The 144,179-nt window shown below is 44.2% G+C and overlaps 6 protein-coding genes and 1 pseudogene across 8 annotated transcripts in view; 2 read left to right on the forward strand and 5 right to left on the reverse strand.

The window, feature by feature from the left end:
* Positions 1-30,374: 30,374 nt before the first annotated feature.
* Positions 30,375-35,119, reverse strand: c1d (C1D nuclear receptor corepressor). The gene is made up of 5 exons (XM_024386343.1): positions 35,017-35,119; positions 34,243-34,382; positions 32,689-32,755; positions 32,480-32,535; positions 30,375-31,461 (listed from the first exon to the last, which is right to left on the reverse strand). The coding sequence occupies exons 2-5, from the start codon at positions 34,378-34,380 to the stop codon at positions 31,045-31,047; spliced, it is 678 nt and encodes a 225-aa protein (XP_024242111.1). The 5' UTR covers positions 34,381-34,382; positions 35,017-35,119; the 3' UTR covers positions 30,375-31,044.
* Positions 35,120-43,583: 8,464 nt separating this feature from the next.
* On the reverse strand, positions 43,584-60,738 carry dnaaf10 (dynein axonemal assembly factor 10). Its single transcript, XM_024386341.2, has 8 exons — positions 60,246-60,738; positions 59,713-59,813; positions 54,533-54,663; positions 51,145-51,246; positions 50,778-50,893; positions 47,258-47,392; positions 44,889-44,986; positions 43,584-44,563 (listed from the first exon to the last, which is right to left on the reverse strand). The coding sequence occupies exons 1-8, from the start codon at positions 60,429-60,431 to the stop codon at positions 44,356-44,358; spliced, it is 1,077 nt and encodes a 358-aa protein (XP_024242109.2). The 5' UTR covers positions 60,432-60,738; the 3' UTR covers positions 43,584-44,355.
* Positions 60,739-60,788: 50 nt separating this feature from the next.
* On the forward strand, positions 60,789-67,504 carry pno1 (partner of NOB1 homolog). Its single transcript, XM_024386342.2, has 7 exons — positions 60,789-61,097; positions 61,456-61,605; positions 61,693-61,776; positions 62,187-62,247; positions 64,664-64,781; positions 64,905-64,975; positions 67,003-67,504. Exons 1-7 carry the CDS (start codon positions 60,897-60,899, stop codon positions 67,068-67,070), a joined length of 753 nt encoding a protein of 250 aa, XP_024242110.1. The 5' UTR covers positions 60,789-60,896; the 3' UTR covers positions 67,071-67,504.
* An 82-nt stretch (positions 67,505-67,586) lies between these two features.
* Positions 67,587-108,109, reverse strand: LOC112223349 (calcineurin subunit B type 1-like). 3 transcript variants are annotated; one of them, XR_006079841.1, is made up of 6 exons: positions 75,549-75,768; positions 74,338-74,514; positions 72,597-72,656; positions 72,149-72,333; positions 69,685-70,370; positions 67,587-69,645 (listed from the first exon to the last, which is right to left on the reverse strand). XR_006079841.1 is itself a non-coding variant. In XM_042305598.1 (6 exons), exons 1-6 carry the CDS (start codon positions 107,893-107,895, stop codon positions 70,323-70,325), a joined length of 513 nt encoding a protein of 170 aa, XP_042161532.1. In that variant the 5' UTR covers positions 107,896-108,109; the 3' UTR covers positions 67,587-70,322. The 3 variants fall into 3 exon arrangements, 2 of the variants coding, with proteins under 2 accessions (XP_042161532.1, XP_042161531.1); XM_042305598.1 differs by lacking the exon at positions 75,549-75,768 and adding exons at positions 84,566-84,605; positions 107,893-108,109 and having other exon boundaries at positions 67,587-70,370; XM_042305597.1 differs by having other exon boundaries at positions 67,587-70,370.
* Positions 108,110-111,794: 3,685 nt separating this feature from the next.
* LOC112223218 (CB1 cannabinoid receptor-interacting protein 1-like) lies at positions 111,795-119,874 on the reverse strand. The gene is made up of 3 exons (XM_042305733.1): positions 119,602-119,874; positions 117,412-117,556; positions 111,795-112,107 (listed from the first exon to the last, which is right to left on the reverse strand). Exons 1-3 carry the CDS (start codon positions 119,772-119,774, stop codon positions 111,943-111,945), a joined length of 483 nt encoding a protein of 160 aa, XP_042161667.1. The 5' UTR covers positions 119,775-119,874; the 3' UTR covers positions 111,795-111,942.
* Positions 119,875-139,327: 19,453 nt separating this feature from the next.
* Positions 139,328-140,936, forward strand: LOC112223217 (annotated as a pseudogene).
* Positions 140,937-143,878: 2,942 nt separating this feature from the next.
* The window catches only part of LOC121840708 (CDGSH iron-sulfur domain-containing protein 1-like), a 6,625-nt gene continuing 6,324 nt past the window's right edge, over positions 143,879-144,179 (reverse strand). The window contains exon 3 of the mRNA XM_042305599.1: positions 143,879-144,179. This exon is cut by the window's right edge and continues 1,705 nt beyond it. The gene's annotated coding sequence lies outside the window, so the exon portion shown is untranslated.

The raw sequence follows: 144,179 nt of genomic DNA on the forward strand, positions 1-144,179 counted from the left end.
CCTTCATGGTTATTATCTGACCCCCTCTACTATAACCTCAATGGTTATTATCTGACCATCTACTATAACCTCAATGGTTATTATCTGACCCTCTACTATAACCTCAATGGTTATTATCTCAATGGTTATTATCTGACCCTCTACTATAACCTCTACTATACCGTCTACTATAACCTTCATGGTTATTATCTGACCCTCTACTATAACCTTCATGGTTATTATCTGACCCTCTACTATAACCTTCATGGTTATTATCTGACCCCCTCTACTATAACCTCAATGGTTATTATCTGACCGTCTACTATAACCTTCAATGGTTATTATCTGACCCCCTCTACTATAACCTCAATGGTTATTATCTGACCGTCTACTATAACCTTCATGGTTATTATCTGACCCCCTCTACTATAACCTCAATGGTTATTATCTGACCGAATACTATAACCTCAATGGTTATTATCTGACCCCCTCTACTATAACCTTCATGGTTATTATCTGACCCTCTACTATAACCTCAATGGTTATTATCTGACCCTCTACTATAACCTTCATGGTTATTATCTGACCCCCTCTACTATAACCTCAATGGTTATTATCTGACCATCTACTATAACCTTCATGGTTATTATCTGACCCCCTCTACTATAACCTTCATGGTTATGATCTGACCCCCTCTACTATAACCTCAATGGTTATTATCTGACCCTCTACTATAACCTCAATGGTTATTATCTGACCCTCTACTATAACCTCAATGGTTATTATCTGACCCTCTACTATAACCTCAATGGTTATTATCTGACCCTCTACTATAACCTCAATGGTTATTATCTGACCCTCTACTATAACCTCAATGGTTATTATCTGACCGTCTACTATAACCTTCATGGTTATTATCTGACCCCCTCTACTATAACCTTCATGGTTATTATCTGACCCCCTCTACTATAACCTCAATGGTTAAATCTGACCCTCTACTATAACCTTCATGGTTATTATCTGACCCCCTCTACTATAACCTTCATGGTTATTATCTGACCCCCTCTACTATAACCTCAATGGTTATTATCTGACCCTCTACTATAACCTCAATGGTTATTATCTGACCCCTCTACTATAACCTTCATGGTTATTATCTGACCCCCTCTACTATAACCTTCATGGTTATTATCTGACCCCCTCTACTATAACCTCAATGGTTATTATCTGACCATCTACTATAACCTCAATGGTTATTATCTGACCCTCTACTATAACCTCAATGGTTATTATCTGACCCCTCTACTATAACCTCAATGGTTATTATCTGACCCTCTACTATAACCTCAATGGTTATTATCCGACCCTCTACTATAACCTTCATGGTTATTATCTGACCCCCTCTACTATAACCTCAATGGTTATTATCTGACCCCTCTACTATAACCTTCTATCTGACCATCTCTACTATAACCTTCATGGTTATTATCTGACCCCCTCTACTATAACCTTCATGGTTATTATCTGACCCCCTACTATAACCTCAATGGTTATTATCTGACCTCTACTATAACCTCAATGGGTTACTATATCTGACCCTCTACTATAACCTCAATGGTTATTATCTGACCCTCTACTATAACCTCAATGGTTATTATCTGACCCTCTACTATAACCTTCATGGTTATTATCTGACCCCTCTACTATAACCTCAATGGTTATTATCTGACCCTCTACTATAACCTTCATGGTTATTATCTGACCCCCTCTACTATAACCTCAATGGTTATTATCTGACCCTCTACTATAACCTTCATGGTTATTATAGCCTTCATGGTTATTATCTGACCCTCTATAACCTTCATGGTTATTATCTGACCCTCTCTACTATAACCTTCATGGTTATTATCTGACCCCCTCTACTATAACCTTCATGGTTATTATCTGACCCCCTCTACTATAACCTTCATGGTTATTATCTGACCCCCCCTCTACTATATCTTCATGGTTATTATCTGACCCTCTACTCTAACCTTCATGGTTATTATCTGACCCCCTCTACTATAACCTCAATGGTTATTATCTGACCCCCTCTACTATAACCTTCATGGTTATTATCTGACCCCCCTCTACTATAACCTTCATGGTTAATATCTGACCCTCTCTACTATAACCTTCATGGTTATTATCTGACCCCCCTACTCTAACTTCATGGTTATTATCTGACCCCCTCTACTATAACCTTCATGGTTATTATCTGACCCTCTCTACTATAACCTTCATGGTTAATATCTGACCCTCTCTACTATAACCTTCATGGTTATTATCTGACCCCCTCTACTATAACCTTCATGGTTATTATCTGACCCCCTCTACTATAACCTCAATGGTTATTATCTGACCATCTACTATAACCTCAATGGTTATTATCTGACCCTCTACTATAACCTCAATGGTTATTATCTGACCCTCTACTATAACCTCAATGGGACCCTCTACTATAACCTCAATGATCTGACCCTCTACTATAACCTTCATGGTTATTATCTGACCCCCTCTACTATAACCTCATGGTTATTATCTGACCCTCTACTATAACCTTCATGGTTATTATCTGACCCCCTCTACTATAACCTCAATGGTTATTATCTGACCCCCTCTACTATAACCTTCATGGTTATTATCTGACCCCCTCTACTATAACCTTCATGGTTATTATCTGACCCCTCTACTATAACCTCAATGGTTATTATCTGACCCTCTACTATAACCTCAATGGTTATTATCTGACCCTCTACTATAACCTCAATGGTTATTATCTGACCCCTCTACTATAACCTTCATGGTTATTATCTGACCCCCTCTACTATAACCTTCATGGTTATTATCTGACCCTCTACTATAACCTTCATGGTTATTATCTGACCCCTCTACTATAACCTTCATGGTTATTATCTGACCCCCTCTACTATAACCTTCATGGTTATCTGACCCCCTCTACTATAACCTTCATGGTTATTATCTGACCCTCTACTATAACCTTCATGGTTATTATCTGACCCCCTCTACTATAACCTTCATGGTTATTATCTGACCCCCTCTACTATAACCTTCATGGTTATTATCTGACCCCCTCTACTATAACCTTCATGGTTATTATCTGACCCCTCTACTATAACCTTATGGTTATTATCTGACCCCCTCTACTATAACCTTCATGGTTATTATCTGACCCCTCTACTATAACCTTCATGGTTATTATCTGACCCCCTCTACTATAACCTTCATGGACCCCCTCTACTATACCTCAATGGTTATTATCTGACCCTCTACTATAACCTCAATGGTTATTATCTGACCCTCTACTATAACCTCAATGGTTATTATCTGACCCTCTACTATAACCTCAATGGTTATTATCTGACCCCCTCTACTATAACCTCAATGGTTATTATCTGACCCCCTCTACTATAACCTCAATGGTTATTATCTGACCCTCTACTATAACCTTACTCTACTATAACCTCAATGGTTATTATCTGACCCCCTCTACTATAACCTTCATGGTTATTATCTGACCCCCTCTACTATAACCTCAATGGTTATTATCTGACCCCCTCTACTATAACCTCAATGGTTATTATCTGACCCCTCTACTACCTATATTACCTCTATAACCTTCATGGTTATTATCTGACCCCCTCTACTATAACCTCAATGGTTATTATCTGACCCTCTACTATAACCTCAATGGTTATTATCTGACCCTCTACTATAACCTCAATGGTTATTATCTGACCCTCTACTATAACCTCAATGGTTATTATCTGACCCCTCTACTATAACCTTCATGGTTATTATCTGACCCCCTCTACTATAACCTCAATGGTTATTATCTGACCCTCTACTATAACCTTCATGGTTATTATCTGACCCCCCTCTACTATAACCTCAATGGTTATTATCTGACCGTCTACTATAACCTTCATGGTTATTATCTGACCCCCTCTACTATAACCTTCATGGTTATTATCTGACCCCCTCTACTATAACCTCAATGGTTATTATCTGACCCCTCTACTATAACCTTCATGGTTATTATCTGACCCCCTCTACTATAACCTCAATGGTTATTATCTGACCCCTCTACTATAACCTTCATGGTTATTATCTGACCCCCTCTACTATAACCTTCATGGTTATTATCTGACCCCCTCTACTATACCTCAATGGTTATTATCTGACCTCTACTATAACCTCAATGGTTATTATCTGACCCCTCTACTATAACCTCAATGGTTATTATCTGACCGTCTACTATAACCTTCATGGTTATTATCTGACCCCCTCTACTATAACCTTCATGGTTATTATCTGACCCCTACTCTAACCTTCATGGTTATATCTGACCCTCTCTACTATAACCTTCATGGTTATTATCTGACCCCCTCTACCCTTCATACTATATCTGACCCCTTCACTATAACCTTCATGGTTATTATCTGACCCTCTACTATAACCTTCATGGTTATTATCTGACCCCCTCTACTATAACCTCAATGGTTATTATCTGACCCCCTCTACTATAACCTTCATGGTTATTATCTGACCCCCTCTACTATAACCTTCATGGTTATTATCTGACCCCCTCTACTCTAACCTTTATGGTTATTATCTGACCCCTCGACTATAACCTTCCTGGTTAATATCTGACCCTCTCTACTATAACCTTCATGGTTATTATCTGACCCCCTCTACTATAACCTTCATGGTTATTATCTGACCCCCTCTACTATAACCTCAATGGTTATTATCTGACCATCTACTATAACCTCAATGGTTATTATCTGACCCTCTACTATAACCTCAATGGTTATTATCTGACCCTCTACTATAACCTCAATGGTTATTATCTGACCCTCTACTATAACCTTCATGGTTATTATCTGACCCCCTCTACTATAACCTCAATGGTTATTATCTGACCCCTCTACTATAACCTTCATGGTTATTATCTGACCCCCTCTACTATAACCTCAATGGTTATTATCTGACCCCCTCTACTATAATCTTCATGGTTATTATCTGACCCTCTACTATAACCTTCATGGTTATTATCTGACCCCCTCTACTATAACCTCAATGGTTATTATCTGACCCCCTCTACTATAACCTTCATGGTTATTATCTGACCCCCTCTACTATAACCTTCATGGTTTATCTGACCCTCTCTACTATAACCTTCATGGTTATTATCTGACCCCCTCTACTATAACCTTCATGGTTATTATCTGACCCCCTCTACTATAACCTTCATGGTTATTATCTGACCCCTCGACTATAACCTTCATGGTTAATATCTGACCCTCTCTACTATAACCTTCATGGTTAATATCTGACCCTCTCTACTATAACCTTCATGGTTATTACCTTCTGACCCCCTCTACTATAACCTTCATGGTTATTATCTGACCCCTCTACTATAACCTTCATGGTTAATATCTGACCATCTCTACTATAACCTTCATGGTTATTATCTGACCCCCTCTACTATAACCTTCATGGTTATTATCTGACCCCCTCTACTATAACCTCAATGGTTATTATCTGACCATCTACTATAACCTCAATGGTTATTATCTGACCCTCTACTATAACCTCAATGGTTATTATCTGACCCCCTCTACTATAACCTCAATGGTTATTATCTGACCCTCTACTATAACCTCAATGGTTATTATCTGACCCCCTCTACTATAACCTTCATGGTTATTATCTGACCCCCTCTACTATAACCTCATGGACCCCCTCTACTATTCAATGGTTAATCTGACCCTCTAACTATAACCTTCATGGTTATTATCTGACCCCCTCTACTATAACCTCAATGGTTATTATCTGACCATCTACTATAACCTTCATGGTTATTATCTGACCCCCTCTACTATAGCCTTCATGGTTATTATCTGACCCTCTACTCTAACCTTCATGGTTAACATCTGACCCTCTCTACTATAACCTTCATGGTTAACATCTGACCCTCTCTACTATAACCTTCATGGTTATGATCTGACCCCCTCTACTATAACCTTCATGGTTATTATCTGACCCCCTCTACTATAATCTTCATGGTTATTATCTGACCCTCTACTCTAACCTTCATGGTTATTATCTGACCCCCTCTACTATAACCTCAATGGTTATTATCTGACCCCCTCTACTATAACCTTCATGGTTATTATCTGACCCCCTCTACTATAACCTTCATGGTTAATATCTGACCCTCTCTACTATAACCGTCATGGTTATTATCTGACCCCCTCTACTATAACCTTCATGGTTATTATCTGACCCCCTCTACTCTAACCTTTATGGTTATTATCTGACCCCCTCGACTATAACCTTCATGGTTAATATCTGACCCTCTCTACTATAACCTTCATGGTTATTATCTGACCCCCTCTACTCTAACCTTCATGGTTATTATCTGACCCCCTCTACTCTAACCTTCATGGTTATTATCTGACCCTCTCTACTATAACCTTCATGGTTAATATCTGACCCTCTCTACTATAACCTTCATGGTTATTATCTGACCCCCTCTACTATAACCTTCATGGTTATTATCTGACCCCTCTACTATAACCTCAATGGTTATTATCTGACCATCTACTATAACCTCAATGGTTATTATCTGACCCTCTACTATAACCTCAATGGTTATTATCTGACCCTCTACTATAACCTCAATGGTTATTATCTGACCCTCTACTATAACCTCAATGGTTATTATCCGACCCTCTACTATAACCTTCATGGTTATTATCTGACCCCCTCTACTATAACCTCAATGGTTATTATCTGACCCTCTAACTATAACCTTCATGGTTATTATCTGACCCCCTCTACTATAACCTCAATGGTTATTAACTACTATAACCTCATGGTTATTATCTGACCCCCTCTACTATAACCTTCATGGTTATTATCTGACCCCCTCTACTATAACCTCAATGGTTATTATCTAACTACTATAACCTCAATGGTTATTATCTGACCCTCTACTATAACCTCAATGGTTATTATCTGACCTCTACTATAACCTTCATGGTTATTATCTGACCCCTCTACTATAACCTCAATGGTTATTATCTGACCATCTACTATAACCTCAATGGTTATTATCTGACCCTCTACTATAACCTCAATGGTTATTATCTGACTCTCTACTATAACCTCAATGGTTATTATCTGACCCTCTACTATAACCTCAATGGTTATTATCCGACCCTCTACTATAACCTTCATGGTTATTATCTGACCCCCTCTACTATAACCTCAATGGTTATTATCTGACCCTCTAACTATAACCTTCATGGTTATTATCTGACCCCCTCTACTATAACCTCAATGGTTATTATCTGACCGTCTACTATAACCTTCATGGTTATTATCTGACCCCCTCTACTATAACCTTCATGGTTATATCTGACCCCCTCTACTATAACCTCAATGGTTATTATCTGACCGTCTACTATAACCTCAATGGTTATTATCTGACCCTCTACTATAACCTCAATGGTTATTATCTGACCCTCTACTATAACCTTCATGGTTATTATCTGACCCCCTCTACTATAACCTTCATGGTTATTATCTGACCCTCTACTCTAACCTTCATGGTTAACATCTGACCCTCTCTACTATAACCTTCATGGTTATGATCCCCCTCTACTATAACCTTCATGGTTATTATCTGACCCCCTCTACTATAACCTTCATGGTTATTATCTGACCCTCTACTCTAACCTTCATGGTTATTATCTGACCCCCTCTACTATAACCTCAATGGTTATTATCTGACCCCCTCTGCTATAACCTTCATGGTTATTATCTGACCCCCTCTACTATAACCTTCATGGTTATTATCTGACCCCCTCTACTCTAACCTTTATGGTTATTATCTGACCCCCTCGACTATAACCTTCATGGTTAATATCTGACCCTCTCTACTATAACCTTCATGGTTATTATCTGACCCCCTCTACTCTAACCTTCATGGTTATTATCTGACCCCCTCTACTCTAACCTTCATGGTTATTATCTGACCCCCTCTACTATAACCTTCATGGTTATTATCTGACCCTCTACTATAACCTTCATGGTTATTATCTGACCCCCTCTACTATAACCTTCATGGTTATTATCTGATCTGACCCCTCTACTCTAACCTTCATGGTTATTATCTGACCCCCTCTACTCTAACCTTCATGGTTATTATCTGACCCTCTCTACTATAACCTTCATGGTTAATATCTGACCCTCTCTACTATAACCTTCTGGTTATTATCTGACCCCCTCTACTATAACCTTCATGGTTATTATCTGACCCTCTACTCTAACCTTCATGGTTATTATCTGACCCCCTCTACTATAACCTCAATGGTTGTTATCTGACCCCCTCTACTATAACCTTCATGGTTATTATCTGACCCCCTCTACTCTAACCTTCATGGTTAATATCTGACCCTCTCTACTATAACCTTCATGGTTATTATCTGACCCTCTCTACTATAACCTTCATGGTTAATATCTGACCCTCTCTACTATAACCTTCATGGTTATTATCTGACCCCCTCTACTATAACCTCAATGGTTATTATCTGACCCTCTACTATAACCTCAATGGTTATTATCTGACCGTCTACTATAACCTTCATGGTTATTATCTGACCCCCTCTACTATAACCTCAATGGTTATTATCTGACCTCTACTATAACCTCAATGGTTATTATCTGACCCCCTCTACTATAACCTCAATGGTTATTATCTGACCCCCTCTACTATAACCTCAATGGTTATTATCTGACCCCCTCTACTATAACCTCAATGGTTATTATCTGACCCTCTACTATAACCTCAATGGTTATTATCTGACCCTCTACTATAACCTCAATGGTTATTATCTGACCGAATACTATAACCTCAATGGTTATTATCTGACCCCCTCTACTATAACCTCAATGGTTATTATCTGACCCTCTACTATAACCTCAATGGTTATTATCTGACCGTCTACTATAACCTCAATGGTTATTATCTGACCGTCTACTATAACCTCAATGGTTATTATCTGACCCCCTCTACTATAACCTTCATGGTTATTATCTGACCCTCTACTATAACCTCAATGGTTATTATCTGACCGTCTACTATAACCTCAATGGTTATTATCTGACCGTCTACTATAACCTCAATGGTTATTATCTGACCCCCTCTACTATAACCTCAATGGTTATTATCTGACCCTCTACTATAACCTTCATGGTTATTATCTGACCCCCTCTACTATAACCTCAATGGTTATTATCTGACCATCTACTATAACCTCAATGGTTATTATCTGACCCTCTACTATAACCTCAATGGTTATTATCTGACCCTCTACTATAACCTCGATGGTTATTATCTGACCCTCTACTATAACCTCAATGGTTATTATCTGACCCTCTACTATAACCTTCATTGTTATTATCTGACCCCCTCTACTATAACCTCAATGGTTATTATCTGACCCTCTACTATAACCTTCATGGTTATTATCTGACCCCTCTACTATAACCTCAATGGTTATTATCTGACCGTCTACTATAACCTTCATGGTTATTATCTGACCCCCTCTACTATAACCTCAATGGTTATTATCTGACCGTCTACTATAACCTTCATGGTTATTATCTGACCCCTCTACTATAACCTTCATGGTTATGATCTGACCCCCTCTACTATAACCTCAATGGTTATTATCTGACCCTCTACTATAACCTTCATGGTTATTATCTGACCCCTCTACTATAACCTCAATGGTTATTATCTGACCGTCTACTATAACATTCATGGTTATTATCTGACCCCCTCTACTATAACCTTCATGGTTATTATCTGACCCTCTACTATAACCTCAATGGTTATTATCTGACCGTCTACTATAACCTCAATGGTTATTATCTGACCCTCTACTATAACCTCAATGGTTATTATCTGACCCTCTACTATAACCTCAATGGTTATTATCTGACCCTCTACTATAACCTCAATGGTTATTATCTGACCCTCTACTATAACCTCAATGGTTATTATCTGACCCTCTACTATAACCTCAATGGTTATTATCCGACCCTCTACTATAACCTTCATGGTTATTATCTGACCCCCTCTACTATAACCTCAATGGTTATTATCTGACCCTCTACTATAACCTTCATGGTTATTATCTGACCCCTCTACTATAACCTCAATGGTTATTATCTGACCGTCTACTATATCCTTCATGGTTATTATCTGACCCCCTCTACTATAACCTTCATGGTTATGATCTGACCCCCTCTACTATAACCTCAATGGTTAAAATCTGACCCTCTACTATAACCTTCATGGTTATTATCTGACCCCCTCTACTATAACCTTCATGGTTATGATCTGACCCCTTCTACTATAACCTCAATGGTTATTATCTGACCGTCTACTATAACCTCAATGGTTATTATCTGACCCTCTACTATAACCTCAATGGTTATTATCTGACCGTCTACTATAACCTTCATGGTTATTATCTGACCCCCTCTACTATAACCTTCATGGTTATTATCTGACCCTCTACTATAACCTTCATGGTTATGATCTGACCCTCTCTACTATAACCTTCATGGTTATGATCTGACCCCCTCTACTATAACATTCATGGTTATGATCTGACCCCCTCTATTATAACCTTCATGGTTATTATCTGACCCCCTCCACTATAACCTTCATGGTTATTATCTGACCCTCTCTACTATAACCTTCATGGTTAATATCTGACCCTCTCTACTATAACCTTCATGGTTATTATCTGACGCTGCGGGTCATCTAGGTTCCTTTCTTCTAGGGAGTTTGTCCTGGGTCTGCATTGCTGGATATCTGAAAAGCACTTTCACATCTGCTGATGTACAAAGTGGTTTATAAATACATTTGACATTTTATTGATAAACCCAATTATTTTCAAGAGAAACATTAGTAACGAGGGTTTTTGTAAACAGCCCGGAGATTTAACGATGCTCCTACGAAGTTTCTAACAATTTTGGGGAAACGGGGCCAAGTCAAAAAAATGGTGATAAGCACCGTCAAGAAAAAAAAAAACTCTCATATTCTTTTTGTTCTTCATCGTGATGGAGGGGAAAGAAGATGGCTTGTCAGGATCATACAGGGTGGAGGTAGAGACCAGGAAGAGGGAGACCGGCTGAGTAGAGCGGAGTAAGTGAGGTGCTATTGGTATCGATTTTAAAACCCTCCAGTCTTTTCCTTATAGCCACCGTGGAAAATGAGCTGACTATTTGTTCCTGATGCGTTTAATCCATGAATCCAGAAATAAAATGTCCACATGTTGTTTGCCATAAAAAATTAATTTCAATTTATTCCAATTCTTGGTTATAAATGTTGCAAAACAAATGTATCAAAATAAAAAAGATAATTCTAAGATATTCAAGCGACAACTTGGGCATTCTTGGATCAAACAATATCACAGAGACAAAAAAAAACACAGTCAACAGACTGTACAGACTCTAGCCAGCCATTCCCATTAGGCCTCTGGACCCCATGCAGAGGGAGGTATGAACACAGACAGGTTATTAACATCAGTCAAACAATAATTATGACAGAAGAATAATTATGACTGACGAATAAATCTAATTCATACAAATATGAATTTGGCTATAACATACCGGGCCCTAATTGTATGTAAAGTAAAACAATGATCTATACAGAATGTTTACATAAGAGCCTAAATGTGTACGTGTGTATAATACTTGCGGGAAGCCTTTGCTGTTGGTCAGTCCATATTACCATCTCAGTGGATTCTAGCAGTAGGCTGTAGGAGACAGGACTTTTCAGTTAACCGGCCTACTCAGACATGGCTGCTGTATACGCGTATTCTCCTGGCCTCCACAGGAATCTTGTTTTTTTTGTTATCCTCTTGGTTTGCATCAGTCCCTTTGTTGATAATCACAGCTATGTACATCAGTCCCTTTGTTGATAATCACAGCTATGTACATCAGTCCCTTTGTTGATAATCACAGCTATGTACATCAGTCCCTTTGTTGATAATCACAGCTATGTACATCAGTCCCTTTGTTGATAATCACAGCTATGTACATCAGTCCCTTTGTTGATAATCACAGCTATGTACATCAGTCCCTTTGTTGATAATCACAGCTATGTACATCAGTCCCTTTGTTGATAATCACAGCTATGTACATCAGTCCCTTTGTTGATAATCACAGCTATGTACATCAGTCCCTTTGTTGATAATCACAGCTATGTCCCTTTGTTGATAATCACAGCTATGTACATCCGTCCCTTTGTTGATAATCACAGCTATGTACATCAGTCCCTTTGTTGATAATCACAGCTATGTACATCTGTCCCTTTGTTGATAATCACAGCTATGTACATCAGTCCCTTTGTTGATAATCACAGCTATGTACATCCGTCCCTTTGTTGATAATCACAGCTATGTACATCAGTCCCTTTGTTGATAATCACAGCTATGTACATCAGTCCCTTCCCACTGGGCACTGACATCACTTCAACGTGTAGTGTTGATTTACATTTGGTTGAGTTGTCAACTAACATGAATTCAACGTGAAATCAACAAAATAATTAATCAACATCTCCTCCCCGCTGATCCTCAACACTGGGGCCCCACAAGGGTGCGTTCTGAGCCCTCTCCTGTACTCCCTGTTCACCCACGACTGCGTGGCCACGCACGCCTCCAACTCAATCATCAAGTTTGCGGACGACACAACAGTGGTAGGCTTGATTACCAACAACGACGAGACGGCCTACAGGGAGGAGGTGAGGGCCCTTGGAGTGTGGTGTCAGGAAAATAACCTCACACTCAACGTCAACAAAACTAAGGAGATGATTGTGGACTTGGAAACAGCAGAGGGAACATTGGAAACAGCAGAGGGAACACCCCCCTAATTAACCACCCAGTACCCTGCCCTGAACCTTAGCCTGTCACTAGCAGGCTACCACCCAGTACCCTGCCCTGAACCTTAGCAGGCAACCACCCAGTACCCTGCCCTGAACCTTAGCCTGTCACTAGCAGGCTACCACCCAGTACCCTGCCCTGAACCTTAGCCTGTCACTAGCAGGCAACCACCCAGTACCCTGCCCTGAACCTTAGCCTGTCACTAGCAGGCAACCACCCAGTACCCTGCCCTGAACCTTAGCCTGTCACTAGCAGGCTAATGCCCTGAACCTTAGCCTGTCACTAGCAGGCTAATGCCCTGAACCTTAGCCTGTCACTAGCAGGCTAATGCCCTGAACCTTAGCCTGTCACTAGCAGGCTAATGCCCTGAATCTTTTATTTTATTTATTTATTTCACCTTTATTTAACCAGGTAGGTAAGTTGAGAACAAGTTCTCATTTACAATTGCGACCTGGCCAAGATAAAGCAAAGCAGTTCGACACATACAACAACACAGAGTTACACATGGAGTAAAACAAACATACAGTCAATAATACAGTATAAACAAGTCTATATACGATGTGAGCAAATGAGGTGAGATAAGGGAGGTAAAGGCAAAAAAAGGCCATGGTGGCAAAGTAAATACAATATAGCAAGTAAAACACTGGAATGGTAGATTTGCAGTGGAAGAATGTGCAAAGTAGAAATAAAAAATAATGGGGTGCAAAGGAGCAAAATAAATAAATGAATTAATTAAATACAGTAGGGAAAGAGGTAGTTGTTTGGGCTAAATTATAGGTGGACAATGTACAGGTGCAGTAATACCTAAGACTGTCACTAACAGGCTACCACCCAGCCATTCCCATGTCTCTGACTGTATGGACTCTAGCCAGCCATTCTCATGTCTCTGACTGTATGGACTCTAGCCAGCCATTCTCGTGTCTCTGACTGTATGGACTCCAGCCAGCCATTCTCATGTCTCTGACTGTATGGACTCTAGCCAGCCATTCTCATGTCTCTGACTGTATGGACTCTAGCCAGCCATTCCCATTAGGTCTCTGACTGTATGGACTCTAGCCAGCCATTCCCATTAGGTCTCTGACTGTATGGACTCTAGCCAGCCATTCTCATGTCTCTGACTGTAAGGACTCTAGCCAGCCATTCTCACTCTAGCCAGCCATTCTCTGACTGTATGGACTCTAGCCAGCCATTCTCATGTCTCTGACTGTATGGACTCTAGCCTGCCATTCTCATGTCTCTGACTGTATGGACTCTAGCCAGCCATTCCCATTAGGTCTCTGACTGTATGGACTCTAGCCTGCCATTCTCATGTCTCTGACTGTATGGACTCTAGCCTGCCATTCTCATGTCTCTGACTGTATGGACTCTAGCCTGCCATTCTCATGTCTCTGACTGTATGGACTCTAGCCTGCCATTCTCATTAGGTCTCTGACTGTATGGACTCTAGCCTGCCATTCTCATGTCTCTGACTGTATGGACTCTAGCCAGCCATTCCCATTAGGTCTCTGACTGTATGGACTCTAGCCAGCCATTCTCATGTCTCTGACTGTATGGACTCTAGCCAGCCATTCCCATGTCTCTGACTGTATGGACTCTAGCCAGCCATTCCCATCATGTATCTGACTGTATGGACTCTAGCCAGCCATTCCCATTAGGTCTCTGACTGTATGGACTCTAGCCAGCCATTCTCATGTCTCTGACTGTATGGACTCTAGCCAGCCATTCCCATTAGGTCTCTGACTGTATGGACTCTAGCCAGCCATTCCCATTAGGTCTCTGACTGTATGGACTAGCCAGCCATTCTCATGTCTCTGACTGTATGGACTCTAGCCAGCCATTCCCATTAGGTCTCTGACTGTATGGACTAGCCAGCCATTCTCATGTCTCTGACTGTATGGACTCTAGCCATCCATTCCCATTAGGTCTCTGACTGTATGGACTCTAGCCAGCCATTCTCATGTCTCTGACTGTATGGACTCTAGCCAGCCATTCCCATTAGGCCTCTGACTGTATGGACTCTAGCCAGCCATTCTCATGTCTCTGACTGTATGGACTCTAGCCAGCCATTCTCATGTCTCTGACTGTATGGACTCTAGCCAGCCATTCCCATGTCTCTGACTGTATGGACTCTAGCCAGCCATTCCCATTAGGTCTCTGACTGTATGGACTAGCCAGCCATTCCCATCATGTCTCTGACTGTATGGACTCTAGCCAGCCATTCCCATTAGGTCTCTGACTGTATGGACTCTAGCCAGCCATTCCCATTAGGTCTCTGACTGTATGGACTCTAGCCAGCCATTCCCATTAGGTCTCTGACTGTATGGACTCTAGCCAGCCATTCTCATGTCTCTGACGGTATGGACTCTAGCCAGCCATTCTCATGTCTCTGACTGTATGGACTCTAGCCAACCATTCTCATGTCTCTGACTGTATGGACTCTAGCCAGCCATTCCCATGTCTCTGACTGTATGGACTCTAGCCAGCCATTCCCATCATGTCTCTGACTGTATGGACTCTAGCCAGCCATTCCCATGTCTCTGACTGTATGGACTCTAGCCTGCCATTCCCATCATGTCTCTGACTGTATGGACTCTAGCCAGCCATTCTCATGTCTCTGACTGTATGGACTAGCCAGCCATTCCCATTAGGTCTCTGACTGTATGGACTCTAGCCAGACATTCCCATTAGGTCTCTGACTGTATGGACTCTAGCCAGCCATTCCCATCATGTCTCTGACTGTATGGACTCTAGCCAGCCATTCTCATGTCTCTGACTGTACGGACTCTAGCCAGCCATTCTCATGTCTCTGACTGTATGGACTCTAGCCAGCCATTCCCATCATGTCTCTGACTCTATGGACTCTAGCCAGCCATTCCCATGTCTCTGACTGTATGGACTCTAGCCAGCCATTCCCATCATGTCTCTGACTGTATGGACTCTAGCCAGCCATTCCCATGTCTCTGACTGTATGGACTCTAGCCAGCCATTCCCATCATGTCTCTGACTGCATGGACTCTAGCCTGCCATTCTCATGTCTCTGACTGTATGGACTCTAGCCAGCCATTCTCATGTCTCTGACTGTATGGACTCTAGCCAGCCATTCTCATTAGGTCTCTGACTGTATGGACTCTAGCCAGCCATTCTCATTAGGTCTCTGACTGTATGGACTCTAGCCAGCCATTCCCATGTCTCTGACTGTATGGACTCTAGCCTGCCATTCTCATTAGGTCTCTGACTGTATGGACTCTAGCCTGCCATTCTCATGTCTCTGACTGTATGGACTCTAGCCAGCCATTCTCATTAGGTCTCTGACTGTATGGACTCTAGCCAGCCATTCTCATTAGGTCTCTGACTGTATGGACTCTAGCCAGCCATTCCCATGTCTCTGACTGTATGGACTCTAGCCAGCCATTCCCATCATGTCTCTGACTGTATGGACTCTAGCCAGCCATTCCCATGTCTCTGACTGTATGGACTCTAGCCAGCCATTCCCATCATGTCTCTGACTGCATGGACTCTAGCCTGCCATTCTCATGTCTCTGACTGTATGGACTCTAGCCAGCCATTCTCATGTCTCTGACTGTATGGACTCTAGCCAGCCATTCTCATTAGGTCTCTGACTGTATGGACTCTAGCCAGCCATTCTCATTAGGTCTCTGACTGTATGGACTCTAGCCAGCCATTCCCATGTCTCTGACTGTATGGACTCTAGCCTGCCATTCTCATTAGGTCTCTGACTGTATGGACTCTAGCCTGCCATTCTCATGTCTCTGACTGTATGGACTCTAGCCAGCCATTCTCATTAGGTCTCTGACTGTATGGACTCTAGCCAGCCATTCTCATTAGGTCTCTGACTGTATGGACTCTAGCCAGCCATTCCCATGTCTCTGACTGTATGGACTCTAGCCTGCCATTCTCATGTCTCTGACTGTATGGACTCTAGCCAGCCATTCTCATGTCTCTGACTGTATGGACTCTAGCCTGCCATTCTCATTAGGTCTCTGACTGTATGGACTCTAGCCAGCCATTCTCATGTCTCTGACTGTATGGACTCTAGCCAGCCATTCCCATTAGGTCTCTGACTGTATGGACTCTAGCCAGCCATTCCCATTAGGTCTCTGACTGTATGGACTCTAGCCAGCCATTCTCATGTCTCTGACTGTATGGACTCTAGCCAGCCATTCTCATTAGGTCTCTGGATCCCGTTACTGTTATAGCGATCTCCTGTAAAGGGGGGCATATCAGTCAAGCAATAATTATGACAAATGGATAATCAGAATAACATACAATTAACTATTTGTCTCTCATAGACAGTGTGTCAGGCATCTCGTCGGGCATCTCAGCTCAGTGGAAGGGGGTGGAGCAGCTTCTCAGAGGGCTATTAATCCAGTGGCGGAGCCTATCCTCTAGTCCTTTACTCCTCTAGTCCTTTACTCCTCTAGTCTTCTAGTCCTTTCCTCCTCTAGTCTTCTAGTCCTTTACTCCTCTAGTCTTCTAGTCCTTTACTCCTCTAGTCCTTTACTCCTCTAGTCCTTTACTCCTCTAGTCCTTTACTTTCCTCTAGTCCTTTACTCCTCTAGTCCTTTACTCCTCTAGTCCTTTACTCCTCTAGTCCTTTACTCCTCTAGTCCTTTACTCCTCTAGTCCTTTACTCCTCTAGTCCTTTACTCCTCTAGTCCTTTACTCCTCTAGTCCTTTACTCCTCTAGTCCTTTACTCCTCTAGTCCTTTACTCCTCTAGTCCTTTACTCCTCTAGTCCTTTACTCCTCTAGTCCTTTACTCCTCTAGTCCTTTACTCCTCTAGTCCTTTACTCCTCTAGTCCTTTAGTCCTCCTCTAGTCCTTTACTCCTCTAGTCCTTTACTCCTCTAGTCCTTTACTCCTCTAGTCCTTTACTCCTCTAGTCCTTTACTCCTCTAGTCCTTTACTCCTCTAGTCCTTTCTCCTCTAGTCCTTTACTCCTCTAGTCCTTTACTCCTCTAGTCCTTTATTCCTCTAGTCCTTTACTCCTCTAGTCCTTTACTCCTCTAGTCCTTTACTCCTCTAGTCCTTTACTCCTCTAGTCCTTTACTCCTCTAGTCCTTTACTCCTCTAGTCCTTTACTCCTCTAGTCTTCTAGTCCTTTACTCCTCTAGTCCTTTACTCCTCTAGTCCTTTACTCCTCTAGTCCTTTACTCCTCTAGTCCTTTACTCCTCTAGTCCTTTACTCCTCTAGTCCTTTACTCCTCTAGTCTTCTAGTCCTTTATTCCTCTAGTCCTTTACTCCTCTAGTCTTCTAGTCCTTTACTCCTCTAGTCCTTTACTCCTCTAGTCTTCTAGTCCTTTATTCCTCTAGTCCTTTACTCCTCTAGTCTTCTAGTCCTTTACTCCTCTAGTCCTTTACTCCTCTAGTCTTCTAGTCCTTTACTCTAGTCCTTTACTCCTCTAGTCCTTTACTCCTCTAGTCCTTTACTCCTCTAGTCTTCTAGTCCTTTACTCCTCTAGTCCTTTACTCCTCTAGTCTTCTAGTCCTTTACTCCTCTAGTCCTTTACTCCTCTAGTCCTTTACTCCTCTAGTCCTTTACTCCTCTAGTCCTTTACTCCTCTAGTCTTCTAGTCCTTTATTCCTCTAGTCCTTTACTCCTCTAGTCTTCTAGTCCTTTACTCCTCTAGTCCTTTACTCCTCTAGTCTTCTAGTCCTTTACTCCTCTAGTCCTTTACTCCTCTAGTCTTCTAGTCCTTTACTCCTCTAGTCCTTTACTCCTCTAGTCTTCTAGTCCTTTACTCCTCTAGTCCTTACTCCTCTAGTCCTCTAGTCCTCTAGTCCTTTACTCCTCTAGTCTTCTAGTCCTTTATTCCTCTAGTCCTTTACTCCTCTAGTCTTCTAGTCCTTTACTCCTCTAGTCCTTTACTCCTCTAGTCTTCTAGTCCTTTACTCCTCTAGTCCTTTACTCCTCTAGTCTTCTAGTCCTTTACTCCTCTAGTCCTTTACTCCTCTAGTCTTCTAGTCCTTTACTCCTCTAGTCCTTTACTCCTCTAGTCCTTTACTCCTCTAGTCCTTTACTCCCTCTAGTCCTTTACTCCTCTAGTCCTTTACTCCTCTAGTCTTCTAGTCCTTTACTCCTCTAGTCCTTTACTCCTCTAGTCTTCTAGTCCTTTACTCCTCTAGTCCTTTACTCCTCTAGTCCTTTACTCCTCTAGTCTTCTAGTCCTTTACTCCTCTAGTCCTTTACTCCTCTAGTCCTTTACTCCTCTAGTCTTCTAGTCCTTTACTCCTCTAGTCCTTTACTCCTCTAGTCTTCTAGTCCTTTACTCAGCCACTGAAGACAACTTAGAACATTTCATCCCCACCCTCACCTACACCCTCCCCACCCTCACCTACACCCTCCCCACCTACACCCTCCCCACCCTTACCTACACCCTCCCCACCCTCACCTACACCCTCCCCACACCCTCACCTACACCCTCCCCACCCTTACCTACACCCTCCCCACCCTTACCTACACCCTCCCCACCCTTACCTACACCCTCCCCACCCTTACCTACACCCTCCCCACCCTTACCTACACCCTCCCCACCCTTACCTACACCCTTCCCACCCTTACCTACACCCTCCCCACCCTTACCTACACCCTCCCATGCAACTAGTTATTTTTCAACCAAATCATTACTTCTTTTTTTTTACAGATTTTAATGTTTTTTTCAAACATTACTAAACATACACATACAAAAGACAACATACAGACTCACACAAATATCAATGACATCACCCAGGCCAGACCCACCTGTTCTCACTCTGCCCAGACCCACTGTTCCTGTTCTCACTCTGCCCAGACCCACCTGTTCTCACTCCTGCCCAGACCCACCTGTTCTCACTCTGCCCAGACCCACCTGTTCTCACTCTGCCCAGACCCACCTGTTCTCACTCCTGCCCAGACCCACCTGTTCTCCTCTGCCCAGACCACCTGTTCTCACTCCTGCCCAGACCCACCTGTTCTCACTCCTGCCCAGACCCACCTGTTCTCACTCCTGCCCAGACCCACCTGTTCTCACTCCTGCCCAGACCCACCTGTTCTCCTCTGCCCAGACCCACCTGTTCTCACTCCTGCCCAGACCCACCTGTTCTCACTCCTGCCCAGACCCACCTGTTCTCACTCTGCCCAGACCCACCTGTTCTCACTCTGCCCAGACCCACCTGTTCTCCTCCTATCTCCAGTGCCTGCACTGCTCTCCTCTGCCCAGACCCACCTGTTCTCACTCTGCCCAGACCCACCTGTTCTCACTCTGCCCAGACCCACCTGTTCTCACCCTGCCCAGACCCACCTGTTCTCCTCTGCCCAGACCCACCTGTTCTCACTCTGCCCAGACCCACCTGTTCTCACTCCTATCTCCAGTGCCTGCACCTGCTCTCACTCTGCCCAGACCCACCTGTTCTCACTCTGCCCAGACCCACCTGTTCTCACTCTGCCCAGACCCACCTGTTCTCACTCTGCCCAGACCCACCTGTTCTCACTCTGCCCAGACCCACCTGTTCTCCCCTGCCCAGACCCACCTGTTCTCACTCCTATCTCCAGTGCCTGCACTGCTCTCACTCTGCCCAGACCCACCTGTTCTCACTCCTATCTCCAGTGCCTGCACTGCTCTCCGCCATGTCCTCAAATTGCACCACTTTGTTCCAGTCAACAACGCTCTTTACAATATTTAGATAATGAAGCGTATGATTTTTCCATTGTCTTAACGGTGGAGGATTGGTTGATTTCCAGTGAAGTAGACGTTTTTCCAAGACAATTGACAAGAAGAGTATTGTCCAACTCATCGGGTATCTCACTGCACCCTTATATGACTTGTCTTGAAATATGCAGACAGATTAAAAGTACATTTACATTGTAATACTTCTGACAGCCAACGCTCTACCTCTACTCATAACTTCTTAACTTTATAGCAGAAAGCTTGGATTATTGAGTTATTGTTCGTTTTCTACTGAAGACATGACTCTGCCATTGTGTTGTAGAAGTAGTGGATTTTGTACAATAAATTCTATAAATTAATTTATAGTGGATTAAGTGTACATTTTCGTTAGTTATGTTCAACATTTCTTACATCTTGAGCCAATATCAGTTATTTGTAGGTCTTGGTTCCAATATTTTTTTCTAAGAGGTTGCCATTTGGACAGGCTCTTTTAAGTGCACTGGCCCATGCAACGATTTACCTCTCAGCCACGCCAATAGCTTCCCACGTCAATAGCTTCCCACGTCAATAGCTTCCCACGTCAATAGCTTCCCCGTCAATAGCTTCCCCGTCAATAGCCCCGACCCAATAGCTTCTCAATAGCTTCCCCGCCCAGCTTCCTGTCAATAGCTTCCCACGTCAATAGCTTCCCACGTCAATAGCTTCCCACCAATAGCTTCTCAATAGCTTCCCACGTCAATAGCTTCCCCGAGCTTCCCCGTCAATGCTTCCACTCAATGCTTTCCCCGTCAATAGCTTCCACCTGCTTCTCAATAGCTTCCCCGCCAATAGCCCACCTGCTTCTCAATAGCTTCCCTGCCCAGACCCACCTGTTCCCTCCTGCCCAGACCCACCTGCTTCCACTCTGCTTCCCCGTCAGACCCACCTGCTTCCCACTCTAGCTTCCCAGACCCACCAATGCTTCCCACGTCAATAGCTTCCCACGTCAATAGCTTCCCACCAATGTTCCACTCTGCCCAGACCCACCTGTTACAGAAACTCCCCTCTGCCCAGACCCACCTGTTCTCTCCTCTCTGCCCAGACCCACCTGTTCTCCTCTCTGCCCAGACCCACCTGTTCTCACTCTGCCCAGACCCACCTGTTCTCACTCTGCCCAGACCCACCTGTTCTCACTCCTGCCCAGACCCACCTGTTCTCACTCTGCTCCCCAGACCCACCTGTTCTCTCTCTGCCCAGACCCACCTGTTCTCATCTCCTGCCCAGACCCACCTGTTCTCTCTCTGCTCCCCAGACCCACCTGTTCTCCTCTGTTCCTCCCTAGACCCACCTGTTCTCACCCTCCTCCTGCCCAGACCCACCTGTTCTCATAACCCTCCTCTCTGCCCAGACCCACCTGTTCTCACCCCCTCTGCCCAGACCCACCTGTTCTCCTCTGCCCAGACCCACCTGTTCTCTCTCTGCCCAGACCCACCTGTTCTCACTCTGCCCAGACCCACCTGTTCTCACTCTGCCCATAACCCTCCAGACCCACCCCCTAACCCTCCTCTCTGCCCAGACCCTCCTCTCTCCCACCTGTTCTCACTCCCTGCCCAGACCCACCTGTTCTCCTCTCTGCCCAGACCCACCTGTTCTCACTCCCTGCCCAGACCCACCTGCTCCCTTCTCCTCCCATAACCCTCCTCTCTCCTCCCATAACCCTCCTCTCTGCCCAGACCCACCTGTTCTCTAACCCTCCTCCTGCCCAGACCCACCTGTCTCCTCACCCTCCTCTCTGCCCAGACCCACCTGTTCTAACCCTCCTCTCTGCCCAGACCCACCTGTTCTCCTCCTGCCCAGACCCACCTGTTCTCACTCTGCCCAGACCCACCTGTTCTCTCTCTGCCCAGACCCACCTCTCCTCTCTCCTCTCTGCCCAGACCCACCTGTTCTCACCCTCCTGCCCAGACCCACCTGTTCTCACTCCTGCCCAGACCCACCTGTTCTCCTCTCTGCCCAGACCCACCTGTTCTCCCCACCCCCCTCTCTGCTCCCAGACCCACCTCTCTGCCATAACCCTCCTCTCTGCTCCCACCCTCCTCTCTGCTCCCCTAACCCTGTTCTCCCTAACCCTCCTCTCTGCCCAGACCCACCTGTTCTCCTCTCTGCTCCCCAGACCCACCTGTCTCTCCTCTGCCCAGACCCACCTGTTCTCTCTCTGCCCAGACCCCCCTGTTCTAACCCCCTCTCTGCCCAGACCCACCTGTTCCCCCTCTCTCCTGCCCAGACCCACCTGTTCTCCTCTCTGCTCCCCAGACCCACCTGTTCTAACCCCCTCTCTGCCCAGACCCCCCTCTCTCCTCTAACCCCCACTCTGCCCAGACCCACCTGTTCTCTCTCTGCCCAGACCCACCTGTTCTCCCCACCCTCCTCTCTGCCCAGACCCTCCTCTCTCCTCCCATAACCCTCCTCTCTGCTCCCCTAAGACCCACCTGTTCTCCTCTGCCCAGACCCACCTGTTCTCACTCTGCCCAGACCCACCTGTTCTCACTCTGCCCAGACCCACCTGTTCTCCTCTCTGCCCAGACCCACCTGTTCTCACTCTGCCCAGACCCACCTGTTCTCCCTCCTCTCTGCCCAGACCCACCTGTTCCCCCTCACTCTGCCCAGACCCACTGTCTCTCTGCCCAGACCCACCTGTTCTCCCCTAACCCTCTGCCCAGACCCACCTGCCTCCCTAACCCTCCTCTCTCTCCTCTGCCCAGACCCACCTGTTCTCTCTCCCCTAACCCACCTGTTCTGCTCCCCTAACCCTCCTCTCTAACCCTCCTCTCTGCCCTAACCCCTCCTCTCTCCCCCAGACCCACCTGTTCTCCCCTAACCCTCCTCTCTGCTCCCCAGACCCACCTGTTCTCTAACCCTCCTCTCTGCCCAGACCCACCTGTTCTCCCTACTCTGCTCCCAGACCCACCTGTTCTCCCACTCTGCCCAGACCCACCTGTTCTCACTCTGCCCTAGACCCACTCTGTTCTCCTCTCTGCCCAACCCACCTGCTTCTCTGCTCCCTAACCCTCCTCTCCTGCCCAACCCTCCTCCCACCTGTTCTCACTCCCTATCTGCTCCAGTGCCTGCACTGCTCCCTTCTGCTCCCCTAACCCTCCTGTTCTCACTCCCTAACCCAGTGCCTGCACTGCTCCCCTCTCCCTCTCCTCCCATAACCCTCCTCTCTGCTCCCATAACCCCCTCTCTGCTCCCCTAACCCTCCTCTCTGCTCCCCTTCCAGTAACCCTCCTCTGCTCCCATAACCCCTTCTTAGATAACCCTCCTCTCTGCTATAATTTTTCCATTCCTCTTAACCCTCCTCTCTGGAGGACCCTCTCTCTCTCCCTAACCCCCTCTCTCCTCCCATAACCCTCCTCTCTGCCCCCTAACCCTCCTTCTTCCCATAACAATCTCCTCCAATAACCCTCCTCTCTGCTCCCCAACCCTCATAACCCTCCTCTCCTCCCCTAACCTCTTCCTATGACCCTCTCTGTCTTGAAACCCTATCTCTGCTCCCCTAACCCTCCTCTCTCCTTGTAACCCTCCTCTCTCCTCCCATAACCCTCCTCTCTCCTCCCATAACCCTCCTCTCTGCTCCCTAACCCTCCTCTCTCCTCCCATAATCCTCCCATAACCCTCCTCTCTCCTCCCATAACCCTTCTCTGCTCCCCTAACCCTCCTCTTCCTCCATAACCCTCCTCTCTCCTCCCATAACCCTCTCTCTCCTCCCATACCCTCCTCTCTCCTCCCCATAACCCTCCTCTCTGCTCCCATAACCCTTATCTCTGCTCCCATAACCCTCCTCTCTGCTCCCTAACCCCCCTCTGCCCATAACCCTTCTCTCCTAGTAACCCTCCTCTTCCCATAACCCTCCTCTCTGCTCCCCAATAAATTCTCCTATAACCCCCTCTAATAACCCTTATAACCCTCCTTCTGTACAACCCCCTCTCTGCTTATAACCCCTTCAACATTTCTTCCATCTCTGCTCCCAATCTCTCAGTTACCCTTCTCTGCTTCTCTGCTCCAATATCCTCTCTGCTCCCCTAACTTGCCCTCCTCTCTGCTCCCCATACCCTCCTCTCTGCAATTGCACCCTAACCCTCCTCTCTGCTCCCATAACCCCCCTCTGCTCAACCCTCCTCTCTGCTTAACCCCCTCTCTGCTCCCAATGCTCCCTTCCCTCTGCTCCCCAACCCCCTCTCTTCCCATAACCCCCTCTCTGCTCCAATAGCCTCCTCTCTGTCCCTAACCCCCTCTCTTCCCATAACCCCTCTCTGCTCCCCAATAGCTCCCTCCCATAATCTGCTTAACCCCCCCTCTGCTCCCCAATAGCTTCCCTAACCCTCCTCTCGCTCCAATAGCTTCCCCTCCAATAAGCTTCTCTGCTCCCCAATAGCCCCCTCTCTGCTTCCCTCCCAATAGCCCTCCTCTCTAGCTCCCATAACCCTCCTCTCTCCTCCCTAACCCTCCTCTCTGCTTCCCACCCCTCCTCTCCTCCCCTCCTCCCAATCTGCTCCCTTCCCTCTGCTCAACCCTCCTCTCTAGCTTCCCTCTCTCCCCCAATCTCTGCTCCCATAACCCTCCTCTCTCCTCCAATAACCCTCCCTCTGCTCCCCTAAACCTTCCCTCTGCTCCCCTAATCCTCTCTCTGCTCCCCTAACCCTCCTCTCTGCTCCCTAACCCTCCTCTCTGCTCCCTAACCCTCCTCTCTGCTCCCCTAACCCTCCTCTCTTCCCCCCTCTCTCTCCCCTAACCCTCCTCTCTCTCCCCTAACCCTCCTCTCTCCTCCCCTAACCCTCCTCTCTGCTCCCTAACCCTCCTCTCTGCTCCCCTAACCCTCCTCTCTGCTCCCCTAACCCTCCTCTCTGCTCCCCTAACCCTCCTCTCTGCTCCCCTAACCCTCCTCTCTGCTCCCCTAACCCTCCTCTCTGCTCCCCTAACCCTCCTCTCTGCTCCCCTAACCCTCCTCTCTGCTCCCCTAACCCTCCTCTCTCCTCCCTAACCCTCCTCTCTGCTCCCTAACCCTCCTCTCTGCTCCCTAACCCTCCTCTCTGCTCCCTAACCCTCCTCTCTGCTCCCCTAACCCTCCTCTCTGCTCCCTAACCCTCCTCTCTGCTCCCTAACCCTCCTCTCTGCTCCCCTAACCCTCCTCTCTGCTCCCCTAACCCCCTCTCTGCTCCCTAACCCTCCTCTCTGCTCCCATAACCCTCCTCTCTCCTCCCCTAACCCTCCTCTCTGCTCCCTAACCCCCTCTCTGCTCCCTAACCCTCCTCTCTGCTCCCCTAACCCTCCTCTCTGCTCCCCTAACCCTCCCTCTGCTCTAACCCTCCTCCTCCCTAACCCTCCTCTCTCCTCCCTAACCCTCCTCTCTGCTCCCCTAACCCTCCCCTGCTCCCTAACCCTCCTCTCTGCTCCCCTAACCCTCCTCTCTGCTCCCCTAACCCTCCTCTCTGCTCCCTCTCCCTAACCCTCCTCTCTGCTCCCCTAACCCTCCTCTCTGCTCCCTAACCCTCCTCTCCCTCCCCTAACCCTCCTCTCTGCTCCCTAACCCTCCTCTCTCCTCCCTAACCCCCTCTCTGCTCCCCTAACTCCTCCCCCCTCTCTCCTCCCCTAACCCTCCTCTCTGCTCCCTAACCCTCTCTCTGCTCCCCTAACCCTCCTCTCTGCTCCCCTAACCCTCCCTCTGCTCCCCTAACCCTCCTCTCTCCCCTAACCCTCCTCTCTGCTCCCCTAACCCTCCTCTCTCCCCCTAACCCTCCTCTCTGCTCCCCTAACCCTCCTCTCTCCTCCCTAACCCTCCTCCCTCCCCTAACCCTCCTCTCTCCCCTAACCCTCCTCTCTGCTCCCCTAACCCTCCTCTCTCCTCCCTAACCCTCCTCTCTGCTCCCCTAACCCTCCTCTCTGCTCCCTAACCCTCCTCTCTGCTCCCCTAACCCTCCTCTCTGCTCCCCTAACCCTCCTCTCTCCTCCCTAACCCTCCTCTCTGCTCCCCTAACCCTCCTCTCTGCTCCCCTAACCCTCCTCTCTGCTCCCCTAACCCTCCTCTCTGCTCCCCTAACCCTCCTCTCTAACCCCCTCCCCTCCCTAACCCTCCTCTCTCCTCCCTAACCCTCCTCTCTGCTCCCTAACCCTCCTCTCTGCTCCCCTAACCCTCCTCTCTGCTCCCTAACCCTCCTCTCTCCTCCCCTAACCCTCCTCTCTCCTCCCTAACCCTCCTCTCTGCTCCCATAACCCTCCCCTCCCTCTCTCCTCCCCATAACCCTCCTCTCTCCTCCCCCTAACCCTCCTCTCTCCTCCCCTAACCCCCTCTCTGCTCCCTAACCCTCCTCTCTGCTCCCCTAACCCTCCCTCTCCTCCCATAACCCTCCTCTCTCCTCCCTAACCCCCTCTCTGCTCCCCTAACCCTCCTCTCTCCTCCCATAACCCTCCTCTCTCCTCCCATAACCCTCCTCTCTCCTCCCTAACCCTCCTCTCTCTCCCTAACCCTCCCTCCCTAACCCTCCTCTCTGCTCCCCTAACCCCCTCTCTCTGCTCCCTAACCCTCCTCTCTCCTCCCATAACCCTCCTCTCTCCTCCCTAACCCCCTCTCTCCCCCTCCTCCCCTAACCCTCCTCTCTGCTCCCCTAACCCTCCTCTCTCCTCCCTAACCCTCCTCTCTGCTCCCTAACCCTCCTCTCTGCTCCCTAACCCTCCTCTCTCCTCCCATAACCCTCCTCTCTCCTCCCTAACCCTCCTCTCTCCTCCCCTAACCCTCCTCTCTGCTCCCTAACCCTCCTCTCTGCTATCCCCTAACCCTCCTCTCTGCTCCCCTAACCCTCCTCTCTGCTCCCTAACCCTCCTCTCTAACCCTCCCCTAACCCTCCTCTCTCCTCCCCTAACCCTCCTCTCTGCTCCCCTAACCCTCCTCTCTCCTCCCTAACCCTCCTCTCTCTCCCCTAACCCTCCTCTCTGCTCCCCTAACCCTCCTCTCTCCTCCCCTAACCCTCCTCTCCCCCCCTCTCTCCTCCCTAACCCTCCTCTCTCCTCCCTAACCCTCCTCTCTGCTCCCCTAACCCTCCTCTCTCCTCCCTAACCCTCCTCTCTGCTCCCCTAACCCTCCTCTCTCCTCCCCTAACCCTCCTCTCCTCCCCTAACCCTCCCTCTCTCCTCCCTAACCCTCCTCTCTGCTCCCCTAACCCTCCTCTCTCCTCCCCTAACCCTCCTCTCTCCTCCCCTAACCCTCCTCTCTGCTCCCCTAACCCTCCTCTCTGCTCCCCTAACCCTCCTCTCTGCTCCCCTAACCCCCTCCTAACCCCCTCTGCTCCCTAACCCTCCTCTCTCCTCCCCCTAACCCTCCTCTCTAACCCTCCTCTCTGCTCCCCCTAACCCCCTCTCTCTCCCCTCCCCCTAACCCTCCTCTCTGCTCCCCTAACCCTCCTCTCTGCTCCCTAACCCTCCTCTCTGCTCCCTAACCCTCTCTCTCCCCTCCCCTAACCCTCCTCTCTGCTCCCCTAACCCTCCTCTCTGCTCCCCTAACCCTCCTCTCTGCTCTAACCCTCCCTGCTCCCTAACCCTCCTCTCTGCTCCCCTAACCCTCCTCTCTCCCTAACCCTCCTCCCTAACCCCCTCCTCTCTGCTCCCCTAACCCTCCTCTCTGCTCCCCTAACCCTCCTCTCTGCTCCCCTAACCCTCCTCTCTGCTCCCCTAACCCTCCTCTCTGCTCCCTAACCCTCCTCTCTGCTCCCCTAACCCTCCTCTCTGCTCCCCTAACCCTCCTCTCTGCTCCCCTAACCCTCCTCTCTGCTCCCTAACCCTCCTCTCTGCTCCCTAACCCTCCTCTCTGCTCCCCTAACCCTCCTCTCTGCTCCCCTAACCCTCCTCTCTGCTCCCCTAACCCTCCTCTCTGCTCCCCTAACCCTCCTCTGCTCCCCTAACCCTCCTCTCTGCTCCCTAACCCTCCTCTCTGCTCCCCTAACCCTCCTCTCTCCTCCCTAACCCTCCTCTCTGCTCCCCCTAACCCTCCTCTCTGCTCCCCTAACCCTCCTCTCTGCTCCCCTAACCCTCCTCTCTGCTCCCCTAACCCTCCTCTCTGCTCCCCTAACCCTCCTCTCTGCTCCCCTAACCCTCCTCTCTGCTCCCCTAACCCTCCTCTCTGCTCCCCTAACCCTCCTCTCTGCTCCCCTAACCCCCTCTAACCCTCCTCTCTCCTCCCCTAACCCTCCTCTCTGCTCCCCTAACCCTCCTCTCTGCTCCCCTAACCCTCCTCTCTCCTCCCCTAACCCTCCTCTCTGCCAGTACAGTATAGCTAGCTTAGCGTTGATTCATATCAATCAGACTGGGTAAATAAACACAGCAGAACCAGAATGGAGCTTGTTACCTCAAGTCGTTCGACGTGCCGTTTCTTTTCTGGTTAGTGACCTGATGTAGAAGACGGATGCAAAGCCAAAATATCTGTGTGATATTACATGTAAGTTATTTAGCAGAAAGTCTTATCATGAGCGACTAACAGAAGCAATTAAGGTTAAGTGCTTTGCTCAAGTGCACAACAACTGATTTTTCCTCTAGACGGTTCTGGGATTCGAACCAGCGTCTTTTAAGTTACTGGTCCAACACTGTTAGCCGCTAGGCCACATCCCTGACGCAATTTTAACATTTAAAAAAAGCAAATAAAAGCTTTACACAACATCTTTTAGTGAGGACCTGTTACACCTTTTTGCTTATTTAAATGTACAGGTTTTACACACCAACCAAACTTCTGGGAAAGGTGATTGTCCCCTTTTGGTTTGCTTCTGAACTGAGTACATGTGGGAGGATGGAGTGGGATTTGAGGGTATGTACTGAAGGCCCTATGTACTGAAGGCCCTATGGGCAGACTGGTACGTCACAAATGGCACCCTATTCCTTATTGGGGCCTAGTCAAAAGTAGTGCACTTCATAGGGTATGGTTTGGATGTGACCTGGACCATTCGTGAGGCAGGCTGAAAGCTTTTTAAAAATGTTTTACCTTTAACTAACTAGGCAAGTCAGTTACGAACAAATTCTTATTTACAATGACGGCGTACCCCGGCCCAAACCCGGAGGACGCTGGGCACATTTGTGCGCCGCCCTATGGGACTCCCAATCACGGCCGGTTGTGATACAGCCTGGAATCGAACCAGAGTCTGTAGCGATACCTCTTGCCTTAGACCCCTGCGCCAGATGGATAACGGATGCCAGGGTCTTTAGTGAAGCCTCTAGCACTGAGATGTAGTGCCTTAGACCCCTGCGCCAGATGGATAACGGATGCCAGGGTCTTTAGTGAAGCCTCTAGCACCGCTTCGACCGCTGTGATACTTCTTTGAACGACGTAGAATCAACACTTCAGTGGAAAAGAGATGCAGAACTCTACTAAACAAATGTCCCTGGACCAAAGACGATGAGAAGAGCAAAGATGTGGAAAGATCCCTCATTCCTGGGGAACCAGCGTACGTCCGTCCGTACTTCCTGAGCTTGATTATAGGGACAAACTGATTTGTTGCAGAATGTAATAAATGAAGACTGAGGTAGTGTCTAAAATGGTACCCTGTTTCCCCATAGGTCTCCGATCAAAAAGTTACTCTGTCGAGAAAAGGGTACCATTTGGATGGATAAAGATGCCCCAGAGGGCCCTACAGAAGGAGGATGCTATGTAAGGTGTTACCAGAATGAACAGTACCCGTGCATCAATTAAAGACTTTATAGTTGAAACAAGATAGATCCAATACAGACACAAGACGGCGTTTACCAACCGGAATACTTTCTAAACACGGGCGACATGTCGGATCTACAATTGACACGAGTGTTGGAGACGGTTTCCAGAGTGGCATTCTTTAATCACAGTAGGGCCCTACAGACGGAGGATGCTATGTAGGGTGTTACCAGAATGAACAATGAACAGCATCAATAAAGACTTTATAGTTGAAACGAGATGGATCCAATACCATAATCACAGGAAGCACAGGGGGGGAAAAAAACGTTTTGATGTCTAAATTATACAGATGCACATAAAAAGTCTCGTTCTCGTCTAAGATAATAGGGCTGGTAGAACATCTAGATCATCCAGACATTTTGTCGGATGTTATGACAATGACTTCTTTAAAAATGTTTGAAGAGTGAAAATAAACTAAAACAATTTGATGAACTTCTATTTCTGCACAAAAAAAGTGTGTGTGTGTGTCTGCGCGCATTACAAAAACACCAGTGGCTCATGAGTCACGTGTCCATGGTAACAAGTGATAAGGCGCTGCTTGTACCTATCAGGTACTTTCAGACAGGTGCACATAGAAAAGGGGGCCAAGGAACCATGGTAGAGGCCAGCGAGGAACCAGCCCCTGGTGTTGCTCCACCTCCTCTCAGCTGAGTTTGGGTCCTTTTGACTGATGGCCATCAAAGCTTTTCTGCTGGCCGTGACCTGGCGTGCGCTGGCCGCGATCTGGCCTGTGTTGGCCGCGATCTGGCCTGTGCTGGCCGCGACCTGGCGTGTGTTGGCCGCGACCTGGAGTGTGTTGGCTGCGACCTGGCCTGTGCTGGCCGCGACCTGGTGTGCGGTGGCCGCGATCTGGCCTGTGCTGGCCGCGACCTGGTGTGTGCTGGGGGGCACGTCCCGGCGTGTCCGGAGGTTCACAACCCGGCGTGTCCTTTGACCTCCCTTCCTCAAGTTTCCACAATGCGTTCCTGAGGAAGCGAGACGCCGCTGCTTTGTCCAGACGGGCTGCTTTCCTCCTGTCAGTGATCTCCTTCACACGGTTCATATACGTCCTGATCCTCTCCTAGTCAGGTGACAAGAAAATAAAGGATTTAGAAATAAAAAATATTACATGTCACCTATCTACAGTAGGCACCGAGTGTACAAAATATTAGGAGCACCTTCCTTTTGCCCTCAATAGGTCAGGACATGGACTCCACAAGGTGTCAAAAGCGTTCCACGGAGACGCTGACCCATGTTGACTCCTGTGCTTCCCACTATTATGTCAAGTTGGCTGAATGTCCTTTGTGTGGTGGATCATTCTTGATACACACGGAAACTATTGAGTGTGAAAAACCAGCAGCGTTGCAGTTCTTGACACAAACCAGTGCACCTGGCACCTACTACCATAACCCCGTTCAAAGGCACTTAAATCTTTTGCCTTGCTCATTCACCCTCAATGGGACACATACACAACCCATGTCTCAGTTGTCTCAAGACTTAAAAATCCTTCTTTAACCACCTGTCTCCTCCCCTTCATCTACACTGATTGAAGTGGATTCAACAAGTGTCATCAATAAGGGATTATAGCTTACCCCTGGATTCCCCTGACCAACGTTACATGCAAACAATATGACTATTGTGGGTAGTCAGCTTAATATAATAGCTTGTTTAAAATGTCTACATGCTAAGCAAGAAGAACGATTTCCTTAACAATCATGTTTACATGGACATCTGAAATCAGGCTACTGAGGGGACATTTGATAAATGCTGAAAAACGTGTTTAAATCGACGAATGCCTACTTCCATTATAACCATACATACAGTGTACAAAACATTAGGAACGCCTGCTGTTTCCATGACAGATAAGCAGAGTAAGGTGTTTACATGGCTAATGTTACGCCATACTCAGCCTTCTGTCATAATTTAATATTGAATTATTAGTGTGTATGTAAACATGCTCTGTCGTGGAAAGAGCAGGTGGTCCTAATGTTTAGATTATGTGGGGTTTTGAATGCAAGTTATGCAAGTTGACAATAGACTGAACAAAATAGGATTGGGAGGAGTGGAATTCTCTTCAGGGTACAAATGTAATATCTTACCAACTCTTGTTTGATTGCATGTTCTTTTGGGTTTATTCCTTGTGTGACCAAGTACACTGTAAACAAGAATGACACTGTAATTTAACATGGAGTGTGTTGTGGTGACAAATCATTTCAACATCTTTACACCTCCCCCCCCAAAAAATGTGCAGAGTGGATATCATTTTATAATATTAACTTGGATTTGCAGGAAAACGAAGCACACTTACTCCAGAAAAGAGAGTTGAGGCTATATGCAGACATTAGGTCCAGCTTGGCTTGTTCCAGGGGATCCAGCTATTAAGAAAACAAGAGACACATTGAGAGGGGTTTGTTTTAGCTCACCCAGTTCGATAGGTAGGCAGAGTTAGAGTTAAAAGTGATTTGTATTCGTTTTGTAAGCAGGCTGCACCCCGGGCATGAGCTGAGAGCCACTGGTGAAATTGGCAAGCAGTAATGAGTTAGTATTCCCTGTTTTCACATGAATAAGTGTTTGATAGAAAACACATGATTTATCTGCCTTCTGAAGCAAAACTAAACTGAACAAAAATAAACAACATGCAACAATTAACAATTTTACTGAGTTACAGTTCATATAAGGAAATTAGTCAGTCGAAATGAATTCCTTAGGCCCTAATCTATGGATTTCACATAACTGGGCAGAGGTGGAACCATGGCATAGGCCCACCCACTTGGGAGCCAGGCCCAGTCAATCAGAGTTTTTCCCCACAAAAGGGCTTTAATTACAGACAGAAATACTCCTTGGTTTCATCAGATTTCCAGGTGGCTGGTCTCAGACGATCCCGCAGGTGAAGAAGCCGGATGTGGAGGTCCTGGGCTGGCATGGTTACACGTGGTCTGCGGTTGTGAGGCAGGTTGAACGCCAAATTCTCTAAAACGACGTTGGAGGCGGCGTATGGTTGAGAAATTAACATTAAATTCTCTGGCAACAACTCTGGTGGACATTCCTGCAGTCAGCATGCCAACTGCACACTCCCTCAAAACTTGAGACATCTGTGGCATTGTGTTGTGTGACAAAACGGCACATTTTAGTGTGGCCTTTTATTGTCCCCAGCACAAGGTACACCTGTGTAATGATGCCATTTAATCAACTTCTTGATATGCCACATCTGTCAGGTGGATGGATTATCTTGGCAAAGGTGAAATGCTCACTAACAGGGATGTAAACAAATTTGTGCACAAAATTGGAGAGAAATACACTTTTTGTGTGTATGGAACATTTCTGGGATCTTTTATTTCAGCTCATGAAACATGGGACCAACACTTTACATGTTGCGTTGATATCTTTGTTCGGTATAGTTTGAGAATTCAAACAAATATATTTTATAGAAAATACATGTTGTAGCCTCTTTCTGAAGCATGCCTTATGCTGCCTTGTTGACAATATGACCCGGAGCTGTGGATTTGAGCAGGGCGCTATGTGCACCCCAGTTCAGTAGTGTCATTAAACCTCTTAATTGGTGAGGGTTTAACAGCAGAGGTCGTTTGAATATGTGACCTACTCAGAGGGACATTCCCAATAATCAGGGGTGAATTCTTACGCCGATACTGTTGCAAAACTTTTTGCGACAGAAACCGTTAAACTACAAACGGAAAATGTGTTGCATTGAAAACTAGAGTTTCTATTGGACAAATTCAGCTAGGTCTCTCCTCGTTTCGTTTGTGCTCCGTTTGGTTCTTAAGCAGTAATCAGCTGAATACACCGCAGGACTTCAGAGGAACTCAATACCAAGTCCTTCTGCCCGGTCAGTCTGAAAACATACTTTTTTCACCAGCTCATTTCTTGGCATGGATAGGATGGTCTGCACCATGTTGTTGACAGCACCGACTGACGTCTCAAACCCTGTGAGCTGCTCCTCAATCTCAGTAGGGTAGTCTTCCACAGGGATGTCCTCTGCCATGTCTGGGGAGATTGAGAAAGAAATTAACATTAGCTAGATAGACACAGTACATTTTATTAGCAGACGCTCTTATCCAGATGGACTTAAAGTATTGAGTGTACTGTAGACACTAGACAAGGTCGCTAGCTAGCTACTAATGATACCATGAGTCGTTCCACCTCAACAAGAAGAGGCTCGACACTCACCGCAGATTGTTCTGAAATCATTTTGGTTGTTAGAAACAAAAGATTAGCATTCCTGCAACATTTTTGTTTAAATATCATTTGATTGCATCCAAATTGATAGGATTCATGTAACACTCAATATATATGTAATTTATTTATGTTTTCAAAAAAACATTGAAGACGGAACATACTTTACACGTTAACAACAATCTAAACCAACCCGTCTGTTTTACACGCATCTATACCACCTGCTTTGATGTAGGAAGACGCGAAGCAATATCATTGATAATGTGGCTAAAATAGCCATGCATATTGCTGGCTAGCTAGCGTTTAAGCAAGCTACGGCTCAGCGAAAACACTTTATTCCTATCAATGACAAATCGCCTCGCAACACTCCGTTAACTACTCATTGTTGAATAATTTGTCTATTATATTATCTGGTTAATGTAATAATGAGAAGCTATCTAGCTACCTGTTTCTCCACACGTTGTTGTCCAACCGGAAATACGTAAGCGGCAACATTCTCTTCTTCTATGTTTTGTGTTTCGCCTATCAACACTACACCGATGCTCAATAGCGCCCTCTACGGTGTTGGGTTGCAGAAAACAAAATGTACATTCAATCGCTAAAAGTGCATATTGTGAGGGGCTATCCTGGCTATTTTAAAATTAAAGTTAGTAGAATGTGATTCATTTAGTTGGCAATGGCATAATAAACAGGACTGTTAACATAATTTGAGTGCTAGCAAAGCGCTGCACAGAGAGCAAAATGATGGTTTCTAACAAAGACAGACATAAGCCATAATTTGTTCTTCATGCTTCTTGCAAATCAATGCATTTTTATTTTTCAGCTGTGTGGTGATAGTTCAAATTCCATCAGACTAAATTAAGGTTTGAATGGGGTTGCGATTGAGGTGGTAGCCGATTATGACACCTCCATGAAATATTGCACGGTCAACTACAACCTACATTTTCCCCAAACATCTATGATTACCTACTCAAATGAGAGGAGGATAGCCATAAACTTAAGAAATTAAAGTACCATTCTAATGACTTATTCTATGACATGTAATGTGCTGGGGGTTTTTTGTACCTCATTTAGGCACAGTTTCATTCTACTGTAACTCAGTGACTGTTATGCCCAAGGTTCCTGATAAAAAACATGAATGGAGAAAGTGATTCCCAACATTCCATATTGAATGTTGGTGAAACTGTTGTCAGTATCAAGGTTTTATCAGCAGATGGGAGCAATTCTCAGGTAAGATGATTACACAGACTGCTACAGTATCGGCAAAATGTGTATGGAAACCTTTGGTAAATCTTTGTACTTTAGATAATGATATCAACTATTGAATGAGGCCTAATGGATTAGAGTGTCTCTTTTCAAACCTCATCCAGATGTAATATGTGCTGGTCACACGAGCAGAATCCCATGGCTGTGGCTTTTAGGGATCTGAAAGAGCAGATCTAGTATGAATGTCCTGTCACTCTGACCGCCCTCTACAGAGTTACTATAACACAGGGGTATTCTAATCCTACCCTGACAGAACAGCCGAGGCCCATTGCAATTTAGAATTTTCTTCAGATGGATAATGGAATCCACTGCTTCTCAGTGCTAGAGATGTCGCTACAGACCCTGGTTCGATTCCAGGCTGTATCACAACCGGCCGTGATTGGGAGTCCCATAGGGTGGTGCATAATTAGCCCAGCGACGTCCGGGTTAGGGTTTGGCCGGGGTTGGCTGTCAACTGACTAGCCTAGTTAAATTAAATAAAAAATGAATAATGGAATTTTATTTGATTATTTAATAAATACATTGATTTGAAGAAGATATTTTATTCTTCAGCCTGCAAGCAAGAGTTTTCATCAAGCTCGCTAACACAGCTAGTTAGCTAGCCAGGGTCTTTAGCTTGCCACCACAACATGCAGTGTGACTGACCAAGGTAAGAATTGTTTTAGATATTAAAGCTCTGAGTTAATGTCATGTAGCTATGTGTTAGATATAATTGAATTGCTAGCTAGTTAATGTTGAATGTTGCTTGCTAGCTAGCTAGAAAAATATTCTTCAAAGTAGCCACCCTATGCCTTGATGACAGCTTTGCACACTCGGCATTCTCTCAACCAGATTAATGAGGTTGTTAAAAGTTAATTTGTGGAATTTCTATCCTTCTTAATGCATTTGAGCCAATCAGTTCTGTTGTGACAAGGTAGGGTTGGTATACGGAAGATAGCCCTACTTGGTAAAATACCAAGTATATATTAAAAACTAAACCAGGAAGTTCCTGTGACTCGCTCAATACGGAAGTGGTCAGATGACGTGAATGCTACGCTACAGGACTGTTTTGCTAGCACAGACTGGAATATGTTCCGGGATTCATCCAATGGCATTGAGGACTATACCACCTCAGTCATCGGCTTCATCAATAAGTACATTGACGACTTCGTCCCCACAGTGACCGTACGTACATATCCCAACCAGAAGTCATGGATTCATCCGCATTGAGATAAAGGCTAGAGCTGCCGCTTTCAAGGAGCGGGACACTTTTAAGAAATCCTGCTACGCCCACAGACGAATCATTAAACAGGCAAAGCGTCAATACAGGATTAAGATTGAATCCTACTACACCGGCTCTGACGCTCGTCGGATGTGGCAGGGCTTAAAAACTATTACAGACTACAAAGATAAACCCAGCCGCGAGCTGCCCAGTGACGCGAGCCTACCAGACGAGCTAAATGCCTTTCATGCTCGCTTCGAGGCAAGCAACACTGACTGTGTGGTAACGCTCTTGGTAGCTGATTTTTATTTTTTTATTTCACCTTTATTTAACCAGGTAGGCCAGTTGAGAACAAGTTCCCATTTACAACTGTGACCTGGCCAAGATAAAGCAAAGCAGTGTGACAAAAACAACAGCACAGAGATACACATGGGATAAACAAACATACAGTCAATATCACAATAGAAAAATATATATGCAGTGAGTGCAAATGTAGAAAGGCAATAGATAGGCCATACTGGCAAAATAATTACAATTTAGCATTAACACTGGAGTGATAGATTTGCAGATGATGATGTGCAAGTAGAGATACTGGGGTGCAAAAGAGCAAAAACAATAATGTGGGGATGAGGTAGTTGGATGGGTTATTTACAGACTGGCTGTGTACAGGTGCAGTAATCAGTAAGCTGCTCTAACAGCTGATGCTTATAGTTAGTGAGGGAGATGTAAGTCTCAAGCTTCAGTGACTTTTGCAATTCATTCCAGTCATTGGCAGCAGAGAACTGGAGGGAAAGGCAGCCAAAGGAGGTGTTGGCTTTGGGGTGACCAGAGAAATATACCTGCTGGAGTGCGTGCTACGGGTGGGTGTTGCTATGGTGACCAGTGAGCTGAGATAAGCCGGGGCTTTACCTAGCAAAGACTTATAGATGACCTGGAGCCAGTGGGTTTGGAAATGGATATGTAGCGAGGGCCAGCCAACGAGAGCATACAGGTCGCAGTAGTGGATAGTATGTGAGCAAGACTTTTAAACAGGTCAACATTCACAAAGCCGCGGGGCCAGAAGGATTACCAGGACGTGTACTAAAAGCATGCGCTGACCAACTGGTAAGTGTCTCCACTGACATTTTCAACCTCTCCCTGACCGAGTCTGTAATTCCTACATGTTTCAAGCAGACCACTATAGCCCCAGTGCCCAAGGAAGCGAAGGTAACCTACAGTGGTAAGCCTGATTACCGCCCCGTAGCACTCACGTCAGTAGCCTGATGTGCTTTGAAAGACCGGTCATGGCTCATATCTATAGCATCATCCTGGATACCCTAGACCAGAGCTGCCCAAACCTCTTCCTGGAGATCTACCGTCCTGTGGGTTTTCAGTCCAACCCTAATTTAACACACCTGATTATTCTTATTAGCTGCTCAACAGGACCTTAACTAGCTGAATCAGACATGCTAAATTAGGGTTGGACTGAAAACCTACAGGAGAGTAGATCGCCAGGAAGAGGGTTGGGCAGCCCTGCCCTAGACCCACTCCAATTCGCATACCGCCCCAACAGATCCACAGATGATGCAATCTTAATCGCACTCCACACTGCCCTTCTCCACCTGAACAAAAGGAACACTTATGTGAGAATGCTGTTCATTGACTACAGCTCAGCGTTCAACACTATAGTGCCCACAAAGCTCATCACTAAGCTAAGGACTCTGGGACTAAACACCTCCCTCTGCAACTGGGTCCTGGACTTCCTGATGGGCTGCCCCCAGGAGGTAGGGGTAGGCAACAACACGTCTGCCACGCAGATTCTCAACACTGGGGCCCCTCGGGTGCGTGCTCAGTTCCCTCCTGTACTCCTCTTTCACCTACGACTGCGTGGCCAAACACGACTCCAACATCATCATTAAGTTTGCTGATGACACAACAGTGGTAGGCCTGATTACCGACAACAATGAGACAGCCTATAGGGAGGAGGTAAGATAGCTGGCAGTGTGGTGCCAGGACAACAACCGCTCCCTCAATGTGAACTAAACAAAGGAGCTAATCGTGAACTACAGGAAAAAGGAGGCCGAACAGGCCCCAATTATCATCAACAGGGCTGTAGTGGAGCAGGTTGAGAGTTTCAAGTTCCTTGGTGTCCACATCACCAACAAACTATCATGGTCCAAACACACCAAGACAGTCGTGAAGAGGTCACCTTTTCCTCCTCAGGTGACTGAAAAGATTTGGCATGGGTCCCCAGATATTCAAAAAGTTCTACAGCTGCACCATTGAGAGCATCCTGGCCGGTTGTATCACCCCCCGGTATGGCAACTGCTTGGGCATCTAACCGTAAGGCGCTAGAGAAGGTAGTGCATACAGCACGGCAAGCGGTACCGGAGCGCCAAGTCTAGGACCAAAAGGCTCCTTAACGGCTTCTACCCCCTTTACAACCCCTACCTACATGTACAATTACCTTGACTAACTGTACCCCCGCACATTGACTCGATACCCCCAGTATATAGCCTCGTTATTGTTATTGTAACTTTTTACTTTAGTTTATTTGGTAAATATTTTCTTTATCTAGAGGCGAAAGAAACGCACACCTATTTAGGCGAGGGGCTGGCTAGCAGAGTAGAACACTTAAAAAACATACATCTTTCTTGAACTGCATTGTTGGTTAAGGGCTTGTAAGTAAGCAGTTCACGGTAAGGTCTAAACCTGTTGTATTCGGCGCATGTGATTTGAAAGGAAGACTCAGAGTTACCTCTGCTGCAGAGGATAAGTTCATTAGTGTTAACTGCACCTCAGATTGCAGCCCAAATAAATGCTTCACAGAGTTCAATAACAGACACATCTCAACATCAACTGTTCAAAGGAGACTGCGTGAATCAGGCCTTCATGGTCCAATTGCTGCAAAGAAACCACTACCAGGTGAAGATGGTCAGTTTCCTTTCCATCCACTATACCTCAGCCATCAAGCTCAAGCCCAAAGACCCAGGACTCCACTTCCTCCTGGAGTTGGCCCTGGAGAAGCAACACTATTCAACAGAGAAGTATGGATGGAGGAGCTAGAACAGCAGGAGCACATCTCCTGATTCTGTAGCGTGAGGTAGCTTGATGTACCAAGCACACCCCCTGAATAGGATGCTAATCTACCGCAGGTCCTGCGATAGGAAGGTACATCATTGTAGACATAAGCAATCCAAAGCATTTTTTGAACGATTCCCTTTATTCCAGAACATAATTTGAATATGTATATGAATCAGTGCATTTCTTCTTCTTACATTTGAGTCATTTAGCAGACGCTCTTATCCAGAGCAATTAGGGTTAAGTATCTTGCTGAAGGGCATAACTGACTTTTTACCTAGTCGGTTCGGGGATTTGAACCGGCAATCCTGACAAGCCCAAAATTCTTAACCCGCCACCCTTCTTCTTCCTCTTCCAGTCTGACGGCGACGGTGAGGACCTGAGCAGTGCCAAGTCTACGGCACGTCAGGATGACATCCTGGCACGCCTACCATAGAGAACCAGCTACAGGCCCGGGACACTGAGTACCACTAGTTGAAAGAGCAGGGTCAGTTGGGCAAGGCAGACTTCATCCAGACCCTGTTCATCTTCCTCTCCAAGAATGCAGGCAAGATCAGACACCATACATACAAAGACATAAACTAAGCCAAAAAATAAACGTTCCTTTTTCAGGATTCTGTTTTTCAAAGATAATTCGTAATAATCCAGATAACTTCACAGATCTTCATTGTAAAGGGTTTAAACACTGTTTCCCATGCTTGTTCAATGAACCATAAACAATTAATGAACATGCACCTGTGGAACTGTCGTGGAACAGTCGTTAAGACACTAACAGCTTACAGATGGTAGGCAATTAAGGTCACAGTTATGAAAACTTCGGACACTAAAAGAGGCCTTTCTACTGACTCTGAAAAACACCAAAAGAAAGATGCCCAGGGTCCCTGCTCATCTGCGTGAATGTGCCTTAGGCAGGCTGCAAGGAGGCATGAGGACTGCAGATGTAGCCAGGGCAATAAATTGCAATGTCCGTACTGTGAGACGCCTAAGACAGCGCTACAGGGAGACAGGACAGACAGCTGATCGTCCTCGCAGTGGCAGAACACGTGGAACAACACCTGCACAGGATCAGTACATCCGAACATCACACCTGCGGGACAGGTACAGGATAGCAACAACAGTTGCCCGAGTTACACCAGGAATGCACAATCCCTCCATCAGCACTCAGACTGTCCGCAATAGGCTGAGAGAGGCAGGACTGAGGGCTTGTAGGCCTGTTGTAAGGCAGGTCCTCACCAGACATCACCAGCAACAACGTCGCCAGACAGGACTGACAAAAAGTGCTCCACTGACGAGTCGCGGTTTTGTCTCACCAGAGGTGATCGTCAGATTCGTGTTTATCGTCGAAGGAATGAGCGTTATACCGAGGCCTGTACTCTGGAGCGGGACCGATTTGGAGGTGGAGGATCCGTCATGGTCTGGGGCGGTGTGTCACATCATCATCGGACTGAGCTTGTTGTCATTGCAGGCAATCTCAACGCTGTGCGTTACAGGGAAGACATCCTCCTCCCTCATGTGGTACCCTTCCTGCAGGCTCATCCTGACATGACCCTCCAGCATGACAATGCCGCCAGCCCTACTGCTCGTTCTGTGTGTGATTTCCTGCAAGACAGGAATGTCAGTGTTCTGCCATGGCCAGCAAAGAGCTCGGATCTCAATCCCATTGAGCAGGTCTGGGACCTGTTGGATCGGAGGGTGTGGGCTAGGGCTATTCTCTCCAGAAATGTCCGGGAACTTGAAGGTGCCTTGGTGGAAGAGTGGGGTAAACCCTCACAGCAAGAACTGGCAAATCTGGTGCAGTCCATGAGAAGGAGATGTACTGCAGTACTTAATGCAGCTGGTTGCCACACCAGATACTGACTGTTACCCCCCCCCCCCTTTGTTCAGGGACACATTATTCCATTTCTGTTAGTCAAGTCTGTGGAAATTGTCTTAGTTGTTGAATCTTATGTTCATACAAATATTTACACATGTTAAATTTGCTGAAAATAAACACAGTTGACAGTGAGAGGACGTTTCTTTTTTTTGCTGAGTTTATGTTAAAGTAATGACATTACATGCATGATGATTTCTAGTCAGTGGGACTGACATTCTAGACAGATAGATTAGACTTGACACTGAGATCACAGGACCTGGCTCTATGAGGAACAACCCCATTCACATGCATTACATGGAACAGAATCATCAGGGGGGGGCTGTATCCAACGGGCCCTGCTGAGGTACCTGGATCCAACGGGCCCTGCTGAGGTACCTGGTCTCAACGGGCCCTGCTGAGGTACCTGGATCCAACGGGCCCTGCTGAGGTACCTGGTCTCAACGGGCCCTGCTGAGGTACCTGGTCCCAACGGGCCCTGCTGAGGTACCTGGTCTCAACGGGCCCTGCTGAGGTACCTGGTCTCAACGGGCCCTGCTGAGGTACCTGGTCTCAACGGGCCCTGCTGAGGTACCTGGTCTCAACGGGCCCTGCTGAGGTACCTGGTCTCAACGGGCCCTGCTGAGGTACCTGGATCCAACGGGCCCTGCTGAGGTACCTGGTCCCAACGGGCCCTGCTGAGGTACCTGGTCTCAACGGGCCCTGCTGAGGTACCTGGATCCAACGGGCCCTGCTGAGGTACTTGGTTAATGAGCCAAGACTTCTGGGACTACAACCTTCATGTGGGGCATCTGCTGCTGCGACAGAGGCGTAGGGAGGTATTGCAGCACCTCCAGACTGGGCTGGCCCTGCGGCCCTCACTCAGGTCAGCACACTGTGGTATACCCCTACTCACCAGACGGGCCGCGGTCCGGACCCAGAACAAGGTCAATACGGACCGCTGGTCCAGACAGCAACAAAATATGTTCTAGACAAAAAAATAAATGCAACATGGAACAATTTCAACAATTTTACTGAGTTACAGTTCATAAGGAAATCAGTCAATTGAAATGCATTCATTAAACCATAATCTATGGATTTCACATAACTGGGAAGGGGCGGAGCCACAGGTGGGCATAGGCCTACCAACTAGGGAACCAGGACCAGCCAATCAGGATTAGTTTTTCCCCACAGCAGAGCTTTATAACAGAAAGAAATACTCCGTTTCATCAGCTGTCCGGGTGGCTGGTGTCAGACGATCTTGCAGGTGAAGAAGCCAGATGTGGAGGTCTTGGCTGGTATGGTTACACATGGTCTGTGGTTGTGAGGCTGGTTGGACGTACTGCCGACGTTGGAGGCGGCTTATGGTCAAGAAATGAACATTCAATTCTCTGGCGGACATTCCTGCAGTCAGCATGCCAATTGCCCACTCATTCAAAGTCTAATCTGTAGCACTGTGTTGTGACAAAACCGCACATTTTAGAGTGCCCTTTTATTATCCCCAGCACAAGTTGCACCTGTGTAATGACCATGCTGTTTAATCAGCTTCTTCATATGCCACACCTGTCAGGTAGATGGATTATCTTGGCTGATGACAAATGATCACCAACAGGGATGTAAACAAATTTGCATATGGAACATTTCTGCAAGCTTTTATTTCAGCCCCATAAAACACGGTACCACTTTATACATGTAAATTTAGGTCACAGACTTGAGTATTAAAAGTCCAAAGCAATAAGACAATACTAGTTCTCAAAAAGGCCATTTTAATCTGGAACGAGTCCTCCCCAGTATGGGGGTTTTATAACAAATTCACAGTAAGAACATTTGTAGGCAAAACTGGAGGCATGTGCCAATCAAACACACCCTGCCTCGTAAAAGATAATGACCACAAGCAGTTTTTCTCAAGCAGCAAAATATGCTAACTTCAGTTAGCAAAGCATTTTTGTTCAGAGTATCAACCTGTCATTAGAAACATAGGCTACACGTGGTTTGAACAGGAGAAAGGATGGCTGGAAGAGAGAGAAACAAAGGATATCGAGTTCCACAAAATCCTGTGTGACTTCAATAGAAACTGTTTGATGAGACGAGAGAGGGAGGGGGACTGGAGATAGAGAGAGGGACACTAGAGAGGGTGAGAGAGCGCTTCTACTGAATTACAAGGAGGAGCGTTTCTCACTGCCATCCGTGGAGGCCAACTGGGTATTCTGTTAGTAATTTTAACTTGGAATAGCAGGCCTTGAAGATAGATAGCTAGTTGGGTCACAGTCCTGCTGGGGTTCACCTCTTCCTTACTGATATTACTTTGCTAATCATACATCTGCTTCTGATGTACCCCCTTCACCATCTGGGGGGGGGATGCAAAACTGACCCAAGATCAGAGCCTAGGGGGTACTCCACCGTACACCTCACACACGGTTGAGCTTGGTCACGATGAGGACGCGGACGGACTGGTCAAAGGCGGAGCAGACGCACAGACCCTGCTTGTCGGGGCTCCAGTCCAGGCTGGCGATTGGCTGGGTGGACAGAGTGACGTTCTGCAGCAGGGTGACTGTGCCGGCCACGCCCATGTCCACCTCATCTGAGTCCTTCTTACTTCTCTGAGCCGGGTATTCACTGTTAACAGGACAAAGGCAGCGGGAATCAAGGATGCATCTACACACAAGTCTAGACTCATTCAGGGATACATCCTACATGTAACTTGAGATAAAAGCACATAACTCAGACTTTCACATACAGTACATCATACACTGATGCCAATTATGCATGTTAATCTCAAGTTAGGATTCAGACCACACACTGTACCAGGAGTGAAGAGCATTGATTTTGACTCTTACCTAACCATGTTTGATGTTAGTTTACCATTATAGAGACATGTTTCTGAGGTTATGGGTTGAAATCCATTTTACCAAGTTAGTGGAGAATCGATAAAGTGACTTACTATTTCCATAGATGAAGGTTTCCAGCTCCCCCTGCTGTCATAAAGATGTCTCTGTTCTGGGGCAGATGTCTCACTTGCCAGATCGTTGATTTATGGGCCTTGGGATGAAATGGAAAGAACCCATTTACATACAAAACAATGTGCTAATCCTCTTAAGGATTAGCCCCCTCTTAAAATGTTCACCTAACATGACATACCCAAATCTAACTGCCTGTAGCTCAGGCCCTGAAGCAAGGATATGCATTTTCTTGGTACCATTTGAAAGGAAACACTTTGAAGTGTATGGAAATGTTGAAAGGAATGTAGGAGAATAAAACACAATAGATCTGGTAAAAGATAATACTAAGAAAAAAGAAAAACATTTTGTATTTATTTTTTTACCATCAGAAAGTCCATTATTCCAGCCCAGGTGCAATTTAGATTTTGGCCACTAGATGGCATCAGTGTATGTCCAAAGTTTTAAACTGATCCAATGAACCATTGCATTTCTGTTCAAGCTTTTGTATCAAGACTGCCTAAATGTGCCTAATTTGTTTATTAATAACTATGTTCAAAATTGTGCCCTCTCCTGAAACACTATCATGGTATTATTTTACTGTAATAGCTCCTGTAAAATGGACAGTGCAGTTAGATTAACAAGAATTTAAGCTTTCTGCCAGTATCAGATATGTCTATGCCCTGGGAAATTCTCTTGTTACTTACAACCTCATGCTAATCGCATTAGCCTATGTTAGCTCAACTGTCCCGTAGAATGGACACCAATCCCGAAGAATGAAAAAAAAATTAAATGGATATTGCAAGCAGAGAAATAATTCATAGAATGGGATTTGCATTCAAGTTAATGGGTGGTCATTCTATTTCTGTGATTGCAAGTTCAATCCAAAAGGTCTAGTAGCATATATTCAGCCAAAGGTTAGTAATATCCCATGTCGGTGGCAGATGTACAAGCCAACAATTTTGATTAGGGAAAGAGGCATGAAACTACAAACAACAACTCAACCAATAGGAGTGGATTGGAAAACACTTCCAACCTTCAAATCCCATCCAATATGAGATATATTTAATGTGCAGACTGTTGATCGCTCAATGAACAACACAAATATTCTAAAGAGGTATGGAGGCAAAGTCCTCTCTGATCTCCCCAAAACACCAGACGAACGGAGCCAGGGCCGCGTCACAAATAGTACCCTAATCCCTAAAAGAGCACTACTTTTGATCAGGGCCCAAAGGGTTCCGGTTAAAATAATACTTTGATGGCTGTATTATATTTGTCCCATTTCATACATGTGCTAGTGTGTATTAATATGCATGTGTATATGCAAATTCAAAAAAAAAAGAAATTTAAAATTAAAAAAATGTTTAATTTCACATCACAACTCTCCCTGTGACAGACACCCTTGGAGAGCCGGGTCATGGCCAGGGTTTGACCCTGGAGCAATTGGGGTTAAGTGTCTTGCGCAAACGCACATTCACAGATTTTTCACCTTGTAGGGTCCTGGATTCGAACTAGCAACCTTTCGGTTACAGGCCCAACGCTCGAACCGCACGGCTACCCACAGAGCTCTGGTCAAACCGCAAGGCTACCCACAGAGCTCTGGTCAAACCGCAAGGCTACCCACAGAGGTCAAAAGGTTCTCTCTGGTCAAAAGTAGTGCACTATATAGTGGAAAGAGTGCCATTTGGGACACAACTATGGGCCAGATTCACAAAACATAACTTCGTAAGAAGTTTCTTATGAAAAAAATAAATTAAGAAGTTCATAAGAGTTCGTAAGTGCAATTCCTCAAAATGGTCTTAGGAATTCAGTTCTTCAGCATCCTGTAGCTCGAACTGTAAAGTTCATGGAGAACAAGAGCACCTCCTCCCAGCTGCCCACTGCACTGAGGCTAGGAAACAGTGTCACCATCGATAAATCCTTGATAATCGAACATTTCAATAAGCATTTCTCAACGGCTGGCCATGCCTTCCTCCTGGCTACTCCAACCCTGGACAACAGCTCCGAAGGAATATCAACTTTGCTTAACTTTCTTCACACATCTATAGTTAAGGAAAAAAAATGTCGGTAAGACATTTCTTCTTAAGGTTTTGTGAATCTGGGCACAGGGCTTTAACGCAAGTTTGTCAAGTGTGTTTTCATTTCATGGAGGAACGATTAAAAAGCCACACTCTCCACAGGCCTTATGTGATCTTTGGCAGGCAGCTTCATGGACATGAGCGTGTAAGAAAAACATGGCCGCCACACAGATCCAGTTGTGAAAACATTCAAAATAATTTTCTCTCCCCATCTGTAACCACAACTGACTCACCGCCACCAGGGGATGAAAAATAACCTTTGACACTTTTTTCCGCCTTCTAAATCGGCCAATTACCTTTTCGGAGACGGAGTCGAAGCCCTTGGTGGGGTGCTGGGTCCTCATGTCAAAGACGTGGAATTTCCCCTCCAACGAAGTGGCCACTAGCTTGTTCATGTTGATATCCTTCCTGTCAAACTCCACGTGGCATACCTGCAGGACAGTAATAAAAGAAGATCACAATCAGGCACTGAGTCCCTGGAGTGGACAGCCGGACAGCCGAGCCATTCTAGAGAAATGACCTCAGTTGAACTAACTTCAGCTCCTGGCACCGAGACAAATGACCTCAGAACCTTTTACTCATCAATCTACACACAATACCCCACAATTAAAGAAAAACAGGTTTTAGAATTGTTTGCAAATGTATATAAAAAAAGAAAAAAAAGAAACGGAAATATCACATTTATACAAGTATTCAGACTAAGTAGTTTGTTGTAACACTTCTGGCAGTGATTACAGCCTCGAGTGTTCTTGGGCAAGACACTACAAGCTTGGCACACCTGTATTTGGGGAGTTTCTCCCATTCTTCTCTGCAGATCCTCTCAAGCTCTTTCAGGTTAGATGGGGAGTGTTGCTGCACAGCTATTTTCAGGTCTGTCCAGAGATGTTTGATCGGGTTCAAGTCCGGGCCCTGGCTGGGCCAATCAAGGACATTCAGAGACTTGTCCCGAAGCCACTCCTGTGTTGTCTTGGCTGTGTGCTTAGGGTTATTGTCCTGTGGAAGGTGAACCTTCGCTCCAGTCGGAGGTCCTGAGCAGGTTTTCATCAAGGATCTCTGTACTTTGCTCCGTTCATCTTTCCCTTGATCCTGACTAGTCTCCCAGTCCTTGCCACTGAAAAGCATCCCCACAGTATGATGCCACCACTACGTTTCACTGTAGGGATGGTGCCAGGTTTCCTCCAGATGTGACTCTTGGCATTCAGGCCAAAGAGTTCAATCTTGGTTTTATCAGAGCAGAGAATCTTGGTTCTCATGATCTGAGAGTCCTTTAGGTGGATTTTTGCAAACTCCAAGTGCGGAGTGGCTTCCATTTGGCCACTCTACCATAAAGACCTGATTGGTGGAGTGCTGCAGAGATGGTTGTCCTTCTGGAAGGATCTCCCATCTCCACAGAGGAACTCTGGAGCTCTGTCAGAGTGACCATCCGGTTCTTGGGTCACCTCTCCTCCGATTGCTCAGTTTGGTCAGCTCTAGGATTAGTCTTGGTGGTTCCAAACTTCTTCCATTTAAGAATGATGGAGGCCACTGTGTTCTTGGGGCCCTTCAATGCCGCAGGAATATTTTGGTACCCTTCCCCAGATCCTGTCTCGGAGCTCTAGAACAATTCCTTCGACCTCGTGGCTTGGTTTTTGCTCTAACATGCACTGTCAACTGTGGGACCTCATATAGACAGGTGTGTGCCTTTCCAAATCATGTCCATTCAATTGAATTTACCACAGGTGGACTCCAATCAAGTTCTAGAAACATCAAGGATGATCAATGGAAACAGGATGCACCTGAGCTTAATTTAGAGTCTCATCGCAAAGGGCCTGAATACCTATGTAAATAAGGTATTTATTTTTAATAAATTTTCAAAAATGTCTAAACCTGCTTTCGCTTTGTCATTATGGGGAATTGTGTGTCGATTTGATGAGGATGTGCTTTTTTTTTTTTGTCATCCATTTTAGAATAAGGCTGTAACGTAACAAAAATGTGGGAAAAGTCAAGGGGTCTGAATACTTTCTGAATGGACTGTATGGGGAATTGGAAACTATGAAGACAATTACATTGATAGAAGCTATCTACAATATTAAAGCTGATCTATCCCCTAGGAAGAAGAAAAAACACCACAAAACAACATGGAAGGTCATTGTTCTCCATTACTGTGTGCGTCAATGTATTGCAGGGTAATGACAGTGAACATATAGTATACTAAAATAGTATTCATTTAAAGTACAGTTTTAATATGTGTATTGAAGTGAAATGATAGTATGTGTAAAGCATACCCACAGATGTACTTTACTAGTATATCTCATATACATGTAATATTAAAAATGTACTTTTTCCTCGCTTGGGTCTCAGTGTTGAAAGGGGGGGGAAGGCCCTTATAGATGTATAACACCATGAAACACTACATATACAACAATTATCCAGGAAAAAAACATTTAAAAATGTCCAATGTAGAGGTAGAAATTAGGCTTATACTGGGGTATTTTGATTTATCTTAATGTTTATCATATTTTAAATGTTAATTTTGACCTTTTTAAGGCAATACCCGCAGTCAGCTTGTGCACTGGGTTATGAGCTTGCCTTCATTTGGCCTGTTACATGACTTTTTCCATTCTGAAACTTACCGGTTGTCCCCAGTCACATGACGAGAGACCGGAGCCTCGTGAGTCATTCACTGTTGTGCAGCACGCGTCAGGTGACCTAGTTACTGTATGGAATTCACACTTAAATGTTTGCCAACTATTAAGTGAACTGTCTAAAATGTGCTAAATGCGCTGCAGTTGTACATTTGGTTTATCTGGCTATGTGGTTAGCTTCTTGCAAATTCCGAGAGGGGAAAAGTTACCTAGCTGTTATTGGCAGAGAGGTTTGGAACTCATTGTTATTGGTCTACTACACAGGCCAAAACTCCCGCCCCATTCAAACAGGCTGATTAGAAGGTCCAGTGTAGATTGTATTTTCAACCAGCAACTATCAGGACATAAGACTGATTGACGTTTTTCACACTTTTACAGCTTTAGTTTCAGCCGCTGTTGTACAATATGATACAAAACACAGGTAAAACTGAATTTTGACTGCACAGGACCTTTAATGAATATAAAGGTTGGCTGTTCACCATTTGAAGGGTTCGGTTGTTACTGTGTCAATATCGATAGGACCAAAAAGCAGGTATAGACCACCACTACCATATCATTCTACAGACATATAGGGCTGGTTTCCCGGACACAGAGTAAGGGCTCTATTCAGTCGGTAAAGCTGAAACGTTACAGATTCCGTGATGTGAAGGTCATTTCCAATTTGAGCCGACATATGCAGCGCTTACCCTGAATGCAGTCTCCGCTAAAGCGGGAACATGACCTTTAAATTTCAATCACGCTGTAAAGCTGAACTTCCTGGATGTGGATAGAACAGAACCTAATCATTCTTCTCAACTAAAATCCCCATTGAAAGTACATTTCTGAATAGAACTGGGTTTAAAAGGGACAGTGTGAGATTTTAGTTGAGAAGAAGGCTTAATCTGTGTCCAGGAAGCCAGCCCTAATTTCTATTTACCCAGAGTCAAATTAACTAATTGATAACATTTTTATGTCTCTGTATCCACTATGAAGGAGGTTGTAGGTAGTTTTGTGAGCTGTTGCTAACTAGCGTTAGCACAATGACTGGAGGTATACAGGTACTGCTAGCACACGGCACGCTTAGACATAAAATTGGTACCCATCAGTTAATCAGACTTTGGGTAAATAGAAAAGGCTTAATTGCCAAACTCTTGCACTTTCCCTTTAATCTGGGTGCAGGACCCCGGCCATTGGTATCTTCAGTTGGTCTCACCCCATTTCTAATGTTGGTTTCCCACCGGAGAGACATGTTCCTGAGGTCAAAGAGCTTGATGTCTCCATTGTCGTATCCAGCACACACACAGCGGTCCTGGTCATTGAAGGCGTGGCCTGGGAAAGAAATGGTCAAACGGACCTTAGACGGGTTAACTCATCACTATGATGGGATTTTAAAATGTTGTAACTTGAACATTTAGGACCTATGCTTTGCTAAATTCTGTAAGCGAAGGACAACATTAAATCTATTAATTCTGCGGCCCAATGCAGATTTGAGATGAGCGCAGATGAGTGAAGTGACAGGAGCGACGCAGCTTGGGAAACCATGGGTTACCAGTATGCTAGCATTTCTCTCTCATACGTACCAAAAGCTACGGTCCAGCAATCTCTCTTGGCCTCCCCCTCCCCTGGCTCCATGTTAGCCACAGGTGAGTCCTTCTGTCTGGGGTCCCACACCTTCACTGTCCCTGGAAGACAGAAAACAGACAGCAGGGATAACATTAAAAACCTAATATGATGCCTCACGTAAGATGCCGGCTTTGCAGGACTGTTTTGAGAATACAGATTGGAACATGTTAAAAGACTCATCCATCCAGGACTCATCCATCAACATTGAGGAATACACAAGCAACTGACAAAATAAAGAAAACACTTGAGTAGAAGCGAGATACAGTACCAGTCAGTTTGGACACACCTACTCATTGCAGGGTTTTTCTTTATTTTTAACTATTTTCTACATTGTAGAATAATAGTGAAGACATTAAAACTATGAAATAACACACATGGAATCATGTATTAACCAAATATATATTTTCAATTTGAGATTCTTCAAAGTAGCCACCGTTTGCCTTGACGACAGCTTTTTGCACACTCTTGGCATTCTCTCAACCAGCTTCATGAGGTAGTCACCTGGAATGCATTTCAATTATGAGGTGTGCCTTGTTAAAAGTTCATTTGTGGAATTTCTTTCCTTCTTAATGCGTTCCAGCCAATCAGTTGTGTTGTGACAAGGTAGGTGTGGTATACAGAAGATAGCCCTATTTGGTAAAAGACCAGGTCCATATTATGGCAAGAACAGCTCAAACACGCAAAGAGAAACGACAGTCCATCATTACTTTTAGACATGAAGGTAAGTCAATCCGGAAAATTTCAAGAACTTATAAAGTTTCTTCAAGTACAGTCGCAAAAACCATCACGCGCTATAATGAAACTGGCTCGCATGAGGACCGCCACAGGAAAGGAAGACCCAGAGTTACCTCTGCTGCAGAGGATAAGTTCATTAGAGTTACCGGCCTCAGAAATTGCAGCCCAAATAAATGCTTCACAGAGTTCAAGTAACAGACACATCTCAACATCAACTGTTCAGAGGAGACTGTGAATCAGGCCTTCATGGTCGAATTTCTGCAAAGAAACCACTACTAAAGGACACCAATAATAAGAGACTTGCTTGGGCCAAGAAACACAACGGACATTAGACCGGTGGAAATCTGTCCTTTGGTCTGATGAGTCCAAATGTAAGATTTTTGGTTCCAACCGCCGTGCCTTTGTGAGATGCTGAGTAGGCGGCAGACGGTTTCGGAGCATGAGATCTGATACCAACAGGTTCAGTGACAGTTTATATCTACAAGCCATCAGACTGCACTTGAACTGGACTGACCACCTGCACATACACTCACTCATGGACACACCTACACAGACAAACACTCATCCATACACAGTAATACTACACACACACACACACACACACACACACACACAATCACAACTGCTGCTACAAGACTCATATGTATTATTGCTAAACACTGTACAACTTAAATACTGTGCAATTTAAACATTCCCCAAAAAATATTCACACCTCTTGACTTTTTTCCCACATTTTGTTGTTACAGCCTGAATTTAAAATAGATTAAAGAGAGATGTGTTTTCAATGGCCTACACACAATACCCCCATAATGTCAAAGTGGAATTGTTTATTTTCAAAACTTTATTACAAATTAAAAGCTGAAATGTTTTGAGTCAATAAGTATTCAGCCACTTTGTTATGGCCTAAATAAGTTTAGGAGTAAAACTTTATTTAACAAGTCACATAATAAGTTGCATGGACTTACTGTATGCAATAATAGTGTTTAACATGATTTTTCAATAACTACCTAATCTCTGTACCCCACACATACAATTGCCCCCTCTGTCGAGCAGTGAATTTCTAACACAGATTCAACCACGAAGACCTTGGAGGTTTTCCAATGCCTCACAAAGAAGGGCAACTATTAGTCGGTGAGTATTTTTTTAAATCTGACATTGAATATCCCTTTGAGCATGGTGAAGTTATTTATTGCACTTTGGATGGTGTATCAATACACCCAGTTACTACAAAGATACAAGCGTCCTCCCTAACTCAGTTGCCGGAGAGGAAGGAAACCGCTCATGGATTTCACCATGAGGCCAATGGTGACTTTAAAACAGTTACAGAGTTTAATGGCTGACAAGAGAAAACTGAGGATGGATCAAAAACACTGTAATTACTCCACAATACGAACCTAATTGACAGAGTGAAAAGAAGGAAGCCTACATCCTGTTTGCATTAAGGCACTGAAGTAAAACTGCAAAAAATGTGGTAAACAAATTAACTTTATGTCCAGAATACAAAGTGTTATGTTTGGGGCAAATCAAAACACATCACCAAGTACCCCTCCATATACTTTCCAGCTTGGTGGTGGCTGCATCATGTTATAGGTATGTTTGTCATCGGCAAGGACTAGGGAGTTTGTTTTAATAATAAAAAGAAACGGAATAGAGCTAAGCACAGGCAAAATCCTAGAGGAAAACATGGTTCAGTCTGCTTTCCAACAGACACTGGGAGACAAATTCATCCTTCAGCAGGAAAATAACCTAAAACACAAGGCCAAATATACACTGGAGTTGTTTACCAAGACAACGTTGAGTGTTCCTGAGTAACCTAGTTACAGTTTTGACTTAAATCGCCTTGAAAATCTATGGCAAGACTAGAAAATGGCTGTCTAGCAATGATCAACAACCAACTTGACAGAGCTTGAAGACTTTTAAAAAGAATAATGTGCAAATATTGTACAATTAGGTGTGGAAAGCTCTTAAGAGACTTACCCAGAAAGACTCACAGCTGTAATCGCTGCCAAAGGTGATTCTAAAACATATTGACTCTGGGGGTTAAATACTTATCTAATCAAGATGAGTTATTATTATTTTGTAATGAAAAAAATAAAAAAAATTCAAATGTTAGGATTTTTCTTCCAGTTTGACATTAACGTATTTTGTGTAGATCATTGACCAACCAAAAATGACAATTTAATCCATTTTAATCCCTCTTTTTGTAACAACAAAATCTGGAAAAATTCATGGAGATTAAATCCTTTCTGAAGGCTCTGTAAATATTGTACTATAAATTGTGCCTTCCTGTATTATATTTATGCTAAAATGTTTATTCTATTCTACTGAGCCATTTACTTGTTGGTATATGTTGGTATTCTTATCTTTTATTATTTCTTATTGTTGTTGGGTTGTCTAGAAGGAACCTGCGCGAAAGCATTCAGTTGGACGGTGTACACAGTACACCATGTGTATCCTGTACTTGAAACTAAAACTCAGTTGATGTTATTGCATTTATGACTTCTGTCTGTATTCTATCTTCTACTACAGCATCCTACAAGTGATTGCCTAAGAATCCTAGCCACACCCTCAGGATTAAAGTAATCTTTAAAAAATCTATGTCATAATTACCATCTCTGCTCCCAGTTACAATCTCGGGGGCCCCGTCACCGATCCCCAGGCCCCCGACACCATCTATGCTGTTCACGATCTCCTTGTGGGCCTTCACAGAGTACACAGACACATCAGGCACCTCCAGGTTCCTACAGACAGACAAGGGGATATCAGGATCAGATGACTATTGCACGGCAAGCAGTACCACAGCACCAAGTCTGGAACCAACAGGAACTGCTTCTACCCCCAAGTCACAAGACTTCTAAATAGCTAATCAAAAGGCTAACCAGACTACCTGCATTGACCCTTTTTCCACCAACTCCCTTGTACTGACTCTATGGACACATACTGGACTCTACCCACAACCCACACATACTGGACTCTACTGGACCCACACACTGACACATCCTGGACTCTACCCACACACTGACACATACTGGACTCTACCCACACCCCGACACATACTGGACTCTACCCACACCCCGACACATACTGGAGTCTACCCACACCCCGACACATACTGGAGTCTACCCACACCCCGACACATACTGGAGTCTACCCACACCCCGACACATACTGGACTCTACCCACACCCCGACACAAACTGGACTCTACCCACACCCGACACACCCGACTCTCTTGGCTACATAGCTGATGCACTCTGGACTGTCCATTAATCACGGTACTCCATTCTGCCTGTTTATGTTTTATCTGTCGGCCCCCGTTGCCTAGTCAACGCCATTTTACCTGCTGTTGTTATGCTAGCTGATTAGCTGTTGTCTCACCTACTGTTTTAGCTAGCTTTCCCAATTCAACACCTGTGATTACTGTATGCCTCGCTGTATGTCTCTCTCAAATGTCAATATGCCTTGTATACTGTTGCTCAGGTTAGTTATCATTGTTTTAGTTCACAATGGAGCCCCTAGTTCTACTCTTCATACCCCTGATACCTCCTTTGTCCCACCTCCCACACATGCGGTGACCTCACCCATTACAACCAGCATGTCCAGAGATACAATCTCTCTCATCATCACCCAGTGCCTGGGCTTACCTCCGCTGTACCCGCACCCCACCATACCCCTGTCTGCGCATTATGCCCTGAATATATTCTACCATGCCCAGAAACCTGCTCCTCTTATTCTCTGTCCCCAACGCTCTAGGCGACCAGTTTTGATAGCCTTTAGCCGCACCCTCATTCTACTCCTCCTCTGTTCCGCGGGTGATGTGGAGGTAAACCCAGGCCCTGCATGTCCCCAGGCTCCCTCATTTGTTGACTTCTGTGATCGTAAAAGCCTTGGTTTCATGCATGTCAACATCAGAAGCCTCCTCCCTAAGTTTGTTTTACTCACTGCTCTAGCACACTCTGCTAACCCTGATGTCCATGCTGTGTCTGAATCCTGGCTCAGGAAGGCCACCAAAAATTCAGAGATTTCCATACCCAACTATAACATCTTCCGTCAAGATAGATCTGCCAAAGGGGGAGGAGTTGCAGTCTACTGCAGAGATAGCCTGCAAAGTAATGTCATACTTTCCAGGTCCATACCCAAACAGTTCGAACTACTAATTTTGAAAATTACTCTCTCCAGAAATAAGTCTCTCACTGTTGCCGCCTGCTACCGACCCCCTCAGCTCCCAGCTGTGCCCTGGACACCATTTGTGAATTGATCGCCCCCATCTAGCCTCAGAGTTTGTTCTGTTAGGTGACCTAAACTGGGATATGCTTAACACCCCGCCAGTCCTACAATCTAAGCTAGATGCCCTCAATCTCACACAAATCATCAAGGAACCCACCAGGTACAACCCTAACTCTGTAAACAAGGGCACCCTCATAGACGTCATCCTGACCAACTGGCCCTCCAAATACACCTCTGCTGTCTTCAACCAGGATCTCAGCGATCACTGCCTCATTGCCTGTATCCGCTACGGAGCCGCAGTCAAACGACTACCCTCATCACGGTCAAACGCTCCCTAAAACACTTCTGTGAGCAGGCCTTTCTAATCGACCTGGCCCGTGTATCCTGGAAGGACATCGACCTCATCCCGTCAGTTGAGGATGCCTGGTCATTCTTTAAAAGTAACTTCCTCACCATTTTAGATAAGCATGCTCCGTTCAAAAAATGCAGAACTAAGAACAGATACAGTCCTTGGTTCACCCCAGACCTGACTGCCCTCGACCAGCACAAAAACATCCTGTGGCGGACTGCAATAGCATCGAATAGTCCCCGTGATATGCAACTGTTCAGGGAAGTCCGGAACCAATACACGCAGTCAGTCAGGAAAGCTAAGGCCAGCTTCTTCAGGCAGAAGTTTGCATCCTGTAGCTCCAACTCCAAAAAGTTCTGGGACACTGTGAAGTCCATGGAGAACAAGAGCACCTCCTCCCAGCTGCCCACTGCACTGAGGCTAGGTAACACGGTCACCACCGATAAATCCATGATTATCGAAAACTTCAATAAGCATTTCTCAACGGCTGGCCATGCCTTCCGCCTGGCTACTCCAACCTCGGCCAACAGCTCCTCCCCCGGCAGCTCCTCGCCCAAGCCTCTCCAAGTTCTCCTTTACCCAAATCCAGATAGCAGATGTTCTGAAAGAGCTGCAAAACCTGGACCCGTACAAATCAGCTGGGCTTGACAATCTGGACCCCCTATTTCTGAAACTATCCGCCGCCATTGTCGCAACCCCTATTACCAGCCTGTTCAACCTCTCTTTCATATCGTCTGAGATCCCCAAGGATTGAAAGCTGCCGCAGTCATCCCCCTCTTCAAAGGGGGAGACACCCTGGACCCAAACTGTTACAGACCTATATCCATCCTGCCCTGCCTATTTAAGGTCTTTGAAAGCCAAGTCAACAAACAGGTCACTGACCATCTCGAATCCCACCATACCTTCTCCGCTGTGCAATCTGGCTTCCGAGCCGGTCACGGGTGCACCTCAGCCACACTCAAGGTACTAAACGATATCATAACCGCCATCGATAAAAGACAGTACTGTGCAGCCGTCTTCATCGACCTTGCCAAGGCTTTCGACTCTGTCAATCACCATATTCTCATCGGCAGACTCAGTAGCCTCGGTTTTTCGGATGACTGCCTTGCCTGGTTCACCAATTACTTTGCAGACAGAGTTCAGTGTGTCAAATCGGAGGGCATGCTGTCCGGTCCTCTGGCAGTCTCTATGGGGGTACCACAGGGTTCAATTCTCGGGCCGACTCTTTTCTCTGTGTATATCAATGATGTTGCTCTTGCTGCGGGCGATTCCCTGATCCACCTCTACGCAGACGACACCATTCTATATACTTTCGGCCCGTCATTGGACACTGTGCTATCTAACCTCCAAACAAGCTTCAATGCCATACAACACTCCTTCCGTGGCCTCCAACTCCTCTTAAACGCTAGTAAAACCAAATGCATGCTTTTCAACCGATCGCTGCCTGCACCCGCATGCCCGACTAGCATCACCACCCTGGATGGTTCCGACCTTGAATATGTGGACATCTATAAGTACCTAGGTGTCTGGCTAGACTGCAAACTCTCCTTCCAGACTCATATCAAACATATCAAACATATCTCCCTCACCAACTTCAAACAGCTATCTGAGCAGCTAACCGATCGCTGCAGCTGTACATAGTCTATTGGTAAATAGCCCACCCATTTTCACCTACTTCATCCCCATACTGTTTTTATTTATTTACTTTTCTGCTCTTTTGCACACCAATATCTCTACCTGTACATGACCATCTGATCATATATCACTCCAGTGTTAATCTGCAAAATTGTAACTATTCGTCTACCTCCTCATGCCTTTTGCACACATTGTACATTGTATATAGACTCCCCCTTTGTTTTCTACTGTGTTATTGACTTGTTAAGTTGTTTATATATGTTGTCTGCTCACACTGCTATGCTTTATCTTGGCCAGGTCGCAGTTGTAAATGAGAACTTGTTCTCAACTAGCCTACCTGGTTAAATAAAGGTGAAATAAAAAAAATAAAAATAAAAATACCCGGACTCTACTGGACTCTACCCACACCCAGACACATACTGGACTCTACCCACACCCAGACACATACTGGACTCTACCCACACCCCGACACAAACTGGACTCTACCCACACCCGACACATACCCGGCCTCTACTGGACTCTACCCACACCCAGACACATACTGGAGTCTACCCACACCCCGACACATACTGGAGTCTACCCACACCCGACACATACTGGACTCTACCCACACCCCGACACAAACTGGACTCTACCCACACCCGACACATACCCGGACTCTACTGGACTCTACCCACACCCAGACACATACTGGACTCTACCCACACCCAGACACATACTGGACTCTACCCAGACACATACTGGACTCTACCCAGACACATACTGGACTCTACCCAGACACATACTGGACTCTACCCAGACACATACTGGACTCTACCCAGACACATACTGGACTCTACCCAGACACATACTGGACTCTACCCAGACACATACTGGACTCTACCCAGACACATACTGGACTCTACCCACACCCAGACACATACTGGACTCTACCCACACCCAGACACATACTGGACTCTACCCACACCCAGACACATACTGGACTCTACCCACACCCAGACACATACTGGACTCTACCCACACCCAGACACATACTGGACTCTACCCACACCCAGACACATACTGGACTCTACCCACACCCAAACACATACTGGACTCTACCCACACACACTGGACTCTACCCACACACACACTGGACTCTACCCACACACTCACACATACTGGACTCTACCCACACACTCACACATACTGGACTCTACCCACACACTCACACATACTGGACTCTACCCACACATACTGCCTAGGCACCTTACCCCTACCTTACCCCTACCTATATGTACAGTACCCCAGTACCCCTATATGTACAGTACCCCAGTACCCCTATATGTACAGTACCCCTGCACAACAACTTAGTACTGGAACTCCCTATATGTACGTATGTTAATGCTGTATAGCCACCATCTCCTGTGGTCGCAAAGGAGTTGGCTCGTACAAACAGACCTGGGACCAGGCGTCTGGACCAATGTCCTTATTAGGGATAGCTTTTATGGTGTATAGCAGAACATGCTGGTGGTAGGGTAAATCTATATGACAAGACATGTGATGTGTCTTTTCAGATAGTTGGTAAATAAATAGGCTACCATATATTGAGATTTCCGTCAAAGTCCCCAGTTGCTATATGTCTTTGTTGTAGAGAGCTGGCCCCGAATGTCCCACACTTGATGGGCTTTGCTTTCTCGATCTGTGAAAGATAACAGGACATTGTTATGCTTGTCCATAAGTGAAATTCATTAGATTAATTGCCTAAAAAAAAAAAAAAAGTTACTCTCTTGTCTTTGGGAAACAAGGGTCTAAATAGTTATCGCTAGAGTCCAAACGAATGCAACGGATAACAACATGAACATGCATGGTTGCTATTGGTGTATGTTTGTTTTTGACATGGCACTGTTAAGTTAACAACAGTCAAGTGACCGTAGAAACCAATCTAGCTACAATCGCTGCTGCAGTATCACAGACGGAAAAGGGGGGGGGGTCCTTGTGTTACTAGTTGCTATGGTAACGAAAGGTATCCGAACGACATTTCTAGAACAAACTAGAAAGCTAACGTAGCTAGCTAGCTAAAAGCTTGAACTAGCTCGAAAACAAAAGCACAAAACAATACAAAATGAGCTACCTCTTTTATGAGTTTAACCTCTCCATGTTCCACCTCGTATATTTGCATCACTCCGGTGCCCCTTGCATAGTTTCCCAGACAGACAAACTTTGCACTACAAGGAATCCATTTGCTGTCAAACACTGTGTAGTTTAAACTTCTCTGAAGGTGAGCTATAATTTGTGGCTTCTCAAATGGCGTCGACATTTCTTCCCTGGAATGACAATAACGACGATCAAAACGTTATGAGCGCTAATAATGAAAGATATATAGATATTTCTGACATTAATATAATAGCAAGCTTATTTTTTGGGTTCGGCAACTTTGTCAACACGATTTTGTAGTAAAACGAACGACATGGAAGGCCACATAAAGTGCTGCCTACATTTTAGCCGGATGAAAAATAGCAAAGACGATATATTTGTTGAATACTTGTGAATGTCGTTATATTTTCCAAAACATTACATACCATTCCCTAGCAGACATGAATATATATATATAATGCCATATAAACATGTGTTTTTTTTATCCATACAGAATTAAACACTGTACTCAGGCTTATGTTGAACAGACTTTGGGTCCTTTCAAAAACACGGGAACAACCTCGTGTACAACTTCATGTACCTCTCCTAACATTTTGGCTTTATTTACTGTTAAAAAACGAAATTCGTTATGGACACTGATAATAATCCAACAACGGAGGTAGCTGCTACTACTATAGACAGTGAAGACACAACAGAAGCGTTCGTCAAGGTGAAATCAAAGAAGACATCGAAGCGAAAACGCGAGATGGATGGAGTCGATATGGAGGCTGAGGACTCCGTAGCATGCAAGCGGCCTCAGTTTCCACCCATTTCAGGCGACAAACTTAAGGTAAAGTAAATCCAACATTTTTATATATTAGTACATATGTTACTGAATGATTACACTTAGCTTGAACTTTGCCTGTTTAGGGTAGAACATTTTTCTCGTCCCGTGTAAGGTCTGGGTCTTGCACATGCGCAATGTCAGGCTATTGCTATGATTATTCTTACACTGCCTAAATTGAAGCCTTTAGCCCGCACAAATAAGTGGCACTGTCTCACAAGATTACATTTTAGTCAGCCAGTGCGGGTTTTCTTCTAGTGTAGGCTACACAACAATGTCATGAATCTGCACATACCACTGTGGGAAGTTGTGATGACAGTTCTAACATTTCCACTGTCATATTTTTTTTGTCTCCTTGTTTCAGGGTGGTTCTGATGAGATGCGTAAGGTTGCTGTCCCGGCCCACAGGTATACCCCTCTGAAGGAGAACTGGCTGAAGATATTCACACCCATCGTGGAGAACCTACAGCTCCAAGTCAGATTCAACCTCAAAACCAGAAATGTGGAAATTAAAGTAAATGCAATGAGATTACCTGAGCGATGTTTATTTGTATTGGTGTCTAGACAGTAGGCCTTAATAAGAACGTGTCTTTCATTGCAGACATGTAAAGACACACAGGACATTGGCTCTCTCACGAGAGCTGCAGACTTCGTACGAGCCTTCGTTCTAGGATTCCAGGTTGAGGTAAGCAGCAGCACCTTCTGGGAAAGGAAGGCATTATCTTGTTGGGGTGATGAAATGAGAAGGATCCAGTCATCCAACAGCACTCTACTATCTCTGCTCTATATTGATTTAGTGAGAATTACAGGCCATCTCCCTTCTTTCAAGTCAAATATGTTTAAAGGGATAGTGAGAGATTGTAGAAATTATTGTTATGTTTTTCTACGTACCCAGAGTCAGATGATCTCATGGATACCATTTGTCACTGCGTGGAGTTTAAGGCAGTTTCGTGAGCCATTGCTAACTAGCATTAGCGCAATGCCTGGAAGTCTACCAGAACCGCTAGCATGCAGTAGTCTACTGGCCTAATGTCTATTGACAATACAACTCCCGTGTTGTGTTGAATCTAAACAACACTTTGTCTGTCTCCCCAGGATGCCCTTGCTCTCATCAGATTGGATGAACTTTTCCTGGAAACCTTTGATGTCACAGACGGTAACTAAGGGCCTGCCTGGCTCTACCTTTACAACCTACAATATTTGTAGTCAGGAATGGATTATGGGCACTGGCCAGCCAGGCTTGTAAACCACAATGTGTACTTGTCCCAGTGACATTCTGTGCCATGCGATATCTGAAAAGTCAACATTTCACTAGTCATTGAGCTAGTTAGGCACACTTTCTACTAGCCCGGTCTGAAAAGTACTAGCCTTGGGCTAGTGTGTTATCTTAATTTCATCCCTGTTTGTAGTATGTAAGCTCTTTTCACTACTAAGTGCACATTTTTCACTGACTGTCTTGGTTCTTTCTTTCAATCAATTGTTTTTATTGTCAGTAAAACCAGTCTTATTGTCTTACCTTTTTAATATTTTGTGCCCCAGGACAACAGATGAAAACTAGCCAGCTGGCTAAATATTTTCATAACTTTTGATTGATGTACATTGTCACTGTCAAATAAATGACCCCTATTTCTGAAACTATCCGCCGCCATTGTCGCAACCCCTATTACCAGCCTGTTCAACCTCTCTTTCATATCGTCTGAGATCCCCAAGGATTGGAAAGCTGCCGCAGTCATCCCCCTCTTCAAAGGGGGAGACACCCTGGACCCAAACTGTTACAGACCTATATCCATCCTGCCCTGCCTATCTAAGGTCTTCGAAAGCCAAGTCAACAAACAGGTCACTGACCATCTCGAATCCCACCGTACCTTCTCCGCTGTGCAATCTGGCTTCCGAGCCGGTCACGGGTGCACCTCAGCCACACTCAAGGTACTAAACGATATCATAACCGCCATCGATAAAAGACAGTACTGTGCAGCCGTCTTCATCGACCTTGCCAAGGCTTTCGACTCTGTCAATCACCATATTCTCATCGGCAGACTCAGTAGCCTCGGTTTTTCGGATGACTGCCTTGCCTGGTTCACCAATTACTTTGCAGACAGAGTTCAGTGTGTCAAATCGGAGGGCATGCTGTCCGGTCCTCTGGCAGTCTCTATGGGGGTACCACAGGGTTCAATTCTCGGGCCGACTCTTTTCTCTGTGTATATCAATGATGTTGCTCTTGCTGCGGGCGATTCCCTGATCCACCTCTACGCAGACGACACCATTCTATATACTTTCGGCCCGTCATTGGACACTGTGCTATCTAACCTCCAAACAAGCTTCAATGCCATACAACACTCCTTCCGTGGCCTCCAACTCCTCTTAAACGCTAGTAAAACCAAATGCATGCTTTTCAACCGATCGCTGCCTGCACCCGCATGCCCGACTAGCATCACCACCCTGGATGGTTCCGACCTTGAATATGTGGACATCTATAAGTACCTAGGTGTCTGGCTAGACTGCAAACTCTCCTTCCAGACTCATATCAAACACCTCCAATCAAAAATCAAATCAAGAGTCGGCTTTCTATTCCGCAACAAAGCCTCCTTCACTCACGCCGCCAAGCTTACCCTAGTAAAACTGACTATCCTACCAATCCTCGACTTCGGCGATGTCATCTACAAAATGGCTTCCAACACTCTACTCAGCAAACTGGATGCAGTATATCACAGTGCCATCCGTTTTGTCACTAAAGCACCTTATACCACCCACCACTGCGACTTGTATGCTCTAGTCGGCTGGCCCTCGCTACATATTCGTCGCCAGACCCACTGGCTCCAGGTCATCTACAAGTCCATGCTAGGTAAAGCTCCGCCTTATCTCAGTTCACTGGTCACGATGGCAACACCCATCCGTAGCACGCGCTCCAGCAGGTGTATCTCACTGATCATCCCTAAAGCCAACACCTCATTTGGCCGCCTTTCGTTCCAGTACTCTGCTGCCTGTGACTGGAACGAATTGCAAAAATCGCTGAAGTTGGAGACTTTTATCTCCCTCACCAACTTCAAACATCAGCTATCTGAGCAGCTAACCGATCGCTGCAGCTGTACATAGTCTATTGGTAAATAGCCCACCCATTTTCACCTACCTCATCCCCATACTGTTTTTATTTATTTACTTTTCTGCTCTTTTGCACACCAATATCTCTACCTGTACATGACCATCCGATCATATATCACTCCAGTGTTAATCTGCAAAATTGTAACTATTCGTCTACCTCCTCATGCCTTTTGCACACATTGTACATTGTATATAGACTCCCCCTTTGTTTTCTACTGTGTTATTGACTTGTTAATTTGTTTATTCCATGTGTAACTCTGTGTTGTCTGCTCACACTGCTATGCTTTATCTTGGCCAGGTCGCAGTTGTAAATGAGAACTTGTTCTCAACTAGCCTACCTGGTTAAATAAAGGTGAAATAAAATAAATAAATAAATAAAAATAAAGTATGCACAGACTCTGCCCATACTAAGTGCATTTAAAGTGTGTGAACTTTTTCTCACCGTACTATTTTTTTTTCTGTTTCGTTGACAGTAAAACCACTGAAAGGAGACCATTTGTCCAGAGCTATTGGCAGGATAGCAGGGAAAGGAGGCAAAACAAAATTCACCATTGAAAATGTGACCAAGACCAGGATTGTTCTGGCAGACTCGTGAGTAGTGCTATATGGCCCCATGTTATGACGTAATAGTTAGAATTCTAGGTTCTACATTCAAAGATGATTATTTCTGGTTTCATCATGTTCTTTTTTGTTGGTGTCTTTAATATTTTACAGAAAAGTACACATATTAGGATCTTTCCAGAATATTAAGATGGCACGGACAGCGATATGCAACCTCATCTTAGGTAAGACTGAAAGAGATGTGGAAGTTGGTAGAGTGGTGGTGAGGAAGGGGAGGAGGATACAGTGTCCGGAAGTGACGCCATTCATTTTCAGGTTTCATACGTCTTCTTAAGCTTTGTTTTGCTGTTGACAGTCACAACTGATTTCGAGATTGAATATCGATTCGATCACCTTAAATATACGTCATCTGATTTATTTCATCAAACTTACCGCCGCCAGCTCCTGATATCAAGACATACAAACTGTCTCCTGAATTAGCTTAAGTGCGCATGTGCACCCGGCTGGGCACACAAGCGAACAAGGCTGGAGTTTGTTTTCCCTGGCTAAACTAGCTGGATAGCTAAACTATGCTAGTTTTTGTCCTCATTGCCAAAATTCATAAATAACACATCCTCAACTGCAAAAGTCTGGAAAGAAACTTAAATTATTTGTTTTGTTGAATGGTTTCAAATGTGTCGTAAGATGACGGTGGTTAAGGTTTTCATTGCTACTTATCTCAGATACAAGTTCAGTTTTGAGATCCATTGGCGTCGGCTTAGCTAGACATTTCTTACTGGTCTTGGAACTGACAACGTGCAGCCTCTCCCGCTTGGCTTATTGGGATATGTAGTGATTTTGCCAACACATCCAGATATGTACACAGTCTTGTACCTGTTTTTAAACTGACTATCGTCTTTGTTAAATGAATCAGATGTTTATTAATATAATGATTCATCCAGAAATGCCAATGACTAAATTACTTCCAGACACGAAGGATCGGCGGCACTTCTCCACACCACACTCTCATGTGAATTCGTCATATAGTCACGTCTCACCATTGCCCCCAAGTCCCATGTATTAAAATGGGAAGTGTTTTAGGAAATGCCACACAGTGTTGTTAGAGCATGGCACTTGTAACACCAGGATTGTGGGTTCGATTCCCGGGTCACCCAGACGAATAGTGTGGGTGTGGCTTTGGGTATAAAAAAAACACCTGCTAATTAGCATATTATATACAGTACCAGTCAAAAGTTTGGACACCTACTCATTTCATGGTTTTTCTTTATGTTTTACTGTTTTCTACATTTTAGAATAATAGTGACGACATCAAAACTATGAAGTAACACGTATGGAATCATGTGGTAATTCTTGCCATATTGTGGACTTAGTCCTATTTGGTAAAAGACCATCTTCTGTATACCAACCCTACCTCTTCACAACAACTGATTGGCTCAAACGCATTAAGGAAAGAAATTCCACAAATTAACTTAACAATGCACACCCGTTAATTGAAATGCATTGCAGGTGTCATCACAAAAAGTTACATTACAGGTCGTACAAACTTGTCAAACTAAGTATAGACTCAATCTTTATTGAAGATTTATGATAAAAACATCCTAATGTTCTAACCGGAGAATTCCATTGTCTGTAGAAAAGCAATGGAACGAGAGATACCTCTCATGAGAAATGTGTGTGACTGAGAACGAGGCTGCTGCCAGACCCCTTAGTCAAACAGCTCCCATCCGGCCCCCCTTCACAGTAGAAGCCTGAAACAACGTTCTAAAGATGGTTAACATCTAGTGGAAGCCGTAGGAAGTGCAACATAACCCATATCCCACTGTGTATTCAATAGGGGCTGAGTTCAAAAACTACAAACCTCAGATTTCCCATTTGGATTTTTTTCTCGGGTTTTTGGCCTGCCATATGAGTTCTGTTATACTCAGACATCATTCAAACAGTTTTAGAAACTTCAGTGTTTTCTATCCAATACTAATAATAATATCCATATATTAGCATCTGAGACTGAGTAGGAGGCAGTTTACTCTGGGAACACTATTCATCCAAAAGTGAAAATGCTGCCCCCTATCCCAAAGAAGTTAACACTTTTTCCCCTTACTACATAGTTTTGTCTTCACTATTATTCTACAATGTAGAAAATAGTTTAAAAAAATAAAAATAAAACCTTGAATGAGTAGGTGTGCAAACTTCAAATCAAACTTTTGACTGGTACCATGTTATTGATATTATACATGTCTATTTCCCCATACAGGAAGTCCCCCTTCTAAGGTGTACGGTAACATCAGGGTCGTGGCCAGCAGGACAGCAGAGAGATTCTAAAGTCACACGTGGATTTATATTCTCGTCTCCTGATGAGTCAGGTATTCCCCAAGATTCTGATGGAAGACCGGTTTTGCCTTTTTTTTTTTTAAACCTAAGGTAATATGGATGGGTGGATCTGGTCCTGGATCAGCACTCCTGAGACTCTTTTTGGATGTGGGCCCTTGCCTGACATCTTCCAGGACTTTAGTTGTTGAAGCTGGACATATTGATCTGGGGAGTGCCTACCTGCCTTCGACATCTGGACTGGCCTGTCTCTTCCCACAGGGGATATTTGCATGTAAATGATTTGCCCCTTTTTCCTAATTTGTCTTTTGGATTTCAGTTTGATTTAAATAAAATCTGAACCTAAAAGTATTTGGAGGCCAACAATTTAATTGTTACACATGAAGTGAAAATTTGAGTTAATGTAAATAAAAATGCAGAAACCCTAATGTGAGACTGTAAAGTGCCAAATTGATCCAGAAACCCCACGACACAACAGGGAAACAAAGTGATCACACACACAACTCGTACTTAAAATGTTTCAAAGTGTTTTATTTTTTAATTTTCATACAATATCAAGTTTCCAACAGTCCCACAGCATCAGATGCACCATGCAGAGAAAGGGGAGAATAACTATTAGTCAAACTTAAACCGTTTCAGTTTCCACACATAACTAAAAGAGCACCGAGTCCCCTTCAAAGAAAATAAGAGAAAGTAGTACTTGCAGAACTATAATCTGAACTATATAGATAACGGAATGGAAAGCTTCTATACAAAACCGTGTCGAGTACAGTGAGTGGCAGTTGACTTTGGGACCAGCTTTTTACAGGAATAGAATCCCCATCGCGCTGATCCGGGGGGAATACAAAGTTAACATGTAGTTCAGTCTGTTTGGATTACTGCTCCATAATGTGAACATTTTAACAAAGTTGGGACAAAATCCAATATGTTTCCCAGTAGATGATTAAATATCGTTATTACTGACCTCACCATTCACGTGTTTTAGCAAGGATTATTTAAATGGATCATCTACATGCACAAGGAAAATCATCATGCAAACATAGGAGGCCCAAGAAAAGCCACTTGTACAGTGCCCTATATGATGCACTCATTTTGACCTGAGCTATGGGCCCTGGTTAAAAAGTAGTACACTATGCAGGGAGGCATTTGAGACGTCTCACTAAAAACAATGGTTTCCAAACCAACTATCAAATCATTAAAATACAACCCGCCGCCATTTTGTTACAATTATATTCTCGGGATGCCCAATTCACCTTAAACTTGTGTCAGTCTCCCTACTGTGAATACCATGGAGGGAGAGGACCGATGAGGCGATCGTGATAGATTCTTAAATCTTCACTTTCTAATGTACTCTCAAATGTACCGTATGTCCATTAATCATGTCAAGCGTTTACGAGTAACTCCGTTGTTGTATTAGAAAGAACCCTGTACTGTAAATGCACTATTGATGGGGGGGGGGCGGTTGACATTGGCTGCTGCAGCCTCTCTCTCTACTAAGATGAGCAAACATTGACCTAATATACAGTTACTATGCTGCCTGCAGTTGAGTCTCAATAACATGCCATAACATTCTATATTCCCTCAATAACTCACTGACATTCATTAAATCTTTCTCATCTCGATATTTTAGGATATTCCTCAGTTTAAGATATAATAAAATACAAATACATAGATGGTCCATGTTATAGAGATTATTTTTTTGAACTTGAGTGATCAAGCTGTACAAGATCCTTTTATTTGTTCAATTGTACACAAGGTGCAACAGAACATTTGACTTTATCCCAAGACACACACACACAGGTTAGAGCAGGGGACTGCCATACTACGGCGCCCATGGAGCAGTTGCTGTGGGGGGAGGGTTAAGGGTCTTGCTCAAGGGTACAACGGCAGGTTATGCCATCTAGGATTTGACACCAGCAGCAACCCTCTGGTTACCAGCTCACTTCCCTTCAGATTTTTCCCGTCAGACCCGGGATTCAAACTAGCAACCCTCCGGTTGCTGGCTCGCCTCTGACTGCTAGGCTACCTGCCGCCCATTTACTTTGCATTGGGGGATTGTCATATGGTTCAACGTAAAAACGTGTCGTTAAAGTAAGTAAAATACAAATAAGTATGCCAAGACATCACATTCTTGGCGTCTATCTCTACGCTTAGAATAATAATCTCAAAGTATAAACATATAATAAAACAGCCCATCACTCTAAACTTCCAACAGGTATGTTTAATGTGATCGGAAGCTTAATTTATCTAATCCAACCTGCTCAGGAGTCAAATGTCTTAATTTATCTAATCCAACCTGCTCAGGAGTCAAATGCCTTAATTTATCTAATCCAACCTGCTCAGGAGTCAAATGTCTTAATTTATCTAATCCAACCTGCTCAGGAGTCAAATGTCTTAATTTATCTAATCCAACCTGCTCAGGAGTCAAATGTCTTAATTTATCTAATCCAACCTGCTCAGGAGTCAAATGTCTTAATTTATCTAATCCAACCTGCTCAGGAGTCAAATGTCTTAATTTATCTAATCCAACCTGCTCAGGAGTCAAATGTCTTAATTTATCTAATCCAACCTGCTCAGGAGTCAAATGTCTTAATTTATCTAATCCAACCTGCTCAGGAGTCAAATAGTGCAAAAGAAACTGCTGTTTATTTTAGAAAATGAAATTTGCAGCTAACCATTAGTGATCTTGCAGCGAGCGTTTGACTCATCACAGACCGACCAGTCCATCACTGACCGCAATGGTGGATACTTAATAATAACAATACCATATGTCCTGGTTGGCACTTTATACCCTACGTTTTGAATTGTAACCCAAATCAAGTATATTATTTAAACGCAACACCTCAGATAATGACACATTTCCCCACTAAATAAACATTTATAGATATACTTTGTCTATAAAAAAAACACAGACCAGAACGAAAATAAATATTTAAAAAAAATAACATTACAAAAAAAAATTGACAAAATATAATCAAGCCAACCTTTCCCCTCCCTCCCTCAAACTGGGATGCTCTTACAAACAAAAATAGCTGTCCTTCAGGTTATCGAGAGGATCAGAGTTCAATAACACAACTAAATTGGCTTCGCGAAGCTTGTGGCTTGTTTAGGTGGAAAAGAAGTGGCTTCACGGGGAGAGAGAATACTTCCATTGATACACGAAGTGTTTGCCAGACGTCTTGAGCAGATCTTCAGAGACCGATGGAGAAGAAAGCAGAGGGGAGGGAGAGGAGCGGAGGGACATGCTCACACGTCTACCACCATCTTTTTGTGTATGTCAAGGCCACCCACCACCTAGGGGAAGAGAGAAGGAACAGAACCAAATAGTTCTTATTGTAGTTCTAATTCCAATTCTAGAGTAAAAGCAGGCGGGAACAGATTGATTCTTAACGATATTCAAAATCACGCAACATGATTCCAACTAAGAGAGGCAACTTAACACTAGTATAACTACAGTATCCTGTTAACACTAGTATAACTACAGTATCCTGTTAACACTAGTATAACTACAGTATCCTGTTAATACTAGTATAACTACAGTATCCTGTTAACACTAGTATAACTACAGTATCCTGTTAATACTAGTATAACTACAGTATCCTGTTAATACTAGTATAACTACAGTATCCTGTTAATACTAGTATAACTACAGTATCCTGTTAACACTAGTATAACTACAGTATCCTGTTAATACTAGTATAACTACAGTATCCTGTTAATACTAGTATAACTACAGTATCCTGTTAATACTAGTATAACTACAGTATCCTGTTAACACTAGTATAACTAGTATAACTACAGTATCCTGTTAATACTAGTATAACTAGTATAACTACAGTATCCTGTTAACACTAGTATAACTAGTATAACTACAGTATCCTGTTAACACTAGTATAACTAGTATAACTACAGTATCCTGTTAATACTAGTATAACTAGTATAACTACAGTATCCTGTTAACCCCTTGTATTTTCTGTAATACTGTCACACAATCCCGTCACGACAACCTTGGTCTGCTCCAGCACAAACCAACTATAACCACGGTCCAACAGTTGTCCTGAAGATAATACTCCCACAAGAACAGTGTTTCAGTTCAAGACTCTAGAGCAGTGTTTTCCAACCTGTGTTCAGCCAATTATTTTTGATAAATTTAATTAAATACAAATTTATTTTTTTCTTCCAAAGAAAATAACAGTTGGGAGTATTAATTGTATTATAAGCAATTTGACATTACTTTTCAAAATTCCAATAGTTTATAATAATAATAATAGGACTAATTTGTTACATTTACTGCCAATGGTGGTCCTCGAGAGTTGTTGACGGTGATTTGGTGCTCCCCGGAACGGAAAAGTTTGGGAACCGTTGCCTTAGAAAAATATGTGCCAAATATAGCTTATTCAGAAGAGTGAAACAGAATACAGAACTTTCTTAGTGAAATGGGGCTGGAATCATGCTCTTTACATAACATTACCCTCCACTGAATGAGCCATCTGGTGTGTTAGAGCTGGGTAGGAGAAGCCATCAACCAGAATTGGAGTTACCCCCCAATAGGGTTGCACAATTCTGGAAAATGTCCTCTGCGTGCAGTATGAAGGAAGTTAAGAGGTAGTTTCGCAAGCCAATGCTAACTGGCTAAAGTCTACAGGTACAGTAGCATCCTGTAGTATCCTTTTCGCCACCCACCACCCCAGTTCCCCAGCCACCCACCACCCCAGTTCCCCAGCCACCCACCACCCCAGTTCCCCACCACCCCAGTTCCCCAGCCACCCATGACCCCAGTTCCCCAGCCACCCACCACCCCAGTTCCCCAGCCACCCATGACCCCAGTTCCCCAGCCACCCCAGTTCCCCAGCCACCCACCACCCCAGTTCCCCAGCCACCCACCACCCCCAGCCACCACCCCAGTTCCCCAGCCACCCCAGTTCCCCAGCCACCCACCACCCCAGTTCCCCAGCCACCCACCACCCCAGTTCCCCAGCCACCCACCACCCCAGTTCCCCAGCCACCCACCACTCCAGTTCCCCAGCCACCCATGACCCCAGTTCCCCAGCCACCCACCACCCCAGACTTACTAAGCAGAACTCTTCAAAGGATATCCTGCCGTCTCCGTCCTTGTCTGCGTTGATGATGGTCTTGTCCACGATCTGCTGCAGCTGGGTGTCCTTCAGGTTGTTTCCTACCATCATCTTCAGCACCTGGAAGAGCTCTCCGTTGGAGATGTAGCCATCCTTGTCCATGTCGTAGATCCGGAAGGCAACTAGAGGGGGGGTGGAAGGGGTCAGGGGGGAAAGAAACGTGGAAGGATGTGTAGGTAAGTCAGCGATCCTGAACACAGACCTTTTTGGTTTTATATTTTGGAGAAAGACTCATCATTGATGCGATCAGGCATTCCGTTTCTACCCAGGCAAGTGGGGGACAGGGGATGGGTTTTGTCTTTGTAGATCAGATCATTTAACTTTGTGTGGTGAGAGGTGTATAGGTGTAGGATGTAGTGGAGATGGAGTAGATTTGTCTACTTACACCGAAGTTTTGACTCCTTGTCCCCCTTGACACTGAATTGTGAGACTCCCTCAATGAATTCTAATGGGGGGGACAGATGGTTTAGAGTCAGACATTATTTGACTTCTTATACTGTACGCAATCATTTTATATAAATCGGAGTGATCAAATACACTACTTATGCATTCATAAGTTCAATCAAAATATCAATAGCAAACTACTACAATCCATATTTAGGGCTATATCCAATCAGAACACCCCTTTTCCTCTATGCAACTTCTAAAGGCAATGTTTTCGCGGAGACCGCATTCGCGGTAAACGATGGACATGTCGGCTCAATCGGAAATTTTCTTTAAAATGTAAATCGTGTTGTATCCGGATGGAATCCGGGCTGTATCCGGATGGAATCCGGGCTGTATCCTGTATCCGGATGGAATCCGGGCTGTATCCGGATGGAATCCGGGCTTTCTAGTCCTGACTGTCCTGCGTTAAGTGTTACTACTTCCTCTGCAGGTTCTGTTCGGCAGAGTAGACCGAGAGAAACACTGGAAGTCTGAACCAGTCCAGGCCAAAGTACCAACTTCTCTCCCTGGTCATCAAGATCCTTTTTGTTAATCATGCAATGTGATTAAAGGCCCAATGCAGCCATTTTATATCAATATAAAATTATTTCTAGGTAACAACTAAGTACCTTACTCTAATGATTTCCATTAAATTGTGTAAAAATAGCTATTTCTCAAGTAAGATTCTTGCTAGGACTGTCTGGATATGTTCAGAGTGGGGAGGGGAAAACTGAGAACTAGGTTCAGAACTCTCTTTGTTATTGGTCTATTAATGAATTTGCTGCATGGTGATATGGAAACCTGCTGATTAGAAGGTCCTGTGTAGATTGTATATTTAACCAACAACTATAAGGAAGCAGGATCAATGAGTTAGCCAGCTAACTGAGGTGAACAGACATAAATAACATTCTGGTTAATTAAGAAAGTTAAACTTAGATATGTGTGTGTTTGGTTGTTGAGTCAATGAGACAATGCCCATGTCAAGCTTTTCTTGCTAAACAATAAAAAGTTATTTCAGACAATTAATTTTCTGGACCGCTCATTGATCCTGGTTTGTATTATACCCCTCTGGTGTAGGCCACCATGTACTGTGCTGGGACATTCTCAGACAGGAGGACAATAGACACGTTAACCAACACTGATGTCCCTAATATTATTGACCTTGATTTCAGCAAATGAGCTTAAATTCAAAGACATTGTCGGTCCCAAGCATTTATTCACTAGTAAAAATTGTGATACACAATGGTATAGGCAAAAGCACAAACAGATCTGGGACCAGGCTATAGAAGGAGACAACAGATCTGGGACCAGGCTATAGAAGGAGACAACAGATCTGGGACCAGGCTATAGGAGACACCAGATCTGGGACCAGGCTATAGAAGGAGACAACAGATCTGGGACCAGGCTATAGAAGGAGACAACAGATCTGGGACCAGGCTATAGAAGGAGACAACAGATTATAGGAGACACCAGATCTGGGACCAGGCTATAGAAGGAGACAACAGATCTGGGACCAGGCTATAGAAGGAGACAATAGATCTGGGACCAGGCTATAGAAGGAGACAACAGATCTGGGACCAGGCTATAGAAGGAGACAACAGATCTGGGACCAGGCTATAGAAGGAGACAACAGATCTGGGACCAGGCTATAGAAGGAGACAACAGATCTGGGACCAGGCTACTCTTGCGCTCTGGCTTACCCTTGAAGTCCACCTCTCCGTTTCCATCGGTGTCGAAGATGTCGATGACCCTCTGGACCAGCGGGTTCTGCTGGAGTTCAGGCAGGGACATGAACTCCTCCACGCTAAGGGACCCAGAGTTATCAAGGTCCAGTTTCTTAAACCTCTTTCCCAGACGCTTAATCTCATCAGCATCGACTGGAGTAGAGAGAGAGAGACGAGAAAAGAGAGACGGGAGAAAAGAGAGACCGACAGACAGATGGGAGAAAAGAGAGACCGACAGACAGACGGGAGAAAAGAGAGACCGACAGACAGATGGGAGAAAAGAGAGACCGACAGACAGATGGGAGAAAAGAGAGACCGAGACAGGAGAAAAGAAAGACCGACAGACAGACAGGAGAAAAGAGAGACCGACAGACAGGAGAAAAGAGAGACCGACAGACAGATGGGAGAAAAGAGAGACCGACAGACAGACGGGAGAAAAGAGAGACCGGCAGACAGATGGGAGAAAAGAGAAACCGACAGACAGATGGGAGAAAAGAGAGACCGACAGACAGATGGGAGAAAAGAGAGACCGGCAGACAGATGGGGAAAAGAGAGACCGACAGACAGATAGGAGAAAAGAGAGACCGAGACGGGAGAAAAGAGAGACCGACAGACAGATAGGAGAAAAGAGAGACCGACAGACAGACAGGAGAAAAGAGAGACCGACAGACAGATGGGAGAAAAGAGAGACCAAGACAGGAGAAAAGAGAGAGAGCGAGACAGGAGAAAAGAGAGAGAGGGATCATGAACAAAATTACATGAGTAGAGGCGTTACATTTTGGTAATTATTTGACACTTATCCAGAGCGACTTCCAGTCAGTGTATTCAACCAACGTAGGCAAGACAACCACATACAGTATCACAGTCATAGCAAGTAAAAACCTTTGCCGTTAAAAGTAGCCGTCAGCTTACCTAGATCTCCTGGAATATGGACACGCAACACATTACCACATTAACACGGGTAGATCTATGCAGGTAGGCACCCAGAGAACCCTGTACCCACACACATACATAATGTGGTCTAATGACGGTATGTAGGCGAGGACTACTCTCTTCCTCCCCACCTACACCGACCCAACACGGCAACAGACCTGACACGGCAACAGTGCCTTTAAAACACATGCGGGCGGGGGGGTCAAGTTAACTACACAAACATTGCCTGAAATCTTCCAGTTGAGTGAACTTACATCTGTTGTTGGCCATGTCGATGCGGGTAGTACAAACAGCCCTAGCTGTCCCAGTCCCCGAGGAGAGCTTGTTGCCCTGTGCCTTGTGAGCTCCTGCCATTACAGAGAGTACTGATCCCACCTAGTTTCTGTTGTCCCCTCTCACAGTAGCATGGGGTAAGCCTTGTAATAACATAGATACTAACTACAGTATAAGCTTATTCAGACACGCCATGATCACGTGAACCGGTCTACTGCCCCCCCCCCCCCACAATACTACTCTAATCTGTCCTACCTTATAGTCAGATATAGCTATTCATCTTTAGACAAACCTCACAGAATGGAGAGAGAGGAGGGCGGAGTTCAACTGAGAAGGTAGGTAGGAAAGAGGGAGAGGAGAGAAAACAGACACACTTAGCTGTTGCAGAAAGCTATGAGCCAGAGAGAAATGGAATGAGTGTGAGAGAAAGGGAGAGGGAGATGTGTGTGTGTGTGTGTGTGTGTGCATTTTGGGTTGGACGACGCCACCATGCATTAGCCTGATGACTAAACAGAAGCTAGAGGGATGACTGTGTGAGTGGTATACGAGTATAGAGGCAGCATTTGCTGAAGGCACTCCACAGCCAGATCTCTGGGGAACAAATCTGCCTTGTGCCATCTGTCTCTCACTACTTTTTCTTACTTTTTCTTAGATATATTGACAATGTACCAACTGACATTTGTTTAGGCCTAATGAAAGTGGTTAACTAGATTGCAGTTCACAGATACAGTAGATTATGATATTTCTGTGTGGGACTGAACCCAATGTCTGAGATTATCCCCTAATGCAGGGCTATTCACATATTCCTGTTCTACCTGATAATTAAGTGGTTTTTCAAGTTATGTAACTTTCAAAATACAGATATCATCTCTGTATGAGGCTGTGTTTTACATCACACGATGCTGTGTTTTACATCATGATGCTGTGTTTTACATCACACGATGCTGTGTTTTACATCACACAATGCTGTGTTTTACATCACACGATGCTGTGTTTTACATCACACGATGCTGTGATTTACATCACACGATGCTGTGTTTTACATCATGATGCTGTGTTTTACATCACACGATGCTGTGTTTTACATCATGATGCTGTGTTTTACATCACGATGCTGTGTTTTACATCACACGATGCTGTGTTTTACATCATGATGCTGTGTTTTACATCACATGATGCTGTGTTTTACATCATGATGCTGTGTTTTACATAACACGATGCTGTGTTTTACATCACACGATGCTGTGTTTTACATCATGATGCTGTGTTTTACATCACACGATGCTGTGTTTTACATCACACGATGCTGTGTTTTACATCACACGATGCTGTGTTTTACATCATGATGCTGTGTTTTACATCACACGATGCTGTGTTTTACATCATGATGCTGTGTTTTACATCATGATGCTGTGTTTTACATCATGATGCTGATGCTGTGTTTTACATCATGATGCTGTGTTTTACATCACACGATGCTGTGTTTTACATCACACGATGCTGTGTTTTACATCATGATGCTGTGTTTTACATCACACGATGCTGTGTTTTACATCATGATGCTGTGTTTTACATCATGATGCAAAATACATCATACAAGGATGATTCTTAAATTTGAAAAGTTACATAACTTTTAAACTTGATTGCTGAAAAGCAAAACATTTTAGGACTATGTCAACAATGGATTATTGAAACAAATACCAATAGATAGTTTTTGGAGGGAATTCAACTTTAATTTATGCCTTGCTACCTCATACTTACAGTAAACTGTCCCTTCCTCTAAATTGAGCATTTGAGTCTGGCTGACACCACTATTAGGTGTCATCATGTGTTTGAGTCTGGCTGACACCACTATTAGGTGACGTGTTTGAGTCCGGCTGACACCACTATTAGGTGACGTGTTTGAGTCTGGCTGACACCACTGTTAGGTGACGTGTTTGAGTCTGGCTGACACCACTATTAGGTGACGTGTTTGAGTCTGGCTGACACCACTATTAGGTGACATCATGTGTTTGAGTCTGGCTGACACCACTATTAGGTGACATCATGTGTTTGAGTCTGGCTGACACCACTATTAGGTGACATCATGTGTTTGAGTCTGGCGGACACCACTATTAGGTTGTACACTGGACTGTTAGTTAAAGTCTGTACTAGGAGTGGTAGACTATACAGGTATACATACATACATATATATACAGTATATCACAAAAATGAGTACACCCCTCACATTTTTGTAAATATTTGAGTATATCTGTTCATGTGACAACACTGAAGAAATGACACTTTGCTACAATGTAAAGTAGTGAGTGTACAGCTTGTATAACAGTGTACATTTGCTGTCCCCTCAAAATAACAAATTGGGCCAAAAGTGTCAATATTTTGTGTGGCCACCATCATTTTCCACCACTGCCTTAACCCTTATGGAGTTCACCAGAGCTTCACAGGTTGCCACTGGAGTCCTCTTCCACTCCTCCATGACGATATTACTGTGGATATAGATACTTTTGTACCTGTTCCCTCCAGCATCTTCACAAGGTCCTTTGCTGTTGTTTTGGGATTGATTTGCACTTTTCACACCAAAGTACATTCATCTCTAGGAGACAGAATGAGTCTCCTTCCTAAGCGGTATGACGGCTGCGTGGTCCGATGGTGTTTATACTTGCATACTATTGTTTCTACAGATGAATGTGGTACCTTCAGGCATTTGGAAATTGCTCCCAAGGATGAACCAGACTTGTGGAGGTCTACAATAATTTTTCTAAGTAGGCCTTGAAATACATCCACAGGTACACCTCCAATTGACTCAAATGATGTCAATTAGCCAGAAGCTTCTAAGCCCTGACATCATTTTCACAGTCAACTTAGTGTATGTAAACTTCTGACTCACTGGAATTGTAATACAGTGAATTATAAGTGAAATAATCGGACTGTAAACAATTGTTGGAAAAATTACTTGTGTCGTGCACAAAGTAGATGTCCTAACCGACTTGCCAAAACTATAGTTTGTTAACAAGAAATTTGTGGAGTGGTTGAAAAACGAGTTTTAAGGACTCCAACCTAAGTGTATGTAGACTAGTTTTAATGACTCCAACCTAAGCGTATGTAGACTAGTATTAATGACTCCAACCTAAGTGTATGTAGACTAGTGTTAATGACTCCAACCTAAGTGTATGTAGACTAGTTTTAATGACTCCAACCTAAGTGTATGTAGACTAGTTTTAATGACTCCAACCTAAGTGTATGTAAACTAGTTTTAATGACTCCAACCTAAGTGTATGTAAACTAGTTGTAATGACTCCAACCTAAGTGGATGTAAACTAGTTGTAATGACTCCAACCTAAGTGGATGTAAACTAGTTGTAATGACTCCAACCTAAGTGGATGTAAACTAGTTGTAATGACTCCAACCTAAGTGTATGTAAACTTCTGACTTCAACTGTATCTTTTACCGCTTGGTGATGTCATTCGGAAACATAATGTTGACTTTCACTGCTATGCGGATGATACACAGCTGTACATTTTCATGTAATGTGGTGAAGCCCCAAAATTGCCCTCCCTGGAAGCCTGTGTTTCAGACATAAGGAAGTGGATGGCTTCCTGTCAATTCTAGGGCTGATTTCAAGGTTGTACTGCTAACCCACAAAGCATTACAAGGGCTTGTTCCTACCTATCTTTCTGATTTGGTCCTGCTGTACATACGTACGCTACGGTCACAAGATGCAGACCTCCTAATTGTCCCTAGAATTTCTAAGCAAACAGCTGGAGGCAGGGATTTCTCCTATAGAGCTCCACTTATGGAACGGTCTGCTTACCCATGTGAGAGACGCAGACTCGGTCTCAACCTTTAAGTCTTTACTGAAGACTCATCTCTTCAGTGGGTCGTATGATTGAGTGTAGTCTGGCCCAGGAGTGGGAAGGTGAACGTAAAGGCACTGGAGTGACGAACCACCCTTGCTGTCTCTACCTGGCTGGTTCCCCTCTTTCCACTGGGATTCTCTGCCTCTAACCCTATTACAGGGGCTGAGTCACTGGCTTACTGGTGCTCTTCCATGCCGTTCCTAGGAGGGGTGCGTCACTTGAGTGGGTTGAGTCACTGACGTGATCTTCCTGTCCGGGTTGGCACCCCCCTGGGGATTGTGCGGTGGGGGAGATTTTCATGGGCTATACTCGGCCTTGTCTCAGGGTAGTAGGTTGGTGGTTGAAAATATCCCTCTAGTGGTGTGGGGGCTGTGCTTTGGCAAAGTGAGTGGGGTTATATCCTTCCTGTTTGGCCCTGTCCGGGGGTGTCATCGGATGGGGCCACAGTGTCTCCCGACCCCTCCTGTCTCAGCCTCCAGTATTTATGCTGCAGTAGTTTATGTGTCGGTGGGCTAGGGTCAGTCTGTTATATCTGGAGTATTTCTCCTGTCTTATCCGGTGTCCTGTGTGAATTTAAGTATGCTCCCTCTAATTCTCTTTCTCTTCTCTCGGAGGATCTGAGCCCTAGGGTCATGCCTCAGGACTACCTGGCCTGACTCCTCCTTGCTGTCCCCAGTCCACCTGGCCGTGCTGCTGCTCCAGTTTCAACTGTTCTGCCTGCGGCTATGGAACCCTGATCTATTCACCGGATGTGCTACCTTGTCCCGGACCTGCTGTTTTGGAACCTCTCCACCGCACCTTCTGTCTCTATCTCTGAATGATTGTCTATGAAAAGCCAACTGACATTTACCCCTGAGGTGCTGACCGGTTGCACCCTGTACAACTACTGTGATTATTATTATCTGACCCTGCTTGACATCTATGAACATTTGAACATCTTGGCCATGTTCTGTTATAATCTCCACCCGGCACAGCCAGAAGAGTACTGGCCACCCCTCATAGCCTGGTTCCTCTCTAGGTTTCTTCCTAGGTTCCTGCCTTTTCTAGGGAGTTATTCCTAGCCACTGTGCTTCTACATCTGCATTGCTTTCTGTTTGGGGTTTTAGGCTGGGTTTCTGTACAGCACTTTGTGACATCGGCTGATGTAAAAAGGGCTTTATAAATAAATTTGATTGATTGTTTGACTGTCGGTTAAAGTCTGTACTAGGAGTAGTAGACTGGATTGTCAGTTAAAGTATGACAACATTTCAGGCCATCAGTATGAGCAAACATAACAGAGTTGTTGTCCTCTGTAGCTCAGTTGGTAGAGCATGGCACATCGCTAAGACAGTTGGATCGATTCCCGCTCGGACCACTCACATGAAAATGTATGCACGCACGACATTGGCTAAAAGCGTCTGTTAAATGGCATATATTGTATTAGTTGGCTTGGTAACCTCACTCCCCAGCTTGAAATGTCTACAACCCATGCTACAGAATCATTACTCTTCAATAGTGTCATTGGCTAAGAGACGTTGCCAAGAGGGTTGTCACGTGTGTTAGTTAGTGAGGGAGAGAGAGAGATGACCTATGGATCGAGCACAGTGAGAGACAGGGGATGAAGCTAAACTTAAAAAACATATATATATTTAACCTTCATTTAACTTGGCAAGTGTTAAGAACTAATTCTAATTTATAATGACTGCCTTCCCCCGGCCAACATCCCTATGGGACTCCCAACCACGGCTGGATGTGAACCAGGGACTGTAGTGACCCCTCTTGCACTGAAATGCAGTGCCTTAGACCGCTGTGCCACTCGGGATCCCAATACTATACTGTGATGTCTGATACACAAGGCAAGACGTAGGATCACTAATCAGAAGCCCTTACTGAAATGCAGTGCCTTAGACCGCTGTGCCACTCGGGATCCCAATACTATACTGTGATGTCTGATACACAAGGCAAGACGTAGGATCGCTAATCAGAAGCCCTTACTGAAATGCAGTGCCTTAGACCGCTGTGCCACTCGGGATCCCAATACTATACTGTGATGTCTGATACACAAGGCAAGACGTAGGATCGCTAATCAGAAGCCCTTACTGAAATGAAGTGCCTTAGACCGCTGTGCCACTTGGGATCCCAATACTATACTGTGATGTCTGATACACAAGGCAAGACGTAGGATCGCTAATCAGAAGCCCTTACTGAAATGCAGTCCACATTTTGATTAGTCTCGTTGAGATATGCTAATGATGTCCTGCTTGGAGGGATGTCCTCCTTAGTGACTAAAATAATTATGATGATACTCCACACAGCAGAATGAGACCATTTGCTCATCAATACTGGATTCACTTTTAACTGTGTTACTAGGCAACAAGAACCTGCTGCTAGCCACCCCAAACCACACACACACACACACAAACAAACAAACACAGACATGAGCACAGAGAGACACACACACAGACATAAATAGACATATAAGCTGAACATTTGACAGACAGCATTTAAAATTGACCGGACCCATATGCGTTGGGTCAGTAACCTGATTAGGGTGTCCACACACGGTGCTCAGAATGACACAAATCCCCTTTTAGATGATGGTAATTCATAATAACAGAACTTGCAAGTCTAGGATGCAACGATGTGCGCTAATTCTTACCTAATTCTGATGAGCACTTTGAAGATGTTTGAAGGACTGTCCACATTAACTTTTCCTCAGATAACAAGACAAGTAACGAACATCAAAATCACTAGCCTGTCAATCTACTGTCCCCCGTAGAAGAAAAGGTTGATCTATTCTATTAGTCAGGGGCAGCAGCTAGCCTAGTGGTTGAGAGTGTTGGGCCAGTAACTTAAAAGGTCACTGGTTTGAATCCCCGAAACGACTAGGAGAAAAATCTGTCGATGTGCCCTTGAGCAAGGCACTTAATTCTAATTGCTCTGGATAAGAGTGTCTGCTAAATGACTAAAACATCAGCTTGTCAATAAAAATATTTAAAAACAAACTGTGGGATGATAGATCCCAAATTCATTGTTTTTTTTTCATTCTTCTTCTCCCAGACGGGAGGCAATTTTATTTATTGACTTTTCAACAACAACAACAAATATATATATATAAAAATGTATTGGCCAAAAGCCGGCTATTACTGGAAAAAAAACCCTGGTATGCATGGTACGCAGGCACACACACAGCTCCTGGCTTTCATTTTTCAGAGAAGAAAAAAAACTGTTGCGCAACGAGCAATCAAATGAGCATTGTAGCAGTACATTAATCTCACCAACACAGAAAGATTACATCATCGTTTTGTCCATTAGACCCCTGTGTCTGTGGGGGTGTGTGTGTACTTTTAAATGAGCAGCCTTGTACTTATGCTGCCAGGCCAACACATGACACCAACCCTATTAGCATAATGGATTTTTATTGAGCCAATGAGGCTGTGTGTGTGGTGTGGAGGGGGATGGATTCTGGATTCTAGTGCAACTGACAGAATGAAGGCTAGTGGATGGATAATGGCTAGGACAGCAGTATGGAATGAAGGCTAGTGGATGGATAATGGCGAGGACAGCAGTATGGAATGAAGGCTAGTGGATGGATAATGGCTAGGACAGCAGTATGGAATGAAGGCTAGTGGATGGATAATGGCTAGGACAGCAGTATGGAATGAAGGCTAGTGGATGGATAATGGCTAGGACAGCAGTATGGAATGAAGGCTAGTGGATGGATAATGGCTAGGACAGCAGTATGGAATGAAGGCTAGTGGATGGATAATGGCGAGGACAGCAGTATGGAATGAAGGCTAGTGGATGGATAATGGCTAGGACAGCAGTATGGAATGAAGGCTAGTGGATGGATAATGGCTAGGACAGCAGTATGGAATGAAGGCTAGTGGATGGATAATGGCGAGGACAGCAGTATGGAATGAAGGCTAGTGGATGGATAATGGCTAGGACAGCAGTATGGAATGAAGGCTAGTGGATGGATAATGGCTAGGACAGAATCATGTAATGCTCCCTACAGGGATTCTGTTGTGCAGCAAACTCTACATTAAATCTATACGTAAGGTTTTCAGCATTCAGACTGATAGTAATATCTCCACATTCATTGGACTGCAGGCTACATCATTCAGTAGAACAGTTCTAATACAATAGCTTTAGGCTCATAAATCTATGGGAGTGGGTGTCCTGTCCTCCTTATAAACCATTGTAATGGAATCCCCCCTCTCCCCTCTCCTCGACAACCGTTGCTCCGGCTCTGGGAAACCCCTAGCAACAAGGAACTCCAACAAGCAGGCCTTGGTTATTTTGGGAGGCTGCATACAGGCACTGGCTGTTGCTAGTGCTATGCGTGTTTGTGTGTGTTTCATTGGGGGTGGAGCATGGGCTGTGGGGAGTGGGAGGGGGCGGGTCCTTGCGAAGCTGGAAATATCCAGGAATGGTGAAGTCCTTCCTCGGTTTCGGCTCGCCACGGGTCAAGGTCACACACCTTCTTATCCTCGGTCTACCGCGGCAACTACTGTTGGGCTGCCTGCTTGTCCCTTAGTGTCCCTGAGTGTGTCCCTGAGTCTCCTCTGAGTGTGTCCCTGAGTCTCCTCTGAGTGTGTCCCTGAGTGTCCCATGAGTGTGTCCCTGAATCTCCCCTGAGTGTGTCCCTGAGTCTCCCCTGAGTGTGTCCCTGAGTCTCCCCTGAGTGTGTCCATGAGTCTCCCTGAGTGTGTCCATGAGTCTCCCTGAGTGTCTCGCCTGAGTGTGTCCCTGAGTGTGTCCCTGAGTGTGTCCCTGAGTCTCCCTGAGTGTGTCCCTGAGTCTCCCTGAGTGTGTCCCTGAGTCTCCCTGAGTGTGTCCCTGAGTCTCCCTGAGTGTGTCCCTGAGTGTGTCCCTGAGTCTCCCCTGAGTGTGTCCCTGAGTCTCCCCTGAGTGTGTCCCTGAGTCTCCTCTGAGTGTGTCCCTGGCTCCAGTAGAAAGCCCCTGTGTGGTGTTAGTCTAATCTATATATGCTGTCCTTTTGTTGGGTTGCATTTGAGCATATGAAGCTCTGTTATAATGTTGAATACTCAATACAAGCTCAGACAAGCAGAGAGCAGAGGGGAGTGAGGATAGTTTCATTTTCTGATGTTGATGCCGGACAAACAAAAGCAGTTAGTTAGTAAATCAAAGATACTTACAATGCGAGCACATTTCCAGGGGGTAACTTGCCTCATTTCCCTGAAGAGGAGAAACAGGAGACCATAGGTGAGACATACAGGAGACCATAGGTGAGACATACAGGAGACCATAGGTGAGACATACAGGAGACAAAGGTGAGATATGCAGGAGGCAAAGGTGAGACATACAGGAGACAATGGTGAGACATACAGGAGACAATAGGTGAGACATACAGGAGACAATGGTGAGACATACAGGAGACAATGGTGAGACATACAGGAGACAATAGGTGAGACATACAGGAGACAATGGTGAGACATACAGGAGACAATGGTGAGATATACAGGAGGCAAAGGTGAGACATACAGGAGGCAAAGGTGAGACGTTTGCATTATGAAAACAGAAATACTGGTCAAACATAGGAAACCATTGGGATACATTCATTATGATGTATACTTGTCAGGTCTTTCAGACTGTACTGCAGAGGATCTACTGCTAGCTTACTCCAGTGCTACTATCTCAAAATGGAGGTTAATACACATCCTAGTAATTGCAGGTCAACCCTCCCAGGGACTAGAGCTACAACATGTGTTCGTGTTCATAAGGGCACACGGTAGCAAAACGTTTTACAACAACAAAAAATGAAAAAAATGAAAAATTAGCATTTCTTATCATTCGTTATATTAGCATTTCCACAAAGCTCACTTCACACGCACATCAATATGCAACAGCTACAACTCAGTGACAACCCAAATGACACCCGACGTGGCCCACATTTACACATCATACAATGGCCTGTCTCGTTAACACGGGGACGACTCGGGCAGATGGATAACCTCTCCTGGTTGTGTTTAGGAGGTCAAAACGGGGCTAAAGACAACAGACAAGCTAGCGAGTAATAAATTACATGCCATTTAGCAGCTGCTTTTATCCAAAGCGACTTAAGTCATTTGTGCATACATTTTACATATGGGTGGTCCCCGGAATCAAATCCGAAATCCTGGCATTGCAAGCGCTATACTCTACAAACTGAGCCATCAAATCAAAGTTCATAGGTCACGTACATAGTATTGCAGATGTTATCGCAGGTGCAGTGAAATGATTATGTTTCTAGCTCCAACAGTGCAGTAATATCTAGCAAAAAGTGCAATAATCCCCCCCCAAAAATTGTTTAAAAATAATTTAAGACCAGAATATAAATATACATGTACAGTAACTTCAGAAAGTATTCATACCCCTTGACTTATTCCACATTTTGTTGTGTTACAGCCTGAATTCAACATTGATTAAATATATGTTTGTAAATCGATTGAAAATGAAATACAGAAATATATCATTTACATAAGTATTCACACCCCCGAAGCAATACTTTGTAGAAGCACCTTTGGCGGAGAGATTACAGCTATGAGTCAGCTTAGGTATGTCTGTATCAGCTTTGAGTCAGCTGAGGTATGTCTGTATCAGCTTTGAGTCAGCTTAGGTATGTCTGTATCAGCTTTGAGTCAGTTTAGGTATGTCTGTATTAGCTTTGAGTCAGTTTAGGTATGTCTGTATCAGCTTTGAGTCAGCTTAGGTATGTCTGTATCAGCTTTGAGTCAGCTTAGGTATGTCTGTATCAGCTTTGAGTCAGCTTAGGTATGTCTGTATCAGCTTTGAGTCAGCTGAGGTATGTCTGTATCAGCTTTGAGTCAGCTTAGGTATGTCTGTATCAGCTTTGAGTCAGTTTAGGTATGTCTGTATCAGCTTTGAGTCAGTTTAGGTATGTCTGTATCAGCTTTGAGTCAGCTTAGGTATGTCTGAATCAGCTTTGAGTCATCTGAGGTATGTCTGTATCAGCTTTGAGTCAGCTGAGGTATGTCTGTATCAGCTTTGAGTCAGCTGAGGTATGTCTGTATCAGCTTTGAGTCAGCTTAGGTATGTCTGTATTAGCTTTGAGTCAGTTTAGGTATGTCTGTATCAGCTTTGAGTCAGTTTAGGTATGTCTGTATCAGCTTTGAGTCAGTTTAGGTATGTCTGTATCAGCTTTGAGTCAGCTGAGGTATGTCTGTATCAGCTTTGAGTCAGTTTAGGTATGTCTGTATCAGCTTTGAGTCAGCTGAGGTATGTCTGTATTAGCTTTGAGTCAGTTTAGGTATGTCTGTATCAGCTTTGAGTCAGCTTAGGTATGTCTGTATCAGCTTTGAGTCAGCTTAGGTATGTCTGTATCAGCTTTGAGTCAGCTTAGGTATGTCTGTATCAGCTTTGAGTCAGCTGAGGTATGTCTGTATCAGCTTTGAGTCAGTTTAGGTATGTCTGTATCAGCTTTGAGTCAGCTGAGGTATGTCTGTATTAGCTTTGAGTCAGTTTAGGTATGTCTGATTCAGCTTTGAGTCAGCTTAGGTATGTCTGTATCAGCTTTGAGTCAGCTTAGGTATGTCTGTATCAGCTTTGAGTCAGCTGAGGTATGTCTGTATCAGCTTTGAGTCAGCTTAGGTATGTCTGTATTAGCTTTGAGTCAGCTTAGGTATGTCTGTATCAGCTTTGAGTCAGCTTAGGTATGTCTGTATCAGCTTTGAGTCAGCTGAGGTATGTCTGTATCAGCTTTGAGTCAGCTTAGGTATGTCTGTATCAGCTTTGAGTCAGCTTAGGTATGTCTGTATTAGCTTTGAGTCAGCTTAGGTATGTCTGTATCAGCTTTGAGTCAGCTTAGGTATGTCTGTATCAGCTTTGAGTCAGCTTAGGTATGTCTGTATCAGCTTTGAGTCAGCTTAGGTATGTCTGTATTAGCTTTGAGTCAGCTTAGGTATGTCTGTATCAGCTTTGAGTCAGCTTAGGTATGTCTGTATTAGCTTTGAGTCAGCTTAGGTATGTCTGTATCAGCTTTGAGTCAGCTTAGGTATGTCTGTATCAGCTTTGAGTCAGCTGAGGTATGTCTGTATCAGCTTTGAGTCAGCTGAGGTATGTCTGTATTAGCTTTGAGTCAGTTTAGGTATGTCTGTATCAGCTTTGAGTCAGCTGAGGTATGTCTGTATCAGCTTTGAGTCAGCTTAGGTATGTCTGTATCAGCTTTGAGTCAGTTTAGGTATGTCTGTATTAGCTTTGAGTCAGCTTAGGTATGTCTGTATTAGCTTTGAGTCAGTTTAGGTATGTCTGTATCAGCTTTGAGTCAGTTTAGGTATGTCTGTATTAGCTTTGAGTCAGTTTAGGTATGTCTGTATTAGCTTTGAGTCAGCTTAGGTATGTCTGTATCAGCTTTGAGTCAGCTGAGGTATGTCTGTATCAGCTTTGAGTCAGCTTAGGTATGTCTGTATCAGCTTTGAGTCAGCTTAGATATGTCTGTATTAGCTTTGAGTCAGCTTAGGTATGTCTGTATCAGCTTTGAGTCAGCTGAGGTATGTCTGTATTAGCTTTGAGTCAGTTTAGGTATGTCTGTATCAGCTTTGAGTCAGCTTAGGTATGTCTGTATCAGCTTTGAGTCAGCTTAGGTATGTCTGTATCAGCTTTGAGTCAGCTGAGGTATGTCTGTATTAGCTTTGAGTCAGCTGAGGTATGTCTGTATTAGCTTTGAGTCAGCTGAGGTATGTCTGTATCAGCTTTGAGTCAGTTTAGGTATGTCTGTATTAGCTTTGAGTCAGTTTAGGTATGTCTGTATCAGCTATGAGTCAGCTGAGGTATGTCTGTATCAGCTTTGAGTCAGCTGAGGTATGTCTGTATCAGCTTTGAGTCAGTTTAGGTATGTCTGTATCAGCTTTGAGTCAGTTTAGGTATGTCTGTATCAGCTTTGAGTCAGTTTAGGTATGTCTGTATCAGCTTTGAGTCAGTTTAGGTATGTCTGTATCAGCTTTGAGTCAGCTGAGGTATGTCTGTATTAGCTTTGAGTCAGCTGAGGTATGTCTGTATCAGCTTTGAGTCAGCTTAGGTATGTCTGTATTAGCTTTGAGTCAGCTGAGGTATGTCTGTATCAGCTATGAGTCAGCTTAGGTATGTCTGTATCAGCTTTGAGTCAGCTGAGGTATGTCTGTATCAGCTTTGAGTCAGCTTAGGTATGTCTGTATCAGCTTTGAGTCAGCTGAGGTATGTCTGTATTAGCTTTGAGTCAGCTGAGGTATGTCTGTATTAGCTTTGAGTCAGTTTAGGTATGTCTGTATTAGCTTTGAGTCAGTTTAGGTATGTCTGTATCAGCTTTGAGTCAGTTTAGGTATGTCTGTATCAGCTTTGAGTCAGTTTAGGTATGTCTGTATCAGCTTTGAGTCAGTTTAGGTATGTCTGTATCAGCTTTGAGTCAGTTTAGGTATGTCTGTATTAGCTTTGAGTCAGCTGAGGTATGTCTGTATCAGCTTTGAGTCAGCTTAGGTATGTCTGTATCAGCTTTGAGTCAGCTTAGGTATGTCTGTATCAGCTTTGAGTCAGCTTAGGTATGTCTGTATCAGCTTTGAGTCAGCTTAGGTATGTCTGTATCAGCTTTGAGTCAGCTTAGGTATGTCTGTATCAGCTTTGAGTCAGCTGAGGTATGTCTGTATTAGCTTTGAGTCAGTTTAGGTATGTCTGTATTAGCTTTGAGTCAGCTGAGGTATGTCTGTATCAGCTTTGAGTCAGTTTAGGTATGTCTGTATTAGCTTTGAGTCAGTTTAGGTATGTCTGTATCAGCTTTGAGTCAGTTTAGGTATGTCTGTATTAGCTTTGAGTCAGTTTAGGTATGTCTGTATCAGCTTTGAGTCAGTTTAGGTATGTCTGTATTAGCTTTGAGTCAGCTGAGGTATGTCTGTATCAGCTTTGAGTCAGTTTAGGTATGTCTGTATCAGCTTTGAGTCAGCTGAGGTATGTCTGTATTAGCTTTGAGTCAGTTTAGGTATGTCTGTATCAGCTTTGAGTCAGCTTAGGTATGTCTGTATCAGCTTTGAGTCAGCTGAGGTATGTCTGTATCAGCTTTGAGTCAGCTTAGGTATGTCTGTATCAGCTTTGAGTCAGCTTAGGTATGTCTGTATTAGCTTTGAGTCAGTTTAGGTATGTCTGTATCAGCTTTGAGTCAGCTTAGGTATGTCTGTATTAGCTTTGAGTCAGCTGAGGTATGTCTGTATCAGCTTTGAGTCAGTTTAGGTATGTCTGTATCAGCTTTGAGTCAGCTGAGGTATGTCTGTATCAGCTTTGAGTCAGTTTAGGTATGTCTGTATCAGCTTTGAGTCAGCTGAGGTATGTCTGTATCAGCTTTGAGTCAGCTGAGGTATGTCTGTATCAGCTTTGAGTCAGCTTAGGTATGTCTGTATCAGCTTTGAGTCAGTTTAGGTATGTCTGTATCAGCTTTGAGTCAGTTTAGGTATGTCTGTATTAGCTTTGAGTCAGTTTAGGTATGTCTGTATCAGCTTTGAGTCAGTTTAGGTATGTCTGTATCAGCTTTGAGTCAGCTTAGGTATGTCTGTATCAGCTTTGAGTCAGTTTAGGTATGTCTGTATTAGCTTTGAGTCAGTTTAGGTATGTCTGTATCAGCTTTGAGTCAGTTTAGGTATGTCTGTATCAGCTTTGAGTCAGCTGAGGTATGTCTGTATCAGCTATGAGTCAGCTGAGGTATGTCTGTATCAGCTATGAGTCAGCTGAGGTATGTCTGTATTAGCTTTGAGTCAGCTTAGGTATGTCTGTATTAGCTTTGAGTCAGCTTAGGTATGTCTGTATTAGCTTTGAGTCAGCTTAGGTATGTCTGTATTAGCTTTGAGTCAGCTTAGGTATGTCTGTATTAGCTTTGAGTCAGCTGAGGTATGTCTGTATCAGCTTTGAGTCAGCTGAGGTATGTCTGTATCAGCTTTGAGTCAGCTGAGGTATGTCTGTATCAGCTTTGAGTCATCTTAGGTATGTCTGTATTAGCTTTGAGTCAGCTTAGGTATGTCTGTATCAGCTTTGAGTCAGCTGAGGTATGTCTGTATCAGCTTTGAGTCAGCTTAGGTATGTCTGTATTAGCTTTGAGTCAGCTTAGGTATGTCTGTATCAGCTTTGAGTCAGCTTAGGTATGTCTGTATTAGCTTTGAGTCATCTTAGGTATGTCTGTATCAGCTTTGAGTCATCTTAGGTATGTCTGTATTAGCTTTGAGTCAGTTTAGGTATGTCTGTATTAGCTTTGAGTCAGTTGAGGTATGTCTGTATCAGCTTTGAGTCAGCTTAGGTATGTCTGTATTAGCTTTGAGTCAGCTTAGGTATGTCTGTATCAGCTTTGAGTCAGCTTAGGTATGTCTGTATTAGCTTTGAGTCAGCTTAGGTATGTCTGTATCAGCTTTGAGTCAGCTTAGGTATGTCTGTATCAGCTTTGAGTCAGCTTAGGTATGTCTGTATCAGCTTTGAGTCAGCTTAGGTATGTCTGTATCAGCTTTGAGTCAGCTTAGGTATGTCTGTATTAGCTTTGAGTCAGCTTAGGTATGTCTGTATCAGCTTTGAGTCATCTGAGGTATGTCTCTATCAGCTATGAGTCAGCTTAGGTATGTCTGTATCAGCTTTGAGATGTCTGTATCAGCTTTGAGTCAGCTTAGGTATGTCTGTATCAGCTTTGCACATCTGGATTTTGGGATTTTCTCCCATTCAGATTTGATCAAGCTCTGCTAAGTTAGATGGAGAGCAGTGATGATCTTCAAGTCGTTCCACAGATGTTCAATGGGATACAAGTCTGGGCTTTGGCTGGGCCACCAAAGGACTTTTACATTCTTGTTCTGAAGCCATTCCAGCGTTGCTTTAGCTGTATGCTTGGGGGTCATTGTCCTGTTGGAACGTACATGTTTGCGCCACAGTCTAAGGTTGTTTGCACTCTGAAGCAGATTCCCTTTAAGGATTTGCCTGTATTTGGCTCAATTTATTTACTTACCAGTCTCCCAGTCCCTGCCGCTGAAAAGAATCCCCATAGCATGATGCTGCCACCACCATGCTTCACAGTAGGGATGGTGTTAGATTGGTGATGGGCTGTGCCTGCTTTTCTCCAAACATTGCGCTTTGCATTCTGGCCAAAGAGTTTTTTATTTTTTTATTATCATGCCACAGAAACTTTTGCCTGGTGCCTTACGAGATTTGCACTTTTCACACCAAATGACGTGCATCTCTAGGAGACTGAATGCGTCTCCTTCCTGAGCGGTATGATGGCTGCGTAGTCCCATGGTGTTTATACTTGCGTACTATTGACTTTTGCTAAGTCCAGGCGTGCTGTTATGTGACTTTTTCTCAGGAGTGGCTTCCGTCTAGCCACTCCCATAAAGCCCAGATTGGTGAAGTGTTGTAGAGACTTGTCTTTCTGGCAGGTTCTCCCATCTCAGCCAAGGAACTCTGTAGTTCTGTCAGAGTGGTCATTGGGTTCTTGGTCACCTCCCTTACCAAGGCCCTCCTTGCCTTGTTGCTCAGTGTGCCAAGATGGCCAGCTCTAGACAGAGTCTAGGTAGTTCCATATGTTTTCAATTTCCCAATGATGGAGACCACCGTGCTCTTGGAAACTTTCAACACTCTAGAACTTGTTTTATACCCAGATATATGCCTCATCACACTTCTACTTCGGGATGTATGGACAGTTCCTTGAACTTCCTGGTATAGTTTATGCTCTGACATGTCAACTGTATAGGCCTTTTTTTGTTTATTTTTCTTTACATAACATTTTTTTTTTAATTTTTTTTTACTTGGTCCCAGAAAATATATACACTGAGTGTACAAAACATTAATGACACCTGCTCTTTTCATGACATAGACGGACCAGGTGAATCCAGGTGAAAGCTGTGATCCCTTATTGTTGTCACTAGATGTCACTAAATCCATGTCAATCAGTGGAGATGAAGGGGAGGAGACAAGGCTTGAAAACCCTTCTTTAACCTGAGACAATTGAGACATGGATTGTCTTGACAATTCAGAGGGTGAATGGGCAAGACAAAAGACACATGTATACACTGTTAATTGCAATGCATTCCAGGTGACTACCTCATTTTTAACCTTTATTTAACTAGGTAAGTCAGTTAAGAACAAATTCTTGTTTACAATGACGGCCTTCACCGGCCAAACCCGAACGACGATGGGCCAATTGAGCGCCGCCCTACGAGACTCCCAATCACGGCCGGATGTGATACAGCCTGGATTCTAACCAAGGCGTCTGTAGTGACACCTCTACCACTGAGATGCAGTGCCTTAGACCGCTGAACCAGGGTCTGTAGTGACACCTCTAGCACTGAGATGCAGTGTCTTAGACTGCTGAACCAGGGTCTGTAGTGATACCTCTAGCACTGAGATGCAGTGCCTTAGACCGCTGAACCAGGGTCTGTAGTGACTCCTCTAGCACTGAGACGCAGTGCCTTAGACCACTGAACCAGGGTCTGTAGTGACACCTCTAGCACTGAGATGCAGTGCCTTAGACCGCTGAACCAGGGTCTGTAGTGATGCCTCTACCACTGAGATGCAGTGTCTTAGACTGCTAAACCAGGGTCTGTAGTGACACCTCTAGCACTGAGATGCAGTGCCTTAGACTGCTAAACCAGGGTCTGTAGTGACACCTCTACCACTGAGATGCAGTGTCTTAGACTGCTAAACCAGGGTCTGTAGTGACACCTCTAGCACTGAGATGCAGTGCCTTAGACCACTGAACCAGGGTCTGTAGTGACGCCTCTAGCACTGAGATGCAGTGCCTCAGACCACTGAACCAGGGTCTGTAGTGACACCTCTACCACTGAGATGCAGTGCCTTAGACCGCTGAACCAGGGTCTGTAGTGACACCTCTACCACTGAGATGCAGTGCCTTAGACCGCTGAACCAGGGTCTGTAGTGACGCCTCTAGCACTGAGATGCAGTGCCTTAGACCGCTGAACCAGGGTCTGTAGTGACGCCTCTAGCACTGAGATGCAGTGCCTCAGACCGCTGAACCAGGGTCTGTAGTGACACCTCTACCACTGAGATGCAGTGCCTTAGACCGCTGAACCAGGGTCTGTAGTGACACCTCTACCACTGAGACGCAGTGCCTTAGACCACTGAACCAGGGTCTGTAGTGACCCCTCTACCACTGAGATGCAGTGTCTTAGACTGCTAAACCAGGGTCTGTAGTGACACCTCTAGCACTGAGATGCAGTGCCTTAGACCGCTGAACCAGGGTCTGTAGTGACACCTCTAGCACTGAGATGCAGTGTCTTAGACTGCTGAACCAGGGTCTGTAGTGATACCTCTAGCACTGAGATGCAGTGCCTTAGACCGCTGAACCAGGGTCTGTAGTGACTCCTCTAGCACTGAGACGCAGTGCCTTAGACCACTGAACCAGGGTCTGTAGTGACACCTCTAGCACTGAGATGCAGTGCCTTAGACCACTGAACCAGGGTCTGTAGTGACACCTCTAGCACTGAGACGCAGTGCCTTAGACCGCTGAACCAGGGTCTGTAGTGACCCCTCTAGCACTGAGATGCAGTTGAACCGTTGAACCAGGGAAGGTAGTGACCCCTCTAGCACTGAGATGCAGTGCCTTACACCACTGAACCAGTGTCTGTAGTGACACCTCTAGCACTGAGATGCAGTGCCTTAGACCGCTGAACCAGGGTCTGTAGTGACACCTCTAGCACTGAGATGCAGTGCCTTAGACCGCTGAACCAGTGTCTGTAGTGACACCTCTAGCACTGAGATGCAGTGCCTTAGACCGCTGAACCAGTGTCTGTAGTGACACCTCTAGCACTGAGATGCAGTGCCTTAGACCGCTGAACCAGGGTCTGTAGTGACACCTCTAGCACTGAGATGCAGTGCCTTAGACCGCTGAACCAGTGTCTGTAGTGACACCTCTAGCACTGAGATGCAGTGCCTTAGACCGCTGAACCAGTGTCTGTAGTGACACCTCTAGCACTGAGATGCAGTGCCTTACACCGCTGCGCCACTCAGGAGCCCATGAAGCAGGTTGAGAGAATGCCAAGAGTGTGCAAAGCTGTCATCAAGGCAAAGGGTGGATACTTTGAAGAATCTCAAATATATTTTGATTTATTTAATACTTTTTTGGTTACTACAAGATTCCATGTACGTTATTTCATAGTTTAGATGTCTTCGCTGTTACTCTAAAGTGTAGAAAATAGTAAGAAATAAATAAAAAACCTGGAATGAGTAGGTGTGTCCAAACTTTTTTACTGTATATACACGGAGTTTTCCAAACATTAGGAACACCTTTCTAACATTGAGTTGACCCCGCCCCTTTTCTCCTCAATACGTCATGGCACGCACTCTACAAGATGTCGACCCCGCCCCTTTTTCTCCTCAATACGTCATGGCACGCACTCTACAAGATGTCGACCCCGCCCCTTTTCTCCTCAATACGTCATGGCACGCACTCTACAAGATGTCGACCCCGCCCCTTTTTCTCCTCAATACGTCATGGCACGCACTCTACAAGATGTCGACCCCGCCCCTTTTTCTCCTCAATACGTCATGGCACGCACTCTACAAGATGTCGACCCCGCCTTTTCTCCTCAATACGTCATGGCACGCACTCTACAAGATGTCGACCCCGCCCCTTTTTCTCCTCAATACGTCATGGCACGCACTCTACAAGATGTCGACCCCGCCCCTTTTTCTCCTCAATACGTCATGGCACGCACTCTACAAGATGTCGAAAGCGTTCCACAGGGATGCATGTTGACTCCCAATACGTCCCAGAGTTGTCAATTTGACTAGATGTCTTTTGGATGGTGGACCATTCTTGATACACACGGGAAACTGTTGAGCGTGACCAAACCCAGCAGCGTTGCAGTTCTTCACACAAACTGGTGCGTCTGGCACCTACTACCATAACCCCCATTCAAAGGCACTTAAATATTTTGTCTTGCCCATTCACCCTCTGAATGGCACACATACACAATCCATGTCAACTGTTTCAAGGCTTAAACATCCTTCTTTAACCACGTCTCCTCCCGTTCATCTACACTGATTGTAGTGCACCATTTTCGGGGACCACTTTTGTCTCGTGGGCGTTACTTTCAGAACTACTGGCTAGAAAGTATACAAAAGTACCGGAGAATCTCTTTAAACACATGGAAGTATGTTGGAGTATTGGAAAATACACTGTGTATTTAAATACATGCCAAATGTCTTTGAAACACCCTAAATACTATTTGAACCCAGGTCTGGTACTGTCTATAAGTCACCCTAAATACTATTTGAACCCAGGTCTGGTACTGTCTATAAGTCACCCTAAATACTATTTGAACCCAGGTCTGGTACTGTCTATAAGTCACCCTAAATAGTATATGAACCCAGGTCTGGTACTGTCTGTAAGTCACCCTAAATACTATTTGAACCCAGGTCTGGTACTGTCTATAAGTCACCCTAAATACTATATTAACCCAGGTCTGGTACTGTCTATAAGTCACCCTAAATACTATATTAACCCAGGTCTGGTACTGTCTATAAGTCACCCTAAATACTATTTGAACCCAGGTCTGGTACTGTCTATACGTCACCCTAAATACTATTTGAACCCAGGTCTGGTACTGTCTGTAAGTCACCCTAAATAGTATATGAACCCAGGTCTGGTCACTTCTGCATTAGCTTGCTTGAAACAAGACAGTGACGTAGGGCCTAAACCAGATTATGACATAGCGTGACATAGGCCAAAGCCTGAATGTTAGTGACTTCCGACATAGACCAAAGCCTGACTGTGCAAATGAGCCAGAGCAGAAAGAGAGAGATGTGTGTGTGTGTGTGTGTGTGTGTGCAGAGCCTCTGGTGTGAAATCTGTCACAAACGCAGCAGAACATCTCATCGGTGTAAATTCCACCCATTTAAGACACAACAGGCTATTATCTGGTTTGTTACAATGTGGGGCAGAATTCCTCAGAAAGTCATTCAGACTATCTACTTTCTATTATAACTAACGAGCAAACAAAAGGAATGGCCGGCCGCACAGCCTATGTAACACTTCCACATCTGGAGAGAAAGGTGACAGAGCTAGAGAGGTGTTTGTCAGACCCTGTGACATCCTGAGAATCAGTCTGTATCGTCCAAGCGGTCTACAAACTTATTAGCCTACAACCTATTATGGCCCTCTTGCGAACACAATGGTGTTCTCCGTTTTGCTCTATGGCCTCCTCAAGTGTCAGGAAACTCGTGTCTCCGTAGCATTCAAACCGTCCGGGCTAGACTCTAATATGACCCCCTAATATGACCCCCTAATATGACCCCCTAATACGACCCCCTAATATGACCCCCTAATACGACCCCTTAATATGACCCCTAATATGACCCGCTAATATGACCCCTAATATGACCCCTAATATGACCCCCTAATATGACCCCTAATACGACCCCTTAATATGACCCCTAATATGACCCGCTAATATGACCCCTAATATGACCCTCTAATATGACCCCTAATATGACCCTCTAATATGACCCCTAATACGACCCCTTAATACGACCCCCTAATATGACCCCTAATATGACCCCTTCTGCACAACGGTGACTCTCACGAACATGTACTGTACATGTTTTGCTCTAGGATACTCACAGGCCTCACAAAACTTGTCTGAAGCTCCGCCAGTACCAGTTGAATTTTTTTTAATGGAAGTACAGTATATATGGGGACAGTTTAATGCCAAAAATGTGGAAAAAAAAAAAAGATTACAAATAAAAATTCCCAATCGTTCTTATATCTCTCAGATATAGGAGAGACACTTCAGAACAAACTTCCCTTTGATATTTTTTGGGGGGACTATCTGTTGTTCCATGCGTTTGAATGGGCTAATCGCAGGAAGACATGTTTTTTAATCAAATAAATGTTTTTTTTGTGTGTTTTTTTTTACTTCCAGGGGTCTTAAAATAAAAAATTTGCTAAATGATCCTTGGTATGACCTTCTTAAAACAATTCCAAATAGCTTAGTACCTTCTTAAAACAATTCCATATAGCTTAGTAGAACCCCCATCCCCTGGCTTAGACTCTGATTGGTTAAATTAAATGTTGGGTAAAAAGGCGAACTCGTCGCCATCATTCATTGAATCAGATCCCTCTCATCACAAAACCCACTGATATTGCCAACTACTTTAATGATTTATTCATTGGCAAGATTAGCTAACTTAGGCATGACATGATAACAACAAAATCCGAACCTACAAGACAAGCATTGTCATTTATATTCAGTAAAGTGCATGTGGACGAGGTGAAAAACAATTTGTGCTGTCTATCAACAATGACAAGCCACCTCGGTCTGACAACTTTGGTGGAAAATTACTGAGGATGATAGCGGACGATATTGCCACTTGTTACATATACGCCGGGAGTCAGGAAGCAGGTGCAGAAGGTGAGTTTAAGAATGAATAAATGCAGATAAACAAAATGTAAGATGTGTGCAGAATGTGAATCAAAACAATACTACCTAGTGACTAATGGCTACTGAGGGTTAAATAAAGGGGAAGTAATCAAGGAAATAATGATGTCCAGGTGTACGTAGTGATGGTGAACAGGTGTGCGTAATGATGGTGAACAGGTGTGTGTAATGATGGTGAACAGGTGTGTGTAATGATGGTGAACAGGTGTGCGTAATGATGGGGAACAGGTGTGCGTAATGATGGTGAACAGGTGTGCGTAATGATGGTGAACAGGTGTACGTAATGATGTTTGACAGGGCCGGTGGTTAGTAGACCGGCGACGTCGAGCACCGGAGGGAAGGAGGAGGAGTAGGCATGACACCACTCCTATTAGCCACCTCTTCAAACTAAGCCTACAGAGAAAGTGTGTGCCCTCAGGCCTGGAGGGAAGCAAAAGTCATTCCACTACCTAAGAACAGCAAAGCACCCTTTACTGGCTCAAACAGCCAACCAATCAGCCTGTTACCAACACTTTTGGACAAAATTCTGCTTGTCCAGATACAATGCAATTTCACGATAAACAAATTAAGAAACAGACTTTCAGCACGCTTATAGTGAAGGGTATTCAACATGTACTGTGCTTACACAAATTACTGATGATTGGCTGAGAGAAGATTGTGAGAGTACTGTTTTGTTAGACTTCAGTGCAACTTTTGACATTAACAATCCAAATCTGCTGCTGGAAAAACATTTGTGTAATGGCTTTACAGCTCATGTTATATTGTGGAATGAGAGTTACCTGTCTTAACAGAACACATAGGGTGTTCTTTAATGGAAGCCTCTCCAACATAATCCAGGTAGAGTCAGACATTCCCCAGGGCAGCTATCTAGGCCCCTTTCTTCTTTAAAATCTTTACTAAATGTCATGCCACTGACACTGAGTAAAGCCTGTGTGTCTATGTATGCTGATGACTCAACACTATACACATCAGCTACCACAGCAATTGAAATCACTGCAAACCCTTCACAAAGAGCTGCAGTCAGTTTCAGAATGGTGTCAAGAAATAAGCTAGTCCTAAATATTTCAAAAACTAAAACCACTGTGTTTGGGACAAATTGTTAACTAAACCCTAAACCTCAACTAAATATTGTAATGAATGATGTGGCAATTGAGCAAGTTGAGGAGACTAAACTACTTGGAGTAACCCTGGATTGTAAACTGTCATGGTCAAACATACAGATGCAATGGTAGCTAAGATAGGGAGAGGTCTGGCCGTAATAAAGTGCTGCTCTGCTTTCTTGACACTGCTATCAACAAAACAAGCCCTACAGGCCCAAGTTTTGTTGTACCTGGACTACTGTCCAGTCATATGGTCAAGTGCCACAAAGAGGGACATAGGCAAATTACAGTTGGCCCAGAACAGAGCAGCACAGTTTACCCTTCAATGTACACAGAGAGCTAACATAAATAATATGCATGTCAATCTCTCCTAGCTCAATCTCTCCTAGAGGACAGATTGACTTCATCACTACTATTGTCATGTTGAAAGCTGTCTGTTTAAACTACTAGCACACAGCTCAGACACTCATGAATAACCCACAAGACATGTCACCAGAGGTCTCTTCACAGTCCCCAAGGCCAGAACAGACTACGGGAAACACATAGTGCTACATAGGGCCTTGACAGCATGGAACTCCACTCCACATCATGTGACTCAGTCAAGCAGTACAATCAGATTTAAAGAAAAAGATACAACTAGACCTTATGTAACAGCGTGGACTGTGGAGACACACTTTACACACAGGTACCTATGGATTATGTATTGTAGATGTAGTGTGTAATAATGTGTTGTGAAGTGTAATGTTTTCACTGTTTTAACTGTATGTAAATTGACTGCACACACACACACCTTACACACACACTTTACACACACACACACACACACACACACACACACACACACACACACACACAGACACACACACACACACACACACACACACACACACACACACACTTTACACACACACACACACACACGCACATGCACGCACACACACACTTTACACACACACACACACACACACACACAGACACACACACACTTTACACACACACACGCACACTGTGTTCCCTCCAGTCCAGACGTCCAGAAGGTATTTTAAGCAGCGAAGAGCAAGGGGATACATGGGATTAGACTATTAGAATTTAACTTTCCTTTTTCTCAGAACAACACAACGCAAACTTGGCTACTTCCCTGGTGTTACATACATACTAGAGGTTGACCGATTATGATTTTTCAACGCCGATACCGATTATTGGAGGACCAAAAAAGCCGATACCGATTAATCGGACAATTTTTGAAATGTATTTGTAATAATGACAATTACAACAATACTGAATGAACACTTATTTGAACTTAATATAATACATAAATAAAATCAATTTAGCCTCAAATAAATAATGAAACATGTTCAATTTGGTTTAAATAATGCAAAAACAAAGTGTTGGAGAAGAAAGTAAAAGTGCAATATGTGCCATGTAAGAAAGCTAACGTTTCAGTTCCTTGCTCAGAACATGAGAACATATGAAATCTGGTGGTTCCTTTTAACATGAGTCTTCAATATTCCCAGTTAAGAAGTTTTAGGTTGTAGTTATTACAGGAATCATAGGACTATTTCTCTCTGTACGATTTGTATTTTATATACCTTTGACTATTGGATGTTCTTATAGGCACTTTAGTATTGCCAGTGCAACAGTATAGCTTCCATCCCTCTCCTACCTGGGCTCGAACCAGGAACACATCGACAACCCTCGAAGCAGAGTTACCCATGCAGAGCAAGGGGAACAACTACTCCAAGTCTCAGAGCGAGTGACGTTTGAAACGCTATTAGCGCACACCCTGCTAACTAGCTAGCCATTTCACATCGGTTACACCAGCCTAATCTCGGGAGTTGATAGGCTTGAAGTCATAAACAGAACAATAGCTGCATTGTGCATTGCTACATTGTACAACCTTCAATGTTATGTTATAATTATGTACAATTCTGGGAAATTAATTATGGCCTTTGTTAGCAATAAATGGACTTCACACAGTTCGCAACGAGCCAGGCGGCCCAAACTGCTCGCACGGAACGCAAGAGAAATGACCAGTTCCCAAGTTATAAGAAATTCATGTTAGCAGGCAATATTAACTAAATATGCAAGTTTAAAAATACATACTTGTGTATTGATTTTAAAGAAAGGCATTGATGTTTATGGTTAGGTACACATTGGTGCAACGACAGTGCTTTTTTCGCAAATGCGCTTGTTAAATCATCACCTGTTTGTCGAAGTAGGCTGTGATTCAATGAGAAATTAACAGGCACCGCATTGATTATATGCAACGCAGGACAAGCTAGATAAACTAGTAATATCATCAACCATGTGTAGTTAACTAGTGATTATGTTAAGATTGATTGTTTTTTATAAGATAAGTTAAATGCTAGCTAGCAACTTACCTTGGCTTCTTGCAGCCCTCGCGTAACAGGTAGTCAACCTGCCACGCAGGTTGCCACGCAGACTCCTCGTGGAGTGCAATGTAAAGCAGATGGTTAGAGCGTTGGACTAGTAACTGGAAGATTGCAAAAACAAATCCCCGAGCTGACAAGGTAAAAATCTGTCGTTCTGCCCCTGAACAAGGAGGTTAACCCACTGTTCCTAGGCCGTCATTGAAAATAAGAATGTGTTCTTAACTGACTTGCCTAGTTAAATCATGGTTAAATAAAGGTTAAAGGTTAAATAAAAGGTGTAAATTTAAACAATTAAAATAATAATTAAATAAAGTAAAATAAAAATTGGAAAATCGGTGTCCAAAAATACCGATTAACGATTGTTATGAAAACTTGAAATCGTCCCTAATTAATTGGCCGACCTCTAATACATACATACATACATACATACATTACACTTTGTCATACGGACAGCATCAATCCCATTCGAAAGACGCGGCAACGCACGCAACTAGGCCTGTTTTCAAAATAAAGTTTGAAATCTGTTAATAAAAGAGAGCTGTTTTTAGGATGTATAGAAATATGTGGAATACTAGTTTAGCCAGAGGAGGTAAGGTCAGTCTCATTTCAAGACGTGGCAAAGCATGATGTAACTATTTTCTAAATAAAGGTCTGTTTATAAAATGCTCTGGGCGTATGTAGCCCTCACTGGTCAAATAAATGCAGGTTGAGTGAGGTAAGGATTTAGGCCTACAGGAAAGGAGATTGGGAGTGTTTAGGATTATAGAGTTACTAAGTTTAGGCCTCAGGTCAACTCTCTTACCATTTGGTTGCTTCAGAAATAACACATCTTCTGTGTCAGAAATAACACATCTTCTGTGTCAGAAATAACACATCTTCTGTGTCAGAAATAACACATCTTCTGTGTCAGAAATAACACATCTTCTGTGTCAGAAATAACACATCTTCTGTGTCAGAAGTAACACATCTTCTGTGTCAGAAATAACACATCTTCTGTGTCAGAAATAACACATCTTCTGTGTCAGAAATAACACATCTTCTGTGTCAGAAATAACACATCTTCTGTGTCAGAAATAACGAGGCTGGTTGTGTCAGAAATAACACATCTTCTGTGTCAGAAATAACACATCTTCTGTGTCAGAAATAACACATCTTCTGTGTCAGAAATAACACATATTCTGTGTCAGAAATAACGAGGCTTCTGTGTCAGAAATAACACATCTTCTGTGTCAGAAAGTAACACATCTTCTGTGTCAGAAATAACACATCTTCTGTGTCAGAAATAACAAATCTTCTGTGTCAGAAATAACACATCTTCTGTGTCAGAAATAACACATCTTCTGTGTCAGAAATAACACATCTTCTGTGTCAGAAATAACGAGGCTGGTTGTGTCAGAAATAACACATCTTCTGTGTCAGAAATAACACATCTTCTGTGTCAGAAATAACACATCTTCTGTGTCAGAAATAACGAGGCTGGTTGTGTCAGAAATAACACATCTTCTGTGTCAGAAATAACACATCTTCTGTGTCAGAAATAACACATCTTCTGTGTCAGAAATAACACATCTTCTGTGTCAGAAATAACACATCTTCTGTGTCAGAAATAACACATCTTCTGTGTCAGAAGTAACACATCTTCTGTGTCAGAAGTAACACATCTTCTGTGTCAGAAATAACACATCTTCTGTGTCAGAAATAACACATCTTCTGTGTCAGAAATAACAAATCTTCTGTGTCAGAAATAACGAGGCTGGTTGTGTCAGAAATAACACCTCTTCTGTGTCAGAATTTTTAGCATTTTTAATTGTACCTTTATTTAACTAGGAAAGTCAGTTAAGAACAAATTATTATTTTCAATGACGGCCTAGGAACAGTGAGTTAACTGCCTTGTTCAGGGGCAGAACGACAGATTTTTACCTTGTCAGCTCGGGGATTCAATCTAGCAACCTTTCGGTTACTAGTCCAACACTCTAACCACTAGGCTACGCGGTTGGTTGTGTCAGAAATAACATGGCTGGTTGTTTTGTTTTTCCTCTCATCAATAAACAAGTTGTGTTAAATAAAGCTCACATCTTAATATGCCGCTTAAAATGTAAATGAAGCCTCTCAGAGGGTAGAGTTATGGAGAGGGGGACAGAGAAAGAGGCAGCTGGAGAGACAGCGAGAGAGGGATTGATAGAGCGAGAGAGCGATCGAGACAGAGAAAGAGAGAGAGCCACCGACTGTGTTTTCTCATCAATAATGTATGTTTCATTCAGAATCAATTAGCACACAGCACAAAACACACATTTTTTCATGATTAACAATCTGGCAACACTGTTGATTCAGCTGATGGATCTCTACAGCAAACAACACCTAGCTAATTAGAAGAGATACCTATCTGGATAAAGGGAACCCATAGGGAGAGGATGTGTGTCTGGTCTAACTCTCCTTGTTATTTCTATTCCAGTCCAAACAAGCAGGAGTTGTGTCGTCCAAATCACAATCAGGCCTTCAAAACGAACGCCAAAATAATCTCCCGTTTTGACCGTATCTCATAATAGTATTGTATATTACACATGCCAATTATAAGACAATATTGTAAGTAGATGCAGGGCCAACTTCTATATATAATTGGCACCATTGACACTCACCACCTGGCCTGACACCCGACATTACATACATCAAAGGTTACACACGGGAAATGTATTTACCCAGATGATATGTTAGACTAACTAATGCAGAGAGCATGTATATTGATTCAACTGATTTTCAAGCACTTCTTTGGGGGGGGTTGGAAGTTGAAACTAAGTCTGCAATTACACAGGCAGCCCAATTCTGATATTATGTCCAAATATTGTCCAAAAAAAAAAACTCTGATCTGTTTGGTAAAAAAAGACCAGTTTAGTTGAAGATGATCAGAGTTGGGCTGCCTGTCGGTCGTGGGTTAGATTCCCGCCGGGGTCGCCACACTAAAATGTATGCATGGACTACCGTTGGATCAAAGCGTTTTGGTGAGACTCTTTGGGTTAAAGCATCTGCTAAATAGCACCATTCTTTCTTTACTATAATGACTCATTTGATTACAACTAACCTGCTTGATTTGTTTTACAGAATAGTTACCATTTGCCATCTTTGAGGTTATTATTTTGTCCCTCTTGTCTCAATGAACTGTCTGTAGCAGCACCAGTCAGAACATGATTCCTGGCTGCTACCACATGAATGGAAGAGAGCTAGAGAAACACTATGTGGACGGATTACGTGCTAATCTGAAAAGAATAATCTAAATATCAGCAGGCTAAATACTCTCACTAGCTAATCCTCTCGTGTGTGTGTGTGTGTGTGTGTGTGTGTGTGTGTGTGTGTGTGGGTGTTTAGGGCAGGGTGTCAAACTATACTCCTGAAGAAAGGTTGTAAACCAGCTGGCTTTCATCCTTCCATCAGATGCTTCTGTCAGAGTTGGTGGATGGTGTGGATTTGGTAGGGTTTGGGTGGGTGGTCAAGAGGGAATTGGTATGTATTAAGAATAAACTGCCTGAGTGTAAAGTCCAAGTCTGAGGCACAGAGGTGAGAAGGCCTACACGAGGCACCGTGACTGTAAAAGCTAGCTCTATATGGTATATACTGGCTTATGTTTGGCCAGACTGTGAAAAAGCTGAGATGCAGGATTGATCGATTGATTGATCGCCCGTTGGACTGTTTGATACCTTTTAGGCAGGAGGTCTTCAAAGCTCATTGGGAGAAAAAAAATCACATTTCCAAGAACGGATGGTGTATACACCTTTCATTGGGCTACCTGGACTCAAGAGATCTGCGTTTACACCCGGAAGCTCAATTCTGATCTTTTGCCCAATTAGTGGCTAAAGATCTGATCTGATTGGTCAAAATATCAATTAAGTGACTGAAGAGCCAATCTGATGGACCAATTAAGTGGCAAAATGTCAGAATTAGGCGGCCTGTGTAAATGCAACCTTAGCTCCTTGTTCTAGAACCCATTCAATGCACAGTTATCATACTATAGCCAAGATTTGTCCAGAGGTGCATGTTTCATTAGCTCACCTGGACTCATGAGATCATATAGGCTTGTTCACAATTGTATTCGCTCCTTGCGCTAAGAAGCAATGCAACAGTTGTGCTAATAAATCCTGCGTGAGTGGGCAGACATGCACTTGACAGGCACCACACAGGGAGCGTGCGTCTCCAGGCAGCCAGGCAGGATGAATCATGACTTGTGTGGTAATTAGCCACGTCTTTTATCTCTTAGTTTAGTGCTACCCGGCTAGCGCTCAGTCGATATGTATGTATGTGGGTGGTGCTCGATTTCTAGGCAGCATACGGTCCCTATATCAGGTCATTCATGCTTAAGCAAGTGCCACCGTCCTCCTTGCACCCCACCTCAGTCACTCACAGCCCAGAGTAGCCTAGCCGTGTAGCCTCCATCGATGGGGTAGCCTGTTGGCTAGCCTAAAATGATCTACACTATATATACAAAAGTATGAGGACACCCTTTCAAATTAGTGGATTCGGCTATTTCAGCCACGCCCGTTGCTGACAGGTGTATAAAATCGAGAACACAGCCATGCAATCTCCATTGACAAACATTGGCCACAGAATGGGCTTACTGAAGAGCTCAGTGACTTTCAATGTGGCAACAAGTCAGTTCATCAAACTCTGCCCTACTAGAGCTGCTCCGGTCAACTGTAAGGGCTGTTATTGGGAAGTGGAAACATCTAGGAGCAACAACGGCTCAGCCGCGAAGTGGTAGGCCACACATGCTCACAGAATGGGACCACTGAGTACTGAAGCGCGTAGTGCGTAAAAATCACCTGTCCTCGGTTGCAACCCTCACTACCAAGTTTCAAACTGCCTCTGGAAGCAACGTCAGCATAAGAACTGATCGTCTGGAGCATCATGAAATGGGTTTCCATGGCCGAGCGGCCGCAAACAAGCCTAAGATCACCATACGCAATGCCAAGCGTCGGCTGGAGTAGCATAAAAGCTCGCCAGCAATGGACTCTGGAGCAGTGGAAACATGTTCTCTGGAGTGATGAATCACACTTCACCATCTGGCAGTCCGACAGATGAATCTGGGTTTGGCGGATGCCAGGATAACGCTACCTGTCCTAATGCATAGTGCCAACTGTAAAGTTTTATGGAGGAGGAAAAATGGTCTGTGGCTGTTTTTCATGGTTCGGGCCCCTTAGATCCAGTGAAGGGAAATCTTAACGTTACAGCATACAATGACATTCTAGATGATTCTGTGCTTCCAACTTTATGGCAACAGTTTGAGGAAAGCCCTTTCCTGTTTCAGCATGACAATGTCACCATGCACAAAGCGAGCTCCATACAGAAAGGGTTTGTTGAGATCTGTGTGGAAGAACTTGACTGGCCTGCACAGAGCCCTGACCTCAACCCCATCAAACACCTTTGGGATGAATTTGAACAGAGACTGCGAGCCAGGCCTTATCGCCCAACAACACTGCCCGACCTCACTAATGCTCGAGGCTGAATGGAAGCAAGTCCCCTCAGCAATGTTCCAACATCTAGTGGAAAGCCTTCCCAGAAGAGTGGAGGCTGTTATAGCTGTTATAGCAGCAAAGGGGGGGGACCAACAACATATTAATGCCCATGGTTTTGGAATGAGATGTTGGACGAGCAGGTGTCCATGTTGTGCTGCTGCCATGTTGTTGTCATGTTGTGTTGCTACCGTGCTGTGTTGTCGTGTGTTAACTGCCATGCTATGCTGTTGTTTTAGGTCTCTCCTTTTGTCGTGTTGTCTCTCTTGTCAAGATGTGTCTTTCGTCCTATATTTTTATTTTTCATCCCAGCCCCCGTTCCCGCAGGAGGCCTTTTTTCCTTTTGGTAGGCCGTCATTGTAAATAAGAATGTGTTTCTTAGTTAAATAAAGGTTAAATAAAGTTGCTAGAGCTCGACAGTAGCTACCTTGTAATCTTGATCAGAACTAAATCACACTGTAGCGAGACGAAATGAAAGGGGGTTATTGAGTGTTGCAACACCAAGGCTACATGCTTCGGTCTTTTCTCATCCCCTCTCCTTGATTTGTTTATGTCTAGTCCTGCCTGCTAAATGCAACGTACACACCATGTAATCTTATTTATAAAGCAGATTACAGCAAATTAGGGTAGGCTACAGATCGGTCAAGATAGCCATTCACTCACGGTCAGGGGAAACAACATGAAAACAGAACATGTCAAATCTCCTAGTGTCGCACAATATGTTTTTTCCCCCCCAACATGTTATGATAGAGAGTGTTGACTGGTATCTACTTTAGGATAACAACATATCGCTGGATTTACAGCGTAGACCGGTTTACGACTGGGAAGGGCATATCTCGGCCATAGCACTGCCCAATAAACAGAGGCGAAATTGGCACGGAAAGCGTTTCCTCTTCCCTTGCGAGGGAGGGCGGTATGGTTTCGTCTCACTCTGCGACACATATAACACGGTAATAACACAACAAACTGTCACAAAAAAAAAACCCCGTAGACTATAGTCCCTCTACCTGCAGACATTTGACCATATTTACTGTGGCGTTTCTCTGTCGTTTGGTGGGTAACAATAAGAGTCGCGGCCGTTTGCTTACCATTTTACCGGTTGGATGATGAAATAGGTTGACCCGGAGATGTGAACGAAAAGAAGAAAAATAAAAACTATATAAACTGGGGGTCTCGCTATTACAAAACACGGCGCTCGTGATATTCAGGCTGTTGTTTACTTTTTTAACCAGATCCTCTTTTACAGTTGGTTTCACCGCAGTGGCACAGGGAAACCCGCAGGGCGGGTCAGTAACGAGGAGGAGGGACAAGGTAGGTGTGGAGGGGGATGAGAGGAGCCAGCAAGCAGCCTGCATTTCTAAATAAAAGCCCATATGTTTTAAAGGGAAAGTTCAACATGACTCATTTGTTTCCTTACTTTAGAGCAGTATATGGACAAGGAAAGACTGCAATTCATGCTTTGGGTCTAGCCACTGCCAGTCTTCCAATGTAGCCTACCCCAAATAGAAAAAGAGAGTGGGTTCTGCCAATGTTCAAGGGCACAATGGAAGGACAGCTCGCACTCTTCTCCCTTCAGTGCCATGTGAAACAGAACACTTTTATTTTGAAGATCTCAGCACATCCTCAACGCCATGTTGTGGATTAATGTTGCGTTCATAACACGTGGGAAACTCGTAAACTCGTAAAATACTAGAATTACAGTACATCCGGGGAACTCAGGTCCATTTTTTTCTCATCCAATGTCTGTTTGCACAAATGCACCACTCAGTGGTGGAAACTGTGCAGTGCATGCAAGAATATCCCCATTGTCCAGACCTACTGTTGGGCTACCGCTATGTTTTGACAGGAGCCATAAGGGCCCTGTGGATGTCGTGTCCAGTCCCATCTCAGTGCAAGAGGCATCACTACAGTCCCTGGTTCGAATCCAGGCTGTATCACATCCGGCTGTAATTGGGAGTCCCCTTGGGCGGCCACACAATTGGCCCAGCGTCGCCCGGGTTTGGCCGCGGTAGGCCGTCATTGTATTGGGGTGGCAGGGTAGACTAGTGGTTAGAGCGTTGGATTAGTAACCGGAAGGTTGCAAATTCAAACCCCCAAGCTGTTCCTAGGCCGTCATTGAAAATAAGAATTTGTTCTTAACTGACTTGCCTAGTTAAATAAAGATAAATATGTACTTGCCTATATAAGTATGTTCTTACCTGACTTGCCTAGTTAAATAGATGTTAGAAATACAAATCCTGCCTAATCTCACATAGCCAACAGTAAAGCTGATTTAAAGTGACACACTGTGTATAATATCAGCCATTTAACCCCAAAAAACATACAGTCACACAGTTTTTAAATGTATTTAACAAGGCAAGTCAGTTAAGAACAAATTCTTATTTACAATGACGGCCTACCGGGTAACAGTGGGTTAACTGCCTTGTTCAGGGGCAGAAAGACAGATTTTTATCTCGTCAGCTCGGGGATTTGATCTAACAACCTTTCGGTTACTAGCCCAACGCGCTAACCACCAGGCTTCCTGCCGTCCCTACACTCTAACCACCAGGCTTCCTGCCGTCTCTACACTCTAACCACCAGGCTTCCTGCCGTCCCTACACTCTAACCACCAGGCTTCCTGCCGTCCCTACACTCTAACCACTAGGCTACCTGCCGTCCCTACACTCTAACCACTAGGCTACCTGCCGTCTCTACACACTAACCACTAGACTACCTGCCGTCCCTACACTCTAACCACTAGGCTACCTGCTGCCCCTACACTCTAACCACTAGCCTGCCACCCCTACACTCTAACCACTAGACTACCTGCCGTCCCTATACTCTAACCACTAGGCTACCTGCCGCCCCTACACTCTAACCACTAGTCTACCTGCCGCCCCTACGCTCTAACCACTAGGCTACCTGCCGTCCCTACACTCTAACCACTAGGCTACCTGCCGTCCCTACACTCTAACCACTAGGCTACCTGCCGTCCCTACACTCTAACCACTAGGCTACCTGCTGTCCCTACACTCTAACCACTAGGCTACCTGCCGTCCCTACACTCTAACCACTAGGCTACCTGCTGTCCCTACACTCTAACCACTAGGCTACCTGCAGTCCCTACACTCTAACCACTAGGCTACCTGCCGTCCCTACACTCTAACCACTAGGCTACCTGCCTGCCGCATGTATTCTTTGTATGGGTGGTCCCAGCGGGAATCAAACACACAATCCTGGTGTTGCAAGCCACAGAGGACCACAACATTATTACGCAACCTACTTAAAGAGTGCATTTTCATGCAAGATTCATCACAGCAGAATGTTTTCATGCTTAATTTCCAAGGCATGCAAGTCCCCGACGTCATACCAGAATGCTATGGATGGATAAATAGCACGCTTCTTTCATGTTTTCTTAGACTGTAAACCTAAGAAGATTTTTTATTTATTTTTTAAATAAAAAATAAGATGCAACTGACCCAAAACCACAATTAACTGGGTTGAACTTTACTATATTCTAGGGTATAGAAATGTCCAGGTATTAAGAAATTACATGGGAAAATGTAACCTAAGACTTACTTGTTGTTTCCTAGCATTCAAATTACAAAAAAAAGCCCACAAATGTCTTCCCAAATATATTTACTATATTTACAAATACCTCCACAAAATGTTAAAACTACCATGAATTAGATTAACAACATATCCACAATCTAATAAAGATGTTGTAACATTGCACAATGCTCTGATAATTAAACAACATTTTGTTGCATTTTCACTACATATCTCATAGTAAGTTATATTGTTTCAAAAAATATATACTGAACAACAAAATAAATTCAACATTGCAACAATTTCAAAGATTTTACTGAGTTTGGTCCATCGATATCTCACTTTACATGTTGCGTTTATATTGCTGTTCTGTATTGATAGTGTTTTCCCAACTAATATAATAACACTTTTAATTTGACAAAAATAAAGAGAGAAATAAGATACACAAGTGCTGGCTAACAACTTGTTACAGAAATATGATATTCTGAGGATCCATTTTTGATTAGTCAAAATTAGCCCAATTCAAAAATAGGAATTTTAATGATTTAATTAGTGAAAATATTTAGTAAAATCTTCTAAATGTAAACACTCTCTTCTACAGATGTCCAACATTTTAATTGAACAAAAAAAAGCTAAAACAATTTTTTAATAAATAAATAAAAACACAGACTGCTCATTACAGTACTATAACACACGCAACATCTGCACATACAGTGTACGTATAAACAAACTGCCTTCATGGATACGCATAGATACACACACACACACACACACACACACACACACACACACACACACACACACACACACACACACACACACACACACACACACACACACTCACACTCACACTCACACTCACACTCACACACACACACACATAACATTTACACATCCATATTAACACACTGCCTTCACACATATAAATAGATAACACACACACAAGCACTCCATGGAACAGAATACACCTGAGGGTGAACATTATGCCAGAACAGACTCTGAGGAAAATATGTTTGGGTTAACAGTTTCACGAGTAGTCAGCAAATGATCCACTTTGAGGGGTTTACACGCTGGCTACAGCTGAAACACACAGCAGCTGATTGTCATCCATCTCTCATTTCAGTGACATCAGGGTCGTGTTCATTAGGGCACACCGTAGCAAAACATTTTGCAACGGAGAACTGTAAACAGGTATTTTCTTTGGCTAATTTCAGGTGAGGCGTTTTCCTTTCTGTTTTCCATGAGTTTGCCTACAACTCCAGCACCTGCGGAAAGCACCTGGATGTGCGTATGTTCTTCAGCTTTTGTAATTTCAGGTAGTGGTTAGAGCGTTAGACTAGTAACCAGAAGGTTGCAAGTTCAAACCCCCGAGCTGACAAGGTACAAATCTGTCGTTCTGCCCCTGAACAGGCAGTTAACCCACTGTTCCTAGGCCAGTTAACCCACTGTTCCTAGGGCCGTCATTGAAAATAAGAATTTGTTCTTAACTGACTTGCCTAGTTAAATAAAGGTAAAAAATTAAAAATAGTACTGCCCAGTTTCACTACGTTAACTTCCGTTTTGGTGCCTAAGTAACACAACCCTGATGCTGTCTGTGTTGGTTGGTATCATCAGACGAACAGCTCCTTGTTGACCCACATCAGGCTGCGCGTCTCGTTGGGCTTGCACTCGTACTCGATGCTGTTGAAACTGTTGCCTCCCTGGCAGTGGTCCCTCTTATTGTAGTTGTAGTACTTCACCTGCCACACCACTTCAAAAGAGCCCACCTCTGTGAACTGCGAGGGAAAATATTTAGGTCTGTCAGGGTTAATCAGTTAACTCAAGTTAACGTTTTGTCATTTTAAGTGCACACATTTTATTTTATTTTTTGCGATTATCTGAAAGAGCTCAAAATACACTGAAAACATCCCAAAATACACTGAAAACATCCCAAAATACACTGAAAACATCCCAAAATACACTGAAAACATCCCAAAATACACTGAAAACATCCCAAAATACATCATCTATACAGCTATAAAAAAAATAAAAAGCAATGTCAAAACAAGTTGACATTGAGGTTAAAGAAGGTGTGACAGCCCTAAAAAAACAATACAATTACATTGACATGTTAGTCATTTAGTACATTCATCTGAGGGTAACTAGGTGAGAGAACCACTTATCACAGTCACAGTTAGTACATTTCTACTCAATAAAGTAGCTAGCTATAAGCAAAGTCGTGTCTAGTAAGAAAAGACAAACAATAATAATAATAACAATAATAATAATAAACAGACACACTGCTTCAGAGCTTTCCTCATAATTTGCATCATGAACAGTTGACGCCTGATAATGAATATCCTACATGTGTAATGGGCTATAGGGATTGTTGTGAATGTGTTCATATGGATCATGCATAGCCTGGTTTCCAGATCTGTTTGTGCTGTCTTGGCCCAACACCTATGGTCATGGCATGACGACGCCCATAGGAGTTGGCTATACCACACAAGCAGATCTGGGACCAAGCTATATGATACAGATATCAAACAGATCTGGGACCAGGCTGTATGATACAGATATCAAACAGATCTGGGACCAGGCTATATGATACAGATATCAAACAGATCTGGGACCAGGCTATATGATGTAGATATACAGAAATGAAGTCTCAAATAGCCACCTGCCCCTTTTAATAGGTGGCCAACGGCCCACATTTCAGCAAATCAACGGCTGTTTCAAATGAACGCAGGGTCTACATGAATTGTTTACGGGGTCAGCATTAATTATCATGAATTGTTTGCCAGGTTTAATTTGTAACGTTAAATCATATAGTAATGACTCTAAAAAATTATGTCAATCATCTGTTTTTATCACCAGGAAGAAACTTCTAGCCATTGGCTGCTAAGAATGCTGGCAAGCAAAAAAAACTGGCCACAACTTCGGGAGCACAAACCCCAACAAATCGTCCGATCGCCCTCTACTAACAAATGTAATAACAGTCAAAGAGGATAACTTTTTTTTTTTACTAGAGGCATATTTTTACAAATTCTTTGTAATGTTTTATGTAGGTAGTTTTTTTTTACAATAAACAAAAACATACAAAGACATAAACAATGGACAACTTGTCATGGAAATAATTACATTTCCTATTACCATGTCAATTACGGTTTCTATGCATTTAGTTTTCCACGTGGGCCAATTTATCGGTGGAATCTGAAAAGCTAAATTACCCATTGTTCCTCTTTAGTGCATTTAACAATATATCGCAAGTAAAAGCCTTGGGTGGCGAGTTGACACAATTCCAAATCTGGAAGGTTAAAACCACTCTCAGATTTAGGGACATATTTCCAATTTATTCTATGAATTGTATTTGCCCATATGAAGTCTGTTATGGCCGAATATACTTTTTTAAAGAATGTCTTCGCTGAGGTAATTGGTATTACCGAAAATAAATGGGAGCCATGTCATTCTAAATGGGAGCCATGCCATTCTAAATGGGAGACATGTCATTCTAAATGGGAACCATGTCATTCTAAATGGGAACCATGTCATTCTAAATGGGAACCATGTCATTCTAAATGGGAGCCATGCCATTCTAAATGGGAGCCATGCCATTCCAAAATGGGAGACATGCCATTCTAAATGGGAGCCATGTCATTCTAAATGGGAGACATGTCATTCTAAATGGGAGACATGCCATTCTAAATGGGAACCATGTCATTCTAAATGGGAGCCATGCCATTCTAAATGGGAACCATGTCATTCTAAATGGGAACCATGCCATTCTAAATGGGAGACATGTCATTCTAAATGGGAGACATGCCATTCTATATGGGAGCCATGTCATTCTAAATGGGAGCCATGTCATTCTAAATGGGAGACATGTCATTCTAAATGGGAGCCATGTCATTCTAAATGGGAGCCATGTCATTCTAAATGGGAGCCATGTCATTCTAAATGGGAGACATGTCATTCTAAATGGGAGCCATGTCATTCTAAATGGGAGCCATGCCATTCTAAAGAGGTTTATTCTACCTGTATGGGGAGATTGTTCCATTTAATTAGGTCTGCTTTCATATTGTTGAGTAATAGGATAAAGTCATCTTTATATATTTCTTTGTTGTCACTTATTAAGCATCCTAAATATTTCATATTTGTTGTGGTCCACTTAAAAGATTGCTGTGGATCATGAGTTATGCTTTTTCCCATTGCCATTGTTTTGTTTTTTTCCCCACGTTCATTTTATATCCTGCGATTTTAGAGTATTCCGAAAATATTTTTAATAAGGTGGACATTGCGTTTTCAATATTAGTTTATTATATCAGGATATCGTCTGCAAATAAGTTTATTTTATATTCATGTTTACCAATACTGATACCTGTTAGGTTTGGGTCCTGTCTATTTCTTTCTGCTAGTGGTTCAATTGCCAATGCAAACAGGAGGGGGGAGAGATGACATCCTTGTCTCGTGCCCTTTTCTAAAGCTATTTCACTGGATAGTGTATTGTTTGTGTATATTTTTGCTTTAGGATATTTATATATTATTTTTTATAAAATGTAATTATTTCAGCTGGAAAGTTAAATGCTTCCAAAGATAAATAAAAAAGGCCACTCAAGCCGGTCGATAGCCTTTTCAGCATCAGCAGCAATTATTGATAAATCTACCATCTTGTACTTTAGCGTATTGTATTACACTGAAACATGTTTTTGTATTTGTTTTGTAAGTGTCTATTTTTAATAAACCTCGTTTGATTATTATGTAACAAGACTGGTAAGACTTTTACCATTCTGTTGCTCATGGGTTTTATTATTTTATTGTCACAATTGATTAAACGTATGGATCTGTAAAAAAAGAGGTACATCTTTTGTCATTGGGAATAATAATCTCCAGATGTCCTGGAAAATATCTGTAGAGATTATATTGTTCAGTCTCTTTGGAGGCCCTTTTTTTATTGCTATGTCTGACTAACTTGCTAAATGCTTGATTTAGGTCACCAGCTAAAAAAAAAAGATTGCCTGGGTTTGATTTAATATAGCTTGAATTCTATCTAAAAAAACACACAAGGTTTACCCCTGCGGGGGATATACAATGGAGTCAATGTGTTTTTTTTATCCCTATTTAAGGAACAATCAAAAATTTGAACATGTCCTTCTTGGTCTGTGTGCTGGTATATAAAGGGAAAAGGGTGTGTTCTTATTTATCAGGACGCAGACACCTCTGCTGTTATTACAGTAGGTGGCAGCATAGGCCTCTCCAACACAGTTCCTCTTTAAATATTCTATTCCTCCTTTTTTGAAGTGTAGCTCTTGCAGGAAAACCACATCTGCTGACAATCTAATTAAATGTTTAAGAACCTGATAAAGGCTTATGTCTTATGAGGGCGGTGGACATCCCATGGATAATGGTCATAGTATGAATAGATAGTTATTGTGTACATTACACATATAAAATATGTGAACATGTAGGCGGAGCAAACATTTAACAGAGAACACACAAAAAACACAAAGCAAATACTTCTTTGTACCGTGAAGTGCTATGCCTTTATAGGGCTTGAAGCTCCTTCTCCCTTTATTCTCAGACACATTTACACCCAATTCATACATCGATGGACTTACTCTTCCATTCTCCTTCATTCACATGCAGAACAACATATAACCAATGCATCCACACATCCATTCTCTCCCGGCCTCCTACACATAGGTCATATTCACCCTCCCGCACACTCCCATTCATATGCACAGACACACTTACACCCACACCCATCCATAGAACAGATATTGACATACAGTATCGGGGATGTGCATGAGCCTCCCAGTATAGAGGCATACTAAGACAAACGAAACATTTTGACACAGTGTGTAAATGATAACACATTAGTGCAGGAAATGAACATTTGTATTTTAAAATGCAGGAAGTGAATGCTGAAATTAAACAATTAACTATGCAAATGAGCAAAAAGCTGGTTTAGCTCTAATAAACGGCTTTAATGTTCAGTGATTTAAGCTAATAAATGCCCAAGCTAGTCATTGAAGTTTTAAGGTATTTGTAATGGGACTGGTGAACTGCTCTGAATTAACTTGTCTACAAGTTAATTGTTTTGTCTACTAGTTAATTGTTTTGTCTACTAGTTAATAGTTTTGTCTACTAGTTAATTGTTTTGTCTACTAGTTAATTGTTTTGTCTACTAGTTAATAGTTTTGTCTGTTTGTTATTAATTGCTTTGTCTACTTGTTAATTGACCCTTCGCTAAGCCCCGCCCCAGAATTTTGGGCAACCAATCACAGCGCTCCAATGGATAACAAGCTCACAATTAAATCGCATGAAAGCCAGTGAGGGCTAAAGCAAAACAGAGTTTTCTTCCAAAAGTAAATGTTTAAATGGCTAAATAATTTAACAGTTTGTTCAATTATTTTCTACTGTACTTGCTAACAGGAGTAGTTGCTACTGTGATTCCTGAGCCTGTTAGAGAAGTTCTCTAATCCCAAATTATACTTGTGTTACATTGTTTGCAAGCTAAACTGCTTAGCTCTCAGTCTCATTGACCATCAAACATTGCTAACGCTAGCTAGCTAGCCACTTAATATAACTTGTTTTCTCAAAATGTATTTTAGCTAGCTAAAATGAATACAACTTCCATCTGCTGTTGACATCAGGATACGATTTGAGAGCACTAATTATCTCCAAAGTGGTTATAGCTTTGACTACATGCAGGCATGGTGAATTGAGAGCCATTCAGTGGCTACCTACACTATAAACTTATTTTTTACTAGGTTCCCGTGAAGTAATTGTAATGACAGTCCACCACAACACACCCAAGAGTTTCCTTATTAGCAAGGGGTAGTCTGTGTTTCATTTCATTGTGTATTAGAAACACAATTTGAGATCTTTGTGAGGGGATTTCACCAGTAGTTGAATGAGGAATTGGGCTTTCTGGGAAAATGTTGTTCGAGGTTGCAACAGTAACCAAGGCGGGCGGGGCTTAGCGAAGGGTCAATTGTTGTGTCTTCTTGTTCATAAAAAAAAGAATATGTAAAGGTACTTCATGTCTGTAATCCCAGGAAGACGACACCCGTCGTCATGTCATAATTTGCCTTTATTACCTGCAAGCTGATCTGTACAGCTTGTCTGTCTCCACTCTTGGTGTGAGTCATGCCCTCTGTGTTGTAGACGCCAGTGTAGACTACAGACTGGGGGTCTCTAGACTTCTGCTCCAAGGGGAAGATGACTCCGCCTACACTCATAGTGCTGAGGACAGGACAGGACCATAACAGTTACATCACAGACAATACTTTGGTGACCGCTTGACTGGGGCAGGGGTTGGGGGTGGGGTTGGGGGTGGGGTTGGGGGTGGGGGTTGGGGGGTGGATTGGGGCAGGGGTTGGGGGTGGGGTTGGGGGGGGTTTGGGGGTGGGGGGGGGTGGGGGATGGGGGTGGATTGGTGATACTGGGGTTGTTTGACATTGTAGCCGACAGCGCAGGAGACTGTCGAATGACTGACCTACAAATCACCTTGCATCATAAGTAACTACTCATTACTATTTGTAGATGAATCAGTCAAATGAATGGATGGATGAAGGGATGTGGATAGAGAGGTGAACGATAGATCAGTGTAATTTATCATTCCAGAATAAATGGAATGATAAATCACAAAGACAGGAATGAATTAACAAATACAGAAACACATTTGAGTGCATCTTTATCCTCCTACTGTAGAAAATGCACAAAAAACTAGGTAGCCTTCAACCATACTGGTCTCTGTCAAACATGCTGGAAGCCAGGACAACAACCTGTTCTTCAACATCAGCAAGATAAAGGAGCTGATCGGGGACTACCGGAAACGGATGGCCGAGCACGCCCCCATTCACATCGACGGGGCTGTAGTGAAGCGGGTCGAGAGAGTCCAGTCCCTAGGTGTCCACATCGCTAAGGACCGACCTACTGTATCATGGTCCACTCCAAACACACCAACCCAGTTGTGTAGAGGGCAGGAGAACACATATCCCCCCTTCAAGAGGATGAAAAGATATGGCATGGGCCCTCAGATCCTCAAAAACTACAGCTGAACCATTGAAAGCATCTTGACTGGCCGTGTCACCGCTTGGTATGGCAACTGCTTGGCATCTGACCATAAGGCGCTAAAGAGGGTAGCAAGGAACGCCCTAAAAAATGGTCAAACTCAAGCCACCCAAGTCATATATTGTTCTCTGCTACCGGACACGGCAGGTATTTGACCAAAAGGCTCATAAACAGCTTCTACCTCCAAGCCATAAGACTGCTGAACAGTTAATCAAATGGCCACCTGGACCATTTGCGTATAACCCACTTTTTGTTGTTGTACTGACTCAATCAATACCCACACACTCACACATACTACACTGACACTCCAACACACACATACTGCTGCTAATCTGTTTATTATCTATCTTGATGGCCGAGTCACTTTCACCCCTACATACATGTACATATTACTTCAATTAACTAAATTACGTCGTACCCCTGTACATTGACTCGGTACTGGTACTCATTGTATATTGCCTTGTTATTGTTACGTTATTGTGTTACTATTACATAAAATTAGTTTAACCAAATTGTCTTACTTTAACTCTGCATTGTTGGGAAATGGCTCGTAAGTAAAGCATTTCTAGGTGAAGTCTTAACGTTACACGTATTCGGCATGTGACAAATAAAATTTGAATTGAATCGGTAGTGGATTTGACACAATCTGGCAGCGACTTCTGTCTCCCTGCACCTTCCGGACACAAACCTAAACCAAACCCTAACCTTAACCAAACTGCTTAACCTTATGCATAACCCTTACCTTAAATTAAGTCCAAAAACGTATTCTTGTTCTCATACATTTGTAGTCTATGATATAGGCCTTGCCAATTTAGACTGCAGTTTGAACATCTAACGTTAGTGGGAACTCTAACCGCTCACTCTCTCACATAACGCCAACATCGAATCACAACCTCCTACGGCGTGTGTCTTATCAATGTTCTCAATGACCAATTTAATTAACCTATACATTTAATTAGATTAAAGCAGCCACATAATATCCACGGGTTGTGATCTTTGCCAAGACAATGTGCCGAATCATATTATTCACACTATGAAACACTGAGTTAGTATAATAAAAACGGAGCAAAAACATAAACAGGCAGTGATGGACAGTGACAGAATATTGTTTTCCTCAACAGAGAAATTGTCACAATTTAACCTATTGAATTGGATAGACATTCTATTGCCTGATGCGCGAGCGCCTGTAAACATTTCACCCCAACCATACTTACGTTGCCTCTGCAGCCCCAGGTTTGACAACCACTTCAATCTTGTACTTTGACCCCGTTAGCAATTTAATCGTCCTGGTTTGGCCAAATCTCCCACCGTCCGATTTGAAGAACACGGCACTGTTATTTGGTAGCATTTTCAATGAAATTCCGATCTTGACGATTGCGATAGCCATTCTTGTTGAGGTATGCGTTTGTGCTCAAATCCAATCCTACCTGAGTGAACAACAGAGAAGCGCAGATGTGAAACCGCAGCTGCACGCTGAATTCCAACAGAACGATTGATGTAGAATATTGTTGTGACGTGAAAGCACGGGTTTACAATGTCAAAACTCACGGCAGAAGGCAGAGCCTAAAGTAATTTTCACTGCCCTAGCGAGTAATCCCATGTACACACACATAATCCTCCTATACATGCAATCTAAGGAGACAAAGATAAAATATTCGTTCTAAACAATAACGCCTTGTAGAGAAAAAATAAATCTGCATTTTGTTATAGTGCACTAGAGGACAGCCAGGCCCTGGGAGACCAGAGTGGACTAGAGGACAGCCAGGCCCTGGGAGACCAGAGTGGACTAGAGGACAGCCAGGCCCTGGGAGACCAGAGTGGACTAGAGGACAGCCAGGCCCTGGGAGACCAGAGTGCACTAGAGGACAGCCAGGCCCTGGGAGACCAGAGTGCACTAGAGGACAGCCAGGCCCTGGGAGACCAGAGTGGACTGGACTAGAGGACAGCCAGGCCCTGGGAGACCAGAGTGGACTAGAGGACAGCCAGGCCCTGGGAGACCAGAGACCAGCCAGCCCTGGACTAGAGGACAGCCAGGCCCTGGGAGACCAGAGTGGACTAGAGGACAGCCAAGCCCTGGGAGACCAGAGTGGACTAGAGGACAGCCAGGCCCTGGGAGACCAGAGTGGACTAGAGGACAGCCAGGCCCTGGGAGACCAGAGTGGACTAGAGGACAGCCAGGCCCTGGGAGACCAGAGAGGACAGCCAGGCCCTGGGAGACCAGAGTGGACTAGAGGACAGCCAGGCCCTGGGAGACCAGAGTGGACTAGAGGACAGCCAGGCCCTGGGAGACCAGAGTGGACTAGAGGACAGCCAGGCCCTGGGAGACCAGAGTGGACTAGAGGACAGCCAGGCCCTGGGAGACCAGAGTGGACTAGAGGACAGCCAGGCCCTGGGAGACCAGAGTGGACTAGAGGACAGCCAAGCCCTGGGAGACCAGAGTGGACTAGAGGACAGCCAGGCCCTGGGAGACCAGAGTTGACTAGAGGACAGCCAGGCCCTGGGAGACCAGAGTGGACTAGAGGACAGCCAGGCCCTGGGAGACCAGAGTGGACAAAAGAAAAGACTAGTGTTGAAAAATCTGCTCTTGTCGTCGATAAAACTGCTAATCATTCACCCAGGCTTTATTCAATAGTGACCTGCGCAGGGGAGACCTTTTCTGTACGCAGCCAGGATTGGACTCTCTTAGACACAAATACAAATAGATTCAAGGAACATCTGGTTTAGATCAGTATTCGCTTTTCTGCTGAGTTTTCTTGGCCAGCCTATCTATTATATACGACATACATATAGGTGTCCAAGTGATATACAATACCCCCCTCCCCCTACCCCACAAATCTTCTCCTTGCTCTGATGGAAAAGTAGTGTTTGGCCATAGATTTAGTTTCTTCATTTGTGGCATACGTTACGTTTATCATTTGTAGCATACGTTACGTTTATCATTTGTAGCATACGTTACGTTTATCATTTGTAGCATACGTTATGTTTATCATTTGTAGCATACGTTGTGTTTATCATTTGTAGCATACGTTGTGTTTATCATTTGTAGCATACGTTGTGTTTATCATTTGTAGCATATGTTACGTTTCTTCATTTGTAGCATTATGTGAAGATTTATTTCCATCTATGGTACAGAAGGGTGAGCTGGCATTTTCCCTAACACTTTTGATTCGCTTCATGGTTTGTCAACTCGTGCACAATTTAATCTGCGCTTCAGTCTGATCAACTGTAGCCTAATGAATACAACCACAGCTGCAGAGAGCCTAGAGAAGCCTATGCACTCTGGTCCCCTCTGGCCAGGGGAAACGAAGCAGTAACGTCATGTATTTATAGCCTAAAATAGGCTTATTTATTTGTGTAAAGAGGAAAATGTGAATTTGATCAAATTTGGTTTATTTAGAAAACTCAGGGTGGCTAGGTGACCTAAACTCGGCAAAAAAAGAAATGTCCCTTTTTCAGGACCTAGGAACTTAGGACACTAAAGAGACCTTTCTACTGACTCTGAAAAACACCAAAAGAAAGATGCCCAGGGTCCCTGCACATCTGCTTGACCGTGCCTTAGACATGCTGCAAGGAGGCATGAGGACTGCAGATGTGGCCAGGGAAATAAATTGCAATGTCCGTACTGTGAGACGCCGCTACAAGGAGACAGGACGGACAGCTGATCGTCCTCGCAGTGGCAGCAAACTTTTTTGTCTGAACATAAGATTCAACAGCTGAGACATAAACTGAACAAGTTCCACAGACATGTGACTAACAGAAATGGAATAATGTGTCCCTGAACAAAGGGGGGGTCAAAATCAAAAGTTAGTTAGTATCTAGTGTGGCCACCAGCTGCATTAAGTACTGCAGTGCATCTCCTCCTCATGGACTGCACCAGATTTGCCAGTTCTTGCTGTGAGATGTTACCCCTACTCTTCCACCAAGGCACCTGCAAGTTCCCGAACATTTCTGGGGGGAATGGCCCTAGCCCTCACCCTCTGGTCCAACAGGTCCCAGACGTGCTCAATGGGATTGAGATCCGGGCTCTTCGCTGGCCATGGCAGAACACTGACATTCCTGTCTTGCAGGAAATCACGCACAGAACGAGCAGTAGGGCTGGTGGTATTGTCATGCTGGAGGGTCATGTCAGGATGAGCCTGCAGGAAGGGTACCACAAGAGGGAGGATGATGTCTTCCCTGTAACGCACAGCGCTGAGATTGCCTGCAATGACAACAAGCTCAGTCCGATGATGCTGTAACACACTGCCCCAGACCATGACGGACCCTCCACCTCCAAATCGGTCCCGCTCCAGAGTACAGGCCTCGGTGTAACGCTCATTGCTTCGACAATAAACACGAATCTGACCATCACCCCTGGTGAGATAAAACCGCAACTCGTCAGTGGAGCACTTTCTGTCAGTCCTGTCTGGTCCAGCGACGGTGGGTTTGTGCCCCTAGGCAACGTTGTTGGTGAGGACCTGCCTTACAACAGGCCTACAAGCCCTCAGTCCAGCCTCTCTTAGCCTATTGCGGACAGTCTGAGCACTGATGGAGGGATTGTGCATTCCTGGTGTAACTCGGACAGTTGTTATTGCCATCCTGTCCCGCAGGTGTGATGTTCGGATGTACCGATCCTGTGCAGGTGTTGTTACACGTGGTCTGCCACTGCGAGGACGATCAGCTGTCCATTCTGTCTCCCTGTAGCACTGTCTTAGGCGTCTCACAGTGCAGACATTGTAATTTATTGCCCTGGCCACATCTGCAGTCCTCATGCCTCCTTGCAGCATGCCTAAGGCAGGTTCACGCAGATGACCAGGGACCCTGGGCATCTTTCTTTTGGTGTCTTTCAGTCAGCAGAAAGGCCTCTTTAGTTTTCATAACTATGACCGTAATTGCCTACCGTCTGTAAGCTTTTAGTGTCTTAACGACCGTTCCACAGGTGCATGTTCATGAATTGTTTATGGTTCATTGAACAAGCATGGGAAACAGTGTTTAAACCCTTTACAATGAAGATCTGTGAAGTTATTTAGATTTTTACAACTTATTTTTGAAAGACAGAGTCCTGAAAAAGGGACGTTTCTTTTTTTCTGAGTTTATGATTTTTAGGCCAATCGTACAGCCCTACTCTGTGGGTCCATAGGCTGGTAATGGCTCACATCAACACCATTATCTCAGAAACCCTAGACCCACTCCAACTTGCATTCCGCCCAAACAGATCCACAGATTATGCAATCTCTATTGCACTCCACACTGCCCTTTCCCACCTGGACAAAAGGAACACCTATGTGAGAATGCTATTCATTGACTACAGCTCAGCATTCAACACCATAGTTCCCTCAAAGCTCATCACTAAGCTAAGGAACCTGGGATTAAACACCTCCCTCTGCAACTAGATCCTGGACTTCCTGACGGGCTGCCCCCAGGTGGTGAGGGTAGGTAGCAACACATCTGCCACGCTGATCCTCAACACTGGCGCTCCCCAGGGGTGCATGCTCAGTCCCTTCCTGTACTCCCTGTTCACCCACGACTACATGGCCAGTCACGACTCCAACACCATCATTTTCAGTTTGCTGACGACACAACAGTGGTAGGCCTGATCACCGACAATGACTAGACAGCCTATAGGGAGGAGGTCAGAGACCTGGCCGGGTTGTGCCAGAATAACAACCTATCCCTCAACGTAACCAAGACTAAGATGATTGTGGGCTACAGGAAAAGGAGCACTGAGCACGTCCCCATTCCCATCGACGGGGATGTAGTGGAGCAGGTTGAGAGCTTCAAATTCCTTGGTGTCCACATCATCAACAAACTAGAATAGTCCAAACACACCAAGAAAGTTGTGAAGAGGGCACGACAAAGCCTATTCCCCCCCAGGAAACTAAAAAGATTTGGCATGGGTCCTGAGATTCTCAAAAGGTTCTACAGCTGCAATATCGAGAGCATCCTGACCGGTTGCATCACTGCCTGGTACAGCAATTGCTCGGCCTCCGACCGCAAGGCACTTCAGAGGGTAGTGCGCACGGCCTGTTGGCCTGTTGGGCAAAGCTGTCTGCCATCCAGGACCTCTACACCAGTGTCAGAGGAAGGCCCTGAAAATTGTCAAAGACCCCAGCCACCCCAGTCATTGACTGTTCTCTCTACTACCGCATGGCAAGCGGTACCGGAGTGCCAAGTCTAGGACAAAAAGGCTTCTCAACAGTTTTTACCCCCAAGCCATAAGACTCCTGAATAGGTAACCAAATGGTTACCCGGACTATTTGCATTGTGTCCCACCACCCGCCAACCCCTCTTTTACGCTACTGCTACTCTCTGTTTATCATATGTGAATAGTCACTTTACCGATACCTACATGTACATACTACCTCAATCAGCCCGACTAACAGGTGTCTGGATGTAGCCTGGCTACTGCTACTCTCTGTTCATCATATATGCACAGTCACTTTACCTACACACAATACATTTTTTTTTTCTACATGTACATACTAGCCTCAATCAGCCCACTAACAGGTGTCTGGTATGTAGCATTTCACTGCTACACCTCTGTATTCATCATTTCATGCACAGTCACTTTATTCAGCATTTCACTGTGAGGTCTACTACACCTCAATTCAGCCTGAGGTAACAGGTGTCTGTATACAGCATTTCACTTAAGGTCTACACCTTATTTTCAAATGTAAGGTTTTACTGTTGTTTTATTTCACTTAAGGTCTTACACCTGTTGTATTCACATTTCACACACACCTGTTTTTCATTTCTGCACTATTGGTAGTCAGCATTTCACTAAGGTCTACACCTGTTGTATTCAGCATTTCACTGTAAGGTCTACACCTGTTGTATTCGGCGCACGTGACAAATAAACTTTGATTTGATTTGATAGTGAGAACATGGTGACAGACCAGGGCCGGTATCCACAAAGCTTGTGGTTTTGTAGTTTTTAACCTTGTAGTTTTTCAAGTTGTCTGTCTGTAATTGTGTAATGACTTGTTGCTGCCTATCTTGGCCAGGAAGCTCTTGAAAAAGAGATTTAAAATCTCAATGATCCCTTCCTGGTTAAATAAAGGTTACATTTTTAAAATAGCCCGTATCCCCAAAGCCTGATTTCGGATCAGAACTTTTAGATCACTGTGAATGAGATTACATGGACAAAGGGGACCTGATCCTAGATCAGCACTCCTACTCTGAAAGGCTTGATGAATACGTCCCCTGGTCCCCCCTGTTATTCTGTTCTCGTAAAAGCCTGGGTTTTCTGCACGTCAACACTAGAAGCTTATTACCTAAAATGGATCAATTGAAAGTGTGGGTTCACAGCTCCAATCCGGATGTGTTGGTCATAACTGAGACGTGGTTAAGAAAGAGTGTTTTGAAATCTGACCTTTAACCTTTCTGGCTATAACCTTTTTCGTCAAGTTCTTCCAAAGGTGGGGAGGGGCAATCTTTACCAAGGATCACCTTCAGTGCTCGGTTGTCTGCACCAAGTCTGTCCCCAAATAATTTGATTCGCTGGTTTTAAGCATTAAACTTTCAAATAACTCTTTGTTGACTGTTGCGGGGTGGTATCGTCCACCACCAGCACCGGCCTGTACCCTACCTGCCCTAAGCTCTCTCCTGGCCCCTTACACCAAGTCTGAATTCGTCCTGCTAGGTGACCTAAACTTGGACGTGCTTAAACCACCTGACCAAATCCTAAAGCAATGTGACTCCCTAAATCTTTCTCAGATTATTACCAATCCCACAAGGTACTGTATGACTCCAAACACCCAGGAAATGCTGCTCTCCTCTCCTGTTTTCCTCACAAATATTCCTGATAGGTATCAGTCTGCTGTTTCCTGTAATGACCTTCGTGGTCACTGTTTTACAGCCTGTGTTCGTAATGGCTGCTCAGTGAAACGTCCGGTCCTGCTTTGTAATAGACGCTTGCTAAAAAACTTTAATGAGCAAGCCTTCCTTCATGACCTGGCCTCTGTAAAATGGTATAGAATCAGCTTGATCCCCTCGGTCGAAGACGCTTGGACCTTCTTTTTTTGCATATTTTCAGTGGTATTGTTGACAGACACACCCCCATAAAGAAAATGAGAATTAAAAACAGGTTCAGCCTCTGGTTCGACTGTGATCTTGCAGAGTTACTCCACCTGAAGAATTGCATTTGGCGAAAGGCTTGGCACACGCATACTCAGGCTGACTGGCTCTCGTTCAGGAAAATGAAAAATAAGTGCACTCAGGCTATTCGGAACGCCAAAGTTAGTTACTTTAAGGAGCAGTTCTCTCTCTGTGGGTCTAACCCCAAGAAGTTCTGGAAACAGTTAAAGACCTGGAGAATAAACCCCCCTCCTCACAGCTGCCCATGTCCCTTAATGTTGATGATGTGGTTGATGATGTGGTTGTTACTGACAAGAAGCACATGGTTGAGCTCTTTAATCACCACTTCATTAAGTCAGGATTCCTATTTCACTCCTTGCCCATCCAACATTTCCTCATCTCCCACCCCTTCTAATGTGACTAGCCCTGATGCTCCTCACTCTTTTTGCTCCTCCCTCTTTTTGCTCCTCCCTCTTTTTGCTCCTCACTCTTTTTGCTCCTCCCTCTTTTTGCTCCTCCCTCTTTTTCCCCTGCTCCGCTACAAAGTTTCTCCCTGCAGGCGGTCACTGAGTCACTCTCATCCATTTATATGCAGATGATACAGTCTTATACTGTTAAACACTCTATCCATTTATACAAAGTCATACACTCAGCTGGCCCCTCCCAGGATGTTGTGTTAGTGTCTACAACAAAGCTTTCTTAGTGTCCAACAACCTTGTTAACATTGAACACCTCCAAAACAAAGGACATGTGGTTTGGTAAGAAGAATGTCCCTCTTCCCACCGGTGTGATTACTACCTCTGAGGGTTTAGAGCTTGAGGTAGTCACCTCATACAAGTACTTGGGAGTATGGCTAGACGGTCCACTGTCCTTCTCTCAGCACATTTCAAAGCCGCAGGCTAAAGTTATATCTAGACTTGGTTTCCTCTATCGTAATCGCTGCTCTTTCACCCTAGCTGCCAAAATAACCCTGATTCAGATGACCATCCTATCCATGCTCGCTGTATGTCTCTCTCAAATGTCAATATGCCTTGTATACTGTTGTTCAGGTTAGTTATCATTGTTTTAGTTTACAATGGAGCCCCTAGTTCCACTCTTCATACCCCTGATACCTCCTTTGTCCCACCTCCCACACATGCGGTGACCTCACCCATTACAACCAGCATGTCCAGAGATACAACCTCTCTCATCATCACCCATAGCCTGGGCTAACCTCCGCTGTACCCGCACCCCACCATACCCCTGTCTGCGCATCATGCCCTGAATATATTCTACCATGCCCAGAAATCTGCTCCTTTTATTCTGTTCCAACGCTCTAGGCGACCAGTTTTGATAGCCTTTAGCCGCACCCTCATTCTACTCCTCCTCTGTTCCGCGGGTGATGTGGAGGTAAACCCAGGCCCTGCATGTCCCCAGGCACCCTCATTGTTGACTTCTGTGATCGAAAAAGCCTTGGTTTCATGCATGTCAACATAAGAAGCCTCCTCCCTAAGTTTGTTTTACTCACTGCTTTAGCACACTCTGCTAACCCTGATGTCCTTGCCGTGTCTGAATCCTGGCTCAGGAAGTCCACCAAAAATTCTGAGATTTCCATACCCAACTATAACATTTTCCGTCAAGATAGAACTGCCAAAGGGGGAGGAGTTGCAGTTTACTGCAGAGAGAGCCTGCAAAGTAATGTCATACTTTCCAGGTCCATACCCAAACAGTTCGAACTACTAATTTTGAAAATTACTCTCTCCAGAAATAAGTCTCTCACTGTTGCCGCCTGCTACCGACCCCCTCAGCTCCCAGCTGTGCCCTGGACACCATTTGTGAATTGATCGCCCCCATCTAGCTTCAGAGTTTGTTCTGTTAGGTGACCTAAACTGGGATATGCTTAACACCTCGGCAGTCCTACAATCTAAGCTAGATGCCCTCAATCTCACACAAATCATCAAGGAACCCACCAGGTACAACCTTAAATCTGTAAACAAGGGCACCCTCATAGATGTCATCCTGACCAACTGGCCCTCCAAATACACCTCTGCTGTCTTCAACCAGGATCTCAGCGATCACTGCCTCATTGCCTGTATCCGCTACGGAGCCGCTGTCAAACGACCACCCCTCATCACTGTCAAACGCTCCCTAAAACACTTCTGTGAGCAGGCCTTTCTAATCGACCTGGCCCGGGTATCCTGGAAGGACATTGACCTCATCCCGTCAGTTGAGGATGCCTGGTCATTCTTTAAAAGTAACTTCCTCACCATTTTAGATAAGCATGCTCCGTTCAAAAAATGCAGAACTAAGAACAGATACAGCCCTTGGTTCACTCCAGACCTGACTGCCCTCGACCAGCACAAAAATATCCTGTGGCGGACTGCAATAGCATGGAATAGTCCCCGCGATATGCAACTGTTCAGGGAAGTCAGGAACCAATACACGCAGTCAGTCAGGAAAGCTAAGGCCAGCTTCTTCAGGCAGAAGTTTGCATCCTGTAGCTCCAACTCCAAAAAGTTCTGGGACACTGTGAAGTCCATGGAGAACAAGAGCACCTCCTCCCAGCTGCCCACTGCACTGAGGCTAGGTAACACGGTCACCACCGATAAATCCATGATTATCGAAAACTTCAACAAGCATTTCTCAACAGCTGGCCATGCCTTCCGCCTGGCTACTCCAACCTCAGCCAACAGCTCCGCCCCGCAGCTACTCGCCCAAGCCTCTCCAGGTTCTCCTTTACCCAAATCCAGATAGCAGATTTTCTGAAAGAGCTGCAAAACCTGGACCCGTACAAATCAGCTGGGCTTGACAATCTGGACCCTCTATTTCTGAAACTATCCGCCGCCATTGTCGCAACCCCTATTACCAGCCTGTTCAACCTCTCTTTCATATCGTCTGAGATCCCCAAGGATTGAAAGCTGCCGCAGTCATCCCCTCTTCAAAGGGGGAGACACCCTGGACCCAAACTGTTACAGACCTATATCCATCCTGCCCTGCCTATCTAAGGTCTTCGAAAGCCAAGTCAACAAACAGGTCACTGACCATCTCGAATCCCACTGTACCTTCTCCGCTGTGCAATCGGGTTTCCGAGCCGGTCACGGGTGCACCTCAGCCACGCTCAAGGTACTAAACGATATCATAACCGCCATCGATAAAAGACAGTACTGTGCAGCCGTCTTCATCGACCTTGCCAAGGCGTTCGACTCTGTCAATCACCATATTCTTATCGGCAGACTCAGTAGCCTCGGTTTTTCGGATGACTGCCTTGCCTGGTTCACCAATTACTTTGCAGACAGAGTTCAGTGTGTCAAATCGGAGGGCATGTTGTCTGGTCCTCTGGAAGTCTCTATGGGGGTGCCACAGGGTTCAATCCTCGGGCCGACTCTTTTCTCTGTATATATCAATGATGTTGCTCTTGCTGCGGGCGATTCCCTGATCCACCTCTACGCAGACGACACCATTCTATATACTTCCGGCCCATCCTTGGACACTGTGCTATCTAACCTCCAAACGAGCTTCAATGCCATACAACACTCCTTCCGTGGCCTCCAACTGCTCTTAAACGCTAGTAAAACCAAATGCATGCTTTTCAACCGTTCGCTGCCTGCACCCGCACGCCTGACCAGCATCACCACCCTGGATGGTTCCGACCTTGAATATCTGGACATCTATAAGTACCTAGGTGTCTGGCTAGACTGTAAACTCTCCTTCCAGACTCATATCAAACATCTCCAATCGAAAATCAAATCAAGAATCGGCTTTCTATTCCGCAACAAAGCCTCCTTCACTCACGCCGCCAAACTTACCCTAGTAACTGACTATCCTACCGATCCTCGACTTCGGCGATGTCATCTACAAAATTGCTTCCAACACTCTACTCAGCAAACTGGATGCAGTTTATCACAGTGCCATCCGTTTTGACACTAAAGCACCTTATACCACCCACCACTGCGACTTGTATGCTCTAGTCGGCTGGCCCTCGCTACATATTCGTCGCCAGACCCACTGGCTCCAGGTCATCTACAAGTCCATGCTAGGTAAAGCTCCGCCTTATCTCAGTTCACTGGTCACGATGGCAACACCCATCCGTAGCACGCGCTCCAGCAGGTGTATCTCACTGATCATCCCTAAAGCCAACACCTCATTTGGCCGCCTTTCGTTCCAGTTCTCTGCTGCCTGTGACTGGAACGAATTGCAAAAATCGCTGAAGTTGGAGACTTTTATCTCCCTCACCAACTTCAAACATCTGCTATCTGAGCAGTTAACCGATCGCTGCAGCTGTACATAGTCTATCGCTAAATAGCCCACCCATTTTTACCTACCTCATCCCCATACTGTTTTTATTTATTTACTTTTCTGCTCTTTTGCACACCAATATCTCTACCTGTACATGACCATCTGATCATTTATCACTCCAGTGTTATTAATCTGCAAAATTGTAATTATTCGCCTACCTCCTCATGCCTTTTGCACACAATGTATATAGACTCCCCCCTTTGTTTTCTACTGTGTTATTGACTTGTTAATTGTTTATTCCATGTGTAACTCTGTGTTGTCTGTTCACACTGCTATGCTTTATCTAGGCCAGGTCGCAGTTGCAAATGAGAACTTGTTCTCAACTAGCCTACCTGGTTAAATAAAGGTGTTCTCAACTAGCCTACCTGGTTAAATAAAGGTGAAAAAAATAATAATAAAAAATAAAGATTATAGAGACGTAATTTACAGATCGGCAGGTAAGGGTGCTCTCGAGGGGCTAGATGTTCTTTACCATTCGGCCATCAGATTTGCCACCAATGCTCCTTATAGGACACATCACTGCACTCTATACTCCTCTGTAAACTGGTCATCTCTGTATACCCGTCGCAAGACCCACTGGTTGATGCTTATTTATAAAACCCTTAGGCCTCACTCCCCCCTATCTGAGATATCTACTGCAGCCGTCATTAATCACATTCAACACCTGTTCTGCCAGTCACATTCTGTTAAAGGTCCCTAAAGCACACACATCCCTGGGTCGCTCCTCTTTTCAGTTCGCTGCAGCTAGCGACTGGAACGAGCTACAACAAACACTCAAACTGGACAGTTTTATCTCAATCTCTTCATTCAACGACTCAATCATGGACACTCTTACTGACAGTTGTGGCTTCTTTGTGTGATGTATTGTTGTCTCTACCTTCTTGCCCTTGGTGCTGTTGTCTGTGACCCATAATGTTTGTACCCTGTTTTGTGCTGTTACCATGTTGTGTTGCTACCATGCTGTCATGTTATGTTGCCACCATGTTTTTGTCATGTTGTGTTGTTACCACGCTGTGTTGTCATGTGTTGCTACCATGCTGTGTTGTCATCTTAGGTCACTCTTTATGTAGTTTTGTTTCTCTTGTCGTGATGTGTATTTTGTCCTGAATTTTTATTACATTTATTTGTATTTTTAATCCCAAGCCCCCGCCCTCTTCCCAGCAGGCCTTTTGCCTTTTGGTAGGCCGTCATTGTAAATAAGAATTTGTTCTTAACGGACTTGCCTAGTTAAATAAAGGTTAAATAAAAATCAAATAAAAATACAAAAATCATTATGAATTAGAAGAGAAAACTGATCCTAGATCAGCACTTCTACAGTACTCTGAGAGTCTTTGTGAAAACGGGCCCATTGGGATTAAGGGGCCATCATGTTGTCATCCTAAAATTAGTTCTGCAAAAGATCATTCATTGACATGAAAATCCGCAATTTCCATAATAGTTTGAGTTACGTGTGTAGCTCATTATAGTATTCTGCACTGGGATTTCAGAAGATCTATTAACTAAGTGATTAGTTGATCTGGGTTCATGAACACTATCGTGTGTGTACTATATCACACATGACACACCAAAGCTTCTCCATTCTGTGTGGCCAGACTGGTCATAGTAGACAGCAATACTGCATGGAAACTATATTGACTTGACCCTTAAAAATAATACCAATGTTATTTTCTTATTGCATTGGGAATGAATATTGTTTAAGAGGATGAAGCCTCTGAGATTATTACTCTGGTTTGAGTAGGCAGAGATATTGTACTATTACGATACAAGGTGAGAGAGACAGTTCCTCTATTTGGGGTTCTTTAATGTTGATTGTAAATTAACAAATTATCACACTTCTGTGCAGTTATCACTCAGCTATGATTATCCAATGAACTACCCATTTATCAATACACGACGTGGTCTGGAAATATTAAACATGAATACAATGGCATCACTACTATGAAAGACATTTAATTCAGCAATAACAAAACGAGATACAGCTCTCATCTATTTGTTATAATAATAAAATGACTGAAACGAAAAAATACAGGTAGCTAAGGAACAACAAGACTAGCCAGCTAATAATGATGGGCGAAAATATAGCTAACAATGGTACAGAGCTAACAGAGAAACGAGATACAAAGCATGCTAAATGCTGAAACAATGAAACAATCATTTAGAAACAGTTAGAAAATAATAATGCAAAAAAAAAAAAAAGAGCTGATATTTTGGTCACTGGGCGGCAGCTAGCCTAGTGCTCAGAGCACTAAGGGATTGAATCCCCGAGTTGACAAGGTACACATCTGTCCTTCTGAACATGGCAGTTAACCCACTGTTCCCCGGTACGCCGTCATTGTAAATAAGAATAAGGCTTCTTAACCTACTTGCCTAGTTAAATAATGGTTCAATGGCCAGCTGCACTTGCAGGTCTGTGACGTCATCATTCACTCTTAAAGGGACCGTCTTTCTTACAACTATTATATATTTTATAGATGATGTTCCATCATCTATTTTATTCTGTGGTCAATAGATGACATATTTAATTATTTGCAGAGTATATCGTTATTGGAATTGATTTTAAATGAATGTGAATTCTCTTGAATGCAAAGAATAATATGTAACCCCCTGGTTAATTTTAGCTCAGACTGCACTGTGGTCAACATTGTTGTATGTGGGACATATTTTAAGACAGGCAGCAAGGGATTTGTTTTTGTTTTTCTCAACTGTCATCCAAACTGTCTTGTACTGCTGGTGAGTGAGTAGGCCGAATTACTGTTGTAAAAGATCGACAACAATAGTTTTAGAAAAGGGACTGAAATCGTTTTTCTGAGGGATATATTTTTGGAATAAAACAAATTACTTAAAATAAAAGTGATTTTAAACTATTTGACAATGACACCAATTGTAACTGGGAAAAATGTGTTCCTATAATTCTTGAGGATTTAATTTGAGGATTTATTTTAGGACCAATTGCGCCATCTAGTGCACATTCACAGCTAGTGTCTTTGAATGCAATTCCCCCCCCAAAAATATATATACAGTGCCTTGCGAAAGTATTCGGCCCCTTTGAACTTTGCGACCTTTTGCCACATTTCAGGCTTCAAACATTAAAAAAAAAAAGTTTGAAATATCCAATAAATGTTGTTCCACTTCATGATTGTGTCCCACTTGTTGTTGATTCTTCACAAAAAAATAGTTTTATATCTTTACGTTTGAAGCCTGAAATGTGGCAAAAGGTCGCAAAGTTCAAGGGGGCTGAATACTTTCGCAAGGCACTGTGTGTATATATATATATATATATACACAATAACTTCTGTTATTTCGAAATTTCCCCAAACCAGATATACGGAATTGCAAAAAATGTTAAAGATAAATAAATGCATGTATATATATATATATATATAGGGTTAGGGTTGGGATGACTGGCCAGTGAAGGTGCAGTGGTGTGCTGGATGGCAGACAGACAACATCCTGGAAATCTCGTTCTCTATTCAGTAGTATTCAAATTTGTTGGTAGAGCATGGCATCTAGCAACACCAGGGTTGTAAGGTTTACTTTCTGGGGCCACCCATATTAAAATGTATGCACACGTACTACTTACTGTACGTCGCTTTGGATAAAAGCATCTGAGGTCTGGGATTGGGCCAATAGTGGCCTTGGCAGATTAGAATTCTATTGTTCATTCACAAGCTACAAGCTAATCAGGGTAAAGGAGTCTCCACCTGCTTTAGTCGTCTGATTTATGGGAAAAAAGAGAGCTCCAATTGACAAAACGTAATTGCTCCATTGTTGATGAGTTAATTGTGCCAAAGTCCTGCCCTACCTTCTTCGAACAACAGGCCAACTGTCGTCAACTTGAAATACTTGTTTTTTTTGTTGGGTTGTTTTTTTTCTTCTTCAATTTCATGGGTTGTTTCTGAGGGAGGGGAAGGCTTGCAGCAACTAGATTGTCATGCGGTGGTCATGCTGGTTGAGAGGGATACTCCCTCTTAAAACTACATTTTGTTGTAGCCTACTACTGTATTCCTATCTCCCAACCCCTGACTGAACTGGCTACTGGAGGGCTGCTGGTGTCAGGTTATTACCACCATCCACTACCGTTGTGCTCTTGAGCAAGGCACTTAACCCCAAAAATAGCTCTCCATTCAGCGGCTGACCCTGTTGCTCATAACATAGAAGACACATTTTCGAAGGCAGAAAAAACACATTTCTGTTCTAACCAAGTGTCTGTGGTACTGGGTGGTGTCTGTGACCCTGGGTGGTGTCTGTGACCATGGGTGGTGTCTGTGGTACTGGTTGGTGTCCAGTGGGTAGTGCTGTGGTACTGGGTGGTGTCTGTGACCCTGGGTGGTGTCTGTGGTAATGGGTGGTGGTGACCCTGGGTGGTGTCTGTGACTGTGGGTAGTGTCTGTGGTACTGGGTGGTGTGTGTGGTACTGGGTGGGGTCTGTGGTACTGGGTGGTGTCTGTGGTATTGGATGGTGTCTGTGGTACTGGGTGGTGTCTGTGACCCTGGGAGGTGTCTGTGGTACTGGGTGGTGTCTATGTCCATGGGTGATGTCTGTGGTACTGGTTGGTGTCTGTGGTACTGGGTGGTGTCTGTGACCCTGGGTGGTGTCTATTACCCTAGGTGGTGTCTGTGGTACTGGGTGGTGTCTGTGACTGTGGGTGGTGTCTGTGGTACTGGGTGGTGTGTGTGGTACTGGGTGGGGTGGTGTCTGTGGTACTGGGTGGTGTCTGCGGTATTGGATGGTGTCTGTGGTACTGGGTGGTGTCTGTGACCCTGGGTGGTGTCTGTGACCCTGGGAGGTGTCTGTGGTACTGGGTGGTGTCTATGACCATGGGTGATGTCTGTGGTACTGGGTGGTGTCTGTGGTACTGGGTGGTGTCTGTGACCCTGGGAGGTGTCTGTGGTACTGGGTGGTGTCTATGTCCATGGGTGATGTCTGTGGTACTGGTTGGTGTCTGTGGTACATTCTGGGCCTTCAGAGTTTCCTGAGCCAGTGAGCTCTGGACAGACACAGCTGTAGGCTATTTGCACAAGGGATAAGAAGAAATCAGACAGGCCTATTTTATGATGTTTCCACTGGATCAGAGCATGACATTGTTCCCTTTGACGCTGAGTGGTTATTGAAAAGGGAGAGAGCTGGAATGATTTTTCAAATACATTGAGGAACTATTGTCATTCTCAATGGATGTAAAAACAGACTTTGTTTACTTGAGGTGAAGAAAACAACATGACTTTGAGAAGCTCCACAGTTCATTAGTGGTGGTGCATTTAGCCAATCAGAAATACTATCAGATCTACAAATGGGCACATTTACATGCCAGGTAGCCTATAGGTCTACTTCTATGTGTAATCAGGTGCGAGTCCTTACTCAACGTTGACAGGAGCGCTCCAAACAGAAGACAATGACTAAACTGACAAAACTTGTAAATGGAATGAAATACGCCAAAACCTGTTTCTCACAAGTATACAGTTGAAGTCGGAAGTTTACATACACTTAGGTTGGAGTTATTTAAACTCGTTTTTCAACCACTCCAACCACACATTTCTTGTTAACAAACTATAGTTTTGGCAAGTCGGTTAGGACATCTACTTTGTGTATGACACAAGTCATTTTTCCAACAATTGTTTACAGACAGATTATTTAACTTATGATTCACTGTATCACAATTCCAGTGGGTCAGAAGTTTACATACACTAAGTTGACTGTGCCTTTAAACAGCTTGGAAAATTCCAGAAATGATGTCATGGCTTTAGAAGCTTCTGATAGGCTAATTTACATAATTTGAGTCAATTGGAGGTGTACCTGTGGATGTATTTCAAGGTCTACCTTCAAACTCAGTGCCTCTTTGCTTGACATCATGGGAAAATCAAAAGAAATCAGCCAAGACCTCAGAAAAAAAATGTGTAGACCTCCACAAGTCTGGTTCATCCTTGGGAGCAATTTCCAAACGCCTGAAGGTACCACATTCATCTGTACAAACAATAGTATGCAAGTATAAACACCATGGGACCACGCAGCCGTCATACCGCATACATACAGTGATTAATAAGTGAAATAATCTAATCTGTCTGTAAACAATTGTTGGAAAAATGACTTGTGTCATGCACAAAGTAGATGTCCTAACCGACTTGCCAAAACTATAGTTTGTTACCAAGAAATTTGTGGAGTGGTTGAAAATGAGTTTTAATAACTCCAACCTAAGTGTATGTAAACTTCCGATTTCAACCGTGTGTGTATATATATATATATATATATTAAAGCCTTGTCTACTTCTAAAGGAATTAATGCTGTACGGTAACTGCCTAGACTGCAGTCACTACCCCTGTTACATACCAAATGATGATGACAAGAAAGACTGTTAGGCAATGACCGAAGGACTATGCACAGTACGTTCAGGGAAATATGAGTGGATTCAGAAGTACAAATGGGTCTCGAAAATTGTTAGAGAAAATCAGACAGTGGATGACATGAAAGAAAAGTACCAGAATGCTGCAAAGGCTAAGATGTCCTTTAAAAAAAATCTAATTACATTTTATTTGTCACATGAATACAACAGATGGAATGCTTACAGTGAAATGCTTTCTTACAAGCCCTTAACCAACAAAACTTTAAGAAGTGAAGAAACTTGTTTTTATTTTTCACTATAAACATTTAACAAATAATTAAACAGCAGCAGTTAAATAACAATAGCGATATGTACAAGTAGGTAGAGTTGAAGTGACTATGCATAGTAGCAGCAGTGTAAAAGAGGGGTCTGGGTAGCCCTTTGATTGGCTGTTCAGGAGTCTTATGGCTTGGGGGTAGAAGCAGTTAATCGCAAATCTAGAAGAGGAGTATGAAGATCTGTAGGATGTAGTACCGTCTCTTATTGAGGAATCTGCAAAGTATTTAGATCGCTTTGAAGCCCAACCCACTCTCCAATGCAGAGGACATCGATCTGCTCATCCAAGGTGAGGGGACAGAGGCCAAACCAGGCTTCTGGCTCGTACTGAAGGTGAGGGGACAGAGGCCAAACCAGGCTTCTGGCTCGCACTGAAGGTGAGGGGACAGAGGCCAAACCAGGCTTCTGGCTCGCACTGAAGGTGAGGGGACAGAGGCCAAACCAGGCTTCTGGCTCGTACTGAAGGTGAGGGGACAGAGGCCAAACCAGGCTTCTGGCTCGTACTGAAGGTGAGGGGACAGAGGCCAAACCAGGCTTCTGGCTCGCACTGAAGGTGAGGGGACAGAGGCCAAACCAGGCTTCTGGCTCGTACTGAAGGTGAGCCTGAAGGTGAGGGGACAGAGGCCAAACCAGGCTTCTGGCTCGTACTGAAGGTGAGGGGACAGAGGCCAAACCAGGCTTCTGGCTCGGGGACTGAAGGTGAGGGGACAGAGGCCAAACCAGGCTTCTGGCTCGCACTGAAGGTGAGGGGACAGAGGCCAAACCAGGCTTCTGGCTCGCACTGAAGGTGAGGGGACAGAGGCCAAACCAGGCTTCTGGCTCGTACTGAAGGTGAGGGGACAGAGGCCAAACCAGGCTTCTGGCTCGTACTGAAGGTGAGGGGACAGAGGCCAAACCAGGCTTCTGGCTCGCACTGAAGGTGAGGGGACAGAGGCCAAACCAGGCTTCTGGCTCGCACTGAAGGTGAGGGGACAGAGGCCAAACCAGGCTTCTGGCTCGCACTGAAGGTGAGCAGACAGAGGCCAAACCAGGCTTCTGGCTCGTACTGAAGGTGAGGGACAGAGGCCAAACCAGGCTTCTGGCTCGCACTGAAGGTGAGGGGACAGAGGCCAAACCAGACTTCTGGCTCGTACTGAAGGTGAGGGGACAGAGGCCAAACCAGGCTTCTGGCTCTGAAGGTACTGAAGGTGAGGGGACAGAGGCCAAACCAGGCTTCTGGCTCGTACTGAAGGTGAGGGGACAGAGGCCAAACCAGGCTTCTGGCTCGTACTGAAGGTGAGGGGACAGAGGCCAAACCAGGCTTCTGGCTCGCACTGAAGGTGAGCGGACAGAGGCCAAACCAGGCTTCTGGCTCACACTCGGTCACTGGAAAATATAAAGGAGCAAGCAAGAATCATTTCAAAAGGTGGCCAACGGAGAAAGCCTCTTACCAGGAGAGAGAAAGATATACACGGAAAAACAAGAGAGAATGGAAATAAAGGAATCAAAAAGAATAAGAACAGAGTGCTCACACATGTAGATATTGATTGTGTTGTGTGTGTTTGGTCCGTATTGGATGGCGCCGGTAAAGTAGAGTGTTTTTAGGATTACAAAAGGCAATCCAGTCGAAGATCATTTACAACACAGGGTCATTACAGAGATTGATCCCCCTCCAAAACAACTAAAAAAAGTTGATAAATAACCTTGCTGGAAAATTATAAATAATTTAAATTGGGTTGAATACAAAAGGGGGAGAATGTGACAGAACTTTTACACTGAAAGAAGTATGACATTCCTTTTTTTGCTGATTTTGGCTGTTAAATTATGCCTGTAATATTTTGCATTTGGGTACAAGAGATGTGGAATCTATGCACAGATCATGTGTGGCTTTCTATATGCTCTGAGATAATGTTCTGCAACATATACATAATAATAATAATAAGGTTAAAATCTTTTGATATCCCTATCTTTACTCAAGGAGGTTGCAGTGTGCTCCTTCAGAACCATGTCGTCAGGCGAACCCAGAGCCAAGAAAATTAAGAAAACTCCAGAGGGGAAAACTCCAGAGGGGAAAACTCCAGAGGGGAAAACTCCCAAGAGGAACACTCCCAAGAGGAACACTCCAGAGAGGAAAACCCTGACCAAACTCAGCCCTAATTCTCTGTTCGGGATGGGGAAGCCCCTTCTGGACATCTCAGCCGTTGTGGACCAGGACTTCCTGGAGAAGTACGGTTTGAAGGCAAATGACCAGATTCTGGCAGAGGACAAGCACAAAGCATTGTTTGAAGAGATTTTCACGTTTACAGTAGAGTATCATGCCGGAGGATCTACTCAGAACTCTATAAAAGGTCGCCCAGTGGATGATCCAGGAGCCCCACAAGGTGTATACATTCTTTGGCTGTATCGGGAAGGACCAGTTTGGGGAGATTCTGAAGCAGAAGGCAGTGGACGCCCACTACTATGAGCAGACAGAAGAGCCTACAGGGACCTGCGCCGTGTGCATCACCGGGGACAACAGGTCTATGGTAGCTAATCTAGCAGCCGCTAACTATTATAAGAAGGACGAACATCTGGACTTGAAGGAGAACTGGAAACTGGTGGAGAAAGCCAAGGTCTTTTATATCGCTGGCTTCTTCCTGACGGTGTCTCTGGAGTCCATCCTGAAAGTAGCCAAACACGCATCTGAGAACTCTGAACCTCTCCACTCCCTTCATCTGCCAGTACTTCAAAGATGCCCTCGTGGAGGTCATGCCCTACGTAGACGTAGGGTTCGGCAATGAGACGGAGGCAGCCACGTTTTCAAAAGAGCAAGGCTTTGAGACAGAGGACATTAAGGAATTTGCTAAGAAGGCCCAGACTCTAAGAAGGCCCAGACTCTAAGAAGGCCCAGACTCTAAGAAGGCCCAGACTCTAAGAAGGCCCAGACCCAGAGTCAACAAGAAGAGGCCGAGAATCGTTGTCTTTACTCAGGGGAAGGACGAAACCATCATGACCAAAGGAGGTGACAAGCTGGAGACGTTCAAAGTTCTGCAGACTGAGCAGAAGGACATTGTGGACACAAATGGAGCCGGTGATGCCTTTGTAGGAGGATTCCTGTCAGAGTTGGTCCAGGATAAGACATTGGAACAATGTGTGAAAGCAGGACACTACGCTGCCAACGTCACCATCAGACAAACAGGATGCACCTTCCCTCACAAACCAGACTTCCCACTGATGACCTTTAACCTTAACCTCTGACCTCTTACCCCTAAGCGATCCACCCTGACCCTCACCATCCCAACTAACCGAACCAGGGCCCCCCTGTCCCTTTTTTTATAATCATCCATTCATGCTTTCATCCCTCCTTCACTTGACTTTCTGCAACCAGACTTCTGTGCCTGTTCTTCTTGTCCTTCACTAGGTGGCTTGGGCCACACCCACACCCGATCTGTTTATACTGACGTTCTACTGCCTCCATTAGTGACTCGGCTCAAGTCAACTGCCCTTTGTAGACTCAGTTAGCCTGATGGCACTTACTTAATACTTCCTGATTCAGAGTTAAAGAGATGCTATAAAGGCTTTGTATCGTTTCAGACTGTAGTTTTCAAAACGGGTCCCTGAAAATTGTGCAACGTCACCTATTTCGTGTGATATGTTACGTCTTAAATTTTCATTTTCTTTCTTCATATGGTACGTTACGAATTTGTTAGTGTTTAAGATCCTGTTCAATCTCTTCAACTGTAGTAAAGCCTCTCAGTTAGGTGTCATGTTTACACACATAGCAGGTTGCTGTTGGAAACAGACCGTTGTCCGGTCTTCTCCATGGGGACCGAGCTAAAGCCAAGTTAGTGAGTCAGGTTAGGGACACGGTTAAGGTTGGTTAGGGATGGGTGGAATACTGTCATTTGACGGAGGAGGTTTCTGTTGAGAGGGTTGAGCATTTCCCCTCCAGTGGTGCGTTTCCACCAGAATGACTTGTTGAGGACAAAATCAGTGCGTGATGATAGTGCAGTGTTTCCCAACCCTGGTCCTTCAGTACCCCCAGAGTAGCCCCAACAGTAGACAGGACCAGTCCTCCAGTACCCCCAACAGTACACAGAACCGGTCCTCCAGTAGCCCCAACAGTAGACAGGACCAGTCCTCCAGTACCCCCAACAGTACACAGAACCAGTCCTCCAGTAGCCCCAACAGACCACAGGACCGGTCCTCCAGTACCCCCAACAGACCACAAGACCGGTCCTCCAGTACCCCCAACAGACCACAAGACCGGTCCTCCAGTACCCCCAACAGACCACAAGACCGGTCCTCCAGTACCCCTAACAGACCACTAGACCGGTCCTCCAGTACCCCCAACAGTAAACAGGACCAGTCCTCCAGTACCCCCAACAGTAAACAGGACCAGTCCTCCAGTAGCCCGAACAGTAAACAAGGACCCGTCCTCCAGTATGGTATGAGGTTGAACGAAAAATCTTTCGCCATTTATAACATTTTACCAAAACAGCTGTCGTGATTTTCTTTTATACGGTATGACTTTATTCGCATAAAAACTGAGGATGGAAACGTGGTTTACTGTAATCGATTCCATTAAAATGTGCAAAAAAAAAAACGCTTTTTGGCCAAAAAACAATTTCTCAAGCAAAAATGTTGCTAAGATTCTCTAAGAGTGGTCCGAGTGGAAAACTGAAAACCAGCTGTTATTGGCAGAGAGGTTTTAGAACTCTCTTTCTTATTGGTCTATTAATCAATTTACAGCACGGGTCGGTGATGTCACCATGGGAAGACGAAACTCCCGGCCATGTAAACCTGTTGTTTAGAAGTTCCTGTGTAGATTGAATTTTCAACCAGCAACTATAAGGAAATATCAAATCAAATGTATTTATAAAGCCCTTCTTACATCAGCTGATATCTCAAAGTGCTGTACAGAAACCCAGCCTAAAACCCCAAACAGCAAGCAATGCAGATGTAGAAGCACGGTGGCTAGGAAAAACTCCCTAGAAAGGCCAGAACCTAGGAAGAAACCTAGAGAGGAACCAGGCTATGTGGGGTGGACAGTCCTCTTCTGGCTGTACTGGTGGAGATTATAACAGAACATGGCCAAGATGTACGTTGTCACACTTTTACAGTGTAGTTTCATCAGCTGTTGTACGATATGATATAAACACAGGAAAAATAATAATGTTTACTGCACTGGGTCTTTAAGGAGCCTGCGCCTAAAAATAAGATGGGCAATGTCTTTATCATTTAGATGTACGTTTCTTTACTGATAGTTTGGTTATGACTGGAGGCTTATTGAAACAGATACACACTCTGATGACCTAAAATGATCAATCCAATGTTGGTCTTTCAGTCAGGCCAACCCAAGCTGTACTGTGCAGTAGGCTAACAGTAAACCTACTACTGAAATAATAGATAAATGACCCTGTCAACTGAGTCAGAAATTCATAGGTTTCTGACCCCCCCGAAAAAAAATTCTGATTTTTACACTCAAAGTCACACTTTTTCAATAGAAATACAGAAAAACAATGCTTAAACCACATCAGCAGACCACGTTTGAGGTCTGGGCAAAAAAATCTAAGGCATTTGGATTTTTGAGTGTAGTTACCCTTTAATTCAAGTTTCAAGTTGTTCTAGTCATATGTACGTGATATGCATGGCATACATTGTCCAGAGAAATGCTTACTTGCAGGTTCCTTGTCGACAACGCAACGACGTTGTGACTTTTGGCTAATTAATATTCAAGATCATCTACTGATGAATTACTCAAATAATTAATGTGATTTAGGTAGCCTAATGGTTAGAGCTTTGGTCCAGTAACCGAAAGGTTGCTAGATCGAATCCCCGAGCTGACAAGGTAAAAAAAAATCTGCCGTTCCCCAGTAGGCGGTCATTGTAAATAAGAATGTGTTCTTAACTGGACTTGCCTAGTTAAATAAAAGGTTAAATAAAATGTAAAAATATTTGGTTATCTTATCTAAATTAATCTAAGAGGGGCAACATTAAGGGTTGGATATAGAGACCCTTGAATTAACTCCATCTGTAGTTATCATTAACTATTAATTATATTTCAACTTGCACCAGCTGTAAAAAAAATAATAAAAAATTAAATAAGAATGTTCAGATTTACCCATGCATGCCATGCCCACAATCACACACATACAGAAATAGACACATTTAAAAGTGAATCAATAAGTTTCAAATCATAGGTCAAACGAAATTGTTGCCGTCCTTGGTTTTGAAACTGGTCGTCAGGGCAAGACTCCACTTTCACATCTATTTCCATTGTAATGACTGTAGGCTACCAAGGCATACCCAATAAAGTGTAGCACATTTGAACGAATTTGATCCAGGACTGCATCACCTATGCCTACACATCAGCCAGAGACGCAGTTCTGGATGAGCACACCTTTCGGGGAGAGGACATATGTTCACACTTCATACTTCTTCCATTAAATCCCTTTGATTAAACCTTACAATTAAAAATCAATCTAATACATTACTCTGGGTGTGAACTGGCTCACAGCATTTGGAAATAACACACTGTCTAGCACTAGAGGAACATCGATATGTTTTTATTATTGATAAATAAGTGATGGATTTGGATGGAATCACATATTGTGGAAATCAGAGGTCACACAGACAGTAGACACTACCTACACATTCGTAGCCCCCAGGGGTGCACATTTACTTTTTTTACCCTGGCACTACACAGCTTATTCAAATCATCTAAGCTTGATTGTTAAGTTCATTATTTGATTCAGCTGTGCAATGCTAGGGCAAAAACCAAAATGTGCACTCCTTGGGTGTGAATGAATAAGCTGCTTGGCAGAAGTGCTGCATGAAAAGTTCAGATCCAG

The sequence above is a fragment of the Oncorhynchus tshawytscha genome, linkage group LG24 (genome assembly GCF_018296145.1).
Source record: "Oncorhynchus tshawytscha isolate Ot180627B linkage group LG24, Otsh_v2.0, whole genome shotgun sequence".
NCBI classification, from domain to species: domain Eukaryota; kingdom Metazoa; phylum Chordata; class Actinopteri; order Salmoniformes; family Salmonidae; genus Oncorhynchus; species Oncorhynchus tshawytscha.

Excerpts from the sequence above, each read along its gene's own strand:
- LOC112223218 (XM_042305733.1), bottom strand. The coding sequence starts at position 119,774 with ATGGCTATCGCAATCGTCAAGATCGGAATTTCATTGAAAATGCTACCA. Across the intron at positions 117,557-119,601 it reads CCTGGGGCTGCAGAGGCAAC|CACTATGAGTGTAGGCGGAG; the intron begins GTAAGTATGGTT and ends TCCTGTCCTCAG. Across the intron at positions 112,108-117,411 it reads CTGTACAGATCAGCTTGCAG|TTCACAGAGGTGGGCTCTTT; the intron begins GTAATAAAGGCA and ends TTTCCCTCGCAG.
- dnaaf10 (XM_024386341.2), bottom strand. The coding sequence starts at position 60,431 with ATGTCGACGCCATTTGAGAAGCCACAAATTATAGCTCACCTTCAGAGA. Across the intron at positions 59,814-60,245 it reads AGGTTAAACTCATAAAAGAG|ATCGAGAAAGCAAAGCCCAT; the intron begins GTAGCTCATTTT and ends TATCTTTCACAG. Across the intron at positions 50,894-51,144 it reads TTGCTGGACCGTAGCTTTTG|GCCACGCCTTCAATGACCAG; the intron begins GTACGTATGAGA and ends TTTCTTTCCCAG.
- c1d (XM_024386343.1), bottom strand. The coding sequence starts at position 34,380 with ATGGCAGAGGACATCCCTGTGGAAGACTACCCTACTGAGATTGAGGAG. Across the intron at positions 32,756-34,242 it reads GAAATGAGCTGGTGAAAAAA|CTGGATCCCCTGGAACAAGC; the intron begins GTATGTTTTCAG and ends TTTTCTTAATAG. Across the intron at positions 31,462-32,479 it reads ATGCAATCAAACAAGAGTTG|GAGAGGATCAGGACGTATAT; the intron begins GTAAGATATTAC and ends TCACCTGACTAG.
- LOC112223349 (XM_042305597.1), bottom strand. The coding sequence starts at position 75,648 with ATGGCAGGAGCTCACAAGGCACAGGGCAACAAGCTCTCCTCGGGGACT. Across the intron at positions 72,657-74,337 it reads CGGAGAGGTGGACTTCAAGG|AATTCATTGAGGGAGTCTCA; the intron begins GTAAGCCAGAGC and ends CCCCCCCATTAG. Across the intron at positions 70,371-72,148 it reads CCTTTGAAGAGTTCTGCTTA|GTGGTGGGTGGCCTTGACAT; the intron begins GTAAGTCTGGGG and ends CTCTTCCCCTAG.
- pno1 (XM_024386342.2), top strand. The coding sequence starts at position 60,897 with ATGGACACTGATAATAATCCAACAACGGAGGTAGCTGCTACTACTATA. Across the intron at positions 62,248-64,663 it reads AACCTTTGATGTCACAGACG|TAAAACCACTGAAAGGAGAC; the intron begins GTAACTAAGGGC and ends TTTCGTTGACAG. Across the intron at positions 64,976-67,002 it reads GATATGCAACCTCATCTTAG|GAAGTCCCCCTTCTAAGGTG; the intron begins GTAAGACTGAAA and ends TTCCCCATACAG.